Consider the following 144,179-nt stretch of genomic DNA (forward strand, 5'->3'; position numbering starts at 1 on the left):
TCCTCGTTCGCACACTTGGGATCTCTGCCTCCTCCTACTCCTCCTCCTCCCTGTGTATCTATCCCATTTTCTTTCGTCCGATACCTCCACGAAACGCTTGGATGCACTTATCCCTCGCACAAAAAAAATCACCAGGGGATGCATGCGGATTCGCGAAGACGGTAACGAGTGCGTGATAAATGGTGGGTGCATCTCCAACAACATCGCCTTCAACTTCTCCGGCCCAGCATACTCGAATGGGCATCTTGCTTACCTATTTACTTACGATAACACACCGAGCCGCGTTCCTGGACGCGTCAATTTCGCTAGTTGGGAGATTGAGGAAGATATCGTAGCGTAAAAGACATGCGTTCCCTCAGCCACCCATTTCGTGTGCATTTATAATTATTTTCATAGCACGCCATTTACATATCTTGACGGTTTGAGTCGTAAGAGTTGAGGGCTGAGTGGTCGCCAACATGCAGTTTCCGCAGCCCCCTCAACGCCGCATACTTTCTATTTATTATTATTACTTTGACATCTTTTATTTTGAATTTCATAATTACGCACGCACAGTCATTTCTCCTATTTTTTTAACAGTTTCAATACTATTCCTGTCGGTAAAAATAATCTCCAATTTGACAACACTGCAATATATAGACTATTTAGTTTCGAAAACGTTGCTAGTGTTTTAGACGATTTCAATGGGGGTCGATTCTAATACTTTTTGTAGTGTGAATCAGTGGTCGTGTGAATCAGGAAGTGCGTTTTATGTTATAGCGATTCGCGATATTGAAAATCACTGCAATCACGGCAGCCAATAAATCAACGTTGGTTCGTGAGTCGAGTAAAAGGAAAGGGCAATATAAATGTAGAAAAAGAATATATTCAAGTGGACATATCAATTTATTAGCTAGTTAATTACAATTCATTTCTGGGATAAATTATTACGAAAAAGTTAAAAGGTTTTTTTTTATTTGAAAATTGAATTTGGCAAACAATGGGTCGTAATGAACGTAAGGCTTCTGGTTCTTCAGCTTTCAAGACCGTAACCAGAAAAATTCTTTGGGGATGAATCACTTACTGAGCGGCAAATGCATCATGAGCATTTCATCCCGTGTGGGTTCAAGAGGTAGCATCTACTTAACGTTTCGAGGAATGCACCCATGGACCCCGCTTACCCTTATTACGTCCTTACAAACTTCCTTTCTTTTCATAACTTCCTATTCACTCTCTCGCTCCCCGTATTTTCTTTCTGGTGCACTCTTCTGTTTTTTGGTTTTTCTTCCGTAAATACTTGAATATCTTCCAATTTCCTGATCTTCTTCCTGTTGGCGAGTCTTTCAAACATGATTATAACCTTTTTCACGTCCTTTATGGCCTCATCAAACTATCCCCTTGGGTATTTTAATTCTAAAAATTAGATGATTTAAAAAAAATATATTTATCTAATCAATATTGCTGTTCAAAGAATTTCAATATAAAACAAGCAACGGTTGGAGTGTTCAATATATTAACCCTAAACTCTATGAAATTTATACCACGAAGAGAAAAACAACCCACAATATGACGAACCAAAGAAGCATATAAAACGATTCACAATATTTCCACTCGCTGCGCTCACGGTGGCCAATAAATTAACCTATTACGGTATGCCATGAAGCAGACGAAACCGACGTAAAGTAAATCCGACGGATTTTACCGCAGACTAATTGACAGCTTGCTAGCGAAGCTGGAGAATGATATTGTTGCAAAGTTAAAGTTGCAATTTTGGATCACAAAGATGTCACTTTCCGAGAGACGAAAAATAAATAATGGTTTTGCTAAATAAGTTTTCAGTAACAATATCGGATATCTTTACCGAATATTTTGGGAAACACCTGGATAAAATTATTCTAAAGCAGCTATGTCAAAACAAGTAATTATAATTTCTGAAAAAATGAAGATAAGTACTTACTGGAAATTTAATAGTCTTCATTTTGTTTAACACTACTAATTATAACGATCATTGATAACACTGAAAGCAATATACCATTCATAAATTCAATTGAACCTACTTGCTACGTGATGCCGATCAAGGGATTTTAAGAGTATATTCATGTATACATATCTTAACCCCGTTTTCATAATAATGCGCAATATGACCGACGGAATGTGAAATTTATTAAATATTGAAAATAAGCGCCCTGCTTTCCGAGGCACAGTTAGCAAGAGCTTATTGAGAAAAAAAATCGTGAAGAATACATAAAAAGGTGTCAAATTAACTAAAAACTGTTTATGCAAAGGCGCGATGTCGCGCTTTTGCATAAACATGCGCGGCATGTTTTCGTTGAGGCTGAGAATTGCTTTGGATGAATCTTGATAAGTATTAATACATCCTTAATTATTCTAGGGCCATATGCGCCCACAATGAACTTTGCATCAGGGTGAAATAGCAAATCTTACTTCCACCACATATAGTAGGATATTATTATTAAGGCTATATTAAGTTTTTTACAGGAAAGGTATGTTTCGGCACATTTCAGCAATCGTTCCGGCCTGTCTCCCTTATTATTATGAACTTCCCCCTTCATTCGACAATGAGGTATCTCCGCTTTTATTTTATGCGTAAATGTTTTAGTTTTATCTTAATTAATTTACCATATTGCCATTCGGAAAAATCACCTAATTGTAATGAGCTAATGATAACCAATATTGATGGCATTTATTCAGCGTAACTTCAGAAACTGTTAAAAAATAAATTCTCAGACATTAGATTATTACATAAGCTGATGACGAGATTGAATAAGATTTCACTATCATAAATATGCAAAATAAAAATATCAATTTAAGTAATCCCACCTTCAGTTAGCCAGTAAAAGACTTCTCTCTGGTCAAAGGAAAGAATTCGGACTTAATTTTCAACTTGGTGATAATACTTTCAACATGAACTTATATCTGTTATTAATGAAAGTATGAAGTAGATTTTGTCACGGGTAAGAGATCGAGAAGAAATAAACGGGCTGCTTTAGCAGAAAATTTAATACTTTACATTAACCATGAGTCTATTTCAAAAGGATTGCGTATTTAATAGCGTATAATAACATTCTAGAGGGGAAATATATCGTAGTATATATTTTCCCGTAATAGCAACACCGAATAAACGGATGCCACATTGGGCTCATAGACTCCCCAATACTACATTTATTCACCTTAGAACGAAAAACAGACTACATCGCGAGGAAAATAGAATTATTCAACTAGACGCCGTTGCAACACATGCTGATATGCACCGATATCTCCAAACCGGGTCACTTTTTTGTGAGTGAACCAAACAGCCGGGTGATTCACATGTAGTTTTTTTTTCCTCTTGCGTAGCTCCCTCTATTCGACGCTCTCGTTCAGTAGCCGCTTCTGATTCGGGCGGGATTGAGACCAGACATTTCCCCGCAAAGGCAAGCGGACAGATCGGCAGCTCAAAAGGGGATCCGGGGTGTGATGGCAAACCAAAACCACCGACCCGCACACGGCGGGGCCGTCCGAAAAGCGAGCATTCCTGTCAACCCCGAAGTAAGAACCCCAAATCCAGCGGGGGAGTGACCAGCCAACTTTCCGAATCGGGAAAAAATGAAAACTTCCATCTGAAGAGGGGCGGAGTCCTCACAAGGGGCGGTCGGTCCGTATCGCCTTGCCCGCCTTGTAGTCGTCTTCGCCCGCACAGCACAACTGTGGGTTGGCGTGGATTTAGCCGTCCCGACGGAGTTCTCTCGCCCCAAGCAGTTCGGAAAAGGACCTGTTCTCCTCCGTGACGGTATGCGTTCATATGACACCGTGTATCTCTTCAATTCTAGCATTTCCCATTCCCGGCTGTGGCTCACTCTAACCAGTAGGGCGAGAGAGCAGTGATCTTTCTACTTCAGCTTGTTTAATACGATCAATTTTTTGTGAGTCCAGGTCATACGAACAGCACCTTTCGGGTTAGTGAAAATAATAGTTTAAGTAACCATTTAATCGCTTTATTATGTAAAAAGCTTTGTATATTCCAGAAGTTAATTTATAAAACAGATGTATGCTTTCAGGAATCGAAGCAATTCATCAATATAAAGTAATATGTAATAAAGAAAATAAATGTTTGAAAATTTTAGCAAAATGAAAATGTCAACTTGGAAATTATTTCTGAGGTAATGCCAGACGACATCATTTTCCTAATCTTGCTCGATTATATAAAAACCTATCAACTAATTTTTCATATGGTATATTTTTATTTTACAACCCGTATTTCAGATCCCAGATTTCGAGCCCTAAGTATTTCTTATATCCACTCACTGGCAGGAACACAAAACATATATAGCGTGCACTTATTGGTTTCAGGGGTTTTTGCGGAAGTTCGTGTCTAGAGTGTGATTGCATCGATTTTACCGTACTTCCACCGCCGAATAATGGGATGTGTGTAATAACTTTAATGATAGGTTTAAAGTAATCAAGCAATAATTGGAATAAATAACGTTCATCATTACCCCAGGAATAATGCGTAAGTTGCAATTGTTATTCACTGGGCGTAAAAGGCGATTGTCACAAATTAAAGAAAAAATAGACGGTAATCACTATCATTCACGCAATTCCCAAAATTTTAACCCCTGCAGCTAAGGACTGGAAAAAACGTGGAGTCCTTACAAAGAGCTGCTCATATGACCATATTGCCATGCTCGTCTCGTCCCCGTCACGGCGCGCCGCGGCGTCTTCGCCCGCAAAGCTCAACTCCGGAGTAGTCGGTATTTGGCGTCCCCCGGGAGTTCCCTCAACCCAAACCGTTCGGAAAATGACCCGTCCGCCATCCGTGACGGTATGCACTCATAATAATTCCAGTACATCATCCCATTCCTATCTCCCCTAACCGTTCTCACTCTCTTTCCCAGACCAACAGGGCAAAAGAGAGAGGAAAAACATACAAAATGGACTTCAGCTAAAATCACACGATTATATTGCACACATAAATGTTTATGTACAATAAAATCGTACATGTACATGCAATGCCGATCATGTACAATAATTATGTAGATATTCATGGACAAACCCTAGGATTAATTGATCTATTGTATTCGGCGATGGGAAAATGTATGGCTTTAGCCGCCAATTACGTACTATAAATGATTTACATTTGTGGAATTGCAGCGGGATAGTGGGTTCAGCCGTTGGCTAACAGCAAGCAATACTCGGTTAAAATCCCGAGTGCAGTCTTTGAAGTCACTAAGAATCCTTGTTGTGAGAAGTGTCCCCGAAAAATAATGGTTCCATGGTATTTACAATAATTCGTGCAATTTTGAATCCCTTGAAAACTTGCTCCCCAGCAATATTTCTAGAACCGTGAGTCAAATTCTTTTTTCTAATTCTGCTAATGAGGCGAATCTACACCAGTTATCGGATAGAAGATATCAAGCCAGTTATCGCCATTTGAGCCATAATTGGGTTTAAAATATCCACATCTGGAAGTAAAAGGGTATTTCTATTTTTTTTGTATATAGCAGGTGACTGAGCAGTCATTTCGTGTCGTTCAATGCCTTGCAACCAGGATTTTACGTAAGTGCTCTAAGACGAAAAACGCGACAGCCACATTTGGTATGTGGCTGTCGCGTGAGCCACATGAGCAGCACATTCATTCCCACAATCCCTGATTATAACCGCGTCCGAATCTGCAGCTACTGCGCTGGTGGTCAAAGCGAAGGTTTCTCAAAAAGGGGCACTCAGTCCATATCGCGACGTTGGTCTCGTCTTCTGTAGCGGGTGGAATTTGCCATCCAGATGGAGTTCTCATGACCCAAACCGTTCTGAAAAGGGCCTGTCCACTGGTTAAAGGAGTTCATGCCGCGACGGTATGCCTTCTTATAAACCCTTTTATCTCGTTCCATTTCAACATTCCATATCTGCATTCATTCTCTTCCCTCTAATCGATACGGCGAGAGATTACATGGATGGATGAATTACAACATATTTTTTCACGTACTAACCCAAAAATCAGCGCTGTTCCGCATTTTTTAGCGGGTTTAAGATTAAAAATAAGACTTAAAAAGATAAATGTAGATCTAGGAGCTTCGACACGACACTTAAGTGATCCAATGAAATTACCACTCATATAGCGCGTTACCTTAGTAAATTAATACCATGGTATTCACACTTCGTCAAAATTGTACTTATAACGTCAGTCGTCAATATTTATCCTTTCGCAAATGACCGTTACTAAATTTCAAATTATGATGCCACCAAGAGTTATTCTACAAATGTTATAAAATTTCTTGTGGCTACGGACGAAATAAAGGACACCAAGGCCAAGAGTAGCCGAGGTAAATTGAGAAACGCCTGCGAAGGATTTAAGGTTAAGGACCAGCCAAGTTTAGAGCACTCTTCGAACGAAAATCATCTCGTTACGTCCGTCGCATAACCCATCAGTACAACGTCAAACGGTCGCTTATGCCAAAATGATATTTATTCATTCTTGAGCTGTGGTTTAAAGTTTTATAAATTTTAATTTACAGGCATCGAAAAAAGTACGGGCTGACTGGTGCTCAGTATTTTCGTGAATATTCTGAAACGGAAAACGCGATGGTCATAAATGAAAGGAAAAGGATGATGATCCCTGTCAATACCACAAATACTGAAATTAGGGCGTCCGAGAGTAATGACTGAGCTCTCATAATCAAAACCCCATGCCTGAAAACTTGCGTGAAAAATGACCGAATGAATTTCTTACTTGACAGTCTCCCTGAGGCTTCCCATCTGTACCTAACATTATTGTCCTAATTCGTCAAAACTTATTCATGGAAATTTCTGAGCAAAGCTACAAATTATTGTTTTCACGAATGAAAAATAAAACTTATTTTTACTCATGAAGTTTAAGAAAAGATTATTTCGTGTACCTACGCAATTTAAAGAATTATATTCGAGATAAATTTCTTCCGAGTAAGCCTTCAACGTTCATTTATGCTTTGACCTTTCGCGCGTTCGAATAGGGAGCGTCACAAATAAGTACACACCTCGGCGCCGGCTCAAAGCACTGTATGTAGATGTGTAGATGAGCGCAGATGCAATCCTCCCAATCTATAGAGATTACGCTACATCGCAATGCTCTCAAATGTCTTACATCCATTTCGTCCTTATCGCCGCACTCCCATCGCCAACTCTTTTCCACTTAATTCCCTCCCCGATAAATCATCCTCCTCTTAAACGCATTTACATTTCTTTGCTTCCTACCCATACCATTCCTTCCACCTCCAGGCGATCTCATTTCACATTTCGACCAGAACTACTGCAGTCGTCTCGTGGGCAAACCGATAAAACCAAGCTTTTTTTTCTTCGAGTCATTTGTTCCGTCCTGCATACGTAATGATACCGGCGCCATCAATATCTAAACTCTACGGGTGTCCGAGTGGATGCTCGCTGCAGCTTCTCCTCCTGCTTCTTCTCATTCCGTCGCGAGGTGTTGCGCTGTGTAGCCTAAGGAGTCGGGATGCCTGATGGATAGGCGCGGAGAGAAGTAGATGAAAGAGAATGCCGGGAGAATTAAGGGAGTCCGTGGGAAGCAGGCCGTGCCGCGGAGGGGAAATCAAATCTGGGTGCCCAGCGGAGGACGCTGCCCGGCCCATCGGCCGTTCCCCTGATCGCCTCTAATCACGTTGTCATTTTGGTAAAGACAAAAGACATGTAGTTTTTGTTTCGAATAAAATAGATCGTTATTACAATTAACGATGACTTTTTGAACAACTCTGTTACCCGAGGGTCAATTTTTTGAGAAGAAGTCTTCAATGATACTCATGAGTAAATATTGTTCTTTTCCGGTCAATGTTTCGGGACCACGTTTTTAATTCAGGTTTCATCGCCATAAAATACGACTTCTAAATATAGCTTTATCGACGAATGGAGGGTATTTGATGGAAATATAAAATTATGAATGGAAAAGTACAAAGGAGAACAGGAAAAGAAAGAATTATATTGAGAGAAATCAAAATGACAAAGGAAAAATGGAGATCGGGTTGGTGTGGTGGATAGAGTATTGGCTTCCCACCCCGTAGGCTCGGGTTCAAATCGCGGCGGTGGTAGCACATTTTCAGAGACTGCCGGATCCATGCTCGAATTTTATGGAGGACATTTTCAAGCGCAACACTCCGTCCGTCGCATGAGATGTTAAGCCATGGTCGCCTTGGCTCCTTTTGTTAAGAGGAGGCTAATGCCGACGCCGGGTTTCTCTCCGCCCTTCTTTCCCTACTCTTTCCTAATGGCGTAGATGGCCTCAACTGTCGGTCGTCTCCTTCAAATGCCATACCATATCGAAAGGCAAAATGAATGGGACATATTTTAAATAGAGACGGCGTACAGAAGTTTATAATGGAAGGGAAGAGAGTAAGAGGGAGGAGGGGGTACGAAATGATGACAGGCATCAAAGAAGGAAGGGATTGCACAGAGAGGAAGAGAGAGGCCCGGGACAGAGTGCTAAGGAGGCAACAATTCCGTTGACACCTGTCTAGGAACAGAATCACCAATGATAATGTGGATGAATTCCAATAAACTTGATGGCTGATAATACGTTCTGGGAGCCTGTTTGCCCAGATGGTAAGGCATTGGGCTACTGATCTACGGGTCCCGGGTTCAATTCGTGGGTAAAACCTTAGGGCATCTGCTAAAAAAACTCCTTGAGATGATGTACGGAAAGGAAATCCCCCCCTACCATGAATTTGTGAATTCCTCCCGTCATTTGATTTACTGTGGAGAAAATTTTACCCTTACCTATTCAGACTAACAAGCGAGATGGAACACTTCCGTCGCGTAGTGGTTTGAGAAGGCAATTTCGCGGCCAAACATCGATTTTGTCAAATTGTTTATTTGAGGTCTAGTTTGTTCTAACCATGAATGAAAACAATCAATTCAATATGAAAGGACATGCATTTTCGCTGCTCGTGGACCAATGTTCGAGGAATACGGATGGGCATGTGCCATCAGTGCCACCGTTCAAAAAGCGTGTTTTCACGCTCGAAAACAGGATTAAACTTCAACACTATATTATCCACAAACATCCAGGTATGTTAAGCAGTGTCGTGAATGATTTTAAGAGAAAAACCTCAACTATTGTAAATTCCAGACTTGTGCGAGATCTTGTGAATTACAATCAAGACTTTAATTAAAATATTGACAATGTTCATGATTTCACTGAATTCACTGCTTATAGTTTTTCTGATATGACCTGATTATTGTGTATTATTACTGGCGCTGTTAAATATTTATAAAATTTCTTATCAATAAACCATTTGAAGAGAAAATATTTTTCGAATGCAAAATTGCTTGCTTCAACTGATGCTAAAACTTTAACACAAACATTGCGCATATAAAGTATAGATATTGCCAAATTTAACGCCTCTGCCAAATGACAAATTACTGCATTATAATAGTGGCAATATTTAAGTTGTAAGACATCTGCAGTGGAGGACAATGCCCGAGACTAATAATGCAAAAACATGTAGGACGCACCAATTGGAATTCTATATTCAATTTAGAAGGCACATGTATGAAATTCAATGCATAGCTATTAAACTTCATCGGATAAAATATAGGTAACAGAATGGTAGTGTAACGAATGAACCACATTCCCTACACCAATTAAATCCGCAAAAAAATGAACTTAAAACCGAAATAAACTCGCAGGTTCCTCGATAACATGAAAAAAATCAACCACACCATCCCGCCATGGTAGGAGAAAAAGGTGCTATAAGTATATGAAGGTCGTTTAGCACGCCTCTGAAAAAATGCCATCTCATAACTGGTTCCATGAGAATTTTAATCCTCCTCCTGCAAGGTAGAAAAGCGTTGAGATTATGCTCCCAAAAAGAAGTAAGAAAAGAAGTTCTGAGTGGCCCTGGTCGCCGATTGCCATTCCTCCACGATTAATTCAATGATTTTATGAGACGCCAAGGACATCGACAGACCTCTGCTAATAAAGGTAGCAGTCGGTACATGAGGGGGTGCCTATGCCGTATCCGCGCTTGACGTTTCGCCTGAGTGTCGACTTGTGTTGTCATCTCTATATCTGATAACGTCCATAGAACGATGCGAATGCCATCAACATCCCCTCGGCGTTTGCAGGATAGCCCTTCAAAGATAAAAGGGCGAGAAAAAGACTGAGGAGGACGTTTTAGCAGACAGCTTAAAAGAAGTGCGAGGGAAGAGAGAGTACAAGAAACGCAGTCGCGATGATTGCGACTGCCCTCCCTGCAAACGACTTATTCTAAGTGTGACAGACGTCGGAAACCGACACGTCGACTGTAAATTGCGAGTGATCAAGGGATAGCGCTCAACGATTCCGCAGTGCCCTTAACGGATAATTTCATCCCTAAAGTAAAGCTGCTTAAAAAAATAAATACAGGAATTTTTCCACGTTTTTATAGCTCAATTCCTCCCTAAAATTATGTTTCTGATATGTAGAGCACACGTATTTTATTTTAATATATATTGTCTTTCAAGCTACAAAGATGATTACGAACTGTGGCGAGAAAATATCTTTCTGTAAATGCACCCTATAATGCAAATATTACAGTCCCGAAATAAAAAAATACAACTGAATCCACAACAATAATTCGTAGTATAAAAATGTTTATTGAGTCAATGACCCATTATTCAGCGCACAATATTGTTTAATTGCAGTTCTTGGGAATTCAAATGGAGAAAAACCTAGCAGAGAATTCAGTTTCAAATGATTTGGATTTCCACTCGAATTTTCTTTATGTGCTAACATTTTACTCCTGGTTATACATGCAGCAAATTCATTGGGAAGTCTTGGAACATACATTAGACCCGGAGTTATCAAAATTCTTTCGAACTTTTATACTTCACATTAACATAAAATGATACCTCAGATTTAAATAGAATACGAGGTAACACACTGTAGATTTGAGGATAAGTATACCACAAATGCACGTTCCTGGACACAATATTAAAATAGCGCTTTTGTCAGGATGCAATGAATTTGGGAAAGTGTAACAAGGCAAGGGCGTACCCAGGATCAAAACAAGGGGGGGAGGACATGGTTGTCAAAGTTGCAGGTAAGCTTTAAGCATGGAATAGGTGAATGAAATCAACACTTTAAGGAAACTGCAACAGCTCTTTATTAGTTTCTAAAATTATTTGCTTGAAAAGATATTATTTTCCTTAAAGACATTTGCGATTTTTCTTCTAGAGGGAGGCAGCTGCCCCCTCCTGCCTCTCGCTGGGTACGCCCATGTAACAAGATTACCCCCTGGGGCAACTGCAATGAAGATGTAGCATACGATAATTATTGGCGCAAGAAAAAAAAACGTTAAGATGTATAGGTAATAGCAGTAACTAGAAAGAAACGTCAGGCAGAAGTTCATTAATCGGTTTAAGAATTGGGCTATATCCGTAGCTGGTAAACATTGTAATGAATTAAAGAACATCGATGTCAAGTCAATGGATTATTTTGACATATGGATTAGATCTTCGGCATGTTACACTTATGTTGGAAATATAAGGGCAAGGAACACCATACAAATGATCTGCAGAGCAAAAAAAACGACCCTGAAGTAAAATAGGTTCTAACAACCCACTCAAGAAACTCTTAGCAGGAGCTACTCGGACATGATCATGCAAATAATACCCGGTTCGTACGATAATGGCTCGTTCAAACAAGGACAGCATGAACGTGAAAAAGAGCGCGTGGTTTCATTGAGAGTATAAAGTCGTTCCACTACCGTAAAACCCACTTTGCCCCAAATATTTTGACTCGTCACTTTATTTTTTGTTTAAATTGCTTGAAATATTTTTTTTTATTTTTTATTTCTTTCGGGTCAGATTGTTGATATTTTACATTTACTGAAAATCACCTTTTTAGATCAATTAAGTATTCAAAATATTTTTTTTTTTTTTGTTTTTCAATGTCTTTGGAGCAAAGTCAGGCGGGAATCGGGTGGCTTTTCCCCAACATTTTATTCCTATTGTAACACACATGAGAAAAGATTTTTGGAGAAATGAAACATCATAGGAGTATTTTAAAGAGTTTATTTTTAATATATAAGATTTTAATTTATATTTAGAGGGCATTATACTACCTACACCAAAAATGAATGAAAATAAAGAGTAAGGACATGGGAGGGGAAAGGAAAACAGAAAACTCAAATTCAACAGTAATTTTACGATTAAAAATTGAACATCCCCATGAAATGAGAAACTATGCGACTTTTCCCCAAGAATATGTCTGGGGTAAAGTCATTCCGGATTTCTCTGAAAAGGTACGTTGTCCCAGAAACTTGCCAATATAATTCTTCGTGACTGATAATCCGACCGACAATCAGCAACATTTTACATATAAACTTTAGTACCACAAAAACACCCTCCTCACAAAATCAACAGCACCCTTCACTAGAACATGCAAGACTACTGGAAAAACCTTTTAATGTCTTGCAGTGTTGCCAAAGAATCCAAGAAAAATAAAAAATACTCTCCCAATCGACAACATAGTATCCATTTCTATGAAATGAAACATTGATGACAGGGTGGGGAAAAGTCAGGCCGCCTGGGGTAAAGTCAGGCCGTTTTACCCGTTAACTCATTCAAAAAAATTCAAACTTATACTATGAACAATAAAAGCATTTAGAATAAGTAAAGTCACATGATCGTGAAAGATACTGAGTAAGAAAAATGAACAAAACAGCCGCAACCAAACTTGGCACAAATAGGAAATTGGCCAAAGAACTTTATAGACCAAACGGGGAAAAAATATAACTTTACTGCTCAATGTATCTCGACAGAAGAACTCAATGCCACATACCAACAAATAAAACGTCTCTGTTTGATGCATATAGTTTCAGTTAACCATTGAAATAAAGAACCTGACAAATATAATGAAAATAAGGAAACCATGTCCGCCTATGCTAATCTCAAAAATACCTGCAGAAAAAGTCATTCACTGGCGCTGGTAAAATTAAGCTTGGAAAGTTTCCCTTAAAAATTATTTCACCAAATTCATGTAAAGATTGAAGGTCACCGACTCTCAAGGAATATGCAGGATAATTAAGATCATGGATAGCTTCATAGTCAAAACCTAGGTAACATTAGTCATTTAAAAAATCGATAATCTTTCGCCGAAATTAAAATAAAAAGTGAAAGAATGATTAATTAGTGAAACTTTAAACTTGTAATTTCTTTAATTAATCTGAAATGTACATATTACATAAAATTCTTATATTTTGGTTTCAAAGTTCCTAAAAAATTGTGCGTTCTGTAATTGTTTTTTTTTTTTTTATAAAGTTGAAACTTTAAATGTAATATAAATGCTATGCTTTCAATGCGCCACTATACCAGTATAGGATAAATGGAACCTTCTGACAAGCCATATGGCTTAGAAGGATCAAGTGGTATATGCTAATAAAGGCAATATACGTATTTAAAAAAAATTATAACCTTAAGAAGTTTTATAATCCTACGGTTTGACATAATTTGAGATCATAAGGGCTTATTTATAGGATATTTCGAGATTAATGGTCAATTGACGTTGATTCTGTCGTATTTTAAAAGATCCTATTCTCTCGATATAAGCAATTTATTATTCATTCCTTCATTTGAAAGCTCGTAGGTGGCTACTTATAGGAAATTATAAATGTTATGACACGCCTTACAAAAGATTAGATTATTTTAGTAAATCTATTGCGTTGTCAATTTCTTCCTAATAATTCCTTCAAATTGCCCGGACACGATACCGCTCACAAACACGTAAAACATACTTCACTGTTAGTGGAGAGTAACAGTCGCAACTAGAGAACATTTTAGCTAGAGTATTATTTTATTCGAATGATTAGCACCTGAGAATCTTCTCTCCATTTTTACGCTGTAATCAGAGCATAATAGCTGTTACTGCGGAAGAAGATCGGGCTAAAATAAATTAACCAGTTTTGAATTAAGGTGGAACAACTGAGATGTGACTGACAATGAGATATTAAAACAATGCCAATGCTACTTGGCAGCGCTATTATTGTAGAACGGCTATGATTTCTACCTTCAGTTAATACAATGCTCGTGAGAAAAGCCGGTAGTAGTAAATAGAAGATGAGAGGTGTGGATGCGAACCTACGAGCAAGGAAGGAGAGGAATAGGAAGGCATGGATGGTTGATGTGGACCGATCTTCGCACTGAACAACTGACTATGAAGGACATGAGAGGACGAGAAAGTCGTCCAGAGTGTCTCGTTATCCTGCCTCCCTTTCGGCTTCTGCTGTGCTCTCTCAAGGAGCCCTTCCACCCCCACTAGCACCTGTCTCTGTACCCTCCCCCACCCCGTAAAACCAACCCCACACCACTCCACGCTACCCACTCCCCTGCTGGCGCCCCATCCCACGTCACACTAGCCTACTTTCACCCCTTCCACGAGGATTCTGCCCCAACTCAAGAGACTCCCTTCCCCTCCGACAAAAAAAAACCAAACCCCCACCCCACACCACAGCTACTTCACCATCAGAGCCCCATCCACCGCCCCTGCCGCCTCCCCTACTTCATCTCCACCCTCCCCTCCCCGGAGCCGCTTTCCCGCCCCTTCCGACGCCGGCACAGGTGAGCCGCCAGCCCGGTTCTACTCCTGCCGTGTGTTTCAGTTAGCGAATGAGAACCGCAAAGGAAACATCGTCACGGGGAGTGCTTAAAGACTTCGAGTCCTCACGGACGTACCGCGGGACGTATACAAAAAACATATATAGCATCTCCCGGACGGGCGCGCGCCGTCCTATGAGCGCACATGTTCAACGCGTATCCCGGGAGGCATTTTAGGGGATTGCTACGTGCTTTCCGACCGTTTTGTGTACTCTCCCATTACTCGCCTCCTAATTGCCCCGCCTTCCCTCCTGGCCCTCCAGTGATGAGGGCGTCACGAAGGGAGAAAATGAAACCTAATGAAGAGGACTCGTGTCGTTGAGGGAGAGAGAAAAAAATAAGTGTCCCAGCTTGTTTACCGATTTCGCCGGACAGGCGTGTGCTTGTTTTCAAGTTTGAGTGCATGTGTGAGTGTCTGTGTGCCAATTATGCCTCACTGGATTAATCGTGCGAACGTGAGCAATGGCCTATGCCGACGTGTTCCGTTGTGTTCCTTAAGCTTTGGATGAGACAAATAGAAGAACATCATTCCAAATTGGAAAAATTGTCAATAAACCCTGGACTAAGTGACAAAGTGATTTTTTTACGGTGAAACTATATAAGACAATTAAAATAAACAAAAAAATTCCATTGGCAGAGACAAGAGGTGTAACAATTGTTCTACAAAAGTGACTCATCAACAGAAGTGTTGTCTTGGCCACTAGAGGTGTTGGTGCCCAATTAAATATCCCAGGAGGGCATCACAAAACGCACTGAATTGTAAGTAAAGAAAAGGATATCGCAAATTTGCTGCATGCCTAATTTTTGTCCGATGAAAACCGGCGCGGTAGAAAATTGTACCGGTACCGTGAGATCTGGGGACTGGTGATCTTTCGATGGTTGCATTTCAGTGAAGCCCGCCTCTCCGTCTTCAAAAAACCACACATCGGCTCGGTCATCGACGAGTCTCTCTCCATTGAAGAGACGACCGGTCTCCCGGGGCCCGGTTTGTTTCCCCATTCCCGACAGCCGTAGGGGATCCACGGCCGGGGCGACCCACATCCGACGAAGAGACTGCGGCTCCGTCTCTGGGCCTGCCCGACACCCTTTCTCTCTTGGCCAGAAAAAGCTTCGCGCCGGCGATAGTTCAAACCTCAGCCGGGAATCGATGCCCCTCGCAAATCTCCCATGCTTTCCCATGCTCAGCGGTCGGAAAATCCTGACTTTAAGCCGTAGGATCGAGAAAGGATACCGGGTACGTGAGCGGTAACAACGCAGGTGACTTCAACGCCCGATCAATCGAGGGACTTGAGACATCTCTTCCTCCGCCAGAGGAGAGAAAAAAACACGGGGGGTTCGACTTGATTTATTTGCCGCTTTTAGAAGACGCCGATTGCCCGGATTGCAGCTTCCATAATAGGCGGACTTCGTTCGTCTCGGCTCGGAGTTAACGTGGGAGTGCGGAGCACCCAGTGTGAAAAATCCTTTCCGAGGTACAACCTTACCGCGATCAAGAGGAACCCACATTCGCCGCGTGGATAACGGTGAGACCTGCTAGCCTGTATATCTGAATTTATTTTCGGTTTGCCGTAGGAGAAAAGAGCTAGTAAACGAGCGACAATTGGGAGGAAGATCCGGCAAGGGTGCATGTATATTTTTAAAGGGAAAGCGCGTTAGTTATTAGGGCCAGAGTGATGGCTAACGTTTCCGATTTTCTTCCGATATGAATGCTTTCACAACCATCGAGTACCGACCGAAATGAAAAATCTTTTAAGATACTTCTTTTTAAAAGTACGGATTAAAAATTAACTCGTAGAAAAATTTAGTATAACGAGTGAAAGTATTTAAGGATGAAAATCAGTGTAGTTAAATTTATTATTACCGTTACCATTGCTCATTCATTAGGTGCATTAAACTTTTAACTTTTGCACAGATTATGGAGTACCCACAGAACTATGTTTATAGACAAAACACTCACTTTTCTTGCTTACTTAATACAATATGGTAAAAGCATTCTGTTAGCATGGTCATTTATTGATAAACACAATAAAAAACTAAATCTATCTCTTACACACAATGTCGCGAGAAAAATTTTCGTAAACATTTGATGCCAGCAAACTGCACACGGAAGATGCGCGAATATATTCCTCTTTCTTGCTCAAGCAGCCGAGACATCCATCCGGGATGTGCTCTCGTTGTAGTAGGTACAGAAGTTAGTCCGTGGCCTCAATAGAGCGATGCGGAATTCCTGCCCGCGCCAACAGCACCTAGTGGCGGCACCCACTATTCACTCTCCTCCCCGCCTCGGCTAACTTGCCAGCCCAGTCGTCGATTCCAATTCCCCGCATATTTTAAGAATTTAGTTAAACTATAAGATAGAAATGTTCCCAATCAACGGTTTTTAATTAAGAGAGATGAGTTAGGAAAAAATACACGTAAATCTTATGCTAGGTATCTGCGTGCAGCGTACATATCTACATTCAAAACAAAAACGTACAGAATTGAACTTTTCAAAACTAACATCGTAAATCATAAATTTATCCTGGTTGCATTCGAAAAAATTTGGGTAATTCTATAAAATAAGAATGTAAAACTGATAACGCACTAATATTAATTCATCAGAATACAATTAACAACGAATGAATTTATTTTTAATTGCAATAGTCAGATTAAATGCAATCGCAATGAAATTGGTCGTTGAAAAGTTACTGAAGTACATTGTAATATATCCAAAAACTGAGGAAAATTATTTATAATGGCTTTATAAACTTATATTTGATATTCATCTTCGCATTTTCCAATGATTATACCGGTGGGTTTGAGGTTAAGAAATTAATTGTAGGAACCTGTTTTGTTACCTTTTCATCAGAACGAAATCGTAGTCGAGGGATTTTGAGACAGTCGGAATTATATTGAAAAAATAGTGCAATTGATGATGATTTATTCAATAAAAGAATTAAAACTTTTTTATAGAAATTACCGCACCAACTTTTTCTATTACTCGTATACATCTATTCAGTATAATTGGAGTTTTAGCACCATATGGAGAGTAAATAGCAGAAGAATCGATAAGAAATTACCTTCATTTAACGCAAAATATTTTGGCACGAAACGTAAAATATTTAAAGGTCTTACCGCCAGCACAAGGCTGGTTATCACAATTCTAATCCGGCTAATATCTAGCGTGGCGTATGATTATCTTCAATTTTGGATTATTGTTTAAAGTTTAATTCTGACACGAAATTTATTAAAAAATGAAGGGATGATCAAGTGCATCAATAGAACGTTCTGTTTGCCACAAAAATAAATATTGACCCGTCTATCCGGTTTTTCTCCAGGGAAAAGTTTCCTCGTTGACCGACACGTAAACAAAGGACGAAAATAAACAACGACGACTTCTCGGAACTTTATTCGTGCAGCGAGTGAGATTAATGCCTTGCGAAGGTTCTGCCTAACCGCAAGGTCGCCGTTCGAATTCCGCCGAGGCCACGGTCATTTGCGGTTGAACATTCCGCTCATAACCACTGAGCGACAACACCCCTGCTTTGACACGAAGGTGCGTTACGTTAGCTCCGACAACGGAACCCGCTGCTATGACTTCTTCGTTGATTATTTCATTCTTGTTTATTACGGATCCGTCCACGAACGTAAACACAGCTTCCATTCACTTAAATTTGCTGATGAACCTTATATAAGCTATAATATTAAAGGAAATTCATGCCTAAAAATTGAATAAACAGATAGATCAATTTATAAACCCAGGAAAGCATTAATTATGGATTGCATGAGATGGGTTTACTTACTAGTTTGAACACGTGACGTACCAATATTTATATAAAATAGCTATATGCTAACCTATATTACGGTTTAAAGTTTTAATGAAGGGAGTATTGTTATATTCAATCGAAACAAATTCAATATTTATGTCAAGGCCCTCGATATCTTCCGAGTGGTGTTGCCCTTGCAACACTTAGCTATTATAACTATGAATTACGGCTTAATTTTGTAGAACCTCTCCATTATGGACGAATGAAAGAATTGAATTTTCTAGGTATTCTATTAGTCTTATATTTACGTAATATCGATGAAATGGTATTTGTTTGGAGTAATTAATTCGCGGTGAAACATTTTTAAAATTTGAATTGAAAGCATTGTAATAAATGTTAACTCTCAGTCTCTCGCAACCAAGTGTTTTTTATCAAATAATATATAACTTGAATGTATATTCAGGAAAACGTTAATGTATGCAGAATATTAGTGAACCTAACAAGTTTATTCTTATTTCTTTCATTTTCAATTTCATAAAATTAGCACTGTAATTGTAAGCAACTGGCGCAAATTGTTCTTTGAGGTTGGCTCATAAACCTTCTAAAACTTATTGCATAAAATAAAAGCAGTTAGTGTGCAAAATGTTAAATTTTTCCACATCTAATTTAGTTCCACTTATTTGTAATCTGAAATACATTGATTTTTTCATAAGTAACAAAAGATTTCTTGATTAAATATAGGAAAAGTATTTTTTTAGCTATAAATTCTTGGTGAAACATTCTAAAACATGTGAATTGCAAAGTTTCATTTGCGTCAATTTATCGCTCAATCTTATTGAGGGGAAGCATCCGTTCTCAGTTTCTCACAACCATGTATTTTTATAAAAGGATAAATGAGTTGATTCTATATTCAGGAAAATATTGATGCACGCAGAATATAGATTATGCCTTTCCTTATCCATACTAACGAACATGAAATTCTGCAAACGATTAAGTTTTTATCATAATCAGACCAATAGAATTTTATAATGATAAGAACTATAGAATGTATACTATTACACTACCTACTAAAATTTTTCACATTAATCTTGAAAAAATTCATATTCACAAAATGTTTGCATCCTTCCAGCAATACAGTCTATTATTTTTTGAGAGAAAAGACGCTAATGGGCCCAATCTAACACACATGCGAAACAAAGGCATTACACATAAATTTTTCTTCCAGTTAGACATTTAGTCAGCCCGAAAAGAATTTAATCATAGTAAGGTTTTTCATTTTAATTATACAGCCTTAAAGTAAACACTTATTTACATTAGCCATAATTTGAACAAATGAAATAATCCCGGCGGAATAAAAAAAACGCTAAATAGGAATATATAAATACACAATTATACCAAAAGAGGCAACTAAAATTAGATATTAGAAGATAGATAAAGGATGGACACCAAAGTTATTTTTACATTAAATTCCGCCACTCAAAAAATAAATGGAACGAAGGACAGAAAATCTGCCATTAAAAATGTTCGCTGCTTTTTTAGCAAGTGAAGTTACATAAATGTATCTCAAGGCAGAAGGTAGTAAATAGGCGAAACTCTAGTAACAACGATATAGAACGCATAAAGATTTGACAGTCAAGGTACATGTAAGGTTTTTATCACATTGTTGGAATAAATTCTAAGATCTAGATAAAGATAGGCTTTTGAAGAGTGAAAAATTAAAATATAAAACCCGAGGCCCGGCCTTCCGCGACAGGTGTGGGCGCTGCATTCTCTTTAAGGCCATTGCGTAAAAGGGCGAGGCAGGAGTGATCGGACTGAGAGACGCCTTTTGCAAGAGCCATTATCGTCAGGGTTGTCGACATTTACAGCCGGCTTGTGGGCGGAAGTTGGCCGTACCTGGAAGGCGACGGATTTTTCGCGTACTCGACATTGGAGTACCTTTAACGAGCGAAATCGTTCCGAGACGTGGCTTCCGAGATACCTGCTCGTTGATACACACACGGGTTGAATATGTAATTAAAAATTCCTCGGACGTCATTTTTCATCCCCTGTCTCTCAAAAGTCACTCTCGGTTGCCAATTTTAAAAAGAGCTTATCGGAATCAAGCGATGCATGGTCGGGTGTCACTTTAATCCGAAGAGTATTATACTCGTAATTTATGAATTTCTCACCGTCAATTTTTTTCGGCTGCAGTCCCCCGTCGTCCTTATTGCGCGAGATACAACGGACGGCCTAAGCACCTTTTAAATGGCGTGCTAAATTTAGCAGCAGGTGATCCACGGTGACGCTGCGCTTTCGGAGCTCTGGATCGGATTGGATTTTCCCCGGGCCGTTTTCCTTGCGAAGGACGGGCCTTCTAAGGGATGTTGCCCCTCCTTGCTTACAGAACAGTTTCTTGTCACTGGTATGGTCTATGGGACACAGTTAGTGGGTTATCTAACTTGAAATAGACTACTTTCATAGCAAATGTACCCGCCTACTTTTCAAACGGCATTGAAATTGGCTTGATAGAACGTATCCTATCATCAGAATCTTCTCACTGCATTCTCAGATGCGTCTTCATGAGGCTATTCCTCCCTACGTAAAGCTTTGCATTATTGATGCATCGTAAAAATAGCGAGCGCATTCAAGGACATTTTATGAGAACATCAATTAACACCTACATATGCGCCTACAATTAAATAGAAAATACAACCTATAAGTTTAGAATACAATACATAATAGAGAATTTAAGTGCCAATCATCGCCGTTGCATTAATTAGCCATCGCTGAAGTAAGGCAGACAAGATTGTTTTGGATAAACATAACGTCAATTAATATCATCTAGAATGAAAAGTAATTCCTTGGGAGTTTTATCTCATTATCATCAAGGTTACGGCTTCGAAGAATTCAGAACAATACTGTTACTACTTCTAGGTCCTTATACTATGGTTTGTCGTAAAAGCTTAAAAAAATAGAATTATTTGCTATATTCATAATACATATTCACTTTAATTTCCACATATTTCCTCCCATTCATGAATAATTTATCTGCTAACACCATTAAGGACCACATGCATCATTTTTATTTATTCACCTTTCTGTTGTAAAATAACGTGAAAAATAAAAGTGCTTTTCAATTTTCCGCGTTATATAGTGCGTTAATAAAAAGGTAAACATGGCATTGGCGAAAAACGATTGCTTAGTCTAGTCGTTAGAAAGCAGAACATGCGATAAGTGTGTCCTATATTATATAAACTGGATTCCAGCGTCGTGGTATGCCCCCTCATTAAAAATAAGTGTTATTGCCGCATGCTATTCACTGTGAGAGCTATTTGAGCCCCATGGTTCTAAAGGAGAGGCGAGCTCGTCGATAATCGCTATAAAGATGAAATATGATTGTTATGATAGGATACGATTGCTCTTTGGTTCACGCCTTGTATTTGATCGTAATGAAAAGAAGCAAATATTCAGCTAAGGTGTTTTTTTTAAATACACTACGATTTAGTTTAGAAAAGTATTGGTATATATTCTGTATTGATAAACATGAATATACTGCCAGAATTAGGCGACCATTTAGGAGTCACATCGTGGAAGAAGAATCAAAAGATTAGTTTGCGACTAAAGTCGCCTGCTATACTCGGTACAACCCTCAGATAATGATCATGACTGCAGTCGTTACGTGTCCGGTCCAGGGCAAATGATAAAACCCACAAACGTCTCACCACGGAAACGTAGTAAATGGAGTCGTCGTAGGAATGCCAAGGCAACCGCTTTACCGCGCCGCACAGAAATATTCCACGGCCGCATTGAAATGGGGCGGTTTCAATGAGCCCTGGCCGGCATTCTCCGAATACGACGCCGAGGTGATCAGTCTTCACGACGATTCCCATCATTCTGGCGGAGCGATTGGCGGAACCGTTGAACTTCAATAATCGAGGACGAGAGCGTTGCCCCCGTTTCCTTCATTTCAGGGGGGGGGTGGAGGGAAGCCAACCAACCGCTTAATCTCGGCCCAAAGCTTAAGGAGCGTTCGGTCGCTTGGACCAATTCACAATGTTGCGACTTAGGTTCCAGCGAAAGTATTAAACGGGCCAATGCAAATATCTTGGCGTAGATGGCAATTTTAGGTTCCCACATAACCTGGCTTGATCATCTGCGTTCACAGTATAAATATATAAAACAGCCCTCTCGGTGGCTGCGGTATTTCAAATCTCAAGACAAACAACTTCGGTATTATTACGGGAAATGGAAACAAGTAAGCGAAGCAATAGATTCCGTAACACACAAAATACTTCTCCTTTTACGTGAGCATTAAATTTAATGACAATTAAATTTCTATATGGATTGTTAAGCAAAAAAACCAAATCCATCGCCATAGTAATCCTATCATACATATTTCGTGATATCGGATTTTGCTACCTCAAACTTGGTGCAAGAATATATTTTCCTTAATAGTATTAAACCGGTTAAAATAGATTTTTATGGAGCATTTGAGTCCTAGTTTATCCATCGTTATTCCTAATTGCTCATTACATCGTAATACATAATCATTGCATTTAAAAACCGGTAGGCAAATTCCTGAAACTTGTCACGAAACGAAATGGGCGTGTTTGGAAACTCAATTCTTTCAATGTCAAATACTAAATTTGGAAGGCAGATACCGTCTCGTAGCGCTACGCAGTTGTTGCTGCGTCGCTACTTTACAATTTAAGGCTTTTCCATCCCCTGCCCACTCCGAATATCAATCCAATATTTTCAAAACATTTATGCATCTGCGAGGGGTCCAATTCATCGCCGTGTTTTACCACCGGCCTTCTTTCACTGCCAAGTCGGAGGTCGAAATAGCTTTCTCACTCCCATTTGGACTCGGTTTGGCTCGTTTGTGATTCTCCCGGCGTGCAAATGTGTTCGAGGGAGAGAGTAAAACGCGGGTGTGCGTCCGGTAAGAATTTCGTAACAGCGAAAGGACTCGGTGAACGCAACCGAAGAATACGAGATATCGTTCGAGTGGGTCACGAATGGACGCCGCCTACACGGAATCGGAGCATGTTTTGATCCGACTCTACGGAATTACAATCGATTTCAGCGAAATACAAGGGGTTTTCCCTGTTAAACGTAACAAAACATTTTCTAATTGTGCTATTTTATTGTTTTACGGTAACTATAACAAATAAAACAATTCTTATTTGGTTTCTCGGTTAGTTAACCTGTAATTATACCATCTCTTTTTTACATAAAGCGACGCGGATTTTGATCAGTAATCGTCACCATTAGGAGAATATTATAATAATAATTATATCAATTAACTCTTGATGAAGATTACTCATCGATAACCAAGTCGCTTTATGAAAAAAAGAAGTGCTAAAGTAAGTAAAAGTTAACTAACCAAGAAACCTTATGGAATACCACACATTTGAAAATGATTTAGTGTTACTTAGGCATGGCAATGGAAACTGTACGAAAGTCAAAACCAGTAAAAATTTCATTAGTTTCGTTCCCAGGAGCGAAATGTAGAAGCGAATTGAAATGGGATCCAAACCCGGGGAGCTAAACTCAGGGTTGAAACGAAATCGGAGACAAAACTACTTCAGGTCAAAACTTAACTGGGATGAAACGAAACACAGATGATGTTTCGTACCGGAGGGACCACATGCTTCACCTTCGAACGGCTTAGTTTCGACCCACACAACGAGTACGAAGTATGGTTGAATGAAGTAGAGGTTCGGCCTACTACTGACGTTAGATGCATTGGGAACTCATATTTTTACCACTAACAGGAGAACGGTGAACGCAAACGGGCCATTCGATTTTTAAGCTAAATATTTTAACCTCTTTACACGTATGTCAAACGTAATGGATCGACATTATTCCCTATTATCCCCCTCCACTTAACTTCGGGGCAAGGGGAATGAATAGAGGAGGCCCAATATCATCCCATAGAAGTCTGATTTCTGTTGCCACTTCGGTCGCATTTTAATAGGTTTTCAAAAATATCCGCGGCGCGGTGATGAGTGCAATACGATCCACTTTTTTTTTCAATATCTTGCATTGTAATGCTTTAATTGCGAGGAAAAGCATTGGAAAGTAATGAATTTGATAGATCACATCATCATGTTCATAAATTTTGGTCGAAACCCTTAATAATACCTTATTTCCCCGTGAAATTCGGATCAATTTATCCGTCAGCGACACTAGTGGTGGCTTTTGTAAACCCATTTAAGTGCGCTGTGGTTGACAACACATTTTGAGGCCGACTTGAGGATCCTGTTGTGTAATATTCGTGCTTCGGGGTTTGAAACTTAACTGTGAGCAGCGGAGTTTCGATTTATTTAGTTTCATTCCCGGGATTAAAGTTTCGTCCGGGGTCGAAACTAAGCTCCTTGGTGATTTTAATTTCGTGCAGGAACGAAACTAAACCTAGGCCTCGTATTTTCGTTTCCCTCCGGGTCGAAACGAACCATTTTCGTTTCGTTTCACTTGCCATCCCTGGTGTTACCCTCATTTGACCTGCAATTCAAACGCCTGACCGGCAATCATGAGATCCAGGTTAGAATCCCGGCTCAGCCAAATTTTTTTCATGGTAAACTACATTTTTTTATGCATATAAATTTGCGCGGGTACGCGTGACTGCGTGCAAAGTCACTTGTTTCATGCCGTGCTTTACTATCCCAGTTAGACAGCTCGGCCAAATATTGACTCTAAGATACATATTTTTTTGACTTTATGAAGCATCCTTCACCATAACCGCGGTAGTTACGTAAAAAAGCGCCTAGTCATTAGAAATTAGGCACCAATATGACTCGTTTGAGTATATGCATTAGATAAATTCCAATAATAAATGTCATAAGAGCTTCAATAGTTTTATCAACCGAATTCCAATCTATTTAGGCCTTAATGACCAAAATCTTTCTTACGTTACCGTCTTGTTCGAGTACAAATTTTAATAACTTTACGCACACTATTGAAAATTGTAAACAGAATGAAACTCGATCATTTATTTTGTATTTCATAAAAATGATTCTGCGGAGTAGTATATGATAACGTGATGACCATAATCATTAGATATTTTAAAACAAAATGATGGCGTGAGACATTAGCTGACGATTCCCCCCGTAACTGGAGACAAAATACATTCGTTGAATAGAAAGCTAGAGAGACTATAACCGCTGGGAAATTATTTTTTTTACAATTACAATACAAGGGATTTTCATGAAATGTGGCAGGTTAGTATGCATGCCTCGTATTTTACTATTTAATTAGCTAGCATACATTCAGTTGTTATTGTAAATACCGCCCTCATAAATCTTACATATCTCACTGACCAATACAGTGCATTTTTCGGAATTTATGTACACTTATTTAGATAAAGTGTATCAAGAACCGTCATTCGTGAGAGTGAAATTACTTTATCTACTAAATACGAGACAAATATTTGTTTTGGAAAGTGCATTCACAGGTAGAAATCTCTTCCATTCCGGCGATGGCTGAAGAGCGTCTTAATTTTTTTTCTCTTCCTAATTCACGGCCATAAATGCAGTAGAAGGGTAATTGCAAGATATCCGATATCGTCACGGTGTCTCGGTGCTGCGACGAGCACAACGGTGGCCTCGAGAGGCCCCGCTATTCCGCTCCTCCACTCCATCATCTCCCTCGGTCAGTCCGCACGCGTCCGCTGCCCAAAGCACTCTCTCCCCTCCCCCTCCTCCCGACACGCCCCTCTCCTCGCAGCGGAACCGAGCATTACACCGTTGAAGACGATATCCACTGGAGGGGAGTGAGGTTCTTCCCTTCATCCCATAACACACGCCGTACATGCAATCTGTCACCTCAAACCAATGGAGAACATGCACTGCCATTCAAATCAATGCCAAAATTGTTTCTTCTAAAACATTTTCAGAAGTTCTTATGCGTAGGTGCGCCCTTGTAAATTGGAAGAGAAAATCTTGAACATGATGATACACATTTTCAGGAATTATTTCCTGAAAAAAATTATGAAGAAATTCTGCCTATCTCGTAACGAATGCCAAAAATAAATTATTGTTAGCCTTTACTATTTGATGTACTCCATCTACCTCTTTAGTGACCTCTTTATACAGTTCTTTTCTCTAAATAATGTCATAAAATCGTCCTCATTATGTCATAATGTTCTAAAATAAGCTCCGCTAAGTATTCTCTCTCCCGGCCGAGTTTGAGAATTGTACGGCTCCCTGTGTTACTCGCTACATATCGCCGTAGATTATTTCATTGATCTACTTAGTATCCACCATACTGTCTCATCATATTTAATGATTATTCCATTTCATATAAATCTTCCACGTCTCACTAACACAGAAAAAATACAAACACGAAATTACCTGCTAGCTTACGCAAAAAACCTAGCGTTCTTAGTAGATTACACCTTTTTAATCCATTATAAATCTAATCGTTATCGCCTATTATTATTATAATCTTAAGGAATTGGTGGCTGATTTTGAGGAGGGGTTAATAATGATTCCGGGCGCGTGATGTTAGCATGTTTTGCATCAGTAACCAAGGTGCTAGTCTTCCGGAGGAGACTAATACCAACCCAATGTACCACCCCCCTAACCATCCGGCTACCCTTAGCCAATGAGGAAACGCCTTAGTTCATGGAAGTACACGAATTTGATCAAGTCAGAAAGATTTTGAAGAGCGCTGCGCTGAAACCAGATATACTATTGTCGACACTTTGCGTATCGATCTGCAGTTGATAAGAATAAGGTAAAATAATTAGATAAGTTCAGTGAATGAATCATTTCATCAATGTTGATTTTAAATAAATACATGCCTATCGTGGTAAGGTTCGCCAAATTCTCACAAGGGGTTGAATAGAAACTTTGATTTGCCGATTAAAACTCTCACACTAATATAGCGACGTAATTTATGTACCCATTAATGCAGATACACCTCTCTTTACTCTGAGATTATGTAAATGTATTATTCTAGCGAAAAATGCAATTCCACACTCGACTCCTATATTCTATTAAAATCAAATATTAAGAAAGGCATCCTAAAACATCTACTTCCCTAGTTAAAAAGCAAGCATCTGATTTAGCATTTTGAATGACTCAAATTGGAATATTATCCAAGTGCCAAATTTTCTCTTTATTTTAGCATAGGACAGAAGAATTAGTAGGAAAATTAAAAGACGTTGATTTATTCGACAAGTATTTATGGTGAAACGTCGAATATGCACAAATTATGAACATTGCACTATTTATGAAATGTATTGCCTCATTAGGCAAAACACGAAAGCGCTATTCAAAAGATAATTTGGTGTTTACAAAAAAAAATTGAGCCAGGGTGTTTCCTCTAATTGTGCAATAAACTATCCTACGCGTCGCGCCGCGGCGGAAGGAATGAATTGGTTGTTATGTCGGCTAAGAACATCATTTTCCATAAAATGGCTACCTAAATTACTCTGATAGGCCAGAATTCAGGTATTAAGTTCTACCCATTACGCCGAGAAAGAGAGATAAAAAAAACACGATTATGTCACTCGCATCCGCAGCTCACTTTCCTAATGGCTACTCAGTTCTTCCTGTCCTATCTTAACGGTCATGCTGTCTTCGTTTCTCAGAGTTAGCCTCCACCCCATCTTTGCTCATTCTTCCCCTCCATAGACTACCACTAACAGTACGCTCAATCAAAAGCATCAGGCGAAGAAACCCCGCCGCAAAACTGAAGCCAGTTTGTTTTGTCGACGCAAGATAGGTGGACAAAAGTGATCCCGCGACTCATTCCCAACGACTGCATATGACGTAATCTACCGTGATTATGGAGTTGAAAACTGGAGAAACGTGTCTGCTAGTTCATAACAACTTACAGCGGAGTAACTATGTTTGGTACACATTAATATCGAGGCTGAGTTTAGTCTTAAATATAGGCAGTAGCAAGGAATATATCAATGACTCAATGACTATAGACAGCCCTAAAAATGATTGAATTTGTTATGAAATGAATTTTGGGATCGATTGATGCACGGGTTAAGCAGTGAATGGTTAAATATTTCACTCTTTGGTGAGAGAAATAATTACCTTAGTCTTGATACTAGTCTTACCTTAGTCTTAGTAAATAATACTAGTCTTTGAATAATCACGAATTTTCTACACCTATTATAAGTTCTTACCCCGAGAAACGAAAGATTGTACCGCATGGAAATATATCGACTTGAATTATTGCTTACAGTACAAGGAAAACCACATATGACTGTCGAAACAATTTTATTTAGTTATCAAATTACACCTTTTGATTTATGTAAGAGTCTAAGTAGGCCAGTTCAAGTAGCTAAGCAATGACACGCATCTAAATATAAACGCATAATTCTGAATATATTATCTCGCCCATTCCAAGCATTAGCCTTGTATGAAAATCAAAGGCTTCAGTGAAAACAAAAGGCTTCATTCTAAATGTGCTTGTTGCTCTCAGGCAATTATATATTGGCAACAAAATTTAATCGCTTTTTTCATATTAATAAAACTAAGTCAAAACTAAGAGTGCGAAACACATCACCCTAGTTCTGTTCACGCGTAAATATGTAAGATTTTTGTATGTTCTCCGTGCACCATTGAAGAAATAATAGTGCCGCTGGTTAGAATTATTGGACTAAAGAATGAAATACGTGCCAGGGTAAAAGCTACCTCAACCAAAACTTCTTCAGATTTCAATTCCAGTACAATTGAAAAGAAATTAGTACCCTAATAATATGGCTCTACGGTGTTCATAGCACACTTTTTGTAGTGGAGTAAGTCAGGTAATTATCAGGTAGTCCTAAAGTTTGGAAAAAAATTGACGATGCATAATCTCTAGTTGAATGCGAGATAATTTACCACAACCTATGGCCTAAAATATTGTTCATGGCAGTCTGCAAGGAGAATGGAAAAATTGGCACATGCTTTTCTTATAGAAAGCGGAAATTTCAATAAAAAAAGCACAAGGAATTTCAATACTTCTTGGCAAGCTCGCAATTTCTCCCCATGTACCGAGACAATTCTTGAGTTCAAGTTTTCTTTTTGAGTAAATGGAGCATTTGTTCACTGACCCAGCTGAATGCAAGCGGAAGAAATGCGACTACTTCCACAAATGATATTTGTAAGCATTAAGTTTTTGCACACTCTTCCAAACACTCCGTTATAAAAGATAAGCGCAAAAAAATTTCCGCGTCGATCGCCTCTCTGAGCACTAAATCCAAACGGTTAAAAACTGTTACGTCTCAAATTGTCGAGCATTGATTGCGTTCTCGTTACGATTCGCAACACGTAAATAAATACTTGTTTTACTCGGTCGAAGAAGGAGGTGGTCAATGGGATCAACTACCATGGAGACTATCTTTCATTGGATCGATATGCTAGATAAATTTATAAGGATATTTGAATATTATGAAAATATTCCGAGTTTAAGGACGAATCAATTGATCTGTGTCATTGAGATTATGCAACGTTAAGAGAGCGTCCTCATACTATAAATAACGTAGTCTACATTTACCGATCACCTCGCTATAAAGCCAAAGAGCTCGAGGTCCAAAAGTAAGACTCGTCCGTGACATGATTGGCTCCAGTCAACTGATCTGCATTACACTAGAGCCAAACCACGTATCGCATTTCCAAGCCAAATTCAGCTCGATTTCGTCATATGGTGCAGCAGAATACACCCATGAATACATGAATGTAGATTTCTTTCATGGAAAAGCTTTGAGCGTACACTAAATATTCATACTATTTAAATTTTTATAAATCTAAATCGTGACAAGTTCCTATCAAATCCGTTTCTAGTATTATTCATGGTTAGCAATGGGAATTTTACATGAGTAAAAGATACAGTGTCCGGCGTGATACGGTGGAAATCTTTGATATTCAGCTTAGTAAAACCACTTGTCTGTTTCCACACACCTTTATTTAAACCGACCATGGTTTCAGCAACTCGTGCCATTATTCGGTTTCGGCAACTCGTACCAAGGATAATGACACGAGTTGCCGAAACCGTGGTCGGTTTAAATAAAAGTGTGTGGTAACAGACTAGTGGTTTTATTAAGCTGAATTCACAAGAGTAGTTTGCTGGAACGAAAAATCATGATGAAAGTGATTGAAGAATCGTTACAATATCATAGATTTAAAAACGCACGTCAAGTGATTTTAGAGAATAAACTAAAAATAATTCATACGTGAATTTTTAAATATATACAGGAAAAATTTCATATAATAATTAAATACCTAACTTGATTCGCTTACGATAGCAGTACTAGTAACAGTATCGAGATTTATTAGTACGACATGACACATGAAAAATGAAGATGAAGTTGTTAAAAAAAATAAACACAACCTCTCAGAATGTTCTTTCGAAAGAAAGAAAAAAAGTTATCCACGTGTACGGCTCTGGGTATATTCGAATGGTTGCACCGTTTAATTGACTGTGTCATTAGTCATTCTCATTATTCACGTCCTCATCCTTACTGTCCCCCCCCCCACCACCGTTACCTCTCCGCACGTAACTAGGGTATGTCAACGGACAGGTCTACTTGTCGTCACGCATAGTGATTTCTACGAACCAACATCGCCGAAGCCTGCTCTTCTCCCATTTTTTTTTTACTCCTTGCACTCGCCTTTCGGAATTCTCGTGTCTCACATTCCAATTTCCTCCCCTCCCTCGCGATCTCATCCGTGCCACCTGGTTCCCACCAAGACCCCAATTTTTTCCCGATTTACATGTTATCTCTCGTAAATTCGTGATCATCACGCACCTCTTCGGCCTTGAAAACCGAGAGACTCGAATTTCGTATTTCTTGAAATTCGGAAGAAGATAATATTTACGTTAAACTTTTTAATGTGCCGTGGAACATGAACATTTTTTCCTCGGGGCCTCACACTTCCGAATTGTTCCTCACACACATATTCATGATGAAAACTACCATTTTTTTCTCAATTTAAAACTCAACAACCGACCATGGTTGTGACCATAGTATTAGGAAACCATTGTCGGTAGTTGAGTTTTGAATTTAAGTGTGGAAATTGCTATTTTTACTTAACATCATGGATATATCCAACTTACGCCAAGTTAAGCCTGTAATGCTTTCATACGATTTTCACAGACTTGTTCTTCCACATGGACTTAAATAATTGTTTAAAACTCTTTAAAATTGCATCACCATGCAAATGGAAAAGCAATAAAAGAATATGGCTATTTTGGCTGAAGAACAGAACGAGCCGCCATTTAAGGAAGAGCTATAAACCATTGTTGTCCGTTATTACTGTGGCCCAGATGATTTATAGACTAGATTTATTCAAATAGAATTGCGCTTAGCAGTTAAAATGATTCTGAGATAATTTCTGGAAGGCATTTCTACTAAGGCAAAGACTGAACGGTGAGACGGTGAAGAAATATTTCCGACATTGTGTGGAGGGAGAAATTGAGGTCAATCAGCATTTTTATAAGTGAGCATCCACCTGCATTGTTCTATAAATCTCCATGGAAATAAATGTTTCATTAAATTTACAGAAAAAAGTCCATTTCACCTTAAGTCTATACATACTCAAAATCCCACGCAAATTTAAGTACAAATGTATTCCTTATTCTAGCTTAAATTCTCCCAACGATATTGGAATAAAACTTGATTCGACGAAATCAAAAGAAACAACTCATAGGAGACTTTTCTAATTCAATGACGTTCACAGAGCAGACAGAATAACTGCTTTTTATTCAACCGAATTTCTCTTCACTTAGAAATATTAGGTCACTTTATAAGCTATGAGTCCCGTCAATTTGAACCCTCATTAGCATAGGCCCTCTCTCTCAGTCAACTCTCATTAGTCACCAGCGCAATGCAGTAACTATACTGGCAAATTAATATTTAGGTATGTTTGTATTTAACTAAAAATAATTCATTCATTCCTACTCTTAATATAGAAAATAACTTCCACCGACCTCAATAAATTTTACTCGGGCATTCATTCACTTTTTAATCTAGACTATCATTAATTAAGGAAAACTTGTATGAGATATTCTTTCAGATATGTTGAATATTATAACCAAATCAACTCCACCTGACACCATAAATCTCAACTCACGAGGGATAAATTGATATGAACGCAATAAATTTCATATGATATGAATTCTGCAGCACGAATGAATTCACCATTAACGTTTAAGGAATAATTAGTAGATAGTACATTTCATTCTGTAGGTAAAATATATACCAAAAAGATTTTATAAGTACTGTTTCAAATGAAAAATAGTTAAGAAAATATGTAAGGAAAAAATGAAAGTAAAGCCTGCTCAAGAGTACCTACTACGTGCGTTACCACTCTTGCCGTAGTCTTACAGAGGAAAACTCATCAGTTTCTTTTTGGCTAGCCACTTTTCTCCAGAACTGTAACTTACGTCAATAATAACAATTTTTATTTCATGAATTGCGTTTTAATTCACACAATACTCTAAGGTAGACCATTGTTTCAGGATAAGGAGAAAACGAATATCTGACCCATTTTTTTCCAATCCGTGCCTCCCCCTGTTCTTCACCACCTATCCGGAAAAAAATGACTCTCGGCCTGCACGAGTAAATCCGTACTTATATCTCAGACTTCTACATAGCATAATTTAGTGAGAATCGAAGAGATAATATTTCAGTAATAAAAATAACTGCTGCATCGTAAGCCTCAGAGTTACTTCATGGAGTTCATTCGTCGAAAACACAGGTAGGCCTACCCCCCTCTCTCGAGCCGGAGAGAAGAAGTCGTAATCACGCGCCTGAGTAGGGAGCACACTGCCCTCACACACTCACACCTCTTCACTGAAGAAAAGAACCCACCTTGGGGTGAAGAATGCGAATCATATTTGAGTGTGAAGCACATCCTGACGGAATGTAATAAATATCGATCCCCTCGAGACAAGCACAAAGTGAGCGGTGCCCTAAATCATACCCTCGGTGAATCCCCGGAGCGCTTGTCACGAGTAATTGCCCTTTTAAAGGAAATCAACGTTATTAACAAGCTATAAATCGACTTAAACATATGCATACATTTTTTTAAATTTAAATTTTAAATATTAATGTCCTTTATAATGTGCCATTAAGCACTTGAAATTTGTTTTACACAAGGACGGTTATGGTGCAAAATGACCTTTGCTGTCGAAGCACCCCAAAAACACAAACTTACTCATTCGGGCAACATGTTCATCCGCTGCATGTAACCCAACCCCTCATCAACTTCCTCTTGCACACACAACCCCACTCGCCTGCACTGGAGTCTCCTAAGACTGCGATCCCCAGGTGGAACATTTTCTCGAGTGCCCGTCGCTTTCTCGAATAGTCCCACAATTCCTAAAGTGGACGACTGGAAGTGGACAAGGAGGCTGCGTTCCCCCCTCCTCCTCCGCCTTCCTCCCACAACTGCCCCCCATCACACCATCCCCTCTTACCCCCTCCCCCAATGTGACCATTTCCACGACACTGCCGCAACTGTCGTCATCCAGCCAAAGAGTGAACAGGAGCCGCCTAGCCGCTCATGTTGACTCTTTCGAACATACAGTCGTACATGCTTCCTCTGAGATCGCAGGTTCCGAAGCCTAGGGGACAGGCGGTGGCAGCCGTATTATCGCATATTGGTCTATTTTTGAGATTTCGAGAGAGAAAATTATCTTCGTTTCATAAAAGTTCCTTACTTCTACGGAATTGTATGAATATGCAAACAATGGCATCACTAGAATCATTGTTTGGTTTTAAGCGTAAATTGCACGTGAGCAATAGTAGCATTAGAATCATTATGTGACTCGTAAGGTAAATTACTAAGGTGTACATGCACTGTTTCTAAATTGCCAATGCTGTGCATGCTTCCTCTACCGTAGGTTCCGTAGCTCCGAAAACAGATGTTGGTAGTTGTGTTATTGTGTAATGGTCAATTTTAGCGATTTTGAGAGAGAAAATTAACTTCCTATCGTATGAATGCCTTACTTTAACGGAAATGTATGAATATGCGAGCAATTACAATCATTATGTCGCTCTAAACTTAAACTATTAAGGTGTACAATCACTGTTTCTAAATTTACTACTACTCCCTTAAAAAGAAAGATAAATTAGGTTTTGAATAAAAGATACAGTGTCCGGCGTGATACGGTGGAAATCTTTGGTATTCAGCTTAGTGAAAACACTTGTCTGTTTCCACACACTTTTGTTTAAACCGACAATGGTTTCGACAACTTGTGATATTATCAAGGGTGCTACCCTTGATAATGGCACCAGTTGCCTTGATAATGGCAACAGTTGCCGAAACCATGGTGGGTTTCAATAAAAGTGTGTGGAAACAGACAAGTGGTTTTACTAAGCTGAATTATGTTTTGAATGAAAATTCATTCATTTGTAGTAATCTGCTCGTTGATGATTCGGCAAGAAAGATAAACTCGTAAAGATGATGAGCTTTTTTTTACGGAAAGGGCTATCTAACAGACAAAGGAAATAAAGTAAGAAAATTTTTAATGAATTTAAACTCACAATAAAAAATATGTCTCTTCTTTCCTAGTGAATCTCTTAGGTTCCAGGTTCGCAAATCGTGGTATAAATGAGCAGAATACGGCAGTACCTCATTAACTTATTGCCATGGGCAGATGCCGACCTTGCTGGAGGGACCGAGTTGGAATACTTCCCAGTGGGGCATTACCTTCGGGCAGGTTAGAAGCATAATTCACGCTAATGGTGAGGATTTATTCAGAGGAGAGCTTTAAGGATCACAGCCTTCGATTGTGAGCTGACAAGGTTCGCCAAATAATACGACACAAGACTGTTGGCGCCTCTACAAAAGATAAATACGGAATTGAAACAAAGAGACGGAAGAGTAACGAAAGAGTACTCACTCGCATACGAATATGATCTCACAGAACAAGAGAGCTTGAAGGATATTTTGACTGCATATAGACATATTTTGAATCTTTAACAAGAATAAAAATACTTTACTGGAAAAAATTCAAATTGAAATGTGTGAGATAATGCGAAGATGAGTCAGAGAACGATTGATAGTTGAATGGCATTTCATTCATCAACAAAGTTTAAAATAGCCGATATGGTTCTAGTTTTGGTTCATTCAGTTTTTCATTATTCCATGCGATGCAGCGGAAAATTTGTGCAGATGCCTCAGGTAATAATTGATTAAGTATACAGCTACCTAAGCACAACAGCAACAGAATTCATCGCTGAGTGAAGTAGATCACGAAAGAGACCTTGCCTCTCATTTATATGCATAATAAACGCTGCACCTTTTTTGATTACCGGTTTGGCCCCTACCCTAGCCTTTTAAACCCTACCTTTGGGTTGAAGCGCCAAGTGAAGGAGTGCAATAAATTTTCTCTAATATATTTCTAATGTGAATAATTACATCATGTACAACCAAAAACTCCCAAAACCCCCTTTTTGTCTTCTCTTAAATGTAAGCTTAAAGGGATAACTCCAGATATACTCCAGGAGATAACAAATCAGACAAAATACAAGAAATGAAATGAACCAGGCTAATCTTTTTAACCTTTTGTGATTGTAACAACTCGGTGGCAAATGTGTGTCTACCTTGTTACCCGCTGTTTCTCACGGCAATGTAACGAGAGTCAATTACACGGGCGTTTTAGTCCGGACATAGTGGAGCACATGTGGGGCGGATGTTACATGTAGCGAGGAAACGGTGGGTGGGTCAGGGGAGCGTGTAAACGCCGTGTCGTGGATATGGGACGCCAAAGGGTGGAGTGGGAAAAGTATCGCGGAAGGGGGTGTGAGGGGTACAAAGTAGCCCACATTTTTACTTCTCATGTCATCCACTTCCAACCAATAACAACGCATTGCGGTCGGATGAAGAACAGCTTCTGTGATTGAGAAAGTAAGCCATGGGAATAAATATATATATGAACCCGCATATTTTATGGCGAGCTGGATAGAACTACATGACTTAATCGCAGTGAAAAATCGCAAGAAAATTCTAACCAGGCCAATCAATCTTTTAAAAAAATAACCATTGTACAACCGTTCTCACATGTTTCTTAGATAATGGTGAGTGTGCTACAAAACTATTTCCATCAGCATGCATCATAAAAATAACTAATGCTAAGCTCTTTGCAATTGAAATGAGTGATTGAAATTATATTCCATATGTAATGAACACTATTGAAGGAAAATCAAGCTATATGCCATCAGGGATTCGTTTTGCCGCAATAACTTTAATTCATTATTGGATATCAGAGCAGGTACAAAAACGTAAGGGAATGAACCAGAATAACAGAAACTTATAGAGGGTTAAGCGGTTATAATACGCAAAGTAAAAGGTAAAACCTACTGCAAACTACCTTTTACTTGTGGAATGACTTCAGGTGTAAACATCCTCTTGCAAACGGTTATATAGACCGTATGTATGCATAGAGAAGAGCTGGTTTTTTCATTTGAATACCACATTATGGTTCGAAAAATCAATACTCGAAAAATGAATATTAATGCATCTATTTCCTTTGACATCGTTTCTCATGTTAACCAATCTTTCATGGCTGATAATGATAGTAATGAAATATTAGCCTTTTAATAAAAGAGACTAACTTCAAGCACGACTGCAATTGACTTGAGAAATATTTAATACAGACGACGCAATGAAAAAATGATGAATAAACTGTTAAATACTGGTTAAGTACTCAAAGAACACGTTTAAATCACATTTTATGAATTATTCCACACGGCTATAGTGAAAACGTAGCGTAATATAAAAAGAAACTTACGATTTCTCTGTGTTTACTTCAAGGGACTGCTGAATTTTTCCGAGATTTTGGAAGTGTGCTTGTGAAAAAGGATTCCTGCGAAGTAAAAGAAGTGACCCCACCTCGAGCAAGCTCTTCATTAGGTAACCTTTTCCTTCCAACAAATGCATTTAATGAGGAACCTATCCCCGTGTCCCTTCTTATTCTTTACGAGTTATGGCATTCAGTAAACGCATGCCTTTCGAAAAGAAAAAAACGGCTCTCAAACAAAGGATACTCTCCCCACCACACTTCCGTCTCGATATGGTTACGTTTCCACCGCCGTCTACATTCCGAGAGGTCTACTTCCGAAAACTGGAGGAACCATCACGAGTCGGTCCGAACCGCTTCCGTGCCATCACTCGCATTCCACGCCGCGTTTTCCCGTCCATAGGCCCATCGTCCGAACCACCCATCTCCCTCGCCACCTCCGGAAAACGCCTAATCTCTCCCCTTGCCCGGAGACACCTCCCATCAAAAGCCCTCAGACGATACAAAGGTGGAGGGGAAAAAGGAAAAGAAAATACGTAAAAATATTTTCAAAAAAAAAAGTAAAATAGTATTTCGAAGCTTCGAGAGAAAGGAAAAAATAACACCAAGAAAGCCCACAACTATACATAGTGAAGGGGAGGTAAAAAAAATCTTAAAAATATTTTTCAAAAAATGTAAAAAAAACTTGAAACTCCGAGAGAAAGGAAAAAAATAACACGAAGAAAGTCTCAAAGTCTGAGGAGAATGAAAAGGATTATGAGAAAGGCGGAGAAAGAGAGGAGACGGAGAAGACGTTGGGGGAATGAACGCCTGGGAAGGCGAATGGAGTAAGGAGTCGGGGAGATGGTGGTAGGGGGAGAAGAGAGGAGGAGGGGGGAGGTGGTTTCGATAAAGAAACATTCACTCGGAAAGGAGAACACGTAATGTGTCGTATTTTCTTCCTCCTGCTGCCGATTCCCACGTGAGAGAAGAAAGGAATTCAGAGCAATGGAGCCGACGATACCGCCGACAGTCATGAGAGGGGGGGAAGGTAATGAGGGTGGGGAAGCGTAGGTACATGCGAGGATGGGAGGAAATAGACGAGAGATATGTACAAAGTGCGACAGGATGGTCAATAAGGGTGAGGAATGGAAGCACATATAGATGGCAGACAATTCCAGAATCACGTCTTCCTGTGATAGTTATGATGTCTGCGAGGAGAAGTTCTAAAACAGCAGAAAAGCAGCCGATACAATATGGTAGCTTAAAATGCTATTTATGACGTCTAAGGTGGAAAATTTTTCTTGCTGTAAAAATAATTTAAACAATTCATATAAAAATATTAGTGTCATTTTTGATAGATATTTTTAATTATTTTTCTACGAGAAAATTTCATTGACTTGTGTCATGTAGCTAAAGCATCATCACACAAGTCTTTGAAAAACGAGCTGGAAAAGTATTTTATACATTCATAATGGATTTCCACCAATATTAAATTAATAACATGCATCAAGTTCATGCTCCTAATTCTACTGAATTATTTTAAATGTATTAATTTCTCGATACATTCGTGGTTTTAGACTTTTAGTGCGATTAAAATGATATTAGAAAAATAATTAACATTATGAATTATTAGATTGGATAATATTTAGTGGTTCATAGAGAAAGCAGCGCACTTATATTATGATCGAAATTTTCATCACACGTTTTCTTTCCGTGAGTTGGAATACGGTCTTTCTGAGAGTCACACACGTTTTCCTGTCACACTGTTCAACTTTCCTAGTCTGCCCAAAGTCACTTGCTTCTAAAATTGATATCATTAAAAGGTATATATGAATGAAGATAGCAAAATATATCAGTAATCATGCCTTCGGTATAATGACTTATAATGAGTATCTATAAAACTGGAGTATGAAAGATTTGCAAATTGTCGGATGGAAATAGTATAATTTTCGGTTAACGAGCATCCTGATGTGTAAGATTTAGGTAACCCTATGCGTAAATCAATTGAAATACAATAACACATCCAATTATTTTTTCATCCATTCGACCGACGTAATCATACATTCTTTGAGCGTCACTCAGATTTTTTCTAACGGACTGAATTCAATTGTTGCTGGCACCGTGACGTCAAAAACCCCTCAACTCTCGTGCAATAAATCATAGGCCGGAAAACCGAATCACCCCGCGTTCTATCAACCCACGGAAATTCGCATCTTTCCCTAATGACCCCACATGCGTCGAGACGAAATTGGTGGTTCTCTTCTGGAGCGAGCTGATGGAGAGAGAGAGAAATGGACGTGGAAACGCAAGAGAAGAGGCTCCTCCGCTTCCGAGCGGACATCTAAACTCGAGCTCTCACCGAGGTGAAGCTAACATCCTAATTATGTCGACGTTTCTCCACCGAAAAGGAGGCAATAATACGAGCGGGGGAATGTGGATGCGTGAGGCAGAGATGAGATTGAAATTTAAAAGAAAAAAAAGTCTTAAGGCGGGACGAACACAAGGTAGGATAGCTGGCGAGAGGAGAGAGTGAGAGGTGGAGGAACTAGGGGATTAAATGTATGTAACCAGAAAAGATATGAAAAAAATAGTGGAAGAAGAAGATGACGAGACCAAAAGAAAGGGAGAGGATGGCTCGGAGAAAAAAATATCACGCGATGCCACTGGGCAGTTGAGATGAGAGCTTATAGGGAGTGCAGTTCAGAAGACGGACATGAACATGTAAGAGCTACAGGGCCACGGAGGAATGCATCTTCGAAGATTATTATTTCCTGTATCTGCCGACGCGTGATATGTAAAGACAAGTAAGTACAACGAAATGCTTTTATTGCTTTCGTTCAGGAATGGATCTTGTTGACAAGGACTCGGTGATTATTGACGCATTATTCACAGACGTTGACCAGTTTTCCAAAGTCTTCATTACCAACGGCTGTCTCCGGCGTTATGAGTTTTGTTCACGTCACCTTTAGGCTCTGATCAAAGTTTGGGAGTCACAAGAAAACAGTATCCTCGCAGCTATGTCCTCATCTCACATTTGGCAGCAGGAAAGTCAAGTTATCGTTCAAACTCCCCTGACACTCATCAATAGCTGGGAAAAATACCCTCATATAAGACTATTCGGTCACATGCCGAATTGGGGCTGAAAAAGCAAAATTAATACGTGCCCTTACATTCAAACTGTTCTGTCAAGATAAACACAAAACGCAATTACGAGGAGAATTAAAAGATACATTGATGCAAAGTAATGGCAGATGTGACAGGAATATTTCGTCAAAATAACAGTTATATTTAAAATGGATTGAAGGGAAAAGTTTTGTTTAGTAAAATAAGATCATTATTCAAATTACTTGGGTGTAATTGCCTTGGTCTTTTTCTCAAGATCTGACAATTTTAGTATCTCCCAATTATGATTCAACTTTACCGCCACGCTTTGTTCTTATTCAGTCCAATAAATCAATCGTACTCCATTCGGCTTTCATGCATGGTCTGGTAATGCTGTTAATTACTTCATAGGCAAGCCATCTTAAAATATTGCTGGGAACCTATAGCGTTTATTAATGATTCTGACCAAGAGCCTGCAAAATTACCTTCTTGCCGAAGATTATTAGGGTTAGCAAGCATAAAATCACGCGCTGACCTCAAAGATTTACAATACGAAGATCAACCGCTGAATTTTGATTCCGTAGAACTATTTGAAATGCAATCGTTACCTTGTTCAATGCGTGCTTTTCTGCCGATTCCTTATTTCCTCCCGTTTCGTGATACTTTATGCCGAAGTTGGTTTTATCCTCGCCCATCTCTCCAAAAAATTATTCCATCCCTAAACAGCCACCTCATCCTCAATATCTTGAACGACCTCAGTAGTTGGTAACTACCCATTCGACCTTCCAGCTGCATTCTTGATGAAGCCGAGCCTCCAATATGTGGCGCCGCAAACCTTTCGAATATGTGCCAAGGGATGCAAAAGGTGTGGAAAATATGAAGAGAGAGGCAGCAAAAAACTAGCCTTCTGGCCACGAATCTGAGGACAATGAGAAAGAGAAGAAGGAGACCACGAGAATTACGAAACCTTTTTTCGCCAGAGGCTATTTCCGACCCAAGCCCACGAGCGGTTCTCATACGCTCTGGGTACGTGACGTGCGCCCATAAGCCATAAAATTCGAACAGGTGGTGTTTCTCGCAGTGATTTGCTCCATTGAGAGGCGGATTTTATTATTGGGGGGGGGGGGTGGATGCAAACCACTCTCGAGTTGACCCAATGCTCTTTACTCAGCTGCATGCTGACGAGGAGGTTAACACTTAGGGTTTGGGATAGGGGTGGAGTGGAGAGGTATAGATTTATAAAGGCTAGTTTGGTTTCAAAAGTTTATAAGTTTAGAAAAAAGCTCTCCTGATATCAAAAAATATCTATACACCTGGGCAAAAGTTTTTTTTTTTGAGCCTACGTTAGGAATTTATGCATCCATAGCACTTAAACTTGGACTCAAAGAAAAGTTTCGAGGAAAAAGCTGGATTCTTTTGAAAATTGGATCGGAAGAGAACGATCAAAAATATCTTAAATAGAAAGGATATCTACCCTTGAGATACTTAAAATTATTGTGAAGAAATGATTTATGCTAATTTTGTTCATAAAAACAAACCATTGGACATTATGAAGGAACTCACGGTGAACCATTGCATTAATGAAAGGGATGGCAAGAGAGTCTCAGGACTAAATTACTTGCATGAAAAACGTTGCTGCTGAAAGGCGCTACAATCAGCATTTTGGATTGAGATAAGTGATGGCCAATGCATTACTCCGTACATGAACGAGATTAAACAAGCTTATTTAGCTTTTCATCTTATGATATTGATTTTTAATTAAATGCGTTCATCATGCACGACAAGTTAGATTAATCTAATTTGAAATCAAAACGAAAAGCGATATTTTCAATAGGGGTCGGTAAGCCTTGAATAGGTAATTTTGGAATGAACATACGAGAATGTGACGGATATAAAAAATGAAAAGAGCTTAAGGATGGAAGAATGCATTAGGGTACGTTTGAATGGAATAGCGTCCCAGGATGCGTGAGAAAGGAACGTGATAAATTTGGACTGTGGGAGTGAAGACATCTCTCGAGCTTTCGGGTGCGTTGAAGTGTGATAGGCCTCCTTGACCGCCTCAGGAGATAAAGGCCTCTTCATTTTTTTAACCCTGCATTGACTCCGCTTTGCCCGCAGCGGATGAGGACCTGAGCTATGTGTAGAGGTCGGAGAAGATTCGTCACTTGGGCTGAATGACTGAGAGGTGGCGATGATGGAAGACATTTCAACATCGACTAACACTCTCTTTTCCCACCTTTCCATTGAATTTTCATCATTCCTAAACGGACCAGAACAGGGCGACTTGGGCAGTCGCTCTGAGCATTGCATTGTGCTTATTTTGATTTCAAACATACCTTAAGACGTCAACTTTGAACAATTCAACTTTTTCAGATCATAAAAACTAAAAATAACGCCAAAACTAACATATTTGTAGCAAATAAACTGAATATGAGCCTAATCCCCAATGTTTCCCTTAAAAATATTTTTGCTGTAATTCGTAACTTACTAAAGGGAGTACACTATCTATATGGACAATGTCACTGTAGGCCACGACAACTTCTCATTTCATAGTTCAAGTAGGTAAATGATTTTTTTCTCCATAAATGGTGGTATTCGTTGGGTTACCCCTATTCCCCTTTGAGTGTTACAATTTTTTAAAATTTTATTTGACTCTAAATACTTATAAAATTCGTTAATAGTTACTCACTTCAACAGGGACAAGCATAGCGCGTAGAAGATAATTTGTAGCACATTGAACGCAGCTCGCAGAGGATGTGACGGACTACTTCCATTAATACATAATTCCGTCTGAGGAAAATGGGTTTAGATCATAAAGTTGGAGAGCGTATCAAATGAAGTGGTAGAACGTAAAAAATCTTTTTCCCACAGCTACCCGTAGACATATAAATGTAAAATCCCGCAGGTGAAGGGTTGAACTCACTCTCGTTAAAATTATTTACGCCTTAACTAAAATAGAAAACTGAAAACACGTGAGAGTTAATAAACTTCCACTTAGGTACCTACGGATGATTTCATCCCACTCATCTCAAGTTAAAATAAAGTTTGAATTGTACTTTTTCGTCGCCATTAGTGATCGTCGTTAGATCCCTTCTTGCCTCCAATCCCATTAGTAACACCCTCTTGGTCGTCGGCTACCTTCCCAAACGAATAGCCATTCAAGCAACCTGAATGAATAAAAAAGGACGCGGCGTAAAGGGTGAGGCCGGTTGGACGAGAGACGTCAGCTCCCAGAGTGATAGGTGCACGATTAATAGTACAACTCCCGCACACGACACCAAGAGCATTTGAGAAACAAAAAAAAAAAAGATACAACTGCGCCAGTCTCCAGGAATGCGAACGGCGACGCGAATTAAAAGCGCGGCGAGAGTGCGCGGGTTTCGCGCACGCCAAAGGAAACAAGTGACGGTGGTGTGCGTTACATAAGGGCGGATCTCCTCATAGTGATAAGGTGGGAATCAAGAACGGTGAGCATTAGTCACATGCCGAACGGGACCGTTACTTAGCAAGTAACGTAATAAGAACAAAGCAAGTGGAGCGACGCGGACAAGCGCTTTCATCAACCGTGATGCATATTCACTGCATCGCCGGTGCGTCTACATTCTTGCGAGGAATCATTATGGAAATTAACTAACGCATGATCAACTCCAACATTGGAGAGACTTTGAGCGTGCATTTCATGTTATAACCTGATATCACTCACTGTGCGGGAATCGCACATGCGTATAAAATGTGTTATGGTATGCACTGAATTTTCCGATTTCTTTTCGCTTAGTAAAGAGAGAACATGCACCAATTTTTTATGCCCTGAGGTATTTTATTTATCCTTAAATTCTTTAAAATCAACATTTTTTAACCTATAAAAATTAGGTGATTGATTGCAGATTGATTTTTCCCAAATTTTCATTAGAGAAATTGCTATGAGAGCAATAAAGAGACTTGAAAGCTTACATGCCCAAAGCGGCAATTATTGCGTTGTTACATTTCAATTGAATCATATACAAATTGAGGAATAAAAATCAAAGTAAACAAGTCGATGGTGGATATTTTGTGCAATCAACTTTAAGTAAATAACCTAAACATTTCATTATCCTCGCGGAGACAGTCGATATTTCGAGATTAAATCGCACACCAGGAAGGAGTTATTTTAATATAGATGTTACTGCGATGTGAACGGCAGTGAAGAAGATCATTGTGTAAGAGTTGGTGTCATTAGTCTCAGTCTAACGCATCGCCGAATATTTACTTTTCCCCACGCAACGGTCTTCTTACTCGTGGAACGATTCATCTCAACTGGACAAACTCGACCACGGATGAAATTCTCTTGAAGACGGCATTCCACGAAAACAAGCAATTAGTGACCACGGGTCGCTCCTCTCTTGCGCAATTATAAAAACAAGAAAGCCGATTTAACTAGTGTTAAAGACTGCGAATGTACATTGACATAGCATGAGCTTGGAATGAGTCGTCCTTAATTGCTCTTAACAACGATTTCGATCACCTTTTCGATTTCGATGATGACAATAACACCTTGTATGAAATCTAATCACAAATAGCCGCATGATTAATTACTTATATGAGATTATTTTTTATTTTGGTTCATGAAATAATTATTTTTTTTAAATGGAAGAAAGAGGAATTTTTCGGAAAATTTGACGTAGTTTTTTAGGTAAATTCGACGTTCTGTGAACCCGGACAGTAATTTATACCAAAAATGTAGGATCTGTTCTCTAAAAGCTGGAACACTACTGTGGCGACGGTTAGTAGTACGATCATGTTTTGAATTATTTCCAAGGAGACCTGGATCTTTTGCTCGTGTATCTAAGTCAGAGACTGACATTGTAAAGGACCTTGCTTAATGATCTATAATAATTTATTAGATAAACGTCGAGATCTTCTGACTTATCCATCTCCACATCCAATAACACTGAAAAAGTGAAAGATCTAACCTAAGAAATGTATACTTGGTTATAAAAATCACAATAACACACTAAAACTGCGTAATCGAATATATTACTACGCACTACGTCGTTCCTCTTCCTCTCCATCCACATCCCCTTATTCATTCTTCGCTACACCCACATCTCGAATGCCTCCAGTCTTCTCTCGGTCTCTTTCCTTAGTGTCCACGTTTCAGCCATATAGGCCTTTACCTTTAAAAATTACGACTTGCTAATTAATGTCATAAAAAATATAATTACTTAACCTAGTTTTGACAACATATTTACTCAAGGAATTGTGAATTTATAGCTTATACTCTCATTCCCATGCCTGAGGGAAATAACCAATATTTCAGAATACCCAGTGGATATTTGTGAACCTGAAATCAGTATCCTCACTGGTGAGAACCTCTATGGATCTGAGCCGAATCCCACGAAATCGATTAGAAGGTGGGGAATGGGGCGATAGATGCCGAGCGGGGAATTTCGATCCAAGACCGACTCCCTTTGCTGAGCACAAAGGACGCGAATAGAATGCAGGCGATCGTTGGTGGGCGAAAGGTTGGCTTGGGAACTGGGTGTGTGGGTGAATGGGTGAAAGGTGGTGGTGTTGGTGCGGCCCTTGCACGCTCCGGCAATGTCACACATACACACGCGTGGACACCAACTGGAAACCTAACCCGAAATGCCGTCTTGCTCTCGTGACTCAGCGAGGCGATTCCCTCCCGTGGCGGTCCGCAGAGAACACCACAGCAAAAGGAAGAAGAGAGAGAAACGGAAGCAATATCGCTCGAAGAGCTATTTGAAGGGAAAACGACGATGACCAAAGTTAATCGAATAACAACAAAATAGATGAAAATAATCTTATTCACTCAGTTTTACAACATTTCTCAACCTCGGTGGGAATAATTCCCCATCTAACATATCGAAGGTTCGAGTCCCGCCTGAATAGATTGTCCCTATCTATGGCATGGCCAATGGTTCCAAATGTAAAATAACTAGCACTATGCACTGGAAGGACTGGAATGGCTGTAGAGCCTGACGCAACAATTTTTCACTTTCTTTTGATTGCTTTCCTTTTTTATCAATGCTTATTTATGCCGATGTCGTTTAAAATCGTCAGATGTTAATCGCTGAAACTCCCGATGCAAAAGAGGTAACAATCATGGAGCTGTTTGCGGAGATTGTTTTGATGAAAATAAATAAATTCAGGTTGATTTAAACAGGTGATTGTAAATGCCATCACGGAGTTAACCCCATGCGTGTGAAATTTGCACTATTTTCCATCCCTGGCCAACTTTGAATTTTGAGTATTTTATTTTCGGGAGTTCCAAGGCTTCACTCATGAACTGAACCAAAACGATCCACGAAAGTAGGAAAGGTAGAAAAATCGATTTTGGGACGATGCGATCGATACACTGCACCGAAAAAGTGAACTCAGGGGATAAACATTTTTATTGTCATTATTCAACGCAAAGGGATTCATTCCATGGGGAACACTGATAATTTGGGAGCTTCCAAATTTAGAATAACAAACACTATGCAGCTTAAAGTTGTGGACTGGAAGGGCTGTAGAGCCTGATGCAACAATTTTACACTTCTTTTTGATTACTTTACTTTTTATCAATGCTTATTTATGCCGATGTTGTGTAAAAACACTGTAGATGTTCCAAGCTTACGAAAACCATTCACAGCCCATACTTGTAACAAATCTTATGTTCCTCGTAACTAATCATTATTCTGCGCATAACTGTGGGTAACTAACAGCCAAATTAATATGCAATAATAATAGATTAATAATCATAATACATCGGTACCAACATTTGCTAACGTATCGCGGAAGATAAAAGAACCTAATATTTTGAAACCTATGCATAAGTTCGATCGTGGAAAAATCTAAGTGTTAGAAATAACATTTGAAAAATATTTTTGCAATCATTCAGCTAAATGCTCTTATTTAATATTTATCGGTTTAATATTGAATATAGAAGAGGAGGATTTACATTAATTATTATGTCTGAATATGCTAGTATTTTATTTATAAGAATATTATTTGTGGTATTGTGGTGTTTTATTTTTTTTTTGAAGTTACTTTAATTTCTTTTTGTTTTATCTGGGTTCGTGCAACTTTACCACGTTATCGTTTTGATAAATTGATATATTTGGCTTGAAAAAGTTTTTTGCCGGTATTTTTAAGCTACTTAATTTTTTTTCTGGGATTAAAATTTTTTATTTTATCAAATCAAATAAGCCTCTTTCTGTGCGAAAAAGAACCACTTGAATGTCTTCACCTCCCATTCATTTTCTTACAACGCCGCAAGAAAAGTTCCTATATTCCCGAGTGACAACATAGAATTGATCACCTTTAGCGTGCACTGCGTTGTTGTGTCACCGTGGACTTCATACCCGGCGTATAAGAATGCAAATATTGCGCAACGGGGGCACAAGTAGGCGGGTGAATGAGGCGTGGGCTAGGCGGAGGGAAGGGGGTGTGGGGGGGGGGGGGCGGGAGGAGCGCCGTGGGAGGGGGAGATTCGACCTCGACCTTGCGCCGCGGAGTTGGACCATGAAGGTGGCTTCGTCTTTCTCGTCTTCTATACACCAGCGGTTCTTCCTCACCACGAATCCCATTCGATCCCAGGTTGCCCCATATTTTGGTAAATCTCGCAATGACTCAACGAAAGAGTATACGCACGTAGCGTCATCGGAAAGCGACTGAGTCTGAAGGGTGGATGCACGAATACTGCAAAAGAGGATCCTCAAGTCGGCCTCTAAATGTGTTGTCACATTCCGCGCATTTAAATGGGTTTCCAAAAGCCGCCACTCGCGTCGCTGACGGACAATTTGATTCGAGTTTCACGGGGAAATAAGATATTACTAATGGAATAAACGGAAATTCATAAATATCTTGACGTGATCTATCAGATTCATAACTTTTCAATGCTATTCCTCGCAATTAAAAGCCTTATACTGCACACTGCAAACTGCAAACTATAGGAACAAAGTAGATCGCATTGCAATCATCATCGCACTGGGGACATTTTTGAGAACCGATTAAAATGCGACCGAAGTGGCAACAGAAATCAGCCTACTGTCGAATGGAATTGGGCCTCCTCTATGCAGTCCCCTTGGGTGGATGGAACTTAAAAGAAGACGAAATGAAATATGTTTTCTATCTTGATATGCACGAAAATTATTATTCTACGACTTTCATAGGAAAGATAACTTTTATTAGTAGTCTGAGATTTTCTCAATAGCATCTCAATTCGATTAGGCCTTGATAATTTTTCCTATGAAGTGAATTTGACAACGAATATAAATAATCCTTACTAAAAAGCTATGACGTTGAGAGAAAATAGAAAACCATATAAGAAGAAATAATTCTAATGATCCTCATCACCAAAATTGGGAGCACGAGAAAGTAGCCAGCAGCCGAACAATGCGATTGATTGCAAGATTAGTTATGGATTGAAAATGGTACATTATTCAATGGCATTGCTGAAAATTTTTAATTTATACTAGCCAGACATATAAATTATTAAATAGATTACAAATGTAACGATAGCAACATACATAGCAATATAATCTGGCATGAGCACGTTGCATTGCATAAAATTTTACATTGAATAGAATTTACATTTTACATGGCGTGGAAAAGTGAGTTAAAATTTGGGCTCTTATGTCCTAAGATACGTTTTTCCAGGCATAATAACGCACCCTATCACAATTTGTTTTAAGCTTTCAACGTAATATGTGGCACTGGTTACCTAACGCCAAGCGAAAACTATTCTTTCTCTACAAATCCGTTCCTTTACAAAATAGACTAAGCAACTAAGGGAACGCATACTTTGTCGCATTGAAAACCAGGTCCTGATGGGCACATCTTTGATGAATAATAAACTACGTGGCGAACAAACTTAACGGAAGACAAAGTTTTGCAGCGGGAATAACTCTGCTGCGGTCTTTTGACAGATGAAGAAAAAATGAGTTTTTGAATCTCTTCGTCCTCGAGGGCCAAAATGTAATTATTTAGTTTTTCTTCCAATTTATATTCACGCCAGCAAGCTAAGAGTAGGATAGTATTCACCTCTTCTTGCAAAGTCCTCCCTTCATTTTTTACATTTCTTCTCCCAGTTTAATCTCCTTCCACATAATTCCTCCCTCCCTTCGCGTATACTCGCCAAAGGGCTTTTTTTTTTTTCTTTCCCAACGTCGAGTTTCTCACACGGAACTCGCCTTTCCATCTCCACACTCCCTTCGCAGACGCAATATTCAGCTCCGCCCGATCATCCTGCTGGATCTATCGCATCCTCCTCCCTTCGCATCCATCGTCGCACGCATCCATCATATTCATACTCCACGCCAAGAAAACTCGCTCACTTGCTCACTGCTCCCTGGCAGTCACAGTGGCGGATACAGAAAAAACTCAAGGGGGGGGCGCAACATATCTTGAGTTGTCTTTACTTTTATCGTAATAAAAGATGATCAAGTCACAGGCAAAGTATATGAACATTTTATTTAAAGTGATTATAAACATGTAAATGACAATGCCATCCTATGATATAAAAAAGTTACAATTGTGGTTTTGCAATGTTCGGCAATACAAGCGGACCCGCAAGGGGGGGCGCGCGCCCCCTGCGCCCCCCATCTGTATCCGCCACTGGGCAGTCAACGAACTCGCTATTCCCACACACTAACCCTTTTAAACTCTTCGTCCCCACCTCTACCCAACGCGACGGACACGTCAACAACCAGAGAAAGTATTTTGCGACCAATGACTCCCGGAGTGGAGAATTCACAAGACCTGGGGGCAAACCCTTTCGGCGAAGCCCGATTTATATTCGATGACATATGACTGGCGCCCTTGAATTCTTTCGGGTGATTTCCAAAATATACCGACAAAACTAGAGACACGTTGACGGAGAGCCCGAGGTTAAGAGAAGGGTGTCAAGAAACACGGACTCTATGTTCTATAATAAAATGAAAAACTTTCTAAATTCCATTATTTACTCTCCAAAGTCTACACGTTTTTAAACGATAACGTGTCATCAATTGGTCCTCACCATCTCTAAAATCAGGATATCTATCCCTGCATAATATCATGCGAGCTCTTGGGTGTTTGGCAGAGGTATTCAATCACCAGCATGCGGGGGGATTCCCACACGGTCATAAATATGCTACGAGTACCAAAAACCTCTACTTCCACATTCATGCAAAGGCAAAACTTGCCAACTAATCATGGAGTCAATCTGTCGATGAAGCTTGAACATGCAATACATGCTGTTAGAAGTTCTAGGAAAAGGGAGGATCATTCATTAAGGAATAAATAAGATATGAGGTTACACCACAAGTCATCTAACCTATTGGTAAGTCCTAACGCTGCCGTTATAGTCTCTTACACGTATCGAATACAAACTCGTGAGCTTTTTAAACGTGCGCACAGGCCGGAGGAGAGCAGTGGATACATGAGGTAGAAATAATAACCGATAAAGATAATTAAAACTAATTAACAGAAAAGAACGGTCTTTATTGAATCCCCCCCCCCCCCCCCCCGAATTGTTACCGGCTCAAGGAAATTTGCCAGACTCGAGAAATAAGGGAAGATAGGGAGTTTGGGGGCGTTATTACCTTGGCTGCAGAAGTGGCCGTGGTCTTCAAGAAGGTGCCGTGGGTCCGTCTCTCGGGAGTCTTTTAGAGTCGAACACTGGACGAGAGCATCGCCAAAACACTAATGCCCCGAGCTCAAGGAACAACACCACTTTTATACCTTGGTCCCATTTGACCTCGGATATCATAGGCCCCTATTGACCAGTGTCTTGCCCACTACTATGGCGGAGGATTACACCACCCGCCAAGCTGCTCTATCAAAACCCTCAGAGCGGGGGACTCAACACTTCGTACCGCTCAATTTGATTTTCTTTTTCTTTCCGTAGACCTCAATTTTTTCATGCTTATTAGTGTCTCGGAATATAGGTCTAAGAATGACATGTAAAATGTTTGGCCAGCGTTCCGATATAATTTTTCAAATCTTCTTCAGGGCTATGAATGAATATGATTGCATTAAATTGATACATGATGGGATGAAAGATTATTACTATGTTTGTAAAGCATTATAATAATTTACATGCCTTCATTTACTAATTTAATGCAATTATGTCCATTCATAGCCCTGAAGAGGGTATAAAAAAATGTGTAGAAACGTTGGCCAAAAATGTGCATGTCATTCTTAGACCTATTTTCAGAGACGCTAACAAATATCCGAGGTACTTGTCTTCGAGATATACATAGACGGAAAAATCATAGGAAAGCATAGCCGTCTTTATATTTTTCTGCAAAGATTAGATGATGAATAAATTAGCACAATATCCACGATAGACTTTGCCCCTTTCATTCTAACTTAAATTAGGTAACTGATTTCTCAAAAGGGCCACCACTATTCAGGCAAGCAAATCTTCGATTACAAAATTAAGCACTTAAAACACGATTGGCGAATGTTTTTTAACTGAATTATGTAGCCGTGGCATTAAATAATAAGTGGATACATCATTTACTGTTTCTTTTGGAATCCTATATATTTCTAAAAATATTTTTACACAATACCATCTTCGAATTTCCACTGCAAATTAATATTTTGAAAATAATAAAATTTTAATTTATAATGCTTAACTAAATTAAAATTTAGTTAAGCATTATAAATTACAAATCACAACAAATATTACAATATAATAATCAGAGTATTAGTACACTCGGAACGCGTAGGTAGGTTGGTATTTACCACAAAATAATAATAATAGAGTTTTACTCCACTCATATTCAATTACATTTAATCGAGAAAAAAACCTGTAATAATTGTGGAATATATAGGTACCCATTTGTGGAAAAGTTTTGGGGCTACCATCATACACTATTTAGAACATGACTGGTGATAAAATACATAAAAAATACATTTATTTCGTTTAATTGAGTGATTTGTTTTCTTGAAAATTGCATTCGATTGCGAATTTACAGTAATTTACACATGGATAACTTTTCTTAGCACACACACTTTCATAACACACTTTTTCTCTTAACGCATAAGAACTACATACGATATACCTTTATTTGAAAACGTTTATAACACCTTTCTTAGCAGAAACTCTACTTCCTCATACTGCATAAGCCATATTTTAACTACGGATATAAAACCCCATTTCTTCTCCTTCTTTGCCACATTTTTTGGCAACATACTATATACATTTGGCCCCAAGTATTGATACGACTGTCTATATATTTCAGTCGTCGGCCTAGGCATATCAAAGTTTCTCTTAAACCCTTAAACCAACTAACAACTGGAGAAGAGAGAATTTTATGAATCAGGGAACTCTGCAGATGTGCCAATTGAAGCTAATATTTGTAGTTCAGACATGAAACTAAATAATAATGTGGCATCAGCAAAATAAAATTAAAAGTATCTACCTATCGTTTGCGCTCCGCTATGAAAAATTTAATTAGATATTCTCAAGCCATTTTAATCACTGTTACCTTTCCAAGAGTCATCCAACCGCTGAATGAGTTTTCGTATGGTTACTTCATGTAACGGCAAGCATAACATAGAGCTGCTTCTGACCCACTTCTGAGCGGAAAGCAGTCTTCCACTAATTGTGAATGAGTACCGCTAAGTCACAAAATCATGATGAATGTTACCAGCGCGTGTTGTACCTGTGACCCGACCTTTCAGTCTCTTGCCATAAATATATCCCCGTAAGCGAGCATTATTTCTTTCACTTGCGTCAAATATGCATCACGTGAATTATTTATCGTGCTAGGCAATCATAGACTCTTTTGAACCGTACATGCCGCAGGTTACAGATATTTATTTTCAAATACGAATTTTCCGACGGACTTACTGGCTTACACTTCGTTTATGAGTACACTATCACGCAAATATACTTATTAGGTACTTAAAATACGATGTAAAGAGAGCGCTACGCATAAAAATGTAGCCTTTGAAAAGCAATGAAATTGAGATGAAAGAGCACTGCCATCAGTTTCATTATTACATATTGCGAGGGATCTTTAGCCACATGGAACTGCAAAAGATTCGAATTTGAGATTAAATTAGGAAATATTTTCCGTAAATACACATTTTAATGCTATAGTGCTTTATCCAAAGGTATCCCATGAAATCATATAAGTATGTATGGTCACTCTTGGCAAGCCGCCAAGTCACATTTTTGTTATTCACACGGCGTTTCAAGAACGGTTTTTGTCCCCATATCTCACCTTTTTAATAACTGAAATAATTTTCTGTGCCTTATAAAAATATATAATAATTCTTTAAAAACAGTATTCTTATATAGATCCTAATGTTTAGAATTATCTATTTCAATTCATGATGAGTACATTGAAAATCTAGGTATCTCAGTAACTGTCTCATTTGATGTTCACATTTTCAATCAAAATTAACAAATTAAATATCCATGAACCCGATAATCGTACATCCGGATGTGATTTTTCAACTTCTCACCCATGATTTTAATCACGGCACACAAGGAGTAAGTCTAAAATTAACGTTTGATGCTATAAAACTATAATTATTACTTTTAAGACTTCTTTCTACTAAATATTTAACTGTACGAAGTCTATCCAAGTTCCGCAACAAAAGTGTTAAATGCCAGATAACAGTACTTAAGTCCACAGAAAAATTCACTTGACGGACATTTCGGCCATTTTCAGTGCGTTTAGCTAGTGAGTCTTTCAGGCTATATCGTAAACAATACTTCGGACGCATTTGACTCTAAAATTTTGCATCATTCCACTATACAGTCAAGGCAAATATTTTTCCTTGAACATTATGGTTTCTTCAAGCCGGATGTTTCATGAAAAATCTCTTTACACAATTCTTTAACCAAAGCCACTAGACTGAAAAGATGATTTGCTAGATTTACGGCCAATCATTGTTTCAGCACTATTATTCACGACATTTCTATTCTCTACAAAATATTAAAGACATTACTATTTTCATCAAGACTTTGACATGAATTGTACGAAAATGCATGCAAAATTGCCAATACACTATTCTTGCCTGTATTCGAAGGATAATATATTCTTGCCTGTTTAAGATTGATGACCTAGTCTCCATAATTAACAAGTCATACACCGAGAAGGTGAAGTGTGCATCCCATTTTATGAAGATGATTTCACTCATTACTCTTTCAATATTCGACATTACGAGCGCTCGCAACTCAAACCTGCAACGCACGCCTCATTCGAAAGCATATATGGCGCATGGATTTAGCACCTGCGTCCGAGAAAACTCCCGGCTTGAAGTAAATTGCATAATATTACATTCAAAATTTTCATGAGGCATAAATAAAAGATATGCGTATTAAATGCTACTTCCTCATGGATTTTAATATTCTCAATCGGTGACTAACCTGCTAGTCTTCGTTGACGATAATATAATCGAGTCTGTCGAAAATAATATATTATATTAACAAGTCCTGTTTTTGATTTTTCATCTCTCCAGCCCATACACTAACAGAAAACCTCCCCAGAGCAAAGAATGCTTATAAATTTCAGGGGTCACATAATAAATGATAGTTACAAGCAAGTTTTGTAACACGAAATCATAAATAAACACAAGTTTTGCCTTATCCCTTTAACCTTTACTCCCGGAATTCTTGTTTGAACTTGAAAATGAATGCGATTAAAAAAATGGTATTATTAAAATGTGATGAAACATGAAAGCAAACGAGTCATTTTAGAAGAATAGGTAGTCTTTACATTGATTTTTCAGCTTCATTTAAGGAAGTGTGGCGTCCTAAATGATAGTTACAACTCAATTTTGTGACATGAAATGATAAACTAGCACAATACTTTGCGATATCCCTTTAGCTTTTACTCCCGGAAATCATGTTTGAACTTGATAATAGATAATTTATTATTGAAAAAAGATGAATTATGTACGTGAACGAGCCATTTTAGAAGAATGAATATCCTTTAAATTGATTCGTCATCTTCATCTCAGGAAGTCTGCCGCCTTAAACTATCCATATTTGAGAGAATCAAGAGAAAGATCACAGGACGATGACAAAAGACTTCCTGAGCACGGGTCGATCTGGCACGAGGTAGAAGCCTGGCCGAGGGTCTTGCCTGAACAAGGAGTCATCGACTCCGCTTACTGAGGCGAGAAAACTTCACAAATAACTCCGACGAGAGGGAAGTCGCAAAAGACCATTTTGGGGGTAGGATTCCACGGTGATTTTCGGCATATCCCGAGCGTGATGTCAACAAAACACGGAAATTAATGAGGCAGATCGACAAAGGAGAGCTTTTTCGATCCCACAGGTCTATAAAAGCCTGGCCGCCGCCGCCGTTTCTAGCAAAGGACACGGCGAGGAAGGGACGGCACAGTATGCGTCTCCAACGCGGCTGAGTTATCCTTAGCGACCGCACACAAAAACTCACTCGGCTGAAATATAAAAGGCATGCCGCGCGCAATGGTCTGAGTATGAAAAAATCTGGCCAAAACTCCAATTTTCGACTTTTTTTATAGGAAGCCGGGAATGTGAAATCCATATTTTAGGATTTCAAAGAGAAAAAATTGAAGTTTATTTGTTCAAAATTACCTCATTCGACATTATCGCGCCATTGTTTATAATTTAAACATGTTTATGACTCAAAATGCTTGGCTGATTTTTCAGGTAAATTATACTGATGCATGAAAGGAATGGTATTTTTCCACTTGTTTACCAGCATTATTTTTAAAATTAGCCTAAAAGTTTAAGGCCGGTATACTTTTTAGATTTTTCAGTTCTCTTTATCTTTTTTACCTCAAACTCTTTTTATGGCACAGAGAATTCTGGTTGTTTTCAACCCTCAATGCGGCATGTTTTATTGTTTCAGACACAGACTTTGATGTTTACCCCTATAAAAAAATTGTATAAAACTGTTTCAAATTTTTATACACTGCCATGGCAATGCATAAGAATGTATAAAAATTTGAAACAGTTTTATACAATTTTTTCATAGGGATGTGGGCCAACACAACCAGGGCCTAATTAAATAACTAGTAAACATTTTCGCACTATTCGAATATCATAAGAAGAAAATTTTTATTGATATTTATTTTCGATCATTTAAAGACATTTTGGAGTATCCATGGTTCGCAAAAAACACATCCAAAAATTTAAATTTCATATTTGAGGGAGTGAGAAGTAAGTGATTTTTTATTTCTCAACAAAGTTAGGTAAAGTTGATTGTTAGAAGAAATACACAAAAAATGGTTGCCAAGGGATACGAGTGAGTCACTGTTCTGTGCTGACATCGAGTGGAAAATCAAATGCTTTACTAAATATCTAATTGATCTCGTTTGTTTTCTATACCTAATATCTGTACCTAACCCTGTATAATAAAAAGAAATCACTTGCACTTCTCGACTTCCAACCCGCTCATTTGTATTTATTTTCCATTATTAGCCACTTATTTGTGTGTGAGAATGTATGTGACCCGCACCTTTGTTTACATGTTCGGCTCTCATACCTTCCTTTATCACATCAAGCTCTACTTTAATTCAATTGAGATTTCTTATATGCAAAGGATGCGTCTCGTTCAAAGCTTTGAAACCATTTATTTACTAACCAATAAGTACGATTGTAGAGGTTACGGCTCACTCTTTTCAATTGCAGCCCGCTGCGGAGATCGTCTTTATAATTTTGCCGAAGCCTCGTTTTTGTGTGCGGGCGCGATGCTAGCCGACGCAATCCCCGGCCGCCGTAAAGACGGCGACCGACGACTGTGCCGTCGCTATGTCCTTTGCCGTCGTCGGGTGCGACGTGAGGCCATTCCGTTCGCCCGCTTCGCCGGCCTCCCTTCCAATGCTGGCGGCGTCGTCTTACGGCCTCCTGCCCACGGTCTGAGAGAGCACAAATCACCATCGGGGGAAGAGAGGTCCGATCCGTCGACTTCGTTAGAACTAGCTCATACATAAAAACCAGTTTCAAGTCAGCCGTGAGAAGAATTTCGATGAAAAACTTCGTAGGTGCGACGTGATATGCGAATTGCGTAGGTGCACGAGCACTTCCATAAAAATATCTTGTACACGAAAATATTATGAGCGTAAGCGCGCATACTTGTCAGTGCATGAGAATACTCGCGTCAACTTCCATACCACTCGATTATAGTACTCGAGATATTGTACAAAACATTTACCAATCTCCTCAGTGTGTGGTCTTTGCGGTGCCAATTACGTCCAACTTTTGGGGGCATAAAAGTGTCATGAATTAGAACAGTGCATGAGGTTTTAAATATGTATGTACACACTTTGTGTTCTCCCTACGCTAAGGTAAATTTGTAGAAATCGAACTTTCCTCGTTCTTCGTGGTGCCATATGTGATCCCTGCAGCTTAGATAATAGAAAACATAAAATTTCGGAAAATTGAGGTAACTGTTCAGTTACAGAGTAAGATCAGTTAGATGTCAATAGGGAAGAACCATGGGGTTTTCAAAGGACCTTAAAGTGTCACTATTTAACTGTTATTAATTTACCAAATACTTTATTTGCTTCCGTTTCTCCTGAAAGTTTACTGTCTTCTGCCAAAAACTTAGATGAACTACGCAGAAATTATCAACTTATGGCGAGCGAACTCAATTTCTTCAAACATTGGTCACGAAAATTGATGAAGGTTCAAAAGTAGATAAATAGGACCTTATTTATTAAATTTATGACACATAAAAGCCTTATGGTAAATAATAAAAAAAAGTTGTTCTTACAAAGGAACGACGTACTTAAATACTTATGTTATCACATTATATTTATATACTTAAAAGTTTGTATAATAATTCTATTTTCTACTGCTTCGCGCATGGTAATCCTTACACTATATAAAATTAATACCTCATGTTTGTAAGAACATTTTACTTTTTCGTCATAGCCCCCATCATATTAGTATCTATAATTGTAAGTTAAAGTCCTATTTTTTTTAATCAAGCTCAGAGGAATTTTTCTAAGGCACTGACATATTTAGCGCAGTCCAGTCTTGTACAACAACAACTTGAAGTTTATTATAATAATGGAATGAAACAGAAATATCCTGCTAATTGAAAGCCAAATTCCCACAAATAAATGCATTGACGAAACCAAATGTTTCTTTCACAGATGTTAGAAAACTCAGAATGGTATAAACAGATAAAGAAAAGTTGACTCTACAAGCTTATCTACCTTTTGTTACGCACACATGGCTAAATATTCTTCCACCAAATCAACACCCATCATGCACCTGTCGGCGGCTCCAACGTCAATCTCAATATTTTTTCTGTGTCAATGCGAGGTTTTCCGCCGCCCACTGTGTACATTGCTTTGCGTGATCCGCCTTTCACCCTTTTGATTTCCTCCCTTCGACCCTGAATAAATTGAAAAGTTGGAATCCTCTCAAAAGAAACAATACGGCACACACGGCGACAAAGCCGGAATCCTCTCGGTAGAAATCGTCCGTGTATCCTCTTCCTTCCCTTCCGAAGCCGCGAAGTATTTCAAGGACAACACACTCGCCGTCGCTCATAAACACTCGCTTAATTTATTTTCGTCCGCGCGGAGAACCAAACATAGGGACTCACTCACCTCAGGCTGTTTATTCTCGTGAGGTTTCCAAGGATGGGCTTAAAACAATTCCGTTTCGACGGAAGGTTTTTGGAAAAGAAAATTACTGTGAAGCTGGAGATTTAAGATTTGCGGCTAAACTCTGTGAAATGTATTGATGGGAAAAGAAAATACACTTTCAAATTTCAGATGGATTCATCGCAAAAGGACTGCTCAGATAAATTATGTTTGCATTTATTTTGTTCAAAATGTTTTTTTTTTAATTTTATGGATGAAATCGACCGATGTCAGTCAAAATAAGGGTTCAGAAAATGTGGACGCTTGAAGGCTTATTTTTTGCAACCAAGGGTTTCCAAGCTTTATGAGGTGATCATAGTGCCATTTCCATGAAACTAACATGAAGGTACTACAATCGCAGCATTCATTAGCTGGTAACTCAAAATTACTGCGGTGAGTCCCTACGTTTTATTTTTATCATGGCGTAAAGGTCGCAATAAACAACATGCCTTTTGAAGAAGGGTTTGGTGCTTTCCCGGCGAATGTTGTTGATAAAGTCTTCCGGGGAAATCAGCCGGGTATAGATGGACATTGCTGTCAACGTTTCAATGGCTTTCTTTGACATCGTCTTCAACCTGAAGACGATGTCCATCCTTATCCGGCTGATTTCCCGTGATGACTTTATCAACAAAATGCCTTTTTTCCCAAAGAAATACACATTCACTTCCAATTAACATTTTCACTATGCTTAGAACTATGCTAGATTTTATGCATCACCATTATATCCCATGAGAAAATTTTGACTTCCAAATGCAATACCTATCCAGATAGTAAGCTCGAGAAGACCAATTTTTTTACTGTATAGGGGGGTACAGGGGGTCCGGACCCCCCCTACAGCGTAAGAGCAGCTCCCACCACGAAGCTCTTCCTACCACCATATAAGGACTTCTGTTCTTCCTCAATTTTTCTAATTTCACATTTATTTTGAATATAAAATATCACGAGTGTCCTGATTAAATACTAAACACTTAACCAAACCTTAAAATGATCTTTCCAAAAAATATGTTATGCATGCGTTGCATAAATCAGTTATTGAAGAATTAAAAGGTTAAGTGTTATAATTTTGATGAAAACGACATTTCATACCTCTCTCGGTGGAATCTTCTTAGACGCATTATTTTATCATTTTAACCAGCCAGGACTTCTAGGTTACCTATCATTGTATGGCATTTGAATTTGAACGAAATTGGTGGCATAGAAAATAAAAGAGAGCTTCTGACAAAACATTAGTAGACCAAAATAATGTTTGCTAAACCACGTTCGAGTATTTGAGTAGAGACATAAATCCTACTCTTCTGTCTTCTACATTCATTCCAATTATCGGGATAATCACTGGGAAGACTTGAAAAAGATCTGTTATCAAAGCAGAGACTCGATTGTAGAGCGCCTTGTGACTTCCCAGACCTAATAACAGAAACAAAAATGTAATTTCACGCGTATATAATGAGTTTATTATCGCAAAGTAACTTAATTTTCTTTGATAATAATTATTATAAAAATATATATAAGTATAATAGATGACACTTGCAACTAGTAAGCTATACGCAAAACTAGTAAAAACGCAAAGCTATACGCTAAACAAAACAAAAAAACTAAGAAACGCTACACATCGGATACATGTTGCGAAGATGGTATTTATTCATTTATTTATTTCCATTACCCCCGAAAACAGCACAATGAGGCCTTTACATCGGGAGTTTTTAAACAATCAACAGGAGACGATAACATACACCCATGTCCTGGAAGGGTCAACCTATCCAGGCGGGACTCGAACCCGCGACCATCGGTGTGGTAGGCGAGGAATTATCCCCGCCGCCACCGAGGATTAAAATCTCATTCTAAGCAGAGAACACATTGAACTTCTAAGATTGACACCAGGAATATTGTCAGTCAAGCAAAAAAAAACGCTGAAAAATTGAGCTCGGCAATTTTTTCTGCGGAAGTTCTGTTTTTGCATTTGATCCTTCGTTCCCCTTCATCTAAGCTCAGTAGACCAAATCATAGTCAAGCGCCCTATCTTATCCCATTTATGGAGACTCTCTCCTTGGCAAGCATTGGGACACTAAGTTGGTAAGTTATTACCTTTATTCCTGCAAATTAGCCTGCTTTCCTTTCAAGAGAGAATCTTTCGAAGACATAGCCGTTACGAAAGTACTTCATATGAGATAGTTTCGCTTTCTAATTCATGAATTTCTTCTCCTAGAATAGTCTAAAGGGCCATAGTGTGAATGTACGGGATATATAATAAAATATGAGGCCTCCCTGAAAATGTGGCGGATCCATAAAATGAATCAAAGAACTTCTCGTACCTGATATATGATACATAATAGAAATTTAGAACGGTGGCTAAATTTTGCTTAGAGAAAATAATAATTATAGACTGAAGAAGGGTTGAAAAAATATAAATTCACCTGAGAGCAACTTAGTTAAATTGATGCTCATACGCACTCCTAAAATATCCTCAGGTCTTCGGCAATTTAAAACAGTTCAATTTTTAAAGCATTCTCAGCCATCAATTACATCTCAGTTTTCTTCTCCAAATTACCTATCGCACGTGAGTCTTGGTAAAAGGAAAATAAATTACCAAAAATGGATATTAGCTCTCATCTTCCGATGCGAAGAAAATACTTTCGATGATGAATCCCGCATTCCTGACTGGAATGCCTTTTATTTCATAAGGCGAAGAAGAGGAAATAAAGGAAGAGGAGGCAATGGAATCCCAAGAGTAGACAAAAAAGTATTCGAGTAAGAAAGAGCCCACGATTCGAAAAGATGGGAAAAAACAATTGCCACTCTTTCCACGGTTCACAGATCGCACTCCCGACGGACGGCGCCGTAAATATATCCCAAATTGGTGACTCGTCCATTTTTTTTTATCTTTTTAGGGTCTTCTCTTTTCTTTCCCCTTCGGAATTCTTTGTCAAGGCGTTCCAAAGACGTACTCTTTTGTTTAAACCTCGCCAACGTGATCCGGAAACGAACGATAGGCATCGCCAGGAGAAACTTTCTCATTTAGCAAAATCGTAAATTGACTTTTCCCCGACTAATATACATTTCGCATTCTAAAGGTCATTTTGCTCAGTTTTTATTTTTTTCAGTAACTCAAATTCCGAATACTTTCTCAGTAAATGATAGGCATTTATGACCGAAATGCTGTTTATTTAAATAATCTATGATTAATGGTAAAATAGTTCTCGGAGTATAGGTCAATGTATGTGATGCAAAAAAGTTTTAGCCAACGTTTCAGTTTATTTTTAACTAACATCAGGGCTATGAAAGAAAACATGAGAACAATATAAAATACAATGATATACAAAATTTCTACATAAATAAATGTTACGATAGAGTTTTTTTACAATAATATAAGTTAAAAAAATATATTTATTAGAACCGAATACAATTCGAGAACTATTTTACCATGAATTAAACGAGGTCAAGATAAGAAGAAAAAAATTAATAATCTAAGATTTTACACCGTTCCTAAGGGGTCTTGCCTCCCCTTCGGAATTCCTTCTTTAGGCGTTCCATAGACATACTCTTCTGTTTAAACCTCGCCACTGTAATCCGGAAACGGAAAAAGGGCACCTCCACAGGAATTTTATTTATTTATTTTTTTTATTTAGCAAATTCGTAAATTGACTTTTCCCTGACTGATATACATTTCGTATTCTAAAGGTCATGCTGTTCACGATCAGTTTTTTTTTTAGAAATCGATTGCAACATAAAGTCCGCATACTTTCCCGGTCAATGGCAGACATTTATGATCGAAATGTGGTTTATTTTAATAATCTAAAATTGCACCTCGTCCATTCACCCAACCGAGAAGGCGGAAATATATCGCTACTTTCCTAATTATCCCTATCAAAGAAAGAAAATTTTGATTGCTTTTCCGCGGCTTAACTTTTGGAAAAAGTAAGCTTTCTTTTTTTGCTGGGTCATATACCAATTTGTAGTGTTATTTCGGTGGTAAAAAAATGATTTTATTACAACAGCAGGTATTTTCATCCATATTTTTTTAAACTTGCCGTTCTTACGACGTAAAATAAGTCACACTATGTTATAAACACATTATAAACCAGACGCTTCTGTAAGTAACGCAGAGTTTTTGCTATTTTCGTTAGGACGTATTGGGTCATTCCGTGATAATTTATTTAATAATCGAATGCTATCACTTTAATACAAAAATTACTTATGATCTTATAACTTTCTCTAGAATGATAGCATATGAGAACAGCCTGAACGCGGTTAAGAGGGAATCATAATATTTTTTTCTTTTCTTGCTTATATAGACTTAAAAACTTATTCTAAAATAAACAATCGTTATCAAAAGTAACTAACTCAAGTTATCCATTGGTAATATTTCATATTCCAGCATTTGATCATCTCAGTTTCATCATCAGGAGTATCCACGAGTAGTTTCAAACCCGCTAACCAAAGCTAAATTATTTGAAATTAATACATATTTCCCTCATAACCACTAGTTAGCAATTTCTCTTTACCATATTTATATAAAAATCCAGGCATATGGGGCAGGGTATTTTTTTTAAATTATGAAGTGTAAAAAAAATAGCAAGCGGTCAAAGCTCCGCTATACGACAAGTAACAGCGGTCGAAAAGGCCTTGCGTGAATCTCCTTTCAATCATGATACACTATGTGTCTCGCGAATTTGAAACAATGCAGCCACAGGCCAAAACGTGAATTAGCCATTGTATCCTTATATTGCGATGGTGGAAACAGAAATTTGTTCAATCCCTATCGCAATGTTTTACTACGCAATGCTTGATGTCACTCATTTTAAGGTTTCTCCCATTTTCTCTGGGCACTTCTCCCTAAGAATATTTTTAAGACACACCTGATGCGTTTGGTTGAATAAGCTAATAACACAACGGAGCTTATCCGGCTTTCAACATTTTTTTATCCCCATCTTTATATCCTGAATCTGTGTTAAGATTTGGTATTACTAGTGGCGGATGAAGCTTTTGAGGTCTGAAACCGAAGAATTATACCCGGAGTTGGTATTACTAGTGACGCGGGTGAAGTTTTTGAGGACTGAAACCAAAGAAGCGTGATTTCTTGATCGGAAACGGTCCGGGAAGAGGATTCAGAGTGTGAGGAGGAGGAGAAAGAGAAAGTGAGAGAGGATTAGAAGCGCAGGAGGGGAGGGAAAATACTTCCCCCCCCCCCCTTAAACCCCCCTCCCACCCAACCCCCTCTTGCTCCATCCAGCGAATTGCGTGCCCGCGCCTTGCCCTCCCTGCAACATTTCAAGGTCGTGCCCTTGGAATGGACTCTTGGAGGACGCGAGGAGGCGAGGGCGTGGAGGGAGGAAAGGGAGGTGGTGTAAGGGTGAAAGAGAGAGATGAAAGGGGAAAGGAAGAAAGTAAACGGGGAAGGATTAAAAGGCAGGAGCGGAGAAAAATAGAAAGATGGATGTGGATGGAATGATGCGAAGAATGGTTGCATGTGGACCCGTAAACGGAATTGGTTACGAGGGATGAGGACAGGGGATGCGGTGGAATTCCGCGAGCCCTTTCACAAAAGGGACGGACGAATGGTATAAGGAGAGAGGATTCAGAAAAGGGAAGAAATTTGAAAATAAGGAAGAAGACTTTATAGGAAGAAGGTCGGTTTAGGAAACACGACTATATGACCGTATGTTTCCATCATGGGGTATTTTAAGTATTTCAGAAGCCCGGAACAATGGTTGGGAACAAGGGGACTGAATAGAGGAGGCCCAATTCCATTCCATAGAAGGCTGATTTATGATGTCTCTTCGGTTGCATTTTAATCGGTTTTCTAAAATGTCCGCGGCGCGATGATGAGTGCAATACGATCCACTTTTTATTCCAATATTTTTTGCAGTATTCGTGGTTGGAAATATACATTTGGATTCCAGATATCTTATGCGATATGCATGTTCTGGTTGGTATTCTCTTTCCGAGGGTATGGGCACCAATATTACAGTAGAGGATCCTCAAGTCGGCCTCTGATTGTGTTGTCACCCACCGCGTATTTAAATGGGTTTACAAAAGTCGCCACTCGCGCCGCTGACGGACAAAACGATCCTAGTTTCACAGAGAAATAGCGAATAATTAGGGAAGTAAACTATAATTTAAATACATGATAAATGCGATCTATCGAATTCATAAGTTTTCAATGCCATTCCTTGCAATAAGAGAGATTTCAATGCAAAATATTGGAAAATTGGATCGCGTTGCAATCATCAATTTTTGAAGGCTCGGAAATTTTCCGGGCGATTAACCGGAAGGGCAACAGAAACCATTCTCCTATGGGATGAAATTGAGCCTTTTCTATGAAGCCCTTTTTGGGTGCGTGCTCAAAATTATGAGTGGTGGTGGTATTTGTAGAAGGCGGCCGACAGCTGAGGTCACTTGCCTCGTAGGAAAGGGTATGGAAGGAAGGGTGGAGAAAAACCCGGCGTCGGAATTGGATTGCCGGATCGGAAGAAAAAAGGGCACGACAGCTTAACGTTCCAAGCGTCGGACGGAGTGTTGCTCTTGACATATCCTCCACACATCATTCATGCAAGGATCGGGAAGTCCATGAAAATTCTCTGACACCGCCGGGATTTGAACGCGAGCCCACGGGGTGGGAAGCCAACAGTCTAGTGACCACACCAATTCAACATGAGTTGTCGAAGATTTATGGTCCCTACTTGAGTTATCCAAAAATGTTCTTTCAATAATAAATACCACTCGTCCGTTGGGGTGCTACACCGCGAGCTCACGCTGATGCAGAGTGTCTATCCACCTAGTGGCGTATTTAGATCCTCATATCGGACCAGTGAGGTAATTAGATCCCCTTCGTTAGGTTCACCCCTGCCAGGACTATCCGAAGCAACTATAAACATAGTATTGGCCGCGATACAGAGCGCAACCTCGTTGACGAGTGGGGATCAAAGCCCCAACACTTCGGAAGCAGTTATCCCTCCAATTTAGTTAGATGATATTGGCGCAGCGGGATTACGTTTTTCTATCTTGGGCCGTCAGATTAATAATATTCGGCAATAATCAAGATGATGAATCGATAAAAGTGATGGGGCAAAATGAATGCAAGGTTAGCTTAACCTATTTTAAATCAGGACACCCCTCGATATTTATTCTTCAATATAATCGAGTAATGAACTATGTGATGGAGTAATAGTATATACCGCAATCCGCAGTCATGCCTGCCGACATGAGTTATTAAACAATTCAGAGTTCAGCACCTATTTTATATTTTCACAATTTCAGGGCGGGGATTGAGACCCGACTTTATATATGACTTATACAGTAACAGTACATTTGTATAACCCTTCCTAAGATCAAAAATAAACTGATGATAATAATGTTAAGATTAAAGATTTAATTCATCTTACTGCATGCCAAACTTAATGCAAACGAATTTTATAGTCAGCTTTTATCAAATGAATGGTGTACAGATGCGCGCGATTGGGCAACAAAAATCAGCATGAGTAACTCACATGCCTCACAAATTTCTACCGAAGCAAATTTCTGGATTCGTGCCGGCCTACATGGCTCATATTTTCGTATGCCGAACATTTTTAAGGCGCTTAAAATACATCAGAGGGAGAAAGGTGCTGGCCCAACCTATCCTCTTGCACTTCATTTTTCGGTATAGTTACATTTCATAATGTCCACTAATTAGCAACGATGGATTTTACTTTTAGCATAGTGCAAACGAAATATGTAGCTGACTTAATGAAATGTAATATGGCATATTGATGCGCGCTATTCGGCGACATTAAATCAGCAAGAGCAACCGCATATTTCCCAAGCACCCCCTGAAGCAAATATTTTAGTACGCTCCAGCCTCATAGTAGCCTCATACGCCAAACATTTTTTTAAAGAATAAACTTTGCAAGGTTTTTTTTCCCCGACACATAGAAGTCGTTACTGTCGCACCGGGAGTTGTATGCATGATCGATGCGCCTGAAGATGTAAAAATGTTATGAAACCCTGGTTTTACTTTTTTAAATAACAAGTGAAGCTAAGTTGACTCTTTCATTTTCAGTGATGGAAAGATTTCACAAAGTTAAGCCCGGAATCATCAGTTATATTTAAGGTACATTAAATATTTCAACTAAAAAGAAAAAGGGGCTCACCAACTCGTACAACTCTCTCCCCACCCTCCCCTGATCTTTTCTCCACCCCATACCCCACCGTATTCCACCGCATCCACGACTCCTCCCCCTCCTCCTCCTCCCACACAGAAGGAAGCCCCCACTCCCCACGACTCGTTCTCCGGCATATCCTCGCTCGCTTCCACAGACGACGGCAAAACTCCGGTTGGCCATGACATTCAAGATTGGATGCAAGCAGGATTCTCATCTTTCTTTTATTTATTCATTTTTTTTTCTCCCTCTCTCTCTCGAGACTCGAATTGTAAAAATCAGCCTCCCACGGCGATGTCCCACCCCTCTGGCCATCTCTCCACCTTTCTCTTCCTTTTCGGATTAATCACTTCGCTTCGGAAAACCGCGGGAGATACCTCTGAGAGTTGGGACGTGGACAATGGAAGAGACGACTTCAGTTTAATTTTCCAGACGCGCGGAATGATTTATTTTAGTTTATTTACAGCCGAGGATGGGTTAAGTGCGATTTTTCACGTCAGGAGAATCCTCTAATGATATTTCATCAATGATGCGGTACTTGCATCCTGAACCCTCTGAGCCGAGTCTGAGCAATGAGTCGAATTCATATTAATTTGTATTGAGAAGATGCCGCTTCGTGATAACCGTGAAAAATTATTGAATGATTCACACGGATGACAGTTTCATTTCTTCATGGGTAGCGTAATGATTTTCGACCGAGGTAAGGAAAGACTATAATTTATAACTCTTAAGGACTTTTAACATATTTATCTACGAGAGGAAAATGTATTACCTCTAGACCTTAATCTTACATAAGTGAGCCTTTCATCTCAAACCTTTTCCGTCAGCATAAAGACAATTTTTCAAAAGTGCACCACCATAATAAAAACAACTATGCAGCTAATTTCAATAAATCTGCAATATGATATGATCGAGAAAAAAGCAGCTAGGACGTGGACCATTTAGACATTAAGATCAATGTGAACTCTTGATAATCATGAGTAATGCGATAAAGAAGTTCCTTATCACAACCGGAGAATATTTATCAGGAAAAACCTTATCAATTACCCGTTAGGTCACCTAAACAAGATAGAATGCCATGACATCCAGCATAATGCACGAGTAAGGAATTAAGCTATGAGAAAAATGGGAACTTAGAAGCCAATTTTGTAAGCACTCAAGAGGTATACAGACTAATGTAAAATCAATATGAGGAAGGTCCTCAAAAATTACCTACGTAGAACACATATTCAATACCTAGTTGGAGAAATTAAAACCCTTTCAACGTGAATATTTTGCCAAAATTTAATTATTCTTCCATAGACTCGAGAGCACAAAGAGATTGTATGTAGAGAATACGGAGCCACATAAACTTGAGGCTTTGCTCATACTTGAATGTTTAGCCGCTTTTGAAAAGAGCCTCCTTTTGATGAGCCGCATGGCAGTCGCAGGAGGTCAAGATTACTGTTTCCAAACCCAATGCATAGCTGCGGGTGGCACCCGATTAACCTCCTGTTGCGTAGGCATCCACAGAGGACCATTCCGAAATTCCTAGTTAGGGCCAACTCCATACGCTCGCTAGCTCTTGACCGAAGTGGCTAGTGGTAGAGTGGATTTAAAAAACGTAAGATAATAATTATTTTACTAATTATGATCAAGAAAACGATTACATTCAGCTATTAAGTCTTATATTAACCATATGAATATCAATCATAAATTTTGAATTTTTAATTTAATTAAAACATAAGATTAATATATCCTTCTATGATGCAACCAAATTTTTCATCCGACCCATGTATTCAAAGGAAAGGTAAAATGGAAATAAACTTTGACCATTAAATCTAAACTAGGGAAGATATAAAATTTACACACCGGTCATACGAAAAATCACTGCTTTATGAGGTTTTTCTTTTATAAAGCCTGTGCTTAGAAAGCCTTTTATGCTAATATTTAAAAGAATTTTCCAAGTTGTTGAAAAGTATTCTCGGCCCTTACAGTAATTTTATCCGAAAATTATCAACGATTAAGAGACCAACTCGCTATCAACGCTCAGCATTCAACTTTTACAGAGTTTAAAGTCTTAGGGATGCTAAATTTAAGCTCGGAACAGAGACGGACTTCAAGTCTGGAGCCAAATATTACGGACATTAACTAAAAACACCGGCGATTAAAAATATACCTAATCCCAGTTACGGAATGGAAATTAAAGGCCGCCAATCGAAAATTCCCCAGGAATCCATGGTAAATCATTCTTTAGGTAATTCTGTTTTATTTTTTAATAATAAATTTCGAAAAACCAATAAATAGGCTCCATATTTATGTTCCATTACTTTAATTAATCAAGGAAATGATGAAATATCGACAATAATGAATGCAACTCGGACAGAAAAATGCATTAGGACACGAAATTCACAACAAAGAGAAAATCGAGTCCAGGGTATGCGACCTGCTTATATTTCAAGTTTGAGACTTTGAGTTATCGAAGGTCCACTATATAGAAGTCCACATTTTGAGCAAATTCCTGCATGATGAGCCATAAAAAAAATAACAGCGCATTAGAATGCACACACGAGTTCAAAAACGGAGATACCCGTTGGCGCCAGGAGAAATCCAGGAATTTCCATAAAAATATGGCACGAGGTAACGATTCGGAAGTTGAGCGCTAGACTGCCACCGAAGCGACCGCATTCCGCACGCGTTTATAACCCGTTGGCACGCTATCTTCCGAAAATACTCGCGCCCGTGTTGTGACGACCGAGACGCGACGATTTCATTACTAATATCTTTATAATACTGCACTTTCTGATGAAATCAATCGATTCGGCTTTTACTTTGTGAAAATCCATGTTGAAATGAAAATACAAAATCCTGGTAACGTTTCACTGGAAAGTTACCAGGGTTGTGTATTTTAATTTCACTGCACTTACTTGTGATTAATTTACATATCCGCGCAAATCGAAGTCACTTTTTTATAACTCAACATTTATGCGAAGTTTTGCGAAAAAAATTTCCCCTCTTTACCTACTTTAGCAATCATCAAAATAACATTAAAAGGTTGATATCTAGATTTTATGATAGTATAACTTAAATATTATTATAATATAAAGTTATTTTCCCGATATGATTGGCGGCGTCGAGCCAAAAATAAATCTAAAAATACGTTATTCTCGAAAAAAACGGAAAAATAACGTTTCCGTTGAAAGTAGCACTATATTGACGTAATATATCCAAGTTAATAATTTTTATACAGAAACCGCAAAATGCATTGACTGGACTGAATATTCTACCATTACCATTGAAGAGACAGATTCGAGTAATATTGAAAAGAGTGACTATCTCCAAATTGCAATAAAGGCACGTTATTCCGTGGAAAACGGAGAGAGGGCATTACGAAACAAATATTCTAGAATATTGAATCCGTTAGTGATACGTAATTCGTTCACTTTAGGTATGCTAAAGCGGGTTTCAATGAAGTCGAAAAAATTATATTTGTTCGCCTTGTTTTCGGATCCGGACCTATGTGCGACGGAGCCGGCGGTAACTCATCCCGAAACAGCCGCCTCGCGGGCCATCCACCACGCCACCGTGGATATGTGGAGCGCGGGAGGGGAGGGGAGAAGCGCGGGTGCCGTTATGCAACCCTCTGCGGGTCCACCCTTTGACGCCCCACCGACTCCTATACCTAGAACCACTAAGTTATGCACTGGAGGGTTCCCCTACCCTGTTATCAAGGCCGGCGCCACTGAACTACAGGAGGGGGTGGGGAAAGTTCATCAAAAATCCGTTACCCCAAATATACGAGGGTTATTTTTTTCAACCTGTGATATCATATTTTATATGACTGAGAAAATATTTAGCCAAACGAAAGAAAATCACTCCAATACTTTAAAGTATAAAATGGGCTACCGTTTTAATTAACATTGAACAAAGTCTGCTCAAGCAATGCTCGAATATTAACTTTTTTACTTTTGAGCGAGGAAAATAATTCTAAGAATATTATGTAGAAATATATTTGTTGGTTTTTGGCCAAGTTCAACGTAGATATAAACAAAATATAATCACTATTCTAAAAATATAAAATTAATAAGTTTTAAGAAGGGTCCAACCAAATATGCGGGTGAAATGGAAATTGAAATTTGACGATTTTAGCGCCATTTCAGTTTTTCAGTCATTATTTTCATTCATCTCGACAAAAGTCATTTAAAATTTAAAACTATATAATAAAACGGTTTAGTAAAATCATTCCACTCAATCATGGTTTAGATATAAAAACATGAAAAATTTTAAGCAGTTTTACGTTATGTACGTAAGGTCTAATTATATCCAAGATTCTTGAAGCAGCGGCATTGAAGATTAAACGACTTCCAAAATACTAAATGCCCTCTTTTGATAAATTTTCCTTGTTAATGCTAAAAAAACGATAGATATTATGCGAAATATAATACCTGTTACAATATTTCCTGGAGTTTAGGCAAAAGTAAAGGTTTAGGTTTGTAAATATGTACAAAGTTAAGCCCTGATGATGGTTTTAAATAAACAGAATCGTTGGCTATAACTTGTTTGCATTACACACGTTGACCTAAACTCCAGGAAATATTATAACATGCATTTAACGAGGTCAAGATAAGAAGAGAAAAAAATAAATATAATACCTTTAATTACCTGTGAATAGAAAAATATGATCACAATCAGCGTAATCCAAGAAATGAGAAAACTTGACAATGGAAGGGAGAGCTAGGTACGGCCGGGAAATGTCTATAAATTCGCGTTTGCATGCCGTGCGTTCGTTTAAGGGATATGTATAAGGAAGCCTATAAATCCAGTCTCATCGGCGTTCCTGGAATATTCCCTAGCCCACGTTACGATGATATATCGTGAGAGGATCACATCGTGCGCATAATGCAGTGTTCCCGGAAAACTTATCCTTTTGCATGTGTGCTTGAATGTCTGTAAATATCCTTTGACACCAAGGATTACAAGAAAAAAACAACTGCAATTGTTGGTCGAGTTATGATGGCTACTTTCTTATCCTGCTTCCCTATCTTGCCTTCTCTGCTCGCGAGTTAAGAAGCCAACTAATGGTATCCATGATGCATAAAATACAAGCCATTCAAGGATTATTCCCGTATCCTTGCTGATGCAAAAATGTTTAATTCCATCTATGCTAGAATTTTTTTATGCTTACTTTTTAAGAGCATTATATATTCAGTAACTAGAAACTTACTTAAGTTGTGATCAAAACGTCATGCCATTTTGCCGAATTCGTGTGTAGCCCAACACATTTTGTCGAGTATGGAAAAAGGCAAATAAATAAATTCGTATCATTCTTTACTTCAGACGCTTTACTCAAGCTGTTTTCATCTACTCATTCCGAATATTCGTGAGTTATCCCCATTGAATATATTTCAGCACATGCTAATAAAGTTAAAATATTCATTATGAAACCCACCATTTGTGAAATCTAAATATAACTAAGATCATTCCCTCCTTATTTCAGGAGACATCATCATTCGGCGTCAAGGTGGCAACAAATCAAGCTAACTCAACAAGGATTGGACAGATACTGGATAAAGGATACTATCCCAGTGAGCAGATCTGCTGAGAAGAACACTTGAGGTGAATATTTGAGCCGTAACTCGTGGGATATGTTTACCCTTGAACACATATTAGCTTCTGTAGCTTAAAAATTCCACAAAAATATGTCCGAATGATAGCTATAAATTAGGGATGACTCGATTCCAAGAGTTGATTCTCGATTCCACCGATTCTCGCGCACGGATTCGAATACGAGAATCGATCGCCTAAATTCGATTCCGATTCCATCGATTCCAGGAAGATAAATATTTTGAAAATGGGCGAAAAGCTTGGGGCATTAAGGCCACCGCCCTCCTGAGGCATTATGCAATGTACGTTGTTACGTTAACAAATTACGACTGAAACAGTTTAAGTGTGCATTATTTAATTAAAGCTGGTCATATATTACTAGCACTAATTCGCTATTTTTTAATAATATACTTCGGCCACTCCATTGCCTTTGTTAATTTCTTCCATTCGATGCTTAAATTTAAATGACAGCCATGCTGTTGAAAAATCAATATCCCAACGGTTAGTTTGAATAAGAATCCATGGAATCGGAATAGAGAATCGATTTGAAATAATCGGAATTGGAACGGAATCCAAAACAAATCGGATAAACTCATCCCTACTATAAATGTAAAAATGGATTTCCATAGACATATCAAACAAACGCATTTTCATTTGATCGGATGACCGTTTCATGTTCCCCGTCGTGTTTACGGTACGGGCCATCCAATGGGCAACATACAGCTATCCATCCCACTCCATCGGAATTGCCCGCAGCTCTTGGAGGCACGGGAAAAATTCGGATAGAGGGACGAAAAATACAGCTATCGCGAGCGGGCTCGAGCCTAACACGACTATTTTGCACCGGAGGGATTGGTGTAAACGATTCCAGATCCCAACGGACGCGGCGGGACGCTACGATTTGGACTAAATAGACGGCAGTAAAGTTTGAGGACGTGCTAGCACGTACGCTTTGGGAGGGGGTAGAGAGGGGAAGGAGGGAACGCGAACTTGATTTCAGTCCAATAACACGGAAAACAACAATCGTCTCCATCGCGATGTTTCCATCTCACACTCCCTATCCTTCGCTTCCATCCCGCGCAAAGTGGTGGGCAAAAAACCGTTGCAAACAATTGGACGAAATGACGAACGTAGGGCGAAGGAAGTTAAGAGATATGCGGAGCGGTCTTGGGGCTAAAAGTGTGCGATGATGAGCAGTAAGGGATGAGATCAAGGAAACACCTCGGCTCTCGCCTAGAAGATTATAAAATGAGGCTCTGGAAAGCTCTTGTGCAGTGTCATTCTGGGAGCGCGATTAAGGGGCAGGGGCACTCAAAAGAGAAATCTGAAGCGTGCATCCGGCAGAAAGGGAAATTTGATCCATAACGGGATACGGTAACCGCCAAGCAACGGCCGTAAGAGAGGAAAATATCCGAAACAGTTTTTCGAAGGTGTTTTCCATCCCTGAAGAGTCGTGACTAAACAACTGAAAACAAATAATGTTCGAATGTTTTTTTTTTTTAATAGCCAGCTTTCATTGATACCATCACCCAAGGGCGGATCCAGGGTACTTTCTGGTAGGAGGGGCACAAGGGTCTGACAGGCAAACGGTCTCCTCAAATTTGACGTTAAAAAAACATACAAAAATTACTGTACGAAATATTCTCTTTATTTTTATATGAATGTCATTAATATGAAAATTAAATGATTGAGGCTCCATCATATGCAAAACAAAACGAACGTAACGATAACTGTATTGAAAAATCTTGTCGCTTTTTAAGTGTCTGGGTAGCGGGGGGCACGTACCCCCTTGCCCTTCCCCTAAATATGCCTATGATAATATCAATTGATGCTAAAAATTAAAAATAAATTTATCTGCACAATTTTTGGTCAATTAAATGCTTATATTTTAAACGAATGCTTACGTAAGCCAAGCGAGGCCACCATGGCTCCAAATTCAAGCTCATAATTTGGCTTCAATTGCAGCCTTAATTTGGTACTAATTCAAAATGTAGCACGGTTATATGACAGCGGTTTATTTCTATCCTTATGATATGAAGAGATTTATGTTAGATTATTTTTATAGTTAGTAGTTAGTTTATTTTTCTAGTGGCAATTAATGTTTTTACAACGCTGAGCTCAGCATCCTCACTTGAGCCTTATGTAAAAGTTCTGATTTTCGTGGGATTTCCGATGTAGTTTCATTGAATATGGCAAGGAAAGCGCAATTTTTTTCATCAGTTGATTCAAAAAACTTTAAGAATATATTTATAATTTTGGACAGTGACGTTCCCCTCATGTAGGAGCCTCCTAAAAACTGCACCATGCATCTGTACCACAACGGATAGGAAGAGAAACGTCTAAAAACCTATAGTTGAAGAAGGGACGTTGGTGGGAGGGTTTACTCAATGCACCACTGCCTGTCATAATTCCTCTGCTTAGTCTTCATATAGATTAATAGGGCTTTAATTTATTTTGATTTGTTAACTTTATAATATCTAGTTCGGGCACTATTTATGTTTGGTATTCCATCCAGTTCCTTAAACTAAACTCATTTGTAAATACTTAGAATCGGAAAAAGTATTTTTAAACTAAAATTTACATTTTTGGCACCTTTTTACTTTTCGGAGGGATTTGGAGACTGAAAAAACACAACGCCTATTAGTTATCGGAGGAAGGAGTCAAAAGAAATACCGAGTATGGTCACGTGGTTCAATTATATCCAGAGGGAAGGAGACTTTCTCAACATCCAATGGAATGACGAGTATCATTATTCATTTGATTCTTCGAGGAAAAATGTCCAGTTTGGTGATAGAAATAGTGACTAGCTGAAGGCAGAGTGTTCATAATTTTAACTGAGTGCTATATACACTATTATTACATATGTACATATTTTAACTAAGTACACAGACAGAGATTAATGCAAACTCATTAACCTTGATCCGTTGTATCACTAACGAAGCCATGGAGACGGGATAACTACTTATTAATTTCCACGTCCACCCTGGCCTATTTTTTTACCTTTTTATGGTATTTCTTTCAACGTAGAAGTAATTAATTATTAGTACAAGACAAACGTCATTGGGTCAAGGTAAATATAGGTGAAAGCAACTTCTAAGATGACTCTTCAACAACACTAGTATCATTGCGTCGTTTTAAACTGTTCTAACTTAGAATATATTAGCTGTCTCTTAAATACTATCATAATCTCGTTTGCACCGCATCAATGGTCGCAGATACCCATATTCGTAGTGTACAAGGTAAAAATTGACTCGTCAAAAGAGGTGAATTTTGTTCGAGCCAGGAGAGACGATTCAAAAGACGACGAGGAAGTGTCCCCGATTGAGTTCAGGGCTATCGTATTATAGAGTCGAAGCTGGCCGCAGCGACTAGTTTCCCTTATGAGGTTAATACGAGAGGTCACCACTCTTCCGCACCAGAGTGAAGATATCTTCCGCGAAAGTGAATATCTTCATGAATGCCATGGAGTGCTTCATCGTCTTAAGATTCAGTGTCGCGGAAGGCGTGCTTGAATCGCTCGAGGCTGATTCCGGTACGGAATGATCCCGAACGTCCCTTGCTTCATTGTCGGCTCTTTCTTTGGTTATGCATTTTAAATAGTCTCGAACCAGTCATGGTCACTGTCTCCCGAAGTCCTAATAAGTCTTTGCAGAAGGGCTTGCGCAAGCGCTTCTGCATAAGTCCTTCCGATAATGATCCTCAAGAACGAAATCAATATACCCCAATGCGTATGTATGCTTTGCATTTAGTACCCATGGTATTCTTATTCCCATATCGATGAAATTAAAGGGAGGATCATTTAAGCTTAGGTGAAAATGGCACTCCTGGCCAAGTATAACGAAGAGAGGAAACATTTTCCCTCAGAAAAAAAATAAATGTAAACCATATTTTAAAAACTTTGGTGACCTAAAATATGGAAAAATTGAGATTGAGAGAAACGGATTGTGAGATAAAATAATGTAACGATGATATAAAGATTTATTTTAATAACCCATCTCTTTTTTCGCACAATGAAGCTGAATGTCGTAGATAAAGGAAAAATGAATAGAACTCGAAAAAAATAAGAACTCATCGGAGCTGAGTTTTGGCGCAATACGGGAAAAAACTTAAGCAATCTTTTATCTCAAGGGGACTATATAGTGGGAGGCCCATTCCAACCAATAAGAAATTGATTTATAATAATAAAAATAATAGAATAAGAAAATTTTCCGCAGCATGGCGATAAGTGCAGCTTGAACCACTTCTTTTTCCAATATTTTATTGTATGTTGTTTGCAATAGCTAGGAATAGCATTAAAAAATTATGAATTTTAAATATCACATCAGCAAGAAGAAAAATGTCGGTAAGCATTCCCTATTATAACATATTTTCCCATAAAATTCTTATTTATTCATCTATCTCCAGCTTCCCCGTAAACGTCACATAGAGGCCTTTACAACGGTAGGATTAACAAAGCACGACACCAACAGCCATGCCCTAGATATGGACCACCTACCCAGGCGGGATTCGAACCCGCGACCTACGGTTTGGCAGGCGAGGTCTTTGCCCAACCGCCACCGAGACAGGCCAACTCTAATCGTTTTGTCCGTCAATCACACAAGTGGCGACTTTAGTTATCCCATTCAAATGCCCGGTGGATGACAATGCATCTAAAAGCCGACTAAAGGAACTTCTTCTGTAATAGGTATCCCTGTTTTATCTTCTCAGGGAACAGAAGGAAATGAAAATTTAAAGGTGGATTCTAACGCATGCTATTGACCATCTTATAAAAAAAAAATTTTGGGAGAGAGACAATAGAACAGTCACTTACGTCACCCAAGGCGCCAGCATGCTTTTCTTTTCACGGTGGTTTCGAGCGACGGAGTCCGGTTCCAACATTTGAGACCTATGACTCACGCTCATGGGACAAGAGACATCCTTCTCAGGCAGGGTCTCTCTGAGAACCACAAGAATCTGTCGGAATTTCCTCTGCTTATTATATAGCCTGGAAGCATTGAGATTGGTAAGTTATGAAAGAATTATAACTAGGATCAGCACATTTCTGCTTGCAAAGAAATGCAAATCCATAGTTCGTGCTATTAAAATTCAATTTTATTTCGTTGACTGAAGCTATATAAACCAACTGATTTGAATAGCCTCCGTTAACGAAAAAAACTTGATTGCTTCAAGAACGTATCTCATGCTAGACGAATCTGCAATACCACTAATAAAAACAGTAAGAGTTATATGCGGAGGTATCCCAGTATAGTCCACCAAACACAAGAAATATGCTTCGGTTTACATAATTTGCCATGGCATAACTTTTTCTAGACATTAATTCAGGCTGTATTTTATGATTTTGAATGCCATTTTAACTAAAGCCATATTATTTATTTCCTGTTTCACTGAAGGAAAATACTTTGTAATAAATGTTTTGATAAATTTTCTTAGCTATATCTTGTGAATTTACAGGTATAATTGACAAAAATTTAGAAATTATTGAGCTATTCAAAAGGGCTTATTTCTTGGCAAATTATCAAACTAGTCAAAAAACGCTAGATTATTTTTCCTCAAATTATTTTTTTAATTTTTAAGTATTTTTTAATTTAGGGTACGTTTTTTATCGATAAATTTACCATTCCGCCATATTAATATCTGCTGAACAATTAAACGTCAACAAAGCACAAATGCAAGGGGTAGCATATTCTCCATCATCTTATTAATTTGAAAATCGCAGACATCAGAAATCTTCTGATAGCTAAATGGCTGCGGTAATTTGACCGGCAGAGGGCAGTTTTGTTAGTTTGAGCGCATAGGAATTATGGCTCTTCCATTTCGCCGTAAAGGGATGATTTCTCAAGCATGCAAACAAATCTTTGACTCTAAGTGCAGTCGTATACCACGTGACTTAATGCATCAAGAATGCTGTATTGCTTCCCGCGGAAAACTTAAACCAACTCAAGGGCAACGCCTTGACTCGGGATTATTACGGTAACAGAAATTTTTGCCCATTTCCGACGTATCTGCTGGAAATGAGTCCTATTTCAAGCACCGTTTGTTCTCATGGCCACAAATCGCAGCACAGCACACGTGGTGCAGCTCCAATCGAAACTTTGGACCTAAGTCTTGGAAATTACTTACACCAATCTAAAGGCCCATACGACGGCCTAATTTTAAGCCCATTTCTGAGCTTGCCAATGCCAACTGCCGGCGGGAATAGCGGAAATTGTACCAGAAATAGCTCGACGGTTAAGTTCCCATTGCTGCCTCTGATAAGAGGATATTCACATAGCAATAAATTTATTTTTTGATTCTCCAAGTTCTCGATATAATTGAACAATACTGCCACCTACTTTCTGAATGGGTTACATAGGAATGATTTCCTTTCATGAATATAAGCGTGCAAAAGGCAGAATGGAAAACGTTGTTCTAAAACTAGAATTCTTAAAAGATAACCTTAGTTAAACCCACGTCATCTTCAATTAAATGCTATTCAGGATTGGGCATTAAGTTTTTGCCTTTGACTACACTAAGGCCTGCCTAAGTCACTAACTTATCGCTCTCATCCTCTCTGACACTGTCTGCCAGGCGTATTTTCAGGTTACATACAAATGCATCAAATTAGTCGGCATTGACGTGATAAAAATAGCCATGTTTTATACGAAATAAGCCATGTTGTAGCAGCATCAGGGATCAGGGAATCATTGTTAACTCGAAAAGTGGCCTGCAGCATTCCCCCATTACTTATGGAGTGAAGAGTAAATATGAATAGTCGTTCGCCATGTCCCACAAGAGACACGAGGGAATTGTATTCATATGAATCGGTAACTGCAGAAAGACATCATGTCCAAGTTGAACGATGTCTCTCTTTTTTTATTTTAGTTGTTGATAGGTGCAAGACTAAACGTTTCCTACTAAAAGGAAACATGTCCTGCTAATAACACCGAGTATATGTTCGCGTAAAATGTTTCCTTTTAGGAGGAAACGTTGCGTCTTGCACCTCGAAACAACTTAAAGAAGAAAAAAGCAAAATCGCCCAACTTGGACATGATGCCTTTCAGTAGTTAGCGATTCATATAGGTGAAGAAGATCGGGGAGTAGGATAGGGTCGTCTTTTACTGTCGCTGAGTAATCAACAAGCACGTCTGGCTAGAGACGGTTGCTAGGCTACAATGAATAGTCAGTTAAGAGATAAAATTCTACACGCTCCTATGCTTAGTGAGTAAAATAAAGAGCCGTACCCACAATGGAAATATTCTGCCACAGGCATGAAGATCTATTGGAATTGCTCGGGGAAACGTAGTGAGGAGATTCAAACCCGTCGCGTTCTCATGTGTTGTGGTTAAAGTTTCCCTAAGTTCGCCATAAACGGCGATACTAAAAAGGATGAAAATGATATGGAAGAGATTTGAGACGGTTGCTAACGGGGAGACAAGTGATTCTCGGCAATTCCATTTCCATGGGCCAATCTTTGCCTTCCCCTCTTGCCTTGCGGTTTGAACCCAAACTTATTACGATGCCAACTGAATTCACCCTCGGGCCATTTCGGAGCCTTCGTTACGCTCCCGTTTGTGGTGCGCTGCGGTGGGTGTGCCGTTGTCTTCGGCGAAAGCAAAGCAGACGCACATAGTGGATTGGCGAAATGATGACGGATTTACCGCTTCGAAGCACCTCTCATTTATTCGCGGGCAAGAAAGATTAGGCTCGAAATTTGAAAAGAGAGAGAACTCAAGAGAGGTATATTCGCTCTGAGCTCATCGTTGTACGCCTACAAATGGCGAGAAGCATTTCAGAAAGACTTTTACCGCACCACATCAATGCTTAAGATCTTTCAACTTGGAAAGAGCATCGCAAATACATAATCAGCTTTCATCGAGCTAAAAACAACTTTCCCTAGGGCATGCACTACATTCTCTTTTCTTCTTAAGTGCTCTTTGAAATGTTCCCTGCGATATTTGTTATAACGAACAGCTCTCTTGACCGGTTTTCCTTATTTTTTGTCAAGCCTTATTCCATTGCCTTCCGGAAGTTGTTACCTCATTAATCCTGTACGTATAAGAGGGTCTTGGGAAACGTTTCCGAAATGATGGCACGTGGCTTTTAATGCCCTTTTAGAATTTACTCACTGCACAAACATAAGCAACATTTACATTAATACCAAATTCATTCATATATTTGAAAAGGCCAGGCAAACGTGGTGTTAAGATACATATTTCCGTCCAATTTCTTAGTCAAATATCGTAATGGCCTGGTGAAAAGTTACTGTCCTTGTGTGCAGGAATTTTGGGAAATTGAAGAAATACTTATAGCATGATGATTCGATTTTTATCGTTGTGAGTTTTACAAATATTTAACAGCATATTATTTTATCGAAGCACCTACATGCTATCTTTGGCAATTATCATCGTAAAAATAATATAGAGTTGGGTACATCAGCCCAGGTGATGCCATTTAAGTTAAGTTGACGAACGTTATAAAGGCACGAAATAGGCTCTTAGGCACGAAAGTAAATGTAACTGAGGACGTGCTTATTTATTGCCACATTACCGACATCACTATTTGGCCTTGAAATCGGGGTTTTCATAATATTTAACTACTAAAAATACACTAACATCCACACCCCAGATAGGAGCAACCTAACCAGGTGAGACTTGAATCTGCGACCTTCGGCTTACCCTCACGCCTGCCTTCGAGGCCGACACATACGTAACATGTGTAACGTGATTTGAGTTAAATAACAAAATTCCCAAGTTTGACTGCCATTACGCAGGGCAATTTTCCGCAGTCATTCCTTTTTTATTCTTTCAAGCATATTTTAAAGTATTCCTTGGTGAAAAGAGATTTTTTTTCGGGATTAAAGGACCTAATCTGCTTATAAAGCTATGACCAGATTCACGTAAAACCCACTCACAAATATCATAAAATCACAGATTCCGATAAAAATAGCATGAGCTGTACATTTTCCGGACTGGAATTTCACATGCAATCAGGTCGAAGTAATCAGGCTAACAGTATTCACCTGCCAGTTCATACCTTTATGAAGAAAATGGCAATTTTCCACTGTTTGAGGATCACCATTTTCTATACCAGTATTCGCATATTGCAGTATTCGATTACCTTGACTATATGATTAAAATGCAAATCTATACAACGATAAATTACTCGATTTTCACTCACAGAATTAATTATCCCTCTCAAGTGATTTTCAAACTCTAACAAAGCCACACAGATATAGCTCAACGTTCAGAAATTCCATTGTCTCCTCCTCACTTTTATAGGTCTAATAAAACGAAAACGCCACACGCTATAAATGCTTGATCTTTTAAAGATAAGCCGAGTGATTTTCAGTAATACTAAGCGTTGCGGCACGTTTGCCCGTAGGCGTAAGTGCTTACGAAAAACTCTGAACCGAATCTTATCTGGATAGTTCACAAAACCATTACCGTGAGAATTTGCCCATAAGGGCACTGAATTGCTCGTAATTCCATAGAACGCTTTTGCGGACACGGTTTTGAGACCTCGGGTAGAAAGAAACGCGAACTACGCGAAATATCAAAAGTGCCAATTTGAAATTCTGCGAACGACCTGGGGGTATGCATAACCTAGTGCCTGATGCTAATTTCATGGAAAACGGCGAAGAGCGAAATTTTTAAGTCCCTCTGAGCTCAGCAGGCATTCTGTTGGAAATAAAACGGTTTAAAATAAAATTCCTGTAATAACCGCTCATTTAAATCCGTTCCCATTTGTACCAAGCCCGAGGTGAATGTGGGGGTGTAATATGGGCGTAACGGCACTCCTCACGTGGTAATAGACGATTCAAAAAAAAGAGAGAGTGAATTCTCATTCCCGAGAAAGTATGAAACTGGAGGTAGAAGACAAGAGACTCGAGATGTAAACAGAGAAAGAACTTGCATCTAAGTCGCCATTTTGCAAAAAAAAACTTCTTACATAGAGGAAATAAGGAGTGGAACGAGCAATCTGAAGATGTTTTTAAGATCTTTCGCACAAATAATAAAAATTTTAAGAATGAGTGTTCATTTATTGTTGGTTGATGCTTTTGTGGTTTATTAAGGTGAGCTTGAAATTGGTTTATTTGGGTCAATCTTCACCTGTTAGTTCTATGATATTAGAATTAATATATTTTTTATGCTTTTGGTGTATTTGCTGCCTCTTCACTTTGTTCTTAGATAGTTTAACTTGCCATTCATTTGTTTAAATCTTATGCTGCCACTACGCAATAGCCTACTTATAGCAAAATGTAATAAATAAATTAATATATTGCGTTACATATTACCATTGAAAGCGACTTGATCAAGGAAGTTGAGTCAGGAAAAACCCTGAAGAAATGAAGAAAATAAATAAAATAACCAGAGAAACAAGGCACTGCATGTAAAATTATACGTTTTGCCGAGACTTTGCTCGATATCTTGTATGGCAAATTATTACAACGACATGCAAGGGTAAAAAGGTAAACCTGCATGAAATAAGCTACCATTTTCGGAATTAAAAGATAAATAATTTTCATTCCATATGTTCGGGAAATTGATCCATTTTTCATTGAGTTCCGATAGGCTTTACAGTTCATATTCTTCACGAACTAGAAAAAGTAAGTGCAATAATTCCCATGAGGGCAATAGCGCATGTATTTACTGAAAATTCATTTTTCATTGAATAAAACGGAACAAATTGGAGGCATTACTTCAAGATTTTTCGCATCTAGCGACCTACTCTTACAATGCCAAGTTCCTGATTCAAAGTAGTTCCTTTGCTTATTCTAAGATTACTGTTAGCTTGAATATATTTCTTCGTTAGAGGCATATTGAAGATATTTGTCCTTTTGTTCAGCAATTCATTTCGAAATATTTTATTTCATTAAAAAATAAAATGGTGTGCTTTGAACTTTTTTCATAGTGAAACAATTACTAAGAGAAAATCCAATATTTCACCATATCAAAATCCATTGGAAGGAAGTGGCTGATAATACACTCAGCGGCTATATTTTTGCAATATTATTCGCGTTGCGTCTTCTTATTTATCATTCTTCGGCTTAGATAGTGGTAAGCACAATCCTACCGAGGCTTCGCGCAACTTGTAAGCACACAGTGACTACGTAGTTACCCATTATTCGGGCAAGTCAAGCAGCACAAAGAAGCACCTCACGGGCATTAACTTTATAACCATAATATATAACCAGGTAAAAGTAAAAAAATTGGTTTAGAAAGTAGGCATCGTTTTCCGACATTGCTAGTCTTCAGCACGCTCCAAGATTGCAATTACAATTTCCTCATTGGGGTTGAAGGAAAAAAAGACGGTCACCATGTAATTACGACCTCACGGAAGAGAAACTAGCGAAACGTGATAATGAACATACAACACATCGCTCTCCATGACGAAGGTAGTAAGGAAGACGCGCTTACGTTATGTTCTCCGTGGGATTAATTGAGACGCTAGCTTCTCCTCTTTAATGTTGTTAACGTGAACCTGCGGTGAAATTAGGCCCCACACTCATGAAGCAAGAATGAAGAATCTTGTTAGATTTCTTCGAGCGCCTCGGCTACTTTCTCCCACTGCGTTCTTACACTGCAAGAACAAGCTGGGACCTTGATAAAATGAAACAAGCAAGTGCACGAGCGTATCTTAGTTTCTAAAATTTTAACTTGTCATCTTCACGAATACTCGAAGATAATTTCGGATAAAAACTATTTAACACAAAAAAATTTACATTAGTAGTTCATCCATCGTCCTAAAAAGGATGCATTTCTTTAATTAACCAAATAGGGTCAATATATTTTTACCTTACAAAGAGATGTTGGGCAATAAATAATAGCTTCTAATAATAAAGCATACTACAACGCAGTTGCAGATTTATAGCCGGCATTTGCAGGAAAAAAATGAATATGCCAGGTGCATAAATTTTAACTCTGGGATTGATGGCCTCTGAAAGACGTTCTAGCAGAAGCTTAAAGGAATCTCATGCTGTCACAAAACGAATTTCAAACAATCTTAAAGTAAAACTGTAAAAATTAAGATGATTTTTCTGCAGTTTCGTAAAAATATTTGCCAAACACCCGTTCATTCACAAAGGTCGATGGCCCCTTTATTTCATAAATTGTAGGTGAACCTGCGTTTCGGTAATATTACTCAGGTGCAATTTTCCTTAGAGTTATATGCGATAAAATTCTACAGCCCCATACCTATTCTTTGTCTCTTGAGTTGTCTTTTTCGATGTAAATTCAATAAACGGAAATGCATTCAGAAGCAAAGAGACATTTTTAGACAAAATAGCGATATATTCTATGGCTAAATAAAGGCAAAAAATAATGGTGAATTGCTTTGAAAGATTAAATATAAAATTCAATCTACGATTTAAATAAGGCTGAGAGACGATTTGTCGATTTTCACCTTAATTTGATCCACTAGAAAAAGTAGGAGGGTCATCAGACACCATCAAAACTATTATGTGTATTATTTTGCGTAAAAATTAATTTAAATACCTTACTCTGTAAAATTTTAATGAGTGAACACCAATTAAACATGCCATCTCCATGAAATTATACATAATTCCTGCAGCGTTTCATATCTCTCGTCATGGAAGGTGTGGCTGACAAATCCCATTCACAACCCCTCGGCATGGCCCAGCGTCATGAAGGATGTAAATTTATACGCCAGAGATGACTGCCAAATCACGCTCACATGTTCACTTGAGATGCTCCTCTTGATGCCAAATTAATGGCCAAAACCGATCATCCAGACACTTTGTTCATGCCCATCCTATCCTGGCCTTCATTCCAATGCCTTACGCTCCTCAAATGAAAAGTGACTCCCGAGGCATAATCGTCCTTCCTCGGCTCCATCTCTTATTCGCTTCTTTCACTTGTCCTTTACCAGTCCTTTTTGGGATTCATGATGCAGCTCATCTCCTCCGTTTTATCTATTTTCCATCCAAGGATATTTCGGACTCAAGCTTGGCGCTGCATCTGATTCAGTGTGTCGGCTTGGATCTTTGTGGTTTAAACCTTTGAGATTCGAAAATTTTATTTTTAATGTTTTTGCAAACACGTTTTGAAGAAATTCTCACTAAACTGGAATATTTTTCTGCGTAGGGTTGAGGTAACTTGCTGAGTTTACCCAAAACAAACGCAAGAAAAGCAAAAAAAATAGTTTGCAGGTAAAAATATTTTCGATTTTAACCGTAATTATGAAAACTAAACTTGCCGACACAAATGGCCCTTCATTTACCATTGTATTGCTGTACCAATTCTAAAGTTTGCATTGATTGTAGGGAAAGGGGGACACAAAGATGTCTTTTACTTACCCTTAGAAGTCTTTTACTAATATAAGGAGTTGAATTAATGAGATTTCAATAGCCTGCTTTGATGTTAAGTTCCTCTTTTTCTCCCGGATATAATAATGTACACCAACTAGAGTCTGATAGCATGAATGAAGAAAAAAATATCATGGAGCATTATCTTACAAAGCGCAACCATGAGATAGCTGATAACTATTTAAATGAAGCAGCAATTAGCCTCTTGGAAACAGCAAATTATGGAAACGTGCGAGCGTGGCAAAAAGGGCTTTGTATCCACTTTTAATAGAACAATGCTATAGGTTACCTTTTATAGCTAGAGAATGTGTTCTTATGTATGTTAGTAACTTACAGAGCTTATAGGAGATTTAGCTTTGCAAACCTGTGCCACTCATTACCCCCAATAGTTGGAGAAACCTTACACCTATTATATTCTCATTCGTTGCGATAATAACCTGCTATGAACACAAAAGCTAATAGCCTTGGTATAAATTATAACACAGGGAATACTTCATCATGCACTCCGGAAGTGCGCATTAACCTAGCTTGAAGAACCAAATACAAAACCACTGACCCGAATAACATTCGTTCTCATTCAGTGAGAATATATGTAAAGATGAGAAATATATCTTTATTAAGCTATACCTGAGAGACATAATTAACACGTTCCTGCTCATATGATAATATAATGGCGGGAAAACTTCAGCAATAGTACGTTTGCATTCATAGTCATTAACTTCGATTATACTAAAAAAGAGCTGATCTTTTACATAACACTCCTAACTAAGCAATTTGAGTTTGCTGCTGTGTTATTTTAGGAAGTATTTTTAGGATAAGATCGTCTTTTTTTCATGAGTGAGAGATAAAGTGAAAAACAATATAATAATTACGTGAAGTTTAAAACGCGATTATTGGGGAAGAACAAATCGTAAACGGAAATTTAGTGAAGTAGAAAATGGTACAACAGGCATTTACGTTTCCACGCATAAAATTTGATCTGGAATTCAAAGGATAATAACTACCGAGTACCTGAAATTGAATCGAAAAAATTAATAAAAGAAATACGTATGCGAAGCATTTTTAATATGAAAGAAGCTAGGGTTAATGGGGTAAAAATAACCCAAAAACAGTTAAGCAATATCTTTAAAAATTTCGACGTTTGTGCATAAAGGTATGGTATTTGGAGGAGGCAACCGACAGCTGAGGTCATTTGCGCCATGAGGGAAGGGTGTGGAAGGAAGGGTGGAGAGAAACCCGGCGTCGGCGTCAGCCTGCTCTTAACGAAAGGCGCCAAGGGGACCACGGCTTAACGTCCCATCCGACGGACGGAGTGTTGCGCTTGAAATGTCCTCCACACAACATTCAAGCAGGGATCGGGCAGTCTCTGAAATTTCTCTGCCACTGCCGGGATTTGAACCCGAGCCCGCCGGGTGGGAAGCCAACACTCTAGCCACCACACCAACCCGATCCCCGTTTGTGCATAAACCTATGCATCATAGCAAAATTAACAATATTTCCAGTATTTCATGGTTACACTACTACTTTGAGCAGCATTATGTGCTGATTAAGATCAAGTGTAAGTAAGCGGTTTTTCTGCAAATAGCTTTACGTTTCCCTTGCGCATTGCCAACTCGCCTTCTTACTTAATCCAAGAAATTCTTGAAGCACTACACGAAGTTTTTACATTAAAAAATCACATCATCTGCTGGAGGGTTAAGGTAGGTTAAATTACAGTCCCTGCTTCCTCCGCTCTGTTAATGTGCAGCCCCTGAAGATGCTGTCGACCCGAGAGACAAGAGGGGAGCCACCATTATCACTTGCTCCCACGTCTGCTCATTTTCCCATGGAGACCGGCTCGTGAAGAGAGCAAATGACAATGAGACAAAGCCGAAGGAACGCTGGGAAATGGTGTGGATGTATATACTCTCCTTTGTTTTTCCCCTCCGAGTTTGGGCAGGAGCCCATCGCGGTTGCTCCTTTGGAATGCCGGTGAAATTAAATGAGAAAATATTGACATAGCATTGTGCGAGCCGCAGTCGAGAATAGAGGAAGGTTCACCGCTCTCTGTTTGTTCCCAAGTTAATGGGAAGAGGAAGAGACCAGCATCGTGACGCAGTTTTCAAGAAATTAAGACCTTTTTATGGTCATTGTGCTCGACTTTGACAGGCTTCGAAAATTCCTAAGGCCACTTGCATCCTTTCACTGCGACAGCGGCAAGAGTATAGATGTTTTAGTCGCGCTTATGGTAGCTGACGCACATATTTGTATTGTGTCATAGTGCATGGGCAAGGATAGAGGTGAAACTAAATTGCTTCCCTTTATAATTATTTGTCATTTTTTGACAAAGTGAGGGTATGAATGAAGTAAAAGCACTATATTTATATAAAATGATTCCATAGCATAATGAAACAGTAAAAAATAGTTTTGAGAGTACCCTGGTAATTTTCCGCTGTTCAACACATAAAGTGGGCCAATTGACAAAAATTTGGCAAGAATGAACAGTTTGGTTCAATGGTATTTTCGTCTTTACTGGTACAAAATGAATCATTCAGTTGGAGTTAAAAAGTGCTAATTTAACCGTCACAATTATTACATTATATGAATAACAATTTTTACCTCAAGGGACCTCTTTTCCGGGCGGTTACTCTTCGATGAATCCTTTCAACATACAATATCTTAAATCCGACACCTATTCTATCCGAGGACAAAGACAGAAATCCTCTGATCATATCTGACCAAGGGAAAAATGTCTCCGCCATACCGATTGTATCATCTCTTTGACCCCCAACGCCGCATCTTTCTGATACACTTCGCACGCCTCGTCTTCTGACCTTAATTCCAGACTCTCGTTGCCCAAGACCCGCATTTAAATCTCTCCCATTGATCACAGTTGGCCGGTGGCGCGCTTGACAATGAAACGGTGGCGGTCGCTAGAGTAGAAGGTCCTTGTCTCCACATGCCGGTCTTATAAAGTTGTTTCGCTTGTCAAGCCCGCTCTTTTGAAATCCTCGCGGGAGATGGGTTATCGCTCTCATCGATATGCCGCGCGCAGTACCAGTTTGATGCGAGCACCTTCCAGCCATGCTCACCTTACGATCTTCACCTTGGAGAACGTGTGAGGTAGATAGATTAATACCTTCCAGGATATTTTGGGTGCCATTCAAATACTGAATGCATTCATGCGAATGGGCTAATTAGCAAAAGTAATTTTATCGGTAGAATAATATAATAATAATACCCCACGGTCAGGGTGTGTATGGATTGGAATTCACCTACGATCGAGGTAATTACCCTAGATGAGGGTATATTGTAAATTTTTACAATTTTATCACAGCATTCTATTTTTTTAATGACCAAAACATGAAAGGGGATTACATGTGGGCTCATTCACAGTCATCAGGACTTTCATTCCACTCATTCAAACTAGAAAAAGTCTTTAATAAATGCCTTTTGCCTCTCTGAAATTTTTTTCGCATAATCCACTGGCTTTTATGTCTCGCTATAACATTTAACGGGATGATTCCATTAAGGGCTATTTTGACCCTGAAAGTTATAATGGTCCGCTGTTTACTAATAGTCAGTAGGTATTTATTTGAGTTACACGTGTCCACATAACTACTTAGAATCGGATATTTTATGATATACCTGGGGGGTCTCTCTTAAATTCATGTAATCAAAGGGCCTAGTCCCGGGGAAATTCTACTATTGATGTTCTATTGCACTGAAAACAGTGTCCTTTGCAAATGACTAAATATTTCCTCGGTCTTACCGAAAAACCTTTATCAGGAATAATACCCTGGTAATTTACCATTTCGATAAAGTCGGCCAATTGTCAAAAACTTATAATAATATTTAATCAATAAACAAAGTCTAAATAAAAAAATAAAATTCAATATGTATTTATCTGAGTTATAAATGTCGGCAATACTACAAAGTAATGGAGGCTTCAGGACATGCGTGGGGCTCTCTTCTAAAGGCCGTTTTACACCGTACACGGAATTGCGCAGTATGACGTACGTGCGTAGGCGTAATCAAAATTGCGTCGTGTAAAGCGGTGAATTGCTAGAACACATGCGAGAATGCGTGGATGCGAGACGGCAAAATAGCCCGTGTTATAATTTCGCTCATGCATACGCGCAATTCCACGCCATTTTAGAAATTAATGCAGCTCTAACCAGCGCAATTCCGTGCCCCGTGTAAAACGGCCTTAAAATCTAGTAATGAAGAAGTCGAGTCACGAATATATCGTACTATTGATGTGCCACTGCGTTGAAAACAGTGTTCTATGCAAAGGACTAGATATTTCCCCCGCACGAGCAATGAGAACAGAAGCGTAGAAGAAGGGAAGAGGAGGAAGGGTGGCCTATTATGCTCGCGTGAGTGTGACCTAGTGCGTGAGAGAGGGTGAAAGAAAGACCCCCGTGAGACGATCGTGCTCCGCAGCGGAGACAATGGGAACTCGGGAAAACAAAGAAGAGATGTCACGAGGAGAAATAGAGGATGAGCACTACGCCGAGGCAGTGAGTCAATGCTGGAAACGGCGGCTAGGATCTGCTTCTTCGTTTTGGGGTGAAATTTTAATAAACCGCATGCTTTATTGAGGTAGATATTGACGCAGTGAAAAATATAGCAGTTTTTTCAAAACTTAAGAGTTTTTGGTACTATATAAACTGTTAATAAAACATTTTTAACAAATAGATAGCAATTTTGAAGCCGTATAAAATGTGATTCTAAAAATTACTGATAAAAATTCTCCATTACTCCACAAATTTAGGTGCACAGTTACTGCATTAACTACTTTTCATTAAGGGGACCTATTATTATTAAACATATTATACCAGATAATGTTTGATTTACATACAGAATTTTGCGCCACCCTTCCTGTATCCCCTTTCTGAATTTATATTCCCCCATCACTTTCGAAAGGCTAAATCCCTTTTCTGCTCTCTATATATCCTAGTCTACTCCTGCCCTTTTCTTGCTATCCTTACTTCTTCCCTGATATGCTGTATTAAATAGCCCATCTCCGGTAAATACTCCATCAAAATCGACATTTTAAATTTATACCTCAAACAAATGGTAAAAGCACTCACATAAATACTTTAAGCTTGAAGCAAAAAAAAAACACTTAAAACTAAATTAACAGCCCACAATCGGAGAGAAGAATGCACATATTCCTCTTTGGTAAGCAATATTTTATGGTACCATAAAACTTATTGAGGTCGCATTAAAATCATTTGACATTTCGACTAGATGCATATATAGATCAGTTATACTGGAAGTTACGAATATCGAGATATATATTGCTCGTTTCATGAATTAAATATTTTGAAATCCATCCACTTTAATGGATTCTCTCGGCAACTTTCCAAATTTCAGGAGATTAGTTGGCCGAAATGGAAAGTTTTCGATGCCAAGGATACGAGTACCATAATATTTTACCCATTTAAAAATTAAATCCCACTGTTACTACGCAGTTTCAATCACTAGGTTTCCCTTAGCATAAAGTTTATTCCCCTTTTTACAAAATTACGATAATTAAAAAAAGGAATGTCCACATAACTCAGGATTTCGCTTAGGCCTCTTAAGGTAAAATTCCCGAGAACGATAACAATCGAAGCGGTCAGCGTGAAATTGGTTTTCCGCCGCTGATTCAACGCTCCGGAGGATAAAATTTCGGAATTATTTTATTCACCTCTGCGGAGGACGAGTCGCGAACTGCCGTGTTAGGCTCATATCTCTCGGAGGCCGGAAGTCGTAATTCCTCTTCTTTGGATCGCGATTCCGCGGCTGGAGAAAAAGAAGAAGCGGCTCTTCCCTTTTCGGACAGCTTCCGAAGCGCTTTCTCGCGGCAAACAAAAGGCCACGACAACGCGAGAGAGATAAGACGGGAACGCGATCATCTTTCTCGTCGCGGGAGAAAGAAAGAGAAAGCTTTCGGAGGCAAACACCGCTCGAGGTCCGACGGCAATTAAACATATAATAGCCCCCCGCCTCTATCCTCTCACTCGTCCCCTTAGACTCACTTAGAGAAACAACACCACCTGTGTGCACAGAATGAACATGAGTATTCCTCCCCACGAGGAATTTATTTCTGAGATTTCATGAGGCACCTCATGTTATGGGAACTTTATATTTGTCTTTAAAGTGCTTTCTAAATCAAAATTTAATTAGCTTGGCATATACCTCAGTAAAGTAGAATTACTTAACAACAATTAGGAATACATAAAAATGTAAGCATAATAATGTTTACGAGATGACAAAGGCCCGTCATATTATCAATCAGCGGGCCATAAGAAAATGTACCTATCTCTATTAACAAATGTATAATTTCGATAGGTAATCATTACACAAGTGTATCTTTCTGCATATTAAATTATAGTTTCATTATTTTATGTTCTCTAAAACTTAAGTAACACTACAAACTCGATGACTCGATGGTGTCGAAGTTCATCTGCGCCTGATTGATTAATTATTTTTTCCCACAAGCTTTAAAAAAATCAAGTATAGAATTCACATGTCACCAAAATATTTCTATGAATAAAAATTAATCGTAGTATAACAGTTAGAATACCAGAAACTTTGTAGCTACCTGACTTTCAGAACTGGACTTGATTTAAAAAAATGGAATGCTGCACACCCTAGCACCCTTGGTTAAGATAATACACGGATGGGTAGACTGAGTTCCTATAATTACCTATACTAGAGAATGATCTAAAATTTATCAATGAAAGGTCTTTCATTATGACTCGCCATTAACTCAAATCTATATGCGAGACATGATTTCTCTTACCTTTCCAAGCCCTTTCGAATCGAATATGATTCAGCATGTAACTAAAGATGGTATTTTACAAATACGAAGCTTAGTAAGGAAAAGTGATCCCAAAAAAATAGGAATAAAACTTTTTTTATGCAAATAAGAGGATTTAGAAGTCTCTGAAACTGTTGAAATAGTTGGAATGGTATCGATTTAAATTTTTGATTATGTATGAAGACATTAATTTATTACTTCTAAATCCAGAAAAATGCACTGAATTACCCGAAAATTCTCTAAATAGAGTATTCAGAAGCATCATCAGAAAGTCGATAAAAGGGATTTTGTTTCATGATCTATTTTATTCACTATTAATCAACATGTAGTTTCACCGCCGGCGAAACATGCAACAGTATAGAAACTTTTATATTGCTATCAACAGGGGAAATTAAACTCAACTTCCATGTTTGTAATCAAGAAGGACGATGATTAGAATCTTTCATCATCTCATACGTTGCGTCTAACCCAATTCCAAAGCCTCCACAGAGGTTTGGGGGGCAAAATTAAGCACTGAATTACATCGTTCAGTAGCCCTTTATAAGAAAAAAATGTGTAGATTTTTTTTATTTAGAAAATATACCGAAATCTTTATTTAATTATGATTACTGCCAACATACAACGATTATGTAATTCCTACATGGATATTAAAATGTGAGACAACCACTCCAGAGTCGAAATATCCACATAAGTAATAAGTTGACAACATGGTAGTGTTGGAGTAGCTGAGGGAGGAATGAAGAGCTGAGTCAAACCAATATTAGCATTGTTGACTAATGGTGATGACATAGTTGTGCCATGAAACAAACAAATTAATTAATTAAACTACAAGGTATTAAACTAAAAAGTGAATTTAAAAAAATGTTAATATATACCTAAATGTTTAATAAGCTACCACTGATATTTATATTTTCGTTCCAACCTTTTCATGCAATATTCAGGTTACTTATTTTCGAATTTCCATATGGAGGATGGCCTTGTTCACATTTCCACCGTCAGGAAAAATGAACGTGCTACAAAATAAGCATTTTATGAGTAACAGCTGATTTTATATGAGGCATACCCGCTTGAAACGCCTTTAAGCCTGGTCGAGCATGAAAATAACTGCTAATCATTGAATAAACATATATCCTTGAGTTTGTGACCTCTCATACCAAGAGTTTTCCACCATCAGCTTCCGGTAACTAAGAAAAACTCTCGAGTGAACTGCTGTGAGCCAGACAACTTCCGGAAAGTAATATAGTGAATATGCCAATGAATTATCGAGTGAAAGTCAATCGCCTGGCTTACAAATGATCGTAGAAAAGAGCTTCTGGTAACCGTTGGCTTATACATAGCGGCTTCATAATTTTAAGGATCACTTTCAAACTCATATTTTACTTCTGCAATGAGTATCTTTCAAATTTTTTTTCTTTTGCAAACAGGTATATATTTCCATATGGATACCGGTTGAGAATTTGACGAGCTTTTGTTATAAAATTAGAAAAATTAGGAGATTTTCTTTGAAGTAGGTTAAATCTTTTTCGCGATGTAAAATTTTATCAATCCAAAAAGTTAAACAGTCACTAAATGGAGGGCGAGGAAACAATGGTGATCTTAGAATAAACCGAAATTATTATCAGAAATACAACAGGTTAGAAAAAAATATTGGCATAAAACCTGTCATGATACCCACGCATCAGTTACAGCTCTTTAGGCAGATATTGAGATATCATTTCGGTGATGCGTTGGAATTCGATGGCACTAAAACTTACTAAATACAATCAAAACCTTTGAATCTCCTTACTCTTTTTTAACATAGCATTTTAAAAATGACGACAGAGCTTTCGAGTTTTGAAACATTAAATCCATTCGTTCACTGCAACAAAAACCCACAAAACAGTACAAACCAGGATATTCCGCGACGCAACTGAGGAATCTACTGCATCTTTTTGAAGACTAGATCCGAAAACTCTAGGGGAAATAAATACCATAGCTTCTAGAGAGGGGGGATCAGGTTGGTGAGGTGACTGGAGTGTTGGCTTCCCACCCCGTAGACTTGGGTTCAAATCTCGGCGGCGGCAGAGATTTTTCAGATTCTGCCCTATCTCTGCTTGAGTGATATGTAGAGAGCATTTCAAGCATAACTTTCTGTCCGTCGGATGGGACGTTAAGCCGTGGTCCTGTAGATGTCTTTCGCTTAGAGCAGGCTAATGCGGACGCCGGGTTTCTCTCGACACTTCCATCCCGATCCTTTCCTGATGGCGCAATTGACTTCAGCTTTCGGTCACCGCCTCCAAATACAATATCATACCTGTAGATAGGGTGTTTCGAAAGGAATCAGCAATACTGTAGGATATAGTAGGCGAGACAATTATAAGCATTTTTTGTCCATAACATGGGGTCGCAACTCTTTAGTTACTGAGCTAAGGCAACGGAAACATTTTTTGGGTGGACTTTGTAGTTACCATGAAAACGGTTTTTCTTGGGTACTAATACAGCCAAAAAAAAATAATCTTTAAGGGCAATAAATAATTTCGGTTGGATGAAAATGTGCCATTGTAATAGTATGAAACAACTGATCCCAAAACGGGTGGGATTGCGCAATCGAATCGTGGATAATCGCTCAAACGTCTCGTTTAATGAAGCTCAAATATAAATTGCTAAGGAGTAACTAAGGTGTCGCGACCCCTTAGTTTATGGACGAATAGATGCTTAAAATTGACTTCCCTACCACCTTTTTGAAGTATTCCAGATTCCTCATGAATCACCCTGTGTAAATATGTGAGAGGAATTTTATTGTACTTTTAAATTCAGAATCTTCCTAAGAAATCCTCAGTACCTTCAAATCGAGTGAAAATCTGAACCTTGCTTAGGTAACAACGGAGATTGACGGCTCATCGGTGCTAGCTCATTTAAAATCCGTGATTTTCCGATTATCTTTCTCCGGAGGTAACGACCATACACCAATTGGGTCTCGTTAGTCGACGGGAGCTAATCGCAACACGCGATTAGTCGGACGTCCACCCACTTAAAAGCGCTCAGTGCGTACGTGAGGAATGGACATGAGGAAACCAATAGCTTCCATATCGATTTCCTCTTCATTTAAATAAACGGAGGATGCAGACGTCCGAGGAACTCATATTCTATTATCATGATTACTTTGAAAAATTATCATAGAAATCAAATCAGAGAGCAACCTTGAACTGAAGTATACCTAAAACCAGTCTAGCCATTCATCAGCATTAAAATACAGAATTTCCACGCAGTTCCATTGTTGGTCAGGATAAAATCTGTGTAAATAGCCGAATTATAATCTGAATTGAGCCTCATAACTTGAAATTTTCAGTGATTGAGGAAAATTATGAATGATACCTCTAAGCTTACCAATAATATCAATTATTACAAATTTCAATGAATATTACACTTAACAAATGCAGGTAAAAAACGTCATAAACTAGACTGGGAAATTAAAAGAGGAAACAAATCAGGTTTTAAATTTTCTGTGTTTCTTAAACATCATCATCATAAGTCAACCATCCTAAGATATGTTTGACGCAGCTCTCCCATCCACTCTTCTGTACGATAGCCCTTTCATATTCCCTATGTTCCTTCCTTACCACCGGCCTAAAATGCATAAATGAGAACTAAAATTGATTCAGCGATTATTACCATTCTTTAATTCCTGCCTATGATAAAGGAGACAAGGGCAGTCAGTTTCTAAAAACATGCATGTTTGAATTTTTAAATGCTTTTTACCCAACTAAAATGATAGGAACAATATATAAGACACACAATTTTACGATCTCTTAGAGATCGAAAATGTAATTCCATAAGAAATATTTAAACTGTTAACTTATCCAAGATGCATAAAAACAATCTATTCGACTACACAAGTACCGATTTTCTAGGTAACCCTCAATTAAGTTGTCGTAAATATGGCGTTTAATAAAATATGACTTTAATGGCTGTCTATGAGGTCATGAAACAGGAATTAAATATGACAAAATTCCTTTGAGAAATAACTTCCTGCTTATACTAGAATACAACACATGAGTCCTAATAAAGTTAGCTTCGCGTAGATCGGCTATTTTATCCCTTATCATCGGTCCACTTCCATCCTTAACGTTGCTTGTTTCCCTTTGGAAATTCTATTTCTAAATGGAATTAAATCTTAAATATAAGAGATAAAATTGAAGTATCAACTAATGCAATATTGTGGCTGTCCGATAGAAGCACAGCAAAAATGGCGAGGAGGGGACGTGCGCATAAAGCTCCCGTCTAATGGAATGATACGTCCGTGCCTGGTTTCTACGCATATCCTAGGAGAACGTTGTGAAGGTCAGATACAATGCTAATTTCCTAGATCGCGGCAGAACTAATTTTAGCGTCATGTACAGCGATGACATCCTTTAAAGGTCATAACGCATAAGGATCGCAAATCACTACTCCTACTATGCAGCTACGATGATTAGAGTACCCGTCTTATAAACCAACGGTGAGCAGAATCTCAAGGTTTATTGAAGTTATATCATTGGATTGCGGGAGAACGTCGCAGGAAATCATACGGATTTGTGCATATAGATACTTGAAACACTATTACGTTTGTATATGGTAGCAACAAGAACAAAACTTACCGTGAAATCAACGGTATTTCAGCAAGAATTAGAGATGGATCCAGGATGGGGATAAGGGTGGGAGCCCAGGTTTTTGGGGCTCTCTTCTCCAGTATATATTTGAAAACTGAAGAAAAATTACCACCTCCTCTGGTGTACATTGAATACCACTTGAGAGGGACCAGGACAATAGAACTAGGGGAGGATTTTTAAAATTTGGAATTAAAGTTTATTTACCGTGCAAAGTTGCCAGTGTTTATTTAAGTATGGAAAAATTCCCCTCCATCACGCTCAGTTCTTTTGATTTTATCTCTCTGGATCCGCAACTAGCGAGAATAATATATTTTTTAAACGATTCATTTTCACAATGAGCCAGGAAATGAAATCAACGAATAATGTAAACGAAAAATACTATCGGTTCATTTATCTCAGCATGACTTTAATATCCCACAGTGTTTAGGTAGAGAGATTATTACCATCGATTAAAAAAAAAGGTAATCAAATATCTGCGCGCTGACTTGGGTCTCCATGGTGACAGCCTCCTCCTCCGCGACAATTTCCCCCTCGAGGCTCGACGTGATTGGTTCCCGGGAGAGCACACCACCGACCCATCCCACCCACTGCCGCTAATTCCAGCCTCACGCACGTCACGAAGCATCCCGACATCGGACATCGTCTTATCAACGCCCCTAGGACCCTCGCCGACGATCCCGCTGAAATCATCCCGAAACCCTCCCACACTTGTCGTCCCCTATGGACCCTGTGATCCAATATAGGGTATTTCAAAATTGGGGATGAGTCAATTCCAATAGGTTGGTTTCTTATAATTTTTTTATTGCCTAAATCGGAAGATTATTACTCCTGGAGTACGTATTTCACGCTTTTAGATTTTTAAATTACGATAACTATTTTCCGCGATTAAATGAAAATTGAAAATTTTCAAGCGCGCAAAAACGCGACGGCTAAGTACGAATGCTGGGAAAACTCCGTGTGACGTCGTTCTGGCTCACGCTGCCGCAGTGAGGTTACCTTTGGGCGAGGCTTTGAGCACCGATACGACGCAGGATGCTAGCAGGTAGCAGAGTACCCTGCTAGCAGGTAGCGTTTGACTTAAATAAGGATTATTAATACATTATCAAACGAAGAAAACTTTCCGACCTTAGCCAGTTTTAAAAGGTGATTATTAAGAGACGTTTCCCTGAGCTCTGTGTCTCATGCATACATTGGTAATTTCAGACGATGTAAAACTCCTATCTACTCGTATAGAAACTAGGTCCCTGTGACGTCACGTGGAGTGGCAACGCATGGGCGCCAATCTGGCCTTTTTCAAATGAGGTTAAAATTGACCATTGCCATTCGTCTAAACTGGGATTTCTAAAACCAAATAATTAGTATATTATGAATCCACTAATAGTGGGTAACGAATCGAAATCAATGCCTTTCGTTTTCTTTGATGAAGGAAACGACCCTATTGTTCTCAGGCACGGAATCGGAATCGAGAATCGATCGCCTAAAGTCTATTTCGAGTCCATCTATTCCAGAAAGATAAATATTTAGAAAATAGACAACAAACTTGGGGTAACAAGGCAGCCACATACTTGAACCATGGCTTACTGTACGTTATTAATTTAACAAATATTTGTCTGAAACAGTGAAAGTGTTTATTATTTTATTAAATCTTGTGGGTATATTACTATAATTCTGATTCACTATTTTTTTTAAATATACTGCTACAGCCACTATATTGTCTCTGTTATTTTATTCTATCCAATTTTTAAATTTTAATAACATCAATGCTACTGACAACTCAATATCCCGCCTGTTAGTATGGCTATAGAATAAATGGAATTGAAATCGATAATAGAGATTCGATTTGAAGGAATTGGTACTGACAAAAAGTGGAATCGACTCATCCCAATTCGAAATTGATTTCTCAAGGTTTTCAAAGTACGCATTACTTTTAGCTGGACAGCGTTTTTTTTTAGTTTTAAGCGAACGCTATCACCTTAAAACTTAATGGGTACACAGAGTATACATTTCGCAACACTTAACCTCTATTATTAATTCGCAAATTTAACCTCAGTATTTTTAAATGTACGACAAAGGTAGATGCTGAAAATGATCTCTATTTTCCATCAAGCCATGGAAATTTCAAGGTGATACTGTACATTATAAACAGATTATGTTTAACGTAAAAACTGGCCCAGCGTAAATGCTGCTTTATGTAAAGACTCCGTAGTATTTATTCCACTAGGCTTGGTTTGAATAATAAATAATAATAATAATTAAATATTATTATTAATGATAATTATAATGAAAAGCAAGTCTAAGTGTTTTGACTTTAACTAAAAGTAGTGAATATGAGCACCTTTCGTAATACGTAACACATCAAGTCTAAGGGCAAGTTCTTCTCATGCCTCGATCGGTTTTTTTGTAACAACTGTAAAACTACAAATTCAATTTTTTTTAAACTGAATAGGTGATCTAAAAAAGGCACATAAAGAAAAAAGATCTCGAGTCTTTCCCAAAGATAAAAATCGCGTATTTATCAGATCAGGGAAATTTGGTAGTGTGCGTAACAAGTTTTTTGTTAAAAAGTAGGAATTTTTATCATCATTGCTTTCTAACGCATAATGGAGGAAACACTTTATGCACGAATTAATAACACAACGAAGGTTTTTTATCTGCTTTACATTTTATGAATGATCGATGGTTATAATTCGAATGGGATAATAAAGAATAAATACTATAACATTATAAAGAAAACATAGACAAGAAAACGGAACAACCATGTAGGCCATATCTTGAGACAAGGTAGCCTGATGAAGGCAATCGTCGAGGGACAAGTAGATTACAGGAACAAAAAAGGAAGACCTCAAATGAAATGTATGGAACAGGTAAAGAAGGATGAGAAAGAGAAGAAATATGTAGGTGTGAAAAGATTATCTGATCGGAGAATAGAGTGGAGAGCTGCGTCAAACCAATTATAGGATTGTTGACCAGTGATGATTATGGTGATGAAATACTATTAAGCTACAAGCCTCAATATTTATTTTGGAGCAACAGCGCGCATATTCCCCGTTCGCAACAGCCACTGGGCTCTTTGGCAACCGGAGGCTTGAGATGACGACCGGGGGCAGAGCCTCCAGGCTCCGTCCACCATTGGCTCCGAGGAGATCACGTGACTGTGCCTTATCGTCACCTGTATCCCCTCCGTCCCACTCCTATCCCTCCCTAGCCTTTGGATATTGATGCTAATTGTCACATCGCTCGAAATGCATGTATATATCCGAGGTTGAAATGATCATCCGGCACTCCCACTACTGAATTCATCGGGCGTGAATACGACACGGTCGTGTTCCTCGTCAGCTAGAAAGACATTCAAGTGCGACGAAGGCTCGGTAAAGCCCGTGTTTCCTACGACCTCGACCGTCAACGAAAGAAGACGAAGAGAAGCAGCCGCGGCGGAAACTACGCATTCCTCTGGATTATATTTTGATCCTCTCGAATTTCGCAACATTAACCTGCAACAAGTACAGTGCAATTATCCTTCGACATTTTCGATCGCAGAGACTTCTTGGAAACCTCATCGGATGTGAAGGACACAGAGTGTGGCGGCAAGTCAAAGACAGTGGATGCCACAGGAAACCATTTCGTAAGCAGGACACGAAACCAAAGTTATGGTCAAGTTGAAAAACATGCATAGGCGCCGACAATCGACCACAGAGCAGTGACCTTGCAGTTCCGTTGTCATCAAAACGTTTATACAGGCATAAACGCAAAAAAACCTCGTTGAAATATTGATAAGGACGGAAGAAGAAGAAAAAAATTGTGTTCATTCAGTGAAAAAAAAAGCTTGCCAGTGCTTCTTCGCTAGTGCATAGTGTTTGTGTTTGACGCTACATTGAAAATTTTTGTACATTAAAGAAGAGAAATAACATTTATTTTTTTGTGCTACGATATCTTTGAAGAAAATTCAAGGAAAAAGTAAAAAGGGAGGAAAATCCGTTTTTGAATACAGAGAGAGATTTGGAATCACCACAGCATCCGTGAGTGTGTAAGTGAATCTATTGACGAGTCAACGTCTTCTCCTTAATATAGTACGGGCGTGTTCATTTCTTGCTCATTTGATAACATTGTATCCACAACTTGAATTTCCATTTCTGTCTCAGAGCAGCATTGGCAAAAAAACTGCACCGATCTTAGGAGTCAAAATTCTTCCTTTTGCTGAAACTAGCTTCCGGGCTGAAATATATCGGTTAGTATAATAATACTCAAATGTCTGAATTTTTACATCTGCTTATGATTCATTCGATAAAATAGTATCAAAATTGCATGAGGCTTGATAATTTTTCGTGGTACAAATTCAGATAAAATATCTCGCACTCTTCCGTATTTTATATATGCCTATTTTATGTATAGTATACTTGAGAATGTTAAGATTGTAATACCAAAGACAATGGGAATGCAGCGAAAATTAAAAGTTTAAATAGGTTATATGTCATGCATCAAACTCGAGATTGCACGAATGAATCATTGGTAGGAAGTCGAGATTGTAAGGGATATTTTTTTGGGACTTCCAAGCGGCAAGTGAAGTCCCACGAATATCTGCATTCACTACCGCAGGCCCTGCAGCAGCAGATATGAGTCACCGTAAAGTTCACTTGTCATGCATGGTGGAGTACACGAGCGAAATATATATTCGCGTCGCCCCGTGCTCATGTTCCGATAAGCCACTTCGTGTCCTCATGGCTGGCCCTCCCTACCCCCTTCAACTCGCCGCGCACATTCCTGCAGGAAAGGTCTTTTATTTTTTTATTTTTCGGGTGTCGGGAGACTCGCCTGAGAAACCAGATATGAGGACCCGTAACTCCTGCGGCTTTTCAAGTACACCCACAAGCTCCGCTCGTCCGACGATTACTGATTTCACCCACGAGGCCCTTCTCACGGCTGGAGACCAACATCCCGCACCCCTTCTTTTTTTCCCCTCTCCTCAACTTCACGCCCCAAAATATATCGTTCTTTTTCACTCCCTTTTCGGGGGTGACTTTTGCCTCCATTTCAACCTTCCTTCCGTCATCGCCGTGCCTGTCCTTAACACTTATCTGCTTCAAGATTCCACCATTGCATGTCATCTCTTTCTGAACTGCGGAGAAGCAGAGAGCAGAAGAAGAAAAAGTTAAATGGACAATCTTTTATCTAACAAGTTTACTGACTCGTTTGAAAAATGAAACTTAAATCGTTCTTTTTCACTCCCGTATCGGATAGGGGGTGACTTTTGCCTCCATTCCTTACATTTCAATCTTCCGTCCGTCATAGTCGCGTCTGTCCTTCACCCTTTTATCGGCTTAAAATCTACCATTACGTACTTTCTCGTTTCTGAATGGCGGAAAAACGGAGTACAGACCAGTAATAAGTTAACAATACAGTATTTCACTAAGCAAATTTGATAACTTTTTTTCAAAGAAGAAACTTTCATCCTTCTCTCTCGCAAAGAACCCTTCAACAGTCGAGAATAAAATAGAGGCGGGTAGTGTATCTAATAGTTTTAATAAGGCTTTATAGCACATGATCGTAGATAATCGCTTCGTGGACGATTCTCAGGTGTAAATTTTGGGACTGTTAACTTGGGGACTGTGAAGATATTAATCATCCTAATTTAGCTTTATATTACTTTGCATTTATGCGGGCTGGAATAGGAAGAGACTTGGTTTTACACTAGGCACAATGATATTTTAACCTCTAACTGTTGTTTATTTTACTCAATAGTTAGGTCTTAAGGGAAGACAATTAGTTGCAACAGTTCCTTAGGCAAAACTTCGAATTGTTTTAACTCTATAAAGAGAGTAATTTTATTCATTTTCGGTCAGCTTCTTAGATTTCTGTCCACCCTCTTTTATGCTCTCCTAAGAATTAAAAGTTCTAATTCTGTATCATTTATAAGAATCAATGCACAAAATACTTGAATGCCAAAAGATGGTTTCAATAACAATAATGGCCTTTAGTAATTGTAATTTTAAATATAGTTATTTACTCTGTAATTTAAAATCTTCCTGCCAGTCTTTGTCCCTCTCGATTGCCTTCTTTATTTCAATGCTTTAAGATACATAGTTTATACTCTTGGGGTGATTTACTCGCTTTCTTTCATTTTTTTAAAGATAAATTACCAAGCTAATCTATTTTTTTGATGAAGCTGGGGAAAAAAATGAACAAACCAACATATTTCTGCCTTCAATTCTCACTCGATACAAACGTGAGCGCAAAATACTCCGTCGGTGCGACACCAAATTTCCAGAATTCCGTTATGTATCTTCATCATAAGCTTCCTTCCCTTTCTGCCCCGTCTTGTTTTTATACTCAGCTTACGAGGGTCCACGTCTTCGACCTCGCTGACCCATCCCCCCTCTTTCTCATGTTTTTCTCCGTGGCATCACAGTCTCCCAAGTCATTTACCTCCGTTTCCTTTACGCTCTGGAAATGTTTTCAACGGCCCGCGAGAGCGATGATATTTTTACTAAAGGCACTACGTGTACGTGTGTTTGCCCTTGGTTAATTTAGCACTCAAATATGCTGGGATGGATCCCACTGCTGCGGGCTTCAATTAAACCGTGAATGCTAAATGCCAAGCAAGCGGCAAATGTTTTTCATGTATCAACGGTCAACTTCAATCGGGGGGTCGTTCGATTATTCAACCTATCAATCTGATCGTTCAAGAACAACATCCTGAGAATATTTCACAACCATTCCCGGTATCTCCGGGATCTATCGCGTAAAACTCATTACGTAACTCTAACTACCACCTTACAACCTTACATGCCTACGCGAAATCGGGAATAGGGATCGGGTTGGTGTAGTGGCTATAGTGTTGGCTTCCCACCCGGTGGGCTCGGGTTCGAATCCCGGCGGAGGCAGAGAATTTTCAGAGACTGCCCGATCCCTGCTTGAATGTTGTGTGGAGGACATTTCAAGCGCAACACTCCGTCCGTCGGATGGGACGTAAAGCCCTGGTCCCCTTTGCGCATTTCGTTAAGAGCAGGCTAATGTCGACGCCGGGTTTCTCTCCACCCTTCCTTACCTACCCTACTCTCATGGCGCAAATGACCTCAGCTGTCGGTCGCCTCCTCCAAATACCATACCATGCGAAAGGATTACGGGTAACAGAACTTCTCAATGGAAATACCAGATAGCGCTCAACAACCTGTTTTAGCCACGAAAATCTTGATTTCCCTTACTTTTAAACTCTTCTTCAATAGAGTTCAATTAATCTTATTTTAATGTCAATGTGCTTGGTTTAATTAAATTAAATTTTCTCTCCCATTATATTTGGCATCCATAGAGCCCACGATCATTCGTCATCCTTTATCTGAATGGCCTGAGAATACTAACAAGCCTTAAGCTAGGGACATTGAAAAATATTTGAGTGACAAGAGATAAAAATTGTATATTGATAGACGAGATTATCGTACAACTAGCACCTGATGGTCGTCTCACTCGTAATCGGCGATAGGAAGAGTATTAGAAATATTTTGCGTTAGAATTTCAGAGAAAGATAGTAAAAGTTCTCAACCCACATACGCTGTTTAGAGAAGGCGATTTTCACTGAAATAGACGCATTATCCGAAGAAGTTCGATCTGGAATAAGGACCATCCTACTTCAGACAAAATCAATGGCAGTCAGAAGGGAGTTTCGGAACTTAATCCAAACGCAAAATGGGTCTGAAAATACATAATATTAGCAATTAAATATAAAATCATTCTGTGAATATTGCATAACATTTTCTTTTCACAGGCATTGAATCCACCAACTATAGGGTTTTATAAATTATTTTTACTGACGCGCAATGTCTGTGAAAGAAACTGTTCTTGGCACTCACCTATCCTAACTGAACAATATTTTTTTAAAGCTACTGTGAGCGAAGTACAAAAAGGTCAAGTAAGCAACAAAGCCAAGAGGTATAATACTTACCGTGCAGACCTCAGTACTATATATCTGTACCCCAGTGATGGCCATTTTCAATAATTTTGTGTCATTTCTTAACAACCAGCCTTTGAGGCGAGTTAGGTATCATTTTAAAGACTGAATATTGCTTTTGATTTCGTGTGTTCATTTAGAGGTTAGAATTATAGGTTCAATACCTCGTTAAAAAAAATGGCTAACTACAATTTCTCATAAGACGCATGGAGTCATATTACGCCCGTAGCAAAAATAGACGGATTTAACGTGGGAGAACAATACGCCCATAAAGTGATAAAATAAATAATGGCGCGTTAATTCAGCCTTTTACTTGAAGGCAAGGGGTTGGATAGCGCACTGTTTTAGGGAATATGAGGTGTCGAATAAATGAGGAGGGCAGAAATAGCGACAGCGTGTACATCGCCGCGACAACTGATACGCGAGGGCGTCAAGAATCAAACAGAGGGGAGGGTTAGAAGGAGGCGTGGGGGTGCAGGGGGGTGGAAGGGGGCGTGTCCCCTTGCCGAGGTCACCTTGCTCCCATCCCTCCGCGCATGGCTGATTTCTGTGATTCGAATTTCATGTGATTGTCAGCATGTGACTGTTTGTCCCAGGGGAAATCAGCACCCCGGAATGACATTGCGAGGAGTACGGCTGCGGAATGGATACTTGCAGTAGTAAATCGAGATGGAACATATCCCGCGTGTTTCTTTACGGAGTTGACGCAGAACAATCGAGTATTGATTTTGAGAAAGTGAATCGTGCCAAGTGATAACGGTTGGTGGTGAATTTGCTGGAATTAACTCTCTCAATATACTCCGCACTCGTTGCTATTGGATGTGATAGAGAAGGGTTTTAAACTATGAACGGGAGGTAAAGATCTTAGCAATATTCTGATTAAGGGATGTTTCATGGATAATGAATTATTAACACTTTTTTCAATTTACGATATTTGGTAACACAAGTAAACCTCACACAGCATGTTCTGACGTAAAGGAAATAACACTTTGCAATGAATGCCTCCCGAAAGTCTTCAGTTTGGTTTTTTTGCTTCCTTTTAATAAAATACCTACCTTTTTCATCAAACACATTTTTATTCCAAAATTTTTCCAGCTTGAACACGGAAATGTTTCAGAAATTGTCTTCACTTGCAATGATGAACATGGTTTTTTCTCTATATTGTTCAATAAATTGTTTATTCCGGACTGAAATTTCGCTTTTTTTCTAACATGATATAACAGTATGCTTTTGATATGTCTTTTCTACCTCGTGCGTTTTTTTTTCCTCATCAATCCTGGATTCCTTGTGGCTTCTCATCGTCTGGGAACAACATATTAGCACACAAAAAACGCATTTAAATCCAGGGTAAAAGAATGAAACTGGCCTATTGTTTTCCTCCATGTAGCCACATTTGTTACAAAATCATTGCCTGACTAATATTAACTTGAGTGCGTGGACGTATCATACACCCAGGGGAGGGGGAGACGGCAAGTTTTAATTAATTTCTAACACAACAAAATTGACAAAAAAAAACATTCTTCGTGAAAGTCCTCTAATTGTGTGTGAAGTTAAGGACTTCATGAAAAGGACTGTACTATAAGACTCATGACGCAATGAAGGAAGAGTAATCAGAACCGTCTCTTAATGTTTGTTCCCCCGAGGGCTTTCTCTTCGCCTCGGGGGAAAGTGGCAGTCACTCTAGATGCATGTATTCATTCTTCAGTTCCGGGCCCGACTCAGACATTCAAGTGGTGGAGGGGATGATAAGTGGATGGAAGTGGTAATGGAAGTAATTCCCCTTTTTACAAGGCTTCCCTCTCGCGTATGTGGCGTAAGGCAGTTAATTGCGTAGTGGGGGATACCTGGGGAAGGCGAGCTGGTGACCCATAGAGGAAGGTTAGGGCGTAAAACGGTCGGGAATGGCACCGATCGGGCTTCACCGCCGCCGGCACATGTCGCCGCCGACGTCTGAAGTTTTGGAGGACACCGGCAACGTAGGTATCGCTCACACTTCCGGTTCCATCGGGAAGGCGTACAAGTGCTAATGCGCTTGAGATCTCTCCGAAGAGGCGTTGCGGAAGAGATATCCCGCTCAAGTGACACGCGTCTCGCATCCTTCAGGAATTGAGCAGATCTCACCGACAAAAAGTGAAGAAATTTCACGATAATTTTGAAAAGTACTCTTCTCACAGCATTTCCACGACTAGAAACTAGATGTATAGGGGTTACCGTGCGATTTTTTCCGGAAATACTTTTGTGGAAGTTTTATCAAAAACCTTGGTTATTTTTTGGGTTGTTATCGAGATGCAGAAGGAAGTATAATTTTAATTGTTACGATATATATAATCATAATTTAATTTTCATTGTTATGGCATTATTATTACCGGCGTTTGTTAGAATGAGATGCGTATGGGGTGGTGCCTCCGAGGACAAAACATTTAAAAAAAAATTATACTCAGAGTTTCGATATTGATTTATTAAGTCTATATGAAATGTCTCAAAAAAGGTATCCACAACCATATCGCATGCTGTACCGAGAATTAAATATTCATTAATCAACTTTCAACGATTATAAATGAAAATATCTAATTTCAAGCATTAATATTGTGGTATGAATAAATAGTACAGCATCAAAAAAAACGGAAGTTACAGGGAATAGGAATGAATAATGTGACAGGAAATTTAAACGAAGAATTTCAGCGTGGATACTCGATTCAATAATACAATAAACAGGTTCCTCTAAGACTTTCTAAGCGGAAATAAGCGCGGAAAACATATTCTTTTTTTCCTATCGCTGAGAAAGCTTCCTTTTCTCCGTAGTTATGCATTGAAATGCATTCAAATTAATCTTAGGTGTAAAGGTCTAGGCAGTTTATTTCATTTCTAATTGGAAATGAGAGTTTATTAAAACCTTCTTAGTCCATGTAATGCTAGCACTGAAGTAGGTGAGGGAGAAAGGGGCCTTTCATTAAATTTTTGCAGATTAACATCAGTTTCTAGTCACTATTAATTCGACTGTTAATGTAAGAAAGCTCGCAAGAAAAGCTATTCGAGTAAAAATAAAGCACCTGACTAAAATCTAGCGACTTTTTTTATTAAAATTATCAATTTTGGTTGCCACTTTTATGCTATGTAGCAATAAATGTTAAGAAAATGGGGATATGTACAGCAAAAACCAAAGTTTCGGTCAAAAGATTTTATTTTACAATGCCTGCTTAAAATATCATACGCTATTCCAAATTAAGATAATTCTTACTATTAAGCTCGTATTTGCTAAACTGTGACAATTATCACCTAAACGGCATTAGGTTGGCCAAGGGTTAGTTAAAAATTATGGAAAAGGTTGTAAACCTACTTCCTTAAAAACGAAATAGATATCTCATTTGTATCCATCCCATTTATAACGAGTTCACATCAAGTCGATAGGTAATTAAAGCTCTTAAAATAATTATTTTAATAAAAAGTGTAAGTTCTTTTCTGATATAGCGCAAATACATGCATGTTCCTGCAGCATTTCATTGAACTCGTGAAAAATTAAAACAATATGGAATATCACTTTTAAATATAATACAGATTTATAGAATGTACCTTTAGCATTTAACACAGAATATAGTATTTGAATTATTTTGTAATTTACTATCTTTCTTTTTTACTTTCAGAATCCCGAAAGGAAACGGTGATAGGCGGAACCACGTCCTATTGAGGGAAAAGCCTCTTATTTTCCAATATGATGACGAAGGAATTCCCGAAAGTGCATAACATTTTACATACTCACAAAATACTTCCCCAATTAGCCACAAAACTGCAGCCCTGATTTCAGGGTTGCTTCTTTGACAGACTTATAAGAAAGGACCTTAACAGGCATCAAATAATTTATAAAATCCTCTGAAAAGAGCATCACTTCGCTCTAGTGTTATCAGTTCGAAGTTCTGCCTCCAAGATGAAGGAAACACCAAATAAGGAACCCGTCACGGGAACAATTAGTCGCAATACTGGAGGGACTACCGCGGCTGTTTCAGAGCCTAAGTCGGCCTGCATTGAGGCCAACCTCTTGGGGAGAAGCCCTGTGTCTGGTGTGGTCGATGCTTCCGGATTAGCCGGACTAGTGAGGACATTACTTCTGCTAAGGCCCGTCCCCACATCAAACAGTGCCACTAATCAGCCGAAGGCTTCCAACAATTCGGCGACCCAATCCTCTTACCTATTGAGGATCGGGTCAAGGGGACTGCATGTTCATTCCAGCAAGCAGCGAGATGAAGGTTTTGAATCCGACACGGATTCAACCCGTTCAGGAGGTGAGGAGCGCTTGGCGCCAAGCGGTCCAGCTAGTCCGGCCGCCGACGAAGCCTCCAGCAGCGCAAACAGCAGCGCGTCTTCGGACACGGAGGACCCCGAGTCCCCGACAGTCAGCGGCGCCTTCCCGTTCCGGCAAAGGCGGAGAAGGAGGAAAGGTGACTCGGCGGAAGAGACCAGTGCGGCGGGAGACGAGGTGGACGTGAGGTTGCGGAAGGAAGTGGGCTGCGAGGACGAGCTGCGAGAGCTGTACGCAGTGTCGGACGTGGCCTTCTGCCACGCTGACCCCGCCTTCCCTCGGGTCGCCGTGTGGGTGGTGAAGCGCGGCCAACCGCAGGGGACGACCCAGGCGAACGGACGCAAGGTTGTAACAGGTTCCGCGGGTGGACTGGAAGCCGTGGTGTTCGAGTGCAAGAACGAGGAGAGCGCGAGAAAGTTGGTGGATTCCTACAACGAACTGAGCCTCAGGGTGAAATTAGAACAGTTTAAGAACCTAAGGAGGAAGGAGACTGCGGGTCCAGCGCACTCGCAGGCGACCGCGACGCTAGGAAGGCGGCCGAATGTGGGGGCTTCCTCCGCGGAGGGTGCCGGTAGGTACAATCTGGTCCAGCGAGTGGACGGGGATGGGGTCACGCACATAGAAGTCGCAGGGTTGACTAGGAAAGGTGCTCCTTCTTCATCGCCGTCGGAATCTGAGCCCTCTAGTATCATAAGCATCAGTACGCCGGACGTTGGTGACATCCTTCAGTCGCAGTCCAGTGCTGTCCCTAACAAATCCCGCTTGTTGCGTGAGATAGAGGGAGTGATCATAAGATCCGACGTCGATCAAAATGGTACCGCTGCCAAGAAGGAGGCAACCTTGAGGCAACGGCAACCCGCTATTCTAGTCGCTGCACCAACTGGAACAGCTAAGGCTGGCCCTGCAGGCAAAGATGGAGAGTTAAGGAAGGTGTGGCGCAGCAGCGATGCTTCCACGACGTCGAAAGATAACTTTTCCGAGGACACGCCGCCACAAAGGCCGGAGAGGCGACGTTACCTCAGGAAGACTAACAAGGATGGAAGCTCACAAGACGAGGTAGACCGATGCCAGCAGTTCCAGTCGCAACACGGGGGCGAGAAAAACGGTAGCTTACATCCCCATGGGTTTAAGACTGGGACGACGGAGACGGCAGGAAGAGTACTCAGGGGCCAGTACATAAGGGTATCCGTCGACCGACCAGCCGTAAATATTCCCCTCACTCAGTCACCTCCAAATCCTCCACCCCCCTCGCAATATAATTGGGTTCTGGTCAACATCGGAGACTACAACAACAACTCAGGTTCCCCTTCACTCGGTAGCTCCTCCCTAGGATCCGGAAGCAGTAAAAGTTCTTCAACTCCATCCGTATTTTCCACGTCGACTTGGTCCGGAAATAAAAATAGGCTCCGAAGTGTGAGTAGAGATCGTATGGGCCCACTTTCTTCGTCCACAACCTTCGCTCAGCAACAGCAGTGGGACGAGGCGGCCAGGAGGAGGAGGAGTCGAAGCAAGAGTCCTCCGAGAACGCAACCAATGGCGCACCGTTACATCGACGTAGCATCCACCTCCTTGAGGTTAGGTGGACTATCACGAAGATGGGGAGACGAGTACGGTGGCAGCTGGGGAAGCAGCGGAACGCTTTCCTTCGTAGGCGACAGCGACAGGCAAAAGTTGTCGACTTTTGGCACCGCGTCTTCAACTAACACGTCTTCATGTCTTAAGTCAGTCATTAAGAAAAATAAGAGGTTTGGGGAGTGCTCGGAACCAAAAAAAGTCACATTCAGTGCTTTCGCCACTGTGCAGGTAGTTGATTGAAATGAGTCCCTCATTCTGGTGTGCTGCATTGAAAGGCTTAAGAAGAACTTACATTATCTGCAATAAAATGAAAGGTGATGTGTATCAAAGTTGAATGAAGAAAAAATTGTGCAAAATATCTCATCTTATCATAAGTGTTACTAGACCCACTACTGTGTCTAGCTAATGAAAGTTGAGGGTTCTTTTTTTAAATGTACCTCTCCTGCGTGTTTAACACCACAAGACTGATACCCACAGCCTAAACAATCACCCCCAGTTATTATTTGCTCAAACTGTTAGCACTTGAGGCGGAAGCTACGCTTGTTCCTAATGACCTGGAATTTATTTTGGTAGCGCAATGAGTAGGTTAGAACGGGCAGCCTCATAAAAAATTGTTTGTTCTTCACTATTTGTGGACGCTTATACAGCTATTGAGTAAGACTGCGTGTATTATTATCAACCACTTGTGTGTTTTCACACAGTAGCCAGCTGCTGGGGAATCCATGTGAGAATCCATTGGGTTATTTTTACCCCACACCGCCATACGTGAATTTTCATTGAGCATTCTCAGCTAGTGCCATAGCCATATTTGTGATGACTGTCTTGAAAAAAAAATATAAAGCATAAGGGATAGTAAAATGATTAAGAGCTATGACTTATTCTGTTCCAAAAATATTAGTTTCTTATAAATATCGAAGAGCATTACAACATGAGGAGAAAACATGTTACAGTAATCATGAGCGTAAAATTTGAGCACATCATAATTCCAAAATACGAAAGCGTTGCAATTTTTGAAGTACTGATTGGGGCGTAATATCCTAGCACAGGTTACATTTTCTCTTTGCTGTAATCAGCCACATCAAAAGCTAAAGGTATCAATTAGAAGTTCGTACTTGATACATATATCACTTAGTGACAGCAGCGAGATCCACAGAAGTACACTTACCCAAGCTAACGCATTCAAAATGCTCATAACAGACTCAAATTATTACACAGCTTAGTATTAAAGCCAGCAAGTTATAATCGGTTCCAGGAAATTCTTGCTTCTATTTCACAAATATATGAATTGTCTCACAGTAAAACTTTCTATTGACGGTGTGAGACGTGGATTTCATGTAATAACCTAATTCTATAAAAATATATCATGTGAGTAAAATATTATTGTTTATCATATTTCTGGAAATGACTAGTATATTTAAGTGGATGTGTCAGGCAAAAATCTGAGAAGTTACCAACTTTGATTAGAACGTATTCATGCTCCTCGTGAATCCAAACCCGCAATTCTTTAGAGTGAAAAAATAGAAAAAATGAAAAAAAGATATTTTATTGTATTTCTGTACCCAAGAAGAGTGGATGACGCCTATTTTGTTTTTCACAAATTTTGGATTTCCTTATGGAATTTTTTTGTGTCCCGCGCATCTTGTGGCCTGACGAATGCGTGTTAGCAGAAGCTGTGAATTTTTTCTTAGAGCTACGGCGCCTAAGGGTACCCTCAGGCTGCCTGGTAGACACGAAACTACGAAAGCTGGTTATCGTGGTAAACACGCCAGCAACGATCCCAATAGGGTCGCAGGAGCATTGATTCACGTTTACCTAATCAGAGACAGAAAACATGCATAAATCATGCGTGGAAAACAAATTTCCAAGCAGACACAATATAGTCATCGGTGTTGTCACCTTGTACTGTGTATTTTACTTCAATATGTTTTTGGAAATGTGTTACTCTATTCTTAATCCCATTATAAAATGCTGATATGGGTATAAGTATGTCTAAAAATATATATTCGGTTGGACGGCTCCATGAAGTTAATTGCTGTCCATCAGGGTTGACCTACGACGTCGCAGCATTATTAGTACCATCAGTTCCTTGGCGCTGACTATTGGATGACTCCTGTGAACACCTAATAACCACTCTTTCCCAATCCATGTATTATGTGTCAAATAAATTGTACATATTTAATTTCCAGTTGTTAGAACCAATTGGTAATAAACTATATGATGTATTACACAAATTAGTTTTATTTAAAAACGGAACAATTACTGAAACTGCACAAGGAAACTCCACATCTCATTTACATATAAAATTTCACCATCATGAAATTGATATTAAAGCACTGGTTTTGATAATTTTTCATCCAAAGATAAATCAAGATAAGGAAGAATCAAGAATCGGACAAAAGATAAAATATAAATGTGAGTCGAGGGAGGAAACCAACTATGGAATGAAGAAGGGTAGAAAGGAGACATTACTAAAAGAAAAGACGACGGCAGAATCTGCGAAAAATGAAAGCAATAGGTAAGTGGGGAATGGGATAAGAGGTAAGTACTCGGAATGTCGAGGATGGAAGATAATTTACAATGGAGGGCTAGGAAAAATGGTTGTGGGGAGAATGATACTATTGGAGAAAACCTTTAAGTAAAAGTAAGATTAAAATGTTTCATGAAGATCAAAATTGAAATTAAGCATTGTAAAGTAGTCTTTGGTAGAATTACTGCAAACAATGCATTTTAAAGCTTGTCAAATTTTTAGATGGGATTGTAATAGTAAACTGTACTTATCTCCAATACACAGATATCTGATAACACCTTACATGATTTGGACCTGGAACGATATTGTTCTATCTTGAATCGCAAACTCTCTTTGGAAGGAAAATATCAACGAACAAATAGATAAATATTTACATTTTAAATCAGTATATAAATTTTTGCGTTTAATTTTTTGTTTTTAGTATTACTTCATTGGTATTATTAGTTTAGGTCCTTAAGTGGGAGATGTTTCAGGCATATGTTGCCAGATTAGTTCATGTGAATCCCAGATTTTTTTTATTTCACGTTAGCTTCCTCAAGAAATAAATGAGCAAAATAAAAGGGCTATCAGAAAGGTTTGCGAGTAGCCATGCATACGCCGAACAACTGGCGTAATAAGCACGAAAACATTTATTACCCAATCGTGGACAAAAAATTCTTCAATATAGCTATTCTTTCGGTAGTTTGAATAAATAGGCGCAGAATAATTCAATAAAACGCTTCGTAATTTCCTACCTAATGCTTCTACATTCCACTGGTTGAATATAATATACCTCCTTAACAGGAGACTTAATTCACCAAAGAAAGAGCTTCCATCTCTTTATGATCCGAGTAATCGGCAGAAGTAAAATCAGTAGAATGGCGTTCATCCTGCAAACCGGTAGACGGCAATAAAGAAACGAAAAAAAGTATCAAGCACTACATTGATTCATAACAAAACGGAATTTCTCACCATTATTCTGTTCCATGACTGCAGATGAAGAGTACTGTTATTTTGATGCATCGAAAAAATCTAGCTTTCCTCATCCTCTCTAGAGCGTACCCAGGATCAAAACTTGGGGTAGGGGGAGGCAAGCCACGGTCGTTCAATTTGTAACATTTTACATTTGAGCATGGGAAAGGTGAATGAAACCAACATTGTAAGACAATTATAACAGCGCTTTATTAGTTTTTAACATTATTCATTTTAAAACAATAAAGTCACATGTCTTAAACTAATATTAAATAAAAATTGTTAAAAACTTTCGATGCAATCCAGTCTGATTTTCCTTAAAGATTTAAGCGATTTTTGTTTCAAGGGGGGGCAGCTGCCCCCTCCTGCCTCTCGCTGGGAACGCCCATGCATCCTCTTCCGAATATTTAATTCATCATGAAGTCCCAATTCCACTAATCTATACATCTCAATTCGTGTCAATTATACCCCCCTTCCTTTCCGCTGAAGGCATCAGAAAGAATAACACTTAGAACGACGGGAGAAAAAGCATGGGAAACCCAGAACATTGAATTATGAGGAAAAATCCTTGGGGTAGTCCAAACGAGCAGATCGTTAAACTCGCAAAACAAAGCCTTAACGGAATTTCATGGTCACGGCCTAGCTGCACCAGTTGGATGCAGAAGGGGGATAACAGCGCAGATGCCGGGGCGGTCCCCGAGCGCAAGGTCACGCGCGGCTGGCCAAAGGAATTGGTCGGATTGGCGGTGCCCGCTGGCTCACTCCCGCAGGCACTGCAGCGTCGGCTCCCTTGCAGGTGTCCACCGACGGGGAAAAGATAGTGAGCGCGGTGAAAGAGGGCTATGACAGAGCGGTGGGAAGGAAGCAAAGGCGATTATTACCTCGCGGCACGGAGTGGATCCGAGAGCAAGGCATCAGAAAGTGCGGCTGGAAAAAAATACATGCCCTTCTCCGCGCTCCGTGGAAACGCAGATGCTCGCGCGGAAGCAAGAGATCTCGACGAAGCGTTTTATGATATTACCGATTTCAAATTACTTCCTCAAAGGTATTCAATACCACAACTGCAAAGTACTTGAATTTTACGGTTAGGAATCGTTCAAGAGACTATCGTACGTCATTTTTAATCTCAAATTGAAGACATTTAATGTTGCGCGAATTTGACGAAATTTGGCACACACATCAGAAAGTTTTGAATGCTTTGTTTGATTTCAACTAAATTTTATGATTTTGAACCTTTGATCCCGTAACACGAGCTCAAACGCAAAATTTTAAATATCGTCTTACGGGGTTTCAATGCTAAGGCCCATATCGTCAGTCGCTCCTTCAGATCTCGTCTTCACTTAGGATTCCTTCGGCGGCCTCCTTCGCGAAGGACGCGATTACGTTCGAGAGACGATCCTCAGTGAAGCTCTTCTTTATCTTCCGACTTAAGCTGGTCTTTTGGATCATTTTCGTCGCTCATGGAATGTCCGGTTCTGAGATCCGTTCATCCAGTCAAACAAAGACAAAGCATAACTCACCTAGCGTCACATGGGCCACAAAATATGCCGAAATGGAGCGAATGGGTAACGCGGAAAGAGTTTTTCTGTTTAATTTGGTAATCAAACATATGGATATTCAAGAAAATAAGAAAACGGACGCAGTGACAGTTTGCATTGGAATCAGAAATTAAATTCACCGAAAATTCATAGATAATTCATACTTCAAATATACAACAGACCGAAGCGTGGGAAAAAAGCAACAAGTTTCCTCAGTTAGATGATTAGTAAATATCAACTATAGTCTTTAGTAGTCGAAACGTACACCTAAACAATCCAGCATTAACGTAAGCCAACATGACGATTAAATAATTCCTGGCGTGTAGGTAATATAATGCAAAAAGTTGTTTGCCAACGTGTCGTTTTATTTTAAAGCCATCATTCCCTTTCCGAATAAAATTCCACTGGATTTTGGCAATTCCTCAAGTATTGCCGAGATAAGTAATCGTACGCGGAAAAAAGGTTTAGTTAGAACTATCGAATTCTGATGAAATTTATCAAACTTTTCGGTCGTCATATGGCTCATTGAAAAATTTAGTAACAATTACCAAACCAGTTTGATAAATTATATCAAACTGGTTTGGTAATTGATACCGAAATGGCCACAGCAGTTCGATAAAAACTATCAAAATCAAAAGATAATAAAACCGACGGAGCGTGCACAGTGCGCGTGAAAGAGTTTCAATCCAGAAAACACTATTCTGATTTAAAATCATAAAATTAATAGTTTAACGTAAGTTTATGCAAAAGAAATACAAAAAAAAACTAAAAACAATTCACCTTCAAGCAGTATCGAACGTGGGCCTTCCGCGTAGAAGCGGCGGGCGCTAACGACTGGGCTAAGTCGGTTTCAATATTGATGCCAAACACAAAGGCAATTATATTTTATTAATGTAAATAATCAAATTTACCTTTGCGTTGAAATGTGAATAAGAAGTTACTAAACTTTCCCTTTCTAAGCTTAAGAGGAATACTTGATGCACACAATTGCATTACGTAGTTACTCCATATCCATTTCTAGTGCAGATGCGCAAGAAAACTTTATTTGTAGGCTTTTTACATCGATGTAGAGATGATTTTTACGTGCTGGGTGATGGGATATGACGACTTTTATCACATGTCATTCAACATGATCGCGAATGATTATGCCTCAGGAATACCTCTAATTAAGGTTTTTATGTGTCGAAATACACAAACATCTCCTTACAGCTTTAATATCCATGATAATACGCTGTTCAATCATTGCCTTTGATGCACCGGCCAACGGATAACATTGCAATGTAAAGCAGAAATAAACAGAAAAATGAACGTAAACAAAATTAAAACGTTATCGCCATCACAAATAATAAAAACAAAATCATTTCTACCAACCTATCTTTTATGTAAGGCCTGTTTAAAAATATTTAAAGTGATGAAATGGTTGTGAAGGCTGGGTCAGACCAACCTACGCTGGCGAGGAGTCCTTCACCAGCAAAGTGCGCTGAAGAAGACCTTCGGACGTCTCTCGAACTGAAATCTATCCTTTAGTAGCCGAGGAAGATGAAGGATGGCTAAAGAAGCGACTGACGATACGGGCCTAAATATTTCAAGATAGAACTAGAATAAATAGTAGAATAGAATTAATAGAGAATAAAGATTAAATAATATAGGTAGAAATACTAGAATGAAAGTTAGTAATTATGAAAATCTCGAGAAAATATCATTTCCTAGGTTTTTAGGGCTGTGAAAAGCAATGGAAATGCTCATATTCGTTGAACAGTAGGAAAATGGAATATTCTTCGATTTTTCGTAACTTTATAAGGCTATAATATCTGCGGTTTGGTGATGGTATGACCATTTATCATATCCGAGGCATCTTTCCATAAAATACTCAAATCTCTATCATCTTTCAACAAACTAAAGTCAGGCTGAAATTTCAAGACGAGCTTTTTTTCTATTGAGTGAATAAAAATGTATAGGTAACAATGCGATTATGGAATACGATTTCCCCTTGAAGTGATTTTGAAGCTACAAAAATTCGGATGACGGACGATAGCCATAAGGGATGAAGGAAGGGTTAGCAAGGGCGTTAATATCTCCTAGACTTTCCATTACTTCTGTAAGATTTTAATCCTTAATGTGACATTGCATGGTTGTGGAAGTTACCGTGAACAAAATTTTTAACTGATAGGGTGGAATAAAAAAAAATAATTCACCCACGATTACTGTTTAATACCATTTTCATACCAAAACGAGTATTTTGATATCCAGTTCAAGAACTTTATTGGGTATTTTAATTACTCAATAGAGTCCGAGTCCTCGTAATTACTATGAGAGTACTTGAATTAATATTTGAGTCACAGTATAAAAACATTGGTATTTGGATGATGAAACGGATAACTAGAGGAATACCATGTTGTCATTGAACACTGTAACTACTTGGGGAATAAACGACGAACCTATTTATTTTGGTAAATCATATTCAGTGACATTCATTCTATTGTTCCCTGGTGTCCTGAGTGCCTGCAATGGCGTCCGAGTAGCAATAAGCATCCGTGACTACATCATATAATTCATGGATTCATTTTTCATGCACTTATACGTTTCGAAGTCCTCACGTAGATAATAATTTAAGTACTCGAACCAGAGGCGGATTAAGGAGGAGGCCCCCCTCCATAATTGAAAAGATGGCCATTTTTAAGTCGCCTATGCGATTAAGTTTTAATTTTACAAGTTATCTAACAATGCTTAAACAAAATTGAAGAATACTTAAAAGCCACTTGTTTATACACTTAAAACCTCAACCATTGCTGAGAGGTACTGTTACCACATTGGTATTCCGGGTCACGGAGCAGACCACTACGCTATCCAGGTTCATGAAGTTACATGGCATTAGTACCGACGCTCATGGTACTCGATATTAGGCACTCGCACTCCATCAAGGATGACAACGTGAGGGAGAAAGGACGTCAATAATGCCACAATCAGTTGAGAAAATCAAACCTGCTTTAAAGAATGGCGGTAATGTGAAATATTTCAGTCGGAAAACCATAACTCCGAGGCTCGATTCACGGTCTAGGGAATTTTTTTTCTCATTCATACCAACTAGAAGTAGTTTTTATAGAAGCCTGGTGTATATACAAAGCTCCTACTTAAATCCGCGTATACAATAGAATCAAAGCCAAAAGTTCGTGGTTCGATTCAGGGGCGCAGCGAGTAGTAAAGGCTAGGGGGGGTTTTAGGCGAAACTAGACCTGGGGTATGTGATATACCCGCGAGGGTAAGCGGGAGGTGCCCCACCCCCCCTCCCAAGAAATTTTTTAAGATAAATGGCTCAAAATTGTGAGTGTAATGACTTTCTGAGGGATATTTTATTAATCCTTACACGTTTCTATGAGTATATTAAACAAATGAAGTAAAATGCATTAAACTTAAAAGTTTCTCTGAGCTTTGGGAGTTTATCCCCCAAAATCCCCCCTCGCTGCGCCACTGGTTCGATTCACTGTCCAGGGAATTATTTTCTCATGGCAATTCATGCCAATTAGAAGATGTTTTTACAGTAGGCTGCTATAGATACAAAGCCCCCACTTAAACCAGTGAATACAATAGGCCAAAAGGCTCTAATTAAGGGGCGCCACCTATCAAGAGACAACCACCCATCCTTCGAATAGTGCCCCGAAAAATGCACCCATTAGCTCCGAGGGACTCCCACCCGCTCTCACCCACGCTTCCCTTCACTCTCTCCCGGCAAAAGCCTCCTCCCCCCCGAGAGCGCACTCTCGTGGGCCCAAGCGACGCCTTTCCCTCCCCGAGACGGCGAGCAAACAAAAAGAGAGAAAGTTATCCCAAGAGTTAATGATCGGGTGTCGGACGTCCCGTTGGCGTCGGAAAAAGGGCTTCGATCAAACACTCCCCCAACCTAAACCTTTGAAAAACGGCCCAGCCACTACTATCAAGATAAGGCTGCCAGAATGGATAATCGAAAGCAGCGATCTGGTGCGTGAAACCGAAATCTATTTTGAGGAACGAGCCGAAAAAAGAAGGTCCGACGGCAATTGCACGGCAATTAGAACGCCTCTAAATAAATATGCACCAAAATAATTATGCTTACACAAAGGGATAGACATCATTCGCAAGATTTTTAATTAATGCCAAATAAATATTCGTACCATAATACACCTATGCTAGTGGATTTTTGTCCATGCTCGACAGCGCGTAAGCATATACCTACCCTTAATACCGAACTTCCTTCAGAGATTTTGCCAACCTTCAATACTATTGATATAATGCTCTTATTCTCCAATTTTAGAGAAATTTTCGATTTAATTCTGTATTCCACCCACTCAAACCGCGATATAAAATGAGATGAAAATCATTTTAGGTCAATTTAAAACCAATGTTATCGCAAATTCATTTGCTAACATTCTTTTCCAACTTTTCAAATGGTAACACTCCCCAAATGTTGGAATTTATGAAAAAATTATTAATATAATTATTTCACCATTGAGGAATTACATTGGTTCAATTTGTCCGACGTAGAGGGTCCAAAGAATGCTTTGGTGCAACGGTTCACGCTTCCGCCTCCGAATACAAGTTGCAGGGTTGAGTAAGGCACAGCATATTTGAATCTTAAGTTGTTTTTTACCAAATAAATTCTATGCACAGACGTAATTCCGCATTCCTTACCGCAAATCTTCAATTAATTTACTCAACAACTCCTTATGGCACTAGCAATTTCAACTAAACAAGATTACGGTGCTCTCACAAGAAAACAACTGCTTTTCAGGAAAAACATAGTCATTAATTTCAGAGAATAAAGGAAGCAAGGTAATGTTCCTGAAAAAAGTGGGAATAGGGATGAAAGAACGCAAAATTCCGCAAAAACCCTCCTTCATCACAATAACTTCAAGCTTTGCACAAAGCCTTCATGAAGAAAGTTCAATTTGAGAGAAAAATAACCTCTCCTCGGTCTTGCAGCAATTTTTGGCGTTTCGGGTATTTTATGTGACGTCAGACTTTCCGCATCTTCGCATGAGGTGAATATTTATATCACGGGCAGCGGTACATCGTCCGCCCATCTTCACGCTCACTTGGAGCATCACGACTCATTTCCTTTTCCGCTTTCGTAAATTTTGCGCATCCATATTAGTTATTTTGACAGACGCAGTTCTCAGGCGTGAAAAACGTTCGGGCAATTCTAACTCTCCGTGGCTGAAGGCTGAGCCTGGCTGCTTGAAAGGCATGACCATTTCATCGCCCCCCAAATTGTATGCCGCATAAAGCCACGCGTACTAAGTAATTTTTCTTCACTCCTAATAATAACGTAGTTTATCCGGTTCCGTGATCCGTTATTTCCAACCTTATTTATCATAAGTAACAGACGCTTATCGTTCAATTCTTTCTAACCCAGAGCTGCTTCTGGGAGAAAGAAATTTTAAAAACTTTAAAGATTAAAATGTTTTAATTAAAAATTTTCACTCAATCATAATTATTGTGAAAGCAAAATATTTCAACATTAAACTTTACAGCACAAAAGAACACATTGTTCAAAACCTTCCTGAATAGAACTGAAAATGTATACATTTCTGATCTTACTTAGAAGTAACATTGGGTTGTAATGTGTTAAAAGTCACAGTTTCTTCTTCTCACCAATCATATTATGCTAATTTAAAATTACTTCCCTTGCCATTTACGAATTATCCACTTGCACTTCTCTTGTTAAATAATTTTCATACATGCCCAGAGCAAACTAAACCTAATGAAATAATCTTCATCGAATTCCATCCACACCTAATATTTACTGATACTATCTGGTGGGGACTTAATATTTAGGCCATACAGGTTAACAGGATCATGGTTATGCATATACATTTTCTTGAATGGATTTTAAAAAATCCTAACCATGCATCATATCACAAAATATCTAAAACAAAATTGCATCTACATTTGCGTAATGCCATACTATTGACCCACAGGGGATTAATTAGGGGTTATATCATCCCCAAATGTCATCAAGTCACAAGTAAGAAAGATTTACAGCTTTAAGTAAATTTCAGCTAAATAAAATTTTCTGTCAAGCAGTAAGAGGAATGCCACGCATACCTATCTTTCAAAGTGAGATATAACAAAGGATATCAATCGCCAATTGGAGAACTTTTTCCCCTTAAACCAAGAGATAAATTCCTTTTTAAAAAGGTATATGGCTATAAAAGAAAAAACAAAAAATCTCCGTCCTTAGTACGTAATTTTTCCTACGATATTTAACAAATACTTTTATTCGTCATAATCTACATTTCTGAAATTTAAAATAAGTTACTACACAAGGTGGCATATGAATATAATTTAACTTTAGTCTTGGAAATCCTGGAAAGGATAAATCAATATACATCGTAACTTTTTCTACTCCCTTTCTAGAGGTAATTAATGAGGAAATCGTCCACAGAATATGATGGGTTTTTAATCTCAGTGAATGCGGAGTATCAGATTCGCAACTATAATGGGTTTCAGAAAAACCGTGAGACAGCATTTTCGAAAGTATGCTCCAGCTTATTAATTCATCCAAAATGGGCCACAATCCAGCCTTTCTTTCATTGATCACAGCATTTCTTTCCCGGGGGATAATTATGTATCTCAATGCGCACCGCCACAGAGTTAGAGCCATGGGCAGGAAAGCTATGAAAATTTACCGTGAGATACACGATGGAGGGATCGGAAAGGTGATCATGTGAAAAAAGCTATTTATGATGGGATTTTAATGCATTCATCTTCAGAGATTGTCCTTATCCACCTATCAGGGTTGCCTTAATGAGACGCTACAGGCTGATGCATTTATGATACCCACCCAGTTTAACGCAGTCACTGAATACGGATATATTCTCGGAAAATAAAATACTCTCGTAAAAGTAAAAAAAAAACATGGGAATAATACATATTTAATGGCCTAACACCTTCGGATATCATTTCTGCCACTACATAGGACATACACCTGCCATGTTAGTACGCTAGAGGTAAAATATAGATCTATACGTATCAAATATAACGTTTCCTAATGCATCTCACCCAAACAATAAATAAAATGTTTTTATATATTTCCCAGTCTATATTTCCCAACACATTTGAGTGTCATGAATGGCCTCAGTAAATAGACGCCGTTACAGAGAAGAGAAATTCGTGGGTATTTTCGATGCAATAGTAAATTTACACACCGAATCCTCTTCACAATTAATCCAATACGTTTCCATTCCTTCCTCCAACCCTGTTACCAATATCTGCAATGACTCTGTGCCCCCGGCTAAAACCACCATATCATCAGCAAATCTAATGCATCTTATTTTTACTCCACCAATACTTATTCCCTCTTCTCTTTCAATAGAACATCATGAATAATATAAAAATAATATATAATATAGAATTCTATAAACATCATGAATAGTTAGTTGCGACAATTCACTTGGAAGTTTCATTTTTTTCTTATTCACCAGAAAATCTCAAGAACAGAGATCAAGTCCCGGCACTGATTTCAAGGTGAAACAAATAACTCCTACTTTCCCCGGGAGACCACGATTCGTAACTTAGAAAACGGCATTGGTGTTCGATACCTTGCTAACAAAGGTGATAAAGACAGCCAAACAAAATTTCTCTCGTTCTTCACGCATATGACCTATCTTCTTTCTTATATAGCTTTCCACAACCTGGAAATCTGATATGATCGGCATCATGAGTAATGCCCTAAATTCGAAAATTCAGCTGAGCGCATAGTTGCTTTATCTCAGATCGCGCCGAAACTTTCCCTCTCTAAAAGTAAATATGCACTTATTACCGTTACATTTACAAAAATTATTTCTCAGCAGCTCGTGTAAAATATCTGATGACAACGACAGACAAAAAATTTGAGCGAATGAGTAAGAAAACGTAGTTATCATTCATCGGAACAAAATGCACATCCTTTTCATATTTTCTATCATAATATTTTTACCTCGACATCAATAATTTACCATCAGAATACTTTTCCAAATGATAAAGATTTCAAAAAGCAGGATAGGGCCAATACGAAGTGAAATGCGGCACCAAATTCTGATACTATTTGATGAATACCACCGTCTTTGCATTTAATTTTTTCTGTGACAAAATTTTATTTTGAATGACAATATGAGCAGCAAATGGAAGAGAGCAGAAATAAATTGCAGTAATCATAGATGTTTTTTATAAGAGAAGGAAAGACATCTTGACTAACACGTCATTATAAAAATTGGAATACCAACTCGATAATTACTTAAAAACCTCAAAAACCGCATTGAATTCACGTCTGGTCAATAAACAACTTGATACTCCTGTTCATAACAAGTTAAGCCAAACAAATCGCTACGTTAGAAGCACATTGAACAATTTAATAATCCTGAAATGAATTCTAATTTTGTTTGACTGCTTTGAAATCCCCTCGCCACATAGTTTTCTAGTAATTAGCGAGTAAAAATCTGCAAATTAATGTTAGGGTATGATATGTGGTCCACGGTACGGTGAAAAAAAGAAAATGAGTTTTAAAATTTGACTTATTCAAACGCAAAAAGTATTATGAAATGCGATTATCATTTATCATTCTCAAAGTTTTGTTTAGTTCTACCTTTGAAAAATGTTGCAAAATTATTCCTTACACCGTTCCATTTATTAAATATACCATGCCATAAACGTTGAATGGTCGGAAACAAGTTTTGCACCTATTTAAGGTTTTCTCAAGAGATTAAACTTAGAAGAAGACCGTATTTAACCGTATTTTACCTAATGGTCTATGAAGAGGAATTTGATTAACTGTGCAGTGCAATCTCCAGTTTTCACAGTGACTACACAAAAAGCATGCACATTCTACGTATCTGACCCAAAACCTCGAATCACCCATGCAAAATAAAATAAATCTAGCAATTCCCTTTTGTCCATAATCATTGCAGAATCCGAGTTTGAAAATATAACCCACGCAGATGATCTAAAATAACTTAGCTATGTATTTTAATCCTTGGTTTGACTGCGAAAAGCGTGACCTGTTTGAATAAGTGCGTTCGTATTGAAGATTCGATTTCTGGGTTGCTCTCCAAGACTCTGCGGGTTCAGGAAACACAAATCGATTGTATGGCCACTGTTCCTCCCACTGACCAGGCCTGAAGGGGAAAGCAGTAATGGGAGACTCTCGTTCCACAGATGAACCAGGTGGGACGATAAGTAGGGTAAAGGCAGACAGGAAAGAGGTTCTTCACAAAGGGAACAATTCATTCCGATAAAACACAATCCAAGGTATTATTTCATCAAGACATAAAGGTATGATAACCCCAAAATACTATGAGCAAAATTGATGAAAAACTGGCGCGAATTCGGATATGCAAACATCCTAAATATGTACTATAGCATATACTGAAAATTCATTAAATATCAGCGTCTTTATGACTTCTCCAATGATTATTAATGTATATTTATTTTAATAATCATTATTAACATTATTTCATTTATTTCCGCGGGCATGAGGCCCATGATAAAATAACTGTACAACTTTTTGAATTTTCAGAATTTACGTATTCGTAAAAGAAAACAAAATTAATAAATAAAATTTAAACAGATGTACTCGGTGCGGAACGCCGGTAGCATAAAGGCAATTCGATAAAACAATATTTTCAACAAAAAAGAAAAAATCAGACTGTGGTATAGGTAACAGACTAACTACAAAAATCTAAGGTGATAATTCGTTATAATAATAATGTCAAACAAACAATAATTAAAACAATAGGATTAATTGTCATTTAACAAAATCCTAAACTCAATTAACCATATATTCACATGAGTGTCGATGTAGTGGTGAGAGAGTCATGATGGGAGGATAGGTGAGGATTTTTAGAGGTACGAAGGTCGTTTTAATTTTTTCTTACTCCTTGAAAGTTAGAAAATATCCTTCGTGATACCTATTTAAGGCCTATTTATAGTTATGCTGTGATCAATTCACTGTCTATGATTGAAAAAATATTGAATAATGTTATAGCGGAAATGATTATTAAAACCTCATTTCGGATATTAATCAAGGAAATCACACATGTAACTTTAACCGTCCAAGGAATGTAGTGTACTCCTTTCTGCAAGTTGATTCTCTATGGGACACGCTTGAAATAAAAATAATAATATATCATCATTGAAAGACTACTGCTGAAGGCTAAGAAATCCCATTAGATTTATTAGGAGCTTTTATCATAATAATTTTTTTCCGACAATGATCACCAAAAATGCCTGGCGCACTTACGTAATTGCCTGCATAAATACTTTTCTTTAGCCTGTGCTCAGAAGTTCACATTAGGGTGACGTACGATTTCATTCAACGGTCAACATTCTGACTAACATTTCTCTTTTCGAATTCATATTTATTAGATATATTTTAAAAACTACGGACTAGCTGTAGCAGAATACCATCCATCAATTAATAGTAGCGGGCGTAACTTGGTGGACCTTGATAATGTTACTCTGTAACGAAACCATGTTCGGTCTCATTAAATTTCCATGTGGAAATAGCAAAGTTGTTGATCCTTCTATTCCTGTATCCATCAATTACATACGTGTAAATTGATCTTTGCGTAGAACCATCAGCATTTAAAATTCACCGCCATAGATGTCACATAAATGAAGGAGGAGGCTGCCAATCCAATTTTACACTCATTCAAATTTAGGCCTCTGACATGGCGATCGTCCAACAGCGGATGGGTTTCGCACAAATATATGTGAGTGACTTTCCCCATTTTTGCTTCATTACTCAAAGAGGACGCTTGTAAACCATCCTCAATGACGCAGGATTCTGCGTCAAGTCACCTATTTCTATCGTGAAAAAGAAAAACAGACTGAGATCAGAGAAATGAGGCGACTGCGCAAGCTGCGAACTATTATAGCCAACACCGTCAGAAATTAGTGTCACCTTCGCCTGGCCCCTGAAATCAACTGTATTTGCATACTTTCCACAATTTTCCAATTCACTTGTGATCCAGTCCGTTCAATTTAAACATACATCTACATAATTCACCCGAGATGGAATAATCAAATGTACTCGGCGCAGAAAGAATCCCGGAACAAGTCGAAAATTATTAAATCGACAAATAGCAGCAATCGAGGAAAGTTTGGAAGCTGCTAAGAAACATTTTCATTTGTATTTACACCTGTTGCACAGAGGATACTGGATAATACATTACTTCCTGAGTTGAGACGGTAAAATGCCCGCGGAATGTGCTAATATAATGAATTATGTAAATTTAATGGAGGGATAACATCAACAAGATGAAATTAAAAAACAGCGCATGCACGTGGTGCATTAATAAATAATGCATTACATACAATTCGCTTTGAGACGTCCGGGGCTGCGGAGAAAAGGAGGTAGAAATAGAAAATTATATGTTCACATGAAAACAATATGCATAATACTTTAAATCATTACCAGAGAGGAGTCATGACTTATTAATAATGCAGAATTAAATCATTTAGAGAGTAATGATTACTAATATTGCATGCTATAAAAGTGACCTCCACTATTTTCTGGAAAAAAATTGTTACATACCTTAGTGAAAAGATCCTTTTCAATTAATTCTCACTCTCGCCATGATTAATAAATTTTTCCTTAGATGAAATGAACATTTAGAAATGTGAAGATTTCTTCATACGGCGTGTGACAACGGCAAATGAAAGATGAGTGGTAATCATCAAGGAAGACATCGTTACATAAAAAATCTCTAAATGAAATAACTATAGCTTTGTAGGAGAGGAGAAGCAAAGGGAGACCACACCCGCCTAGCCCACTGGCGCGTCAGTTCAAACAGGATTTGTTTGACTATTAACATAGATCAGTACCCCTGACGTTCGTTTGTTCGTCCTCTACTCGGCTCTCTTATCCGCTGATCATCTCATATCCACGCGCGTCTTCTTTAGACCATTCTTAATAGCTTACAATATCTTCCGTAATGTTTTAAATGATTTCAGATAGGTCTAAATTTAAATTTACGCTAATAGCTTTCATGGAGTTTGGGGTAAATAATATAAATGAGTTTAAAATAGAGGAAAATATGTAATATGCTCTAATCCCAGAGAATAAAAAGGAAATTAAGAGAAATTATCATTGGCTACAAAAATCGGAGAAAAGGGTTCGCATTTCAGTGTCGAGGATTAGATTAGAAGAGAAAAAAAATGAAACGTTTCAGTACTGTTCCAAGCAAGAAATCTCGCATTCCGAAGTTATTTATGCCTAATAAAGGCAAATTACAGGCGGAGAAGAGAGAATAAACAGCAAAAATTGGTTTTACGGGGTTATCAGACACCAATGATTATCGAAAAAACCGAGTTCAATTCTCTCAGATCGCCTCTAAGGCTCACCAAAGTGATTGAAATGGGCAAAAACCCTCTGGAACACGGATATCTCCGTAAATCGCGCGATGTTTTTTTTTCTGACTATAAACCTTTCGTTAGGACTGGTCTATTCACAGCCTGGAATGTGTAGATTCGCCAAAAAATAGAGGAGAAGCGCGGAAGTGTTTTTTTTTTTTCTATCGTCCGAGGCAGTTGTGCATCTGGGATGCATCTGAAAAACCCTCCTCATCCACTTCCCCATTCCTCTCCATCCTCTTTCACAACGGCGTGCAAACCAATACCGGAAGTCCCTTGTCGGCGGGCTCTCATCTCCATGATAGCCGTAACAATGTGTAAGCACAAATCAATGAAACGATTCATCCGTTGCCGGAGTGGTTACGACACGAGAATTCGGCCCTCAGCCGCTTCACAGGTAATTCCGTCGAGTAGAACTCCTCTTCGAGTTGCCATGACCTGGTCGTCGGCCATCAGCGGCCTAGCAATAAAACTCTCCGATCCGACAGTCAGATGGGATGTCAGAAACTTTTTCAACAAATTACGCAACTGGGAATACGACACCGTCGAATCCACTTCCTACGCTGTCGGAATCCTATCATGCGCCAACTCATATCTTGCAAGACCAATATTTTTGAAAAATATTGTAAAGGATTGCCATCCTTTAGAATAACCTACAAGTTCGATTATTCTCAATTCATTTTCAAAAAATTACTTAACGGCCGAGGAACTCAATATGACTCCGAAAACACCGTCTAATTCCATTCCTACGCTGTCGGAATCCTATCAGGCGGCAACTAACATCTTGCAAGACTAAAATTTTTGAAAACAGTGTATAGAATTGCTATCCTATAGAACAACTTACAAGTTCTATTAATCCAAGTTCTTTGTCAAAAAATTACGTAACGGCTTAGTAAGTCAATATGACTCCGACGACACCGTCTAATTCCATTCCTACCGCTGTTGGAATCCTTTCAAGCGACGACTCATATCTTGCAAGACCAATATTTTCTTTTAAAACAGTGTAAAGGATTGCTATCTTTTAGAATAACTTACAAGTTCTATTATCCAAAATTCTTTTTTCAAAAATTACATAACGGCGTAGGAAGTCAATATTACACCGTAAAATTGACCTCCTACGCCGTCGGAATATCATCAGTCGTCAACTCACATCTTACAAGTCATCTCTCAACCTCCCCTTTTTATGCATATTACTTTTTAGGACAGAAAATTCAGCTAATGATGGAAAATTTATACCAACAGTGTTAAAAAATACTACCCTTTAGAATTGCATAAAAAATGTACTACATTTCAATTTAGGCTGTAATTAAAAGTAAATTCGGTCTCCATAAATTAATATTAGCGGGCGTAACTCGGTGGAAATCCATAATCGCAGGAATAGAAGGATCAACAACTTTGCTATTTTCACTTACTATGTGGAAATAGCAAAGTTGTTGATCCTTCTATTCCTACGGTCTCCATAATTCAATTATTAGTTTACTAACTTATGGTGCCTTTGTGTCTTCAATGAGGTCGGTGGTAATTCAAGGTAAATTTTCTTCAATTTATGTGAGGAATAGGCTTAGAAATGTCGATAGCATGTGTTCACAAATTATTAAAATATATTAAGAGCTTCCTTTCCTATAATGACAAGAGCTGACGTCACAATTGGCAACGAAATCGCAACTTTTCAGCCAAGACTCTACCATAAATAATGACTGGGAAAGTACGAAAACAACAATGTTCAATTAGGCTCGGCGATGTGCTTACGCATCAAATACTTCCTTCGGAGAAAACTGACGAAACCGCGCGGAATATCCTATGACAAATATTTCAAAATAGCAGTGCTACTGCATTGCAATAATATGCCGGAAATCATCTTTTCAGTATAATAATTCACCATGTCTGTATAGTCAGACATCAAATGAAAGATCTTCGAAAATTAGTATTACGCCACAAACGTCATTGGAACATCTACTTTCGCTTGCAAGCCGCTATAAAGTAAATAATGCAATAGTGTATTTTTTCCTTGCGTAACTTATTTATTTTATTTATTTATTTATTTATCAAATTGTCCACATACAGCATAGTTTGCCATTTTATAGTGGCACAGTATAACAAACATAAAAGCACAAACACAATCAAACATAATTAATTTAAATAAATAATAATGCATTGAAGTAAGAAGCTCTTTGACCTTAAGAGCTTACATTAAGGTAGGAAAGAGCGCGGTTTGTAAAGGAGTGGTTTGGAATGGAGAACGGGTCAATGTGATCTGGAAGGGAATTTATGAGGGAAGAGAGGCGGGAGAGGATGGAACGTTTGGTTAGTGACAATCTGGGAATGGGCACATGGAGGAGCGAATGCGTTCGAGTGGGTCTGCATGGAACTTTAAAGTTTAGATTGGAGACGAGATCGGGACAGTCTATGGAAGAGTTTAGAATGCTATGTATTAGTTTTAAATCAGATTTTAAGATTAAATTTGGAATATTAGATATAGAGAGAGTGTGCAAAACAGAATCAGCGGACATATTACGAAGATGAGGGGCTCTGCACTTAACTATATTAGTGAAAAAATTTGTCACACTTTTAAGAGCCAAAACATTGGATGGGGCTGAGATTGTCCAAATGGGGGAGCAATACATTATAACGGGAATGACAATAGTTGAAAAATATGCGCGTAATGCTATCGGGTCTGCAATTTCTGAGAAGCGGTAGAGGAGGCCAAGGAGAGACATAGCTTTGTTTTTAATTTTTGTAATATGCTCACAGTAATTTAATTTTTGATCCATTAAGACACCTAAATCTTTGATGGTGGAGACTCGTCTGAGGGGAAGGGAGTTTAAACTGTACCTGAAATCATAAGGGGACTTTTTTAGCGAAATGGAAATTATGTTGCATTTATTAGCGTTTAGGCGGAGATTCCAGGTGTTGCACCACTCTAAAACCTTGTTCAATGCACCCTGTAGGTTATGGCAGTCTGCGATATTGTTAATTTGCTTAAATATTTTGCAGTCATCTGCGTAAAAAAGGGTATGGGCTTGAGAGGGATGTACAAGGGAGGCCAGATCGTCAATGAAAAGATTAAATAAATATGGCCCGAGTACACTTCCCTGAGGTACTCCGGATGTTGTGGGTGACCATTGGGATGAGCAGCCAGGAAGTATTACACGCTGGCATCTATTGTTGAGGAAAGAGTCCACTAGGTTTAGAAAATTTCCATGCAGGTTAAAGCGATGAGAGAGTTTGTGAAGGAGAAGAGAGTGGTCAAGAGAGTCGAAAGCTTTCGAGAAATCCAAGAATATTGCGTCAAGTTGAGCTTTATTGGAGATGGAAACGACTGCATGATGCTGAAAAAGAGCTAAGTTGGTCAGGCAGGAGCGTCCCGGTAGGAAACCATGCTGATTATTTGATAAAAAAGGAGAAGTGAAGTAGTAGAGCCTGTTGAGAATAATCCTTTCACAAACTGAAGATAGTATCGGAAGTATCGATATTGGGTGGTAGTTTGAGACTTCATCTTTAGGGCCATTTTTATGTATGGGAATGATGTTGGCAATTTTCCATTGGGAGGGGAAGGTGCCGAGGGAAAAGCAACGGTTCAGTAGGAGGCTCAATGGAAGAGAGAGGGAGGATGCGCAGTGTCTAATTAGTTTGGGGCTCAAACCATCGGGACCAGGGGCACGATGGAGAGGGATTTTGGAGAGATACTCAAATACTTCTTTGGGATCTGTGATAACGTTAGATAGACAATGGTCACGAATTGGCGTGGGGATGTTATCAATTTTATTAGAGAGAGTAGATGAAGGAGCTAAGCAATCAGTAAAGAATTGATTGAATAAGTTTGGTCTATCTGGACCCACAGCCTCGAGATTGTTATAGGTCACGTGAAGGGGGATGCGTGGAGACTTTCGGCGACTATTCACAAAGGACCAGAATTTTCTTGGGTTGGAGGAAATGGATGAACACATGCCCTGAACATACTCCTTGTGATCACGGCGAATTAGCGTTTTGGAACAGCGACGAAGGTTAGTGTATGTAGTTCGAGTTTCCTTGTTCGGGAAAGATTTATAAAGATACCAAGCACGGTTCTTGTTTCCAAGCGAGCGAATGGTATCTGCTTTGAACCAAGAGGGGAACTTCTCGAAATTCAGGAAGAGATACGTCAAAACTTCTCTTTAATGTGGCTACTCCGAAAGGGTGGCACTATGAGATATTAAACGGAAAATTTTTAATGTTGAAATTACACCGAGAATGTATCAATTATCACTCATCCGTATTGCAATAAGATTGCAGCAAAGTTCCATTTTTTCATATGATACGACGCAAAAGTATTAATATGCAAAACTTAAAAACTAACCTATATTATTTCAAATAATTCAACCCAAATATTGTTGATATGATGATACGGGATTAGTTCAATCTACACAACCTTTGCGGTAGAAAAGGAGAAATGGAAAGAGTACTTTTTTACATTCATTGCCTTGACTAATTGATCTGAACCATGGTAGATTAAGGTTGATGTGAGATTATGCAACAAAGGTGCCTGAGTTAGTAGAGAACCCGACATGTCTATAAAGCTTTCACTAAAAAAATTTAATTCTTTCGTATTATGGATCTGGACGGAAAGGAATCTCTGGAGACGGAAATCGTGAACTCATCAAACTTTTTTCTTTGACTCAATGGGAATAAATTAAGTGCTTCAGTTAATTTAACTGCACTTTACAATGAACATACAACTGCTAGGGAAAACGCATTTAAAAAATACGCAAAATGAGCAAAGGTCAAACATATTCCAAGTCGATTCTCAACCAGTTGTATGGGTTATCAGAAATTTCTACCGCTCTTTGAAAAATGCTTAGCAATGATATTCTCACTCCAAGTCTTTCTACACCCATTCTGCTTCGCTTCACCCTAACCACAAATTCTTTTTTCCATCCGCCTTCTCTTGCCTCTTCTCCACCTTCCCAATAGCCTTCGTTTTATTTTTTTTCAAATGCATCCTCATTAGTCCTTCCTTAACTACTGGCTCACCGTTTACTTATCTTGCCGGTGCTTATTTTCTCTACAGCTAATATTCTGGGTGCCTACCAGCTAAACTTTTTTCTTGTATATGTCAAATTTAAAAAACTTTAATCGAGTTCAACACGAAAAATGTAGAACAAGCACATTAACCGCACAATTAATTGAGTAAACCATATTTTATTACTCCATTCTTGACATCAATTCAATTTGAACCAGATCAACCAATTCAATTGAATTAATAGGATTCAAATATAATTATTTAAAGTCTTTGAGGTTTACCTTTAAGCGAGAAAACAATTTACCTAATTTCAGATATGTATGCCGTACTGCGAACACTATATTAATGGTGTTCACGGGTTAGAGGAAGCAATTCATTGCTAGTTATCCGCCGCATTTACAATCAAAAGGAAGTGATCAATGACTGGATTACGCAAAGGTTGGACGGGAGTACGGCTCCCATTTTTGCCTTTCACTTCAATTGATAGAAAGGTCCAATTGAGACCACGTGCCCGTCGCTGTATATCGAGGGTCCCCCCGGATGCGCGAACTTTCATGGTAGGAATTGTGGTTGGACGACTGCAAGAGCGTAGCATGCACGCACAAATGGACACCGAGAGTGGCGAATAAAAAAAAAAACCAGCGGATATCCCCCTTCGGTGTTTCGACCACACCCAGTGAAGCAACGTTACGTTATCTCGCCAGAGGCGAAGAATGCGAAGTCAATTTTTGAAAAAGAATAAACCCATGACACCCTTTTTCCTCCGCAAATAAGGCAAATAAAGTCTCACGGAAAATGTATGCATCCGCTACCAAGCTAAGCCGATATCATTTATCGTGAAGTAAGAATGGAAGAAGTATGATGCTGATCATGCAGCTTGAAATAACGTTTTTTTTTAATTTCGTTGGCGTTGCCTTTGCCTCTGGACCATTTTTCGAAGTTTGAGGTAGTGCAATTTGTCCACCCAGAGAGAAGTTCAAGACCCCTGGAAAGTCTAAGAAAGGAAATCGAGGAGTAAGGAATGCTGTTCTTCAAAATTTTTATTAATTTGGGCTAACAATAAGTATGAATTTAAAAAATTCGAGAGTTTTTAGCGCGTTACAGCTGAGATTATATTCCACTTAATATTACAAGATTTTACAAAAACAAAATACGATGTTCTATGCAGACGGCACCTTGACAATTAGGTCCCCAAGCTAGCATGTAATTGATAAATCTTCTGGTATGGAATAAAATCTTCAAGGAGCTTTCTATTCCTCAGCTGCCGACCGTGGCGATATTTTATTTTTATTTTCTTCAAGGAAAATTTCTATTGTTCATATCTAGTGTTTATAGGTTTTACAACGTGGGCACAGAAATTATGGACTATGGATAAGAATAGGATCAAATTTTTCGTGAAGTAGACATGGTGAAGATGGGAAGAAACGAGATGAACGGTGTGGAGAAGAACGAGTAAATGATTGACGTAGGAGAGTGGGAAGAGGAAAATGTAGGAGAAGGTGATATAAGCACGAGTGAACACAACCGTTTATCACTGATCAAATTTCATACGGCCGCATTTTATAGTACAACAGAGTCTGCGGAACACATTGATAAATCTTTGAAATGTTCCTTTTAAATAGGTAATGAATGATCGTTCACACACCAAAATCATGAATACAGCGTACTTTGTTCCATGCACCTCAATTTTGTTCCTCACTTGATTGTATCAATAAAACTCCATCTCTACTTAATTCCATACACTTTTTATCACTGCTTTGAATAAATTCAATTATTCATTTCTTGTAATATATAACCGTCGATGTAACTATGGCAGAGTTAGAAAATAGCTCAGTAAAGAGAATTATTCTAATTGATCAATCGATTAATTAACTAATACTAACGATTGTAGCTAATACAACCCGGAGAAAGATCTTTGAAACAGAATCACCGTAAAGAACCAGTTTCATTCCCTATCATCGCAAACCTGATTATACATCGGTTAAATCAACATGGTCGAGGAAGCTTCCGTAACCTTTACTAGATGAATTCCCTCAGTACCACTACAAAACCCAATCAAGCGCGCTCCTTACCTTGCTATCTCCCTTGGTACATCCATTGTTTTATCTCACGGCTTTGATATTATCCATATTTTCCATCATGCTTCATCCATCGTATAGTACATTAAAGGAGACTGCGTTATAATTATAAATTTCTCTATTTTCTCAATGCAAGAGTCGTGAATGTCACGGTTCGTGTACGCCGTGTGTTGAACCCTAGATAATAGACGAATCTAGGCCATTAGAAATTTCTCAATCAATGGCGGCTCGGACATAAATCGTCTTGACGTTTCGAGAGGGTGAAAATCCTTTCGAAAATGCCATCATCTCGGACCGCAGCAAGTGAGAGTCCGGCTGACCGATGGACTCTCGCCCCGGAGCGTAATATCCCTCCCTTCACATCACGAGGTGCAAGTGAGATGGCGACCACCGATGGTGCATCCAACTCCTCTCCGAGTGATGGCCCCGTCAAACTCGCCCGCGGCCTCCCAACCGTCTCCCCACTTTCCCTTCCCAAGGGCCTCATCCCCTAACCCCCCCTTGCACCTGCAATTAGCCTCGCGAGAGAAGAGACCACCCTGCCCACATTCCTCAGCCCCGGATAATTTGTCCGGCTCCAAGCCGCTCCGATAGTCAAATGAACCGCCTCTCCGGCTCGGACTCCTCTGCCAAAGGATGGGACCCACCGCTCCGTCGCCTGTTGAATTCTCTCGATTCCACGAGCATGGTTTACGACACGAATATCACAGTGGAGGATTCTCCAGTCGCCCAATAGATGTGTTGTCAGCTACTGCGCATTTACATGGGTTGACGAAAGTTGCCACTCGAGTTTATGACGGACCGAGCAATCCAATATCCAGAAAAAAGCTATAACCATTTGTCTGGCTGGCTGTTAAACGAAATTTATATTATTGATTATCAATGAAATCCATAACTTTTTAATGCTATTCCTAGCTACTGTAACATTAAATAATACATATAGAGAATAATGGATCTCTCTCCACTAATCACTGCGCCGTGGATATTTTTGAAAACTAACTAAAATCAGCTCAATGTGGCAAAAATTAGCTTCAACGTACGGGTGCCTCCTCCAAGTAGCCTCCAAGTACAGTCCAGACGCACGATTTGATCGTAATATTGCATTCACCTTTGACGAGTTTACCCAGCTTCAGAATCAAGCTCCACCGACTTCAGGAGCCGAGCCACAAGATGACACGATTGATGACAATACTTCTAGGGTGATGCCAGAAATTCCCATAGCTAAAACTATTGGGATTCTTACAGCAAAATTTCGGTACCAAAACTAAACGGATATAATTAAATAGAAGATTATACTTGCCTTTCCTGCGTTTCCTATGTTTTACCAATTCTCTCCACTAAACAAAGCGAGTTCGCAAATCGCATTTTTGGCCCCGAAAGTCACCACGTTATTTTAAAGGCACACGATGACTTATTCTATTTATCATATATTTATGCCGCATTTGTTATTTTCATAGAATGCGATAATTTTTAGACTTTGTTGTTCAATAACTTCCTGAAGTCGATGGTATTTTGCTTCTCTATTTCAAGTCAAAAATCAAAGAAAGCGTTAACAATTAGCCCGCATATTAGATGGAAACTCCATCCAATGTTCTACTACGTAGTACATAGGTACCAGGGGTATAGATCGTTTGAGCATTTGGAAGCGCTGGCTCGTGTGCCCCTTCGGTTGAGGCAGAGTGTGATAAGTCGCTCCAAAGAGATTTTTTTACTTCTGAGATAATTTAATTTTCCATATTTTTATTGAAAACCTGTGTTTTCATGAAACAACAAGTTTTATTAATTTTTAATTTAACGAAAAATAAATTCGTTTCTGCACCATACATTTAACCAATGTTTCCCGAGATACGATTATGGACGAAGTCTATGGGAATTTTTATGCTCAGCCGGAAGTCAATATTGCGAATAACCTAGTTATGTTATAGCTTTTTTGAGCTTTACACTAAAAAAGTATTCCCTGTGAAATAGTGCACATCTCGCGAAGTACTTAACTTACTCAAATTTATATGCCATATGGTTTTATCGTTCTTCGCTGTCATCTTCAACCGGAAAGGGAAAATTGTTGTCAGCCATCATTTTGAGTAATTTACGTATAAATATCATTGCAGTTATTATTTCCCCCCTTATAATATATTATTTAAAGGATTATATTACTACTGTCGTGAAACAATGCTCAAGTTCTGCAATATCCCCGACCCAATAAGCCCGGATCATCCCGTTGAGATGCTGTTAAAGAACAAACATAACTTCAAACTGAATTGCAGTCAACCAATAATTTATGTATTCTTACATAGTTAAAACAGTAAAATGATTGCGTTTAGACGGAAAATACGCAGTCATCATCTCCAAATATTTTTGATACCATCTGAAGCTTATGCTACTGTCAACATTTATGGATTCTGACGAGTGTAATTTTCCCGTTGAAAGTATTGTCACTCATTCAACATGAAATGAAACATACTCAACATTTGAAATTCCTTGATATTTTCGAGAATAAGATGAATCCATCAGCTTCGAATCTTTTGATTTATGCTTACGTAAATCGCCTCTATAAAGCACTATTATAGTTTCCTTAAATATATGTAGTGTCTTTTGCCCCACAGGTTGCAAAATAACGCCTTGTATGTATAAAATGTTTTGGTGTTATACATTTCAAATTGTGCGATGTCGACGAAAAACATTGCAGATTTGATTTCAATCCGTGAGAGTAATTATGATGCAACCCATTCCTTCACAATCGAGTGAATTAATGCTTCCGACAATTTAAACAAAAAATTCTACGAGCAAGGGATATTCTAAACCTATAATTATTTATTTTAATAAAAGTTTAACCACAATATTAAGCCAAAGATTGCGTTACATAATCGTCTAAGCGAATAGAAATCCAATTACGATGGCCGCTGACTAGAGTAAATGTTAATGGGAATATAAAAGCAGTCACGTAAAGATAGCAGAAGTAAGTAAAGATGATTACCACTGCACTTTGATGAATGTATCAACGATATTATTGACGAAATATTCCCACATTTTCATAATCTAAATGAAAAATTATCGATTTTGACCCAATCACTTTACGTTAACAAAATGCGGCGTATTTATTTCGTAAGGGATCCCTTTGGTACTTCACTCCTCTTTGCCCAACCGGCATTCAAGGTCTTCACCATTGACGGACATTATAATGGCCAAATGATCTAACTGCTTGGTGCTACTATAGCAATACGCATTATATATCTTTACAAATTCTTTACGTCTATCGTCGGTTTCTGAGTCTCACAATCCATTCGGGTCCACAGATCCTGTCTCCTTGTAGTCCTTGCACTGTTACTGCTTTTCATTTGACTCTATTTCCACCTTTACAACGGCGATCTCGATCACTTCCTCTCGTTGGAAGTACGCCTCAAATTCGTTTAAGGTATTAAGGGTCCACAGGTCTTTCATGGAAACCATATGAAATTCAATGTCTTATATGGATGATGTCAGCTATTACTCTGCTAAGTGGAAGTAAACAGCAAGCTTTTAAGTTTCAAACGTAGTAATACCACAATTTCTCCTCCACATTCCGATTTCTATGTTCAACGATAAATATTTATAAAAAGCATAAGCTTTCTTTGTAGATTTTTTTTCTTGTTTTCCAACACCAGCTAGTAAAGGTATGTGTATTTTTCCTTTTTATGCCGACATATATTCCAAAGATGAGACATTATTGATGATGAGCTGCCGAATCGATTTTTCTTCTATCCTGACCTGTCTTTAAATTAATTCCATCAGTTTTCCATAATTTTAGTAAAATATAAATTAAGTTATTTTTAAGCTTTTCTGCTATTGTTTTTTTGCTTTCTCTATTTCCAGTATATTTCTTTCGACTTGTGCATAGTAATTAAATCACTTAAGACTAAATCTTCATTTTATTATAGTAAAGAAGTACTCTTAATGATTCCAATCGATTACATATCTAAGGAGATTATCAGAAGAGAGAGAAAATTCCTAATTAAGACAGCGGTGACGCGGCATTTCCATTCCAGTTTTGGAGAGCATTGTCGTCAGTAAATAGGACGAAATTAGGACAACCTTGGCGATCTCTTCGAATCCAACTGTAGGCTCTCAAAATATTGTATTTTCTTTTTGATAATATAACTCCTTCGCCCATGTTATACCCCTATGGGTCTTATTTATACTGGCAATGAACTTATGACTAACACAATAGGGTGGTTTCCTATTATTTTTTTATTGCCTAAATCGAAAGATTATTACTCCTGGAGTACGAATTTCACGCTTTTAGATTTTTAAATGACAACATCTAATTTTCGCGATCAAATGAAAAGTGAAAAATTTCAAGCGCGCGAAAACGCGACGCGTAAGTAGGAATGAAGGGAAAAAGTCCGTACAACGCATTTCTGGTTCCCCCTCCCGCCTGGTAGGTGACCTTGATCGAGGCTCTGAGCGCTGATAGGATGCAGGATGCTAACGGGTAGCTGAGTACCTTCCTGTCTGGTAGCGCATGGCTTAAAAAAGGTTTATTAATACCTTATCAAGCGAAGAAAACTTTCCGACCTTAGCCAGTTTTAATAGGTGATTATTAAGACATGTTTCCCTGAGCTCTGTGACTCATGCATGCATTGGTAGCCTCTGACGATGCATAACTCCTATCCTCTCGTGTAGAAACTAGGTCCCTGTGACGTCACGTGGAGTGGAATCGCATGGGCGCCAATCTGGCCTTTTTCAAATGAGGATAAAATTTGACCCTTGCCATTCGTCTAAACCGGTATTTCAAAAACCAAATAATTTGTGTATTATGAATACACTAATGGTGGGTAACGAATCGCCATCAATGCCTTTTGTTTTCTTTGATGAAGGAAACTACCCTATTGTTCTGTATAACCTTACGATGCGCAGTTCAACGAAGTCCGTCGCCATTCGTCCTTTGCAAAACTGGCTCATTACAGAAATGGATTGCAAACACAAACTGCCAGACATGTTCTCTCATTCACCGTTTGAAAAGTTCGATCCCAGCTCAATTCATTTTTATCCATCTGGCACAAAATCAGTTTACATACGTTTTTCTGGTAAATATTTCTTTGCTATATCCATTTGCATAAAAATAGAACTAGGTATAACGTACGATTTAGCAAAATTTCAACTAATTTTCAAGTGATCCCAACAAAGTCTAGAATAACTGAGGATGAACTTTTTGCGTCCATTCAATTTGTTAAAATTCCCAAAATCGCTATTTAATACTAATCCATATTTATTAAGTTTTGATATTTTCCCATAGCAAATGTTCTTAGTCGTGCAGCTATCTTCACTTCGTGTCCTTTCCCTTCTTGTAAGCTAATTCAAAGGAATTGTGATCTGAACTCTCCTAAAAGGGGACAGAAGTTAATAAATGCAATTGACCGTTACTGAATTTACTTCGTCTCGCATTGATCATTTGCGCAATTCCTGAAATTTTTAATTTAATAGTTTTTAATTTAATAATTTATAATTTAAGGAAAGGCCATAAAGTCTCCGTCATAACCAATCTTTCCAGGCTTGGGGTTTTTGCCCGCTTACATTACTAAATTAGTTATATAAGGGATAGTTAAATATGTTGTTCGCAAAAATCTTAATGATAAATCTAGCTATTTTTATATTTTAGACAAACCTGTTGTGGGATAAATTAACTCTGCTCTTATTGATTCAAATAAAGATATTTAACATCTTCAACTGGTAATAAAAATGCTGACGTAGAACAATATTGAAGAATGAAAATATTTTCCCGTATTGATATCTCTATATCCTTGTCCTCGTCTCCTTTGGTAACGATTTCATAACGGCATAAAATACTCTCTTACAGATTCCACATTTCCGAAGAATTAGCTTTAAATTCAACGTATGAATGTAAAATATTTCCAAGTCAAGCAGTTATATATAAAATGGTCAAATCAGTCCAAGAATAAATTGACCTAAATATCCAATTGAAATTTAGTGCATAGGCATGATATAAATTGACAACAAAAGTTTACATCCAATATCGTATTTACTATGCTAACGAAACGCATTTACATGCTCCATTGACAGCCATAAATTCTCCGTCATAACCAAGCTTTTCTGGTAGAAATAAATCGACAACTTTTCAAACCAAGGGTATTAGAAAGACGAGAATGATTAGACATTATTTATAAATGATTAGTCTGAAAACGCTCCTAAGGTGCTTCAAATGGAGTGAGGTTAACATCGATTGGGGCAACTCACTTCGTCCTTGACCAATTCAATAAGGCAAAGGAAATAATTTGTCCTTTTCAAAACATGACAAATCAATTGATAGGTCAAGGAATGAACATTTAAAAAACTTTACTAAGCAAAACTCATGAAATAAAAGAAAAAAATTACAAATGTGCGACAAGGTGTGCTGAATTATACAAATAAAGAGTTATATCAGGTAGTAGATAATGGCAGGTCACAAACAATGAAGGTATGGCTAGCCATTTGAAAACAGATTGCACGAAATAGCTCCAAAAACAGTAATAAATGGGCATCCCGAATAATACTAGAAAAACAAGAGTACTTTTGGCCATACAATCATTACAACTGATAACTTAATGGATGACACAGATCGGAATACGCCATTAGGACTGAGTGAGGAGCCACAAAAATCATTTCCGAACAAAACAAATGAAGAGGAAATAGTTAAGGAATAGAGTAATTTCATTAAATAACGATAATTCCCACATATTTCTATTTTAACTATAGCGAGATAAAAATGTACATACTCTGGCTTTCTGGAATAATATTATTTTTCATTAATATTCACGCAGTTTTATTCCGTGTGATGACGATGCTAGCGATTTTTAAGATATGTTCTGAGTCAAACGATGACATACAGTATTTGGATTACAACACCTCCTGAACTCATGGCTACAAACCATTTTTTTAACAAAACATTTTGAGATGATCGAAGATGACAGGTAGCTGATGTAGAATGTCCTCGAGGATTCGCCAACTCCGGTGAGCTCACAGGAAGGCCGTATTTAAGCACCATGACATTTGGGACATGTTTATTTTTCTTACATACAAACTCGTGAAAATTCGGGAACGGAATTAGTACTCCTTATAAGTCAACCCATTCATTATCCACTTCACGCAAAGGCCTCAGAAAGGTGATTCCAGGTTGGCTGTAGAGGGTCACCTCCCATGTACGGCATCAATTTAGGTCAATGGAGTTTTTGAGAGGGCCATCGCTTGGCCTCTGGAACTTTCATCTCTCGTGGCGACAAGTGAACGGCAAATAGAGATTCATCGTATTTAACGACTGATAAACGTTGCTTTACTTTCACCTCCTGAAATTACCTTGACGAATATTGTATTATTAATTAAACAAGTTTTGTGGAGACTGGAATATTGCGTTTATTAACGAAAACGTTTCTGATAAATTAAATTGAAATTAAATTCTCAATATATTCTCTCCATGCAATTCCAGAGAATTAAATTACATAGTAATGTTATATTTTTTTAATTAATGAGAAACTACACAAATACTCATGATATCATGACGAAAGCTCCATAATTATAAATACATAAACAACTTAAAATACAATAAAACAAACTACGACATTAGAGCGACAAATTTATAGCCAAAACTACAACTAAAAAATCACATTCCGTAAAACATTCCTCCATTACGTCTTTCTATGTATTTTTTCTTTTCAACATTTTAATTAGACGTTTAATTTTCAACAATACGAAAAAACACTTCGATAATTACTAAGTTTTTTTCAATGTTATAACATGAAATATAGATTAGCATTAGCGTAGTATTGTGGATATAGCGTATGCAGAATACACAGGAAACTATAAGGACATTAAATCATAAACAAGTAAAGAGGATAGAAAGGGATAAAAATAATAGCAACTCCACGATGTTCTTTGCATTTCAAAAGTGATCCAATTAAAACACAGTCTTCATTTTATAAAGGATCATTTTAATTGTCAGTTAAAATAGAACCATTATAGAAAATACCTTATGCTCCATTTAAAAGCACAACTAGGTGCCAGCTCATGAACCGTTTTTTCATCATCGACACCGCGGAAACTCCCAAGAAATGACAGCTTCATTAATATATTTTGCCCTCAAAATTGCAGTAGGGCAATCAATTAGTGATATCAAATTAAAAATTATTAAGAGACTAACCTCAGTAATCTAATTACCCAAAAACCTTGTGACCTACGTCAATGGTATGATATATGACCATCTTTTTAGTATTTGAACCCACGATGGACCATAAGTCATACCCATAAGTATAGAATAAGATTACTCGCATAATGTGGCCAATCGGATCGGTGAATAATATTTTCCAAATTATATGCAGACAAACTTCCTATCTTATCCTAATTCTGCCACTGCCGTGGAATTTGGCCAGCAATTTTTGAATTAGAATCTGAGAGTGAATATCAACAGGCGTGATTTTCGACATCTGCACAAGCAGCAAAGATTGAAATGGTAAAATGTAACCCCGCATGATATTTGACACGACTAATTTTATCATTCTCAAGATACCGTTTGTATAAATGTGGGTTCTTTCGATTTAAAATTCAACTGCTAAAAAAATCACCTCTCACAATAAAGGATTGATACCACGATTTTATAAAAAAATGTGCGATTTTTTAAATAAAAATTTTAAATTAATTTTTATTAATTATTTTTAACTTACTATTAAAACGATCCTGTATCTTTTAAAACAAGTTTTACATAATAATCGTC

At 38.6% G+C, this 144,179-nt stretch overlaps 1 protein-coding gene across 3 annotated transcripts; it reads left to right on the forward strand.

Annotated features, from left to right (window-relative positions):
- The first annotated feature begins 14,601 nt into the window (after positions 1-14,601).
- LOC124155687 lies at positions 14,602-113,210 on the forward strand. 3 transcript variants are annotated; one of them, XM_046529714.1, is made up of 3 exons: positions 14,602-15,351; positions 72,345-72,463; positions 108,756-113,210. In XM_046529714.1, the coding sequence occupies exon 3, from the start codon at positions 109,037-109,039 to the stop codon at positions 111,221-111,223; it is 2,187 nt and encodes a 728-aa protein (XP_046385670.1). In that variant the 5' UTR covers positions 14,602-15,351; positions 72,345-72,463; positions 108,756-109,036; the 3' UTR covers positions 111,224-113,210. The 3 variants fall into 3 exon arrangements, with proteins under 3 accessions (XP_046385670.1, XP_046385671.1, XP_046385672.1); XM_046529715.1 differs by lacking the exon at positions 14,602-15,351 and adding an exon at positions 15,359-16,115; XM_046529716.1 differs by lacking the exons at positions 14,602-15,351; positions 72,345-72,463 and adding an exon at positions 100,472-101,199.
- Positions 113,211-144,179: the final 30,969 nt, after the last annotated feature.

Source organism: Ischnura elegans, chromosome 3, assembly GCF_921293095.1.
Source record: "Ischnura elegans chromosome 3, ioIscEleg1.1, whole genome shotgun sequence".
In the NCBI taxonomy this organism is placed as follows: Eukaryota; Metazoa; Arthropoda; class Insecta; order Odonata; family Coenagrionidae; genus Ischnura; species Ischnura elegans.

What these genes read in the sequence shown, in the direction of transcription:
- LOC124155687 (XM_046529714.1), top strand. Translation starts at nt 109,037, where the DNA reads ATGAAGGAAACACCAAATAAGGAACCCGTCACGGGAACAATTAGTCGC.